Source organism: Molothrus ater, chromosome 6 (genome assembly GCF_012460135.2).
Source record: "Molothrus ater isolate BHLD 08-10-18 breed brown headed cowbird chromosome 6, BPBGC_Mater_1.1, whole genome shotgun sequence".
Lineage (NCBI taxonomy): Eukaryota > Metazoa > Chordata > Aves > Passeriformes > Icteridae > Molothrus > Molothrus ater.
In genome coordinates this window covers 22,076,824-22,221,002 of record NC_050483.2, presented here as the reverse complement: position 1 = coordinate 22,221,002, position 144,179 = coordinate 22,076,824, and the positions used below count along the sequence as shown (strand labels likewise).

Below are 144,179 nucleotides of genomic sequence, written 5' to 3'. Positions count from 1 at the left end.
CTCCACCCTGAGCCACGAATCCAGGAAACTCTTAAGTACTTGCTTAAATCTGCCATTCCTCAGGACAGCACTGATTTGATACCAGTGGGGCTTAAAAGCAAGCATGAGGTTACAGGCTTTCCTGAACATGCTTACTTTACCGAGCCTGGTTTTCAGACATTCATTATTTTATCCTGATGACAGCTGAGGTTTGGGGTTTTTTGGCTGCCGAGCTCAATCCCCCCACTCTCCTCTCCATCGTGGCAAGCACAGCCGTGCTGAACCCACTGCATGCCTGCCCCTGCCAGTTCATCCCATCAGCGAGCTCCATCACACCTCCTGCTCCTGCAGCTGACTCCTCCTGCAGCGCCCGCTGCTCAGCTGCCTCCGCTCTGCTGGGGATGCCTGGGGGTCATGAATGGCCACTGGCCTGCAGCTAAAACCCCCCAAGCACCAGGTGCAGGTGCACCAGGGTCCCCTGCATCACCTCATCCCCTCCTGTCCTACTGGCAAAGAGCAAGGGGCTCCCACTGCGTCCCCAGCCCGTCCTGCTCAATAGGGCCCTAAATACACCCATCTAGGGCCCCAGAGTCCTTCCTACACTAATGCAGCCTATTTTCTAGCCTGTTACTCATTCTTGGGAAAAGACAGTTGGTTTCCACCTTCCCTGTGTGCTTTAAAATTCCCCCACCTCCCAACAAATCAACTGTGTGGAAAGAGGAAGGGTGTCAATTAAAATCAGTGCTGCCCTCATCTTGCAGTCTCTGACATTATCTTATGTGAGAATAAGGAAATTCTCCAGACTTGCAGAATCTAGAGATAGTTGTGCCGGGTAAATTTTATATAGTTGACAGGAAAATTTAAGCTTTGGATTTGAAGTGACAGCTGAAGCAATACAGCCTTATCTCACCATTAATCTCCTCTCCTTCCCCATACAGTGTAAGCTAACTAGGCTTCTGACCAGACAACATTCCATGTGTCTTTTCTCTTCTCTTCTCTTCTCTTCTCTTCTCTTCTCTTCTCTTCTCTTCTCTTCTCTTCTCTTCTCTTCTCTTCTCTTCTCTTCTCTTCTCTTCTCTCCTCTTCTCTTTTCACAATTCGTAATGATGCATTTAATTAATAGTAAATGTGCATAGAAGTTTTCTGGGCAGCCATATGACAGCCCCATTAACACCATATGAGCCTAAAATTGTTTATTGTTATTGCAGTAAATACCAAAGTGAATTAAGAATGATTGATCAGACATTTATTGTGACTTGCCCAAATATATATATATTTAATAATAGGATGTTTCAAAAGAAGAAAGAGAAATGTTGGCAGAAGAGAAATTCAAACATATATGCCTCTTTCTTGTTTGTTTGTTTAAAAAATAACTAATTAGCTGAGCTGTGTGGCCATATTTGAAAGAAAGAGAAGTATTCACTGTGTTTAATACCACTACGCTAACCCAAGGTGACACCTACAGAAATAACTTGGAAGTGTCACTTGACAGTCAATCAATTCCTTATGGTCACAAACCCATTAAAAAAACCATAGCACCAAAGGTATTAAAAAAATTAATAGGGCATTTAAAATCCTGCAGAAAGACAGAAATGTGTCAGGCTGGGAGGAGGGCAGGAGCAGGAGGCCCTGCCCTGTACCCTTGTGCTTTCTGCAGGGAAGCACGGGGAGATCGGGGCGTCCTCCGCGGGAGTGCCCCTGCACTGCGCTCACCCAGGGAAACAAAAAGAGCAGAAACCCTTATTGAAAAGATTATCTTTCCCATCAATAATCCCCCTCTAAGAGTTCTTTATTAGTAAACCCCGTGGCAAAACCTGACATATTTACAGCTTGCAGTAAACTTTATATATCTGAAACAATATTAATAATAAAGAGCCAGTGACCAGAGCAAATCATTCCAGCCTGCAAAATGATCAAGTGAAAGCTTAATTGTACTGAAAAGAGAGAGTCCTGACAAGTTGAAAATCCTTCCCACATACCCTTTCCAAAAGCAAACTTTACTAAGATGAAAAAAGTGTGCTGGAGGATTGGAAACATAAGAATACATATTTAAAAAAAAAAAAAAAAGCCTAAGTCTGATATCACAGGCTGAGCTGAGACAGAAACCTGAGCTTTTACATGGAATGGGCAACATTTGGGTCTGTTTTATGTGAATTGCTCCAAGCTGTTTTGGTTAGAAATGTATAGATTTTAAGGTAAGGAGTACCCTATAGGCAGTGCAGGTCATTCTCAGTATTGGAAGACGTTCCCCATTACTTTTCAGCTGACAAAGGTAGGGTCCAAACTTTTCTTTCTTTGCTGAGTAACTTATTTGCTTTAACGGTGAGCTGGATTTGGCAAGAGAGACATTTGTATTTTGCTGCCTGATTGTGCTTTTCAACACTCTCATTCCCTCTCTCCTTCCCTTCTAAGGATTATCCTATCTTAATCACCAACCTGCAGAAATTTTTATTTTCCTTGTTCCTGCTAACATTAAAAAAAATGTTATTTCTCGGTAATTCTACAAACTTGTCTTCACTGGTGAAAATGGGGAAAATTAATCTGTTTAGAACAATATTTTGGAGGGGATAAACCTGAAGAGCTCCAACTGCTTTTCGAGTAGGCTTTGTTTCTTATTAAACAGCATTTATGTGTTCTTATTATTATTTTTTTCACTAAAAAGATTGAAAAATACCTTCCCATTTTACCAGTCAAAAATATTTCCTTGCCTTTAATTTACTTGACATAATAGCTCACAAGCATCTTTATATTGACTAAAGAAGAGAAATATTCATGGTTTGGAAAAGGCGATTAGAAATGCCAAAAACAGCATAAGCGTAAGAATTTTTGTAAAAATTGTAACATCTTCAGGATGTTTTCTAAATCTGTTTCTGCTACCAAAAAAAAAAACAAACCCCCACAAAGAAATTATCAAACCTAGTTCCGCTTTTATTCTTTTAATTATTTGAAACTATATTTTGACAGCATCATATTTCTTATACATGCATGTTAAAACAAGGGGGACAAATATTGCAATTTATTTTTGAATGTCTGATATGTGCCGTTTATTGATTTAAGATTTACCAATGAAACACACACAAGATAGCTGTAAAACTCTCTTTAATATGTTACATATTTAAGTAGTGCTTACTTGTCACATTTTGGCTAATTCTTATGTAGTCTTTTAAAATGAAAATAAAATATCTTGACCATGATGTTGTAATTATGCACAGAGCATTTGTTCCCTTTCCAGAATGACTCCCTGCTTTACTCTTCTCTGATAATCACACAGCAATAGCTTTCCTACGTGGCAATTTATTTTTTGTCCTCAATGTACTCGGAAGAGTTTGCATTTGTACGGCAGCACGTCCAGACAACGAGCTGCAAATACATATTTGTCTGTCCCCATGAATGTCTGCGCACAGAGGGATGAGCAGTGGGTTTAGTCCAGTTTTGCAGTGAAAAGAAGAAAATCCTACAGGAATCCGCTCCATTATTTCCCTGCCTTCGAGCCGTACTGGTTCACTATTGGGGCTTGTGTGTTTGGCACACAAGTTTCCACTGAGTTTGTCCTTTAGATTTTTATCTGCTTAAAATGTGGAGGTTTTTTTCCTCAGAGTGTGAGATCAGATCTTATTTGTTTGTTCACTTTGAGTCATCAATTGTCACAAGCCACATTTTCACTAAATTCATTTTGCTGCTGTACAATAGTTATAAATGAAGTGAGGGGTGGGAGGGTGACTGCTGGGTGACTTGTTTTTTCTTCAACTATCTTCATAAAAATAGACAGAGATTTCATAAAAAGAATGAGGGAATCATTTTGTTTGGAAAAAAAACTGCAAGCAGCAGAGATGTGCTGCTTACTGCCCTCACAAAATTACTAGAAGAGACTTGAGAAAAACATCAGCTATTTTTGCCTTGTGATTCTCTTTAATTTATTTTTATTGTCTATTATTATGTAGAGATACATCTGTCCATAAATAGATTACATTACTTGCTTTCCTAATATAGCTCAGCTAATTGAATCAACCTCAAAAAAGAAATATTTTCTCATCACATTTTCAGTTTAATTGCCTCAAACTTGGAATAAAAAAATGTTTTAATTTCAGTACACTGGGAAGACTCATACTTAAAAAGCATAAAGTAGCATACTCTAAACTTATAGTGATTTTCCTTTAGCCCATTAAACTTTCTAATAATCTTGACTTGCCTATTTGGAAATTTTAAAGAAAATGCCACTATAAACACAGCTCTTTCTGTATTACCAGGTACGTGCACATATATATATATATATATTCCAAAGGCAGGTTACAAAGTGCACCCAGTTGGCAGCTGTCGGGAAGGTTATTTGTGGAGCGAGTGCTTTAGCCTAGGGACGTAGTGGGCTCTTAGTAATAAGCAAGGGGGAAAAGAATTTAATGTTTTCTTTAAATTAAGACTCAAACAGAATTGCTTTAATGAATATCGGAGAAACTCACAGGATTCAGTTTGCTCCTACTCTAACAAAATTTCCTTTGTGGTTTTCACTGTAAGATCAAAAGGAGCCAATTAACTTTTCTATAAGGTAAACAAACGGGGAACTGGAAATAGACCCGCGAATGATCTGACTGGAGGGGTCCTGCCTTTTGTTGTTTTCCCTTTATTTTTGGTGCCTTTTCCCTCATCGCCAGGGCAGGGGCAGGGAAGGTGCCTCCCGTGCTGGGCTCTGAGGGGACCTGAGCAGGGGCTGGGGAGGCAGCCCAGCCCCGGGGGCTCAAGAGAGCAGCCGGGAAATGCTGACAGCACCGCGCAGAGGAGCCCAGGGCTGCACCAAAGGTTGCCCTTGGTGCACCAGAGCTTTTGAGATCCAAGATGTTTCTCAGCACTGAAGAGGATAACATAAATTGAGACCACCATATAGTGGGGGAACGGGAGCATTTCCTCACCATCACAAACTGCAGTCCCTCCCCTAGAGCTGGCTTAACCAGGGTCCTCCGCAGCTTGGAAAGTTCCCTCAGCACAGGAACTCATCGGGCTGAGGAACCCAGGCACAGCTTGGCCGTGCTACACGGAGACAAGGGAGAGACAAGAATGGTGGCCAGGGTAGGAGAAACAGAACGCACAAGAAAAACTTTCAGCTAAACCCTCTTCAGTTTTCTTCACACAATGTGGAAAAAAACCAAAACAACATAAAAATATGCAGGTAAAAAACTTGCACATAACCAGGAGAGCTGCTCTTTTTAACTTTTTCTTTGCTGGATATTTGCTTGGCTCCCCAACACAGCTGCACTTGCCCGGTTAGCCGTGGAACAGCTGCATTGCTCTCTCAGTGGGGAAGCAGAGTCCTCAGGATTGCACCTCTCCATTGGGAGTGCCACACTGATCAACAGCTCCAATGATCCCCAGCAGCCACTGCTCCCCACCATCACCCAGACAGGAAAGCCCAGATGGCTCCCTGCATCTCAGCAAAGTCACTCCAGTTTTAGGGAGCACCAGCTGTATTTATAAATGCACATAAGGGAATAAAATCACCTACCCTTGGGAAAAATAAAAAAGGCTTTCTGGAGCTCCAGTTCTATTTACTTGAAGTGGCCATTTTATCTTTGAAAGAGTCACCGAAATTGTGTGTACCACAGGTAGGACAGAAGAAGGCTCATTTTTTACTCATTTTCTGATTTTCCACAGAAAAGTAGATACTTCAGTAAGGTGTCAGGCCATGCTGATGCTCATGCTTTGCCTCCAAGGTAGCTCTGTCTAAATCAGCTGGAGTACCTCTGATCCACACAGCTCATGGTGTGGAGCCCAGAGGCGCTGCTTTGGAAACAGCAGGGCTGTGTCTCCAAGCCCCAGCCCCTGAAGTATTGCTGTGTGGAGAGCAGCTGTCACATCAGCCACCAAAATATCGGGGTGCAAAAACCCCCAAAAGCTTCAGAGGGCACAATGTCTTGCCTTTAGCCATGAGGTCAGAGAGCTTGGGTTTGCAAAGCCAGGCAGAACTTGGTCATCCACACAATGTGAAGTCCATCAGCATTAATTGCTTTGCAGGGCCACATCTAGAGGTAGGAGCAAACTCAGCACAGTGACACCAAACTCTTCATAGCTCTTGGGTCAGGTGCTGCAGTCACCAGCACCATGGAAATCCTGCAGATTGACAGGCTCAAAGATACCAGGATGCAGATGTGAGTCACATACTTTATCACTGTATAAATATCTCAAAATACTTCCAAACCTCTGAATAACACAGAAATGCAGCCAGCTTTGGGATGGAGGGCAGCAGATAGCGGACTGCAGCATTACAGATTAATGGCAGGAAGGAAGGAAGGAAGGAAGGATTTTGCAGGCCCCCCTCACACCAAAAGGCATCCATGGTGTTTCATGTCCATGCAAAAATATCTCCTCCCTCCCAACAGCACCGAAGAACTGCAAAGCCATCTCTCCTGCATGCCCATCCTCAGCAGCTCCAGCCCCGAGTCTCCCCCCAGGTGCCTGGGGGCAGAAAGGCACATTTGCACTCCCACCAGCCATGGGGTTTTTCTGGCTCCCATTTCAGTGCCACAGCCTCGCTGGAGATACGCAGAGAGGAAAGTGCTGTTCCAAGGGTTCTCCTCATGCTGCCACAGGCTGGTTCCTACACATGCCATTGAGGAGCACAGAGAGTTTCTGCCCCTGGAGCATGTGCAGGGTGACCTGAGCAGAGTGCTCATGGGGCAAAGCGTCCCACTGTCCTTATGTACCAAATAACTTGAGGAGATGGGGAAACAGAGTGATGACTGCAACGGCGTGAATAGATTGTTATTTTAACTCTCAAATGGGTTTAATTACCGGGAATTTTTTTCCTTATTCCAAGGGGCAGCTAACAGTTTCTTGTGTTTTTCAGAACAGGCTTTCCTCGTCATGTCACCAATACATGAAACTAAGAATTTCTCTACCCCCACTCCCAACCCCCACATCTTCCTGTCAGATCCCTTTGGTGGGAAGGAGAGTTAGCAATATTCACAGATCCCAGTCATTAGGCCTTTCCTGCATAATTTCTAAAATGCACTAAGAGAAAAGTGGGGGGCAGGGGTGGGGCGGGGGGCAAAGAAAAACTCCTTTATTGTGCTGAGGCTCATAAATTCACTGCAGGACAATTTATAGCAGCAGAGCGTAGCACCTAACTCAAGTCAATGCAAGAGGTTAATATGAAAGGTTAAGGAACTCAGTTCTGGCTGATTTATGGTTGCACTGTCGGCTTTTATCCTGACCACAGCTCTGCAACTGTAGCTTGGGACTCTACAAAGCACAAGAGGGGGTGGTGGTGTTAAAAAAATAATGTGTATTTAGACATTATCCCTGCCCATAAAATAAAGACCCCAAAATTCTTAAATGACCAAGAAGCTTTTGTATCACCACATGCCACTGCAAAAGCAAAGCACCTCCACTCTTCTATTCCCAGGCTCCCAGAGCAGAGGGGATTGCTGTGATCATCTTGTTTGCTTCCTGTATTACACAGGCAATAGGTTTCTCCCACAAGCTGGATTAAATCTTCTCTTTCTGAAAGCTGCCCAAGCTTAAAATTCCCACGTGCCAGCACAGAGCCCAGGATAGGCAGAGGTGACTTTGTGACAATGAGATCATACCTTGCTCCAAGGATGAACTTGCTTGACTCCAGAATCCAACCACTGCATCATAAAAAGCATTTTGCTTGCAGTATGGAAAAGCCCTATGCAGGTGCATATTTCTCTTTGCAAGTGCACATAGTCAGTGACCTCCCAATATTTTGTCTCCAACAGGACAGCCTCCTTCTATGAAATTTATTAGATTGCCTCGCTGACAATCTTTTCAACTTCCTCCAGCAGTTGTCCAGCCAGAGAAAGGCAGAACTGGTGCAACATTTGAGTAGCAACCTTACCAACTATCATACAAGCTCTGCTACCACAAATACACATTTCTGTTGGTGTCACACTGGCAGTATTTTCATTAAAATACATGAACAAATTTTTTTTCAGTTTATAAAGTTCCGTCTTAATTCCACATACTGTAAGTTCTTAATCTGGCAGTATTGAGACAGGCAAGAAATATGAGTAGCTGGATTTCATGTAAATTGACTTTAGCAAGCAAGCTGTATTTCTGTTTCAAAAGGACAAGTAGCTCCTCTCACAAGACCCATTCCTGTGAAACAGTGTATTGGCAAAACACTTTTGTCCTTGCTGTTTACCAAAACTATTGCACTTTTAATCCGTGACCAACATCAGATTGCTCTGCCTATAGATCCCTGAATCATCCTTCAGTCCCAGACTCAGCACTGTTTATTCACAAAGTCTTGTGGATTGACCCTAGATGTACCTCTGTGTAACTGAGAGCCCAGCCTGGACACTCAGAGCAGTTCTGTCTGACCATCCATGCTGGAGAAGGGACATAGCAAGGATACTTTTGCAGTAACATTTTGCAGCAACATTTTGCAGCAATGATCCAAACCCACAAGAAATTCCTGTGCCTGTAGGTCTATTACTATGTCGGAGAAAAATTGCATTTGTCCTTTGATTTTTTTATAGAAGAGCGTCTGTCTGTCAAAGCTTTGGGGAGCTGGGCTGTGTTAAGGCTCCAGCCTGGAACTGGACATGAAGTTTCCCTGCTGAGGAGGGAGGAAGGACTGAGAGCCAGAGGCAACCCTCAGGCACTCGGTTTTCCTTTCTGTGCTTGCAGAGCAGGGTGTAACTCTGTTGTCCCCACCAGGACACAGTGTCCTCTCAGAGCCCTTGGCCATCCTGGTCTTTGCCCATGAGGTGCAGAAACCCCACTTCCACCTCTGCCCTTCCCAAGCTGCCTCTCCAGCAGCTGCCTCCCAGCATGGCACACGAAGGATGTTCACGTCCCAGCTGGGCAGCAGCACAGGAGGGACAGTGTCCCTGTCTGTTTGCAAATGCTCCCTGCACCAAGGATACGCTCCTGGCCAAAAATAGCCTTTGGGTTTACATGTGTTGGCTAAACAAACCATGAAGATTTTAACTCCATTTGAAACCCAAATCTCCCGAAGATTTCTAATCGGAGAGAGAGAATTGTACCCTTATGTGTTCAGGAAATAAATTATTTTTTTCTTAGCTGTGTAACTAAGCTTTTTGTTTTCACTTCATTTTCTTTTTGGTCGATTATGGTTGAATAAGCTCAAGTTTTAATATCTGCATGTTTGCGCTACTAGACACTGTTCCTGCTGCTTCTGGAGAGTAGAGAATATTGGTTTGTGGCCCATATGAGGCAGAGAGAAACAGAGACAGTGAGAAACAGAGAGAGACGAAAGAAGTTAACTTTAGATTCTTCTTTACCCAATTTTTGAACAACGATTCATGAGCATATTCCTGCTCTTGGCTCTTAAATTATTTGCATAATACTTTAAGTGCATAAGATGTACAAGTATCTTTAAGAGCCATTGTGCAAAGGTGAAGTACAGAGTAACTTTGTCAAGTTATTGTAATCCAGGAAGGTGGGCATTTGCATAGAACCATAAGTTTTGTACACAACTGGTAAGATGCCTAAACGCTCAGTGTATGGTATTTCAAGTAAAAAATAAATCCTCTCTCCTCTCGCTTTCCCTATCATCAATTGAGATCAATGGTTAAAGGCCTTGGCAGAAAATCTAAATCACAGATAAAGAAGTAATACAAACAGAAAGCCTAATCCTGCTGCCAAGAAGTTGAACAGCAAAAATTTTATTGACGTTAGCACAGGCTAGATTGGGCCCAGGCACAGAGAAACTAGGAAAAGTTGCTATCTAGATTGTATGAGCCAGCATAATGCAGTCTCTAGAGGTTAGGGAGATTTCCCTTTGGAAACACATCCACTGAAATGCTTGAAATGCTGGCGTTTCGTATAACTAAGAGAAGGAGATAGTTCCCAAAACTCAACTTCCCTCACAGACTTGCATATATTCTTCTTGGACTGCTCCAAATACATATATATATATTTCTCTTTCTAGGTGATAGAAAAGCAAACTTTATAGTCCCCATACCTGGACTAGTAGAACATACGTGTAGGTGCACTTTTTGTGTAAAGATGGGCTGAAAAAATGGTATTTTTAACACTTCCCCACAATGTTGCATGTTCTTGCCCTCTTCAAGCTCAGACATCTCTTTACAGGTTTAACACTGTGAGCAGCCACAGCTGCAGGGAGTCCACACTGCTGCATGTATGTGGTCCTTTGTATTCTAACCAGAGGAATCTCTCAGGAGATGGAAATATCAGTACAAGAGCCTTGAAGTGGCCTCTGCTTCTGTAAAGTGACTATGCAAGAGGTGCATCCTCAGCAGACATGAACAGCAATACCACTGCAGCAAACTTTACTGGAAGGCTTTTCCTCCAGGGGATTCATTTAATCTCCAGGTAAATTCAGTTCCCCATGGCCCCACTTGCCACTCAAAGAAGGACATAACCTTGCAGACCCAGTCATACTCAGAGTATTTTTCTTTTCCTGCTATAGTTATTTAGGGATTTCAGAGGGCAGTCCAGAAGGATCAGCTCAGCAAACCCCATATAGCTTCTGATAGCAAACCAAGACAGTGCTTAGCAGCTTGTCACGTGTAGGTATGAATCAGAGGTCAAGGTCAAGTGTCCAAGAAGGCACTACCAAACCATCTGCCACTGCACCCACTGCCTCTTGCACCAGGTTTCCTGGGTAGCTGCCAAAGCCACGGCACTGACTCCACCTGTGAGGCTTGGACCCAGGGTAACACAGGAATTATGCCCCTGGGGAGGAGGAACTGGACACAAGGCAATGGATGGAGTTCCATTTCATCCTCAGCCATGGAAGTAACTGGATTCATGTTTCTTTGGTATCTGTGAGGTCTCTGTTCATCTGTGCAGTTCAGTGATCTCATCCTTGCTGCTTGTCCCAAGGTAAAATAAATTTATGGATTTAAGGTGACTGAAGGTTTTTAAAACAAATCTCTTCTTGTCCCTCAAGGAACCTAAAAAAATCATATTTCAGCTTTCTGTTTTGTTTAAATGGCATCACACAACTCCATTGCCCTCCCGGAAATATCACCAAGAAACTGCCTCAAATATGACCTGGGAGAGTGCTGATGCAGTTGAAGTAAATCATGCCAGTCATCCAGAGTGAACTTTTATTCCCATTCTCCTTATAAAAATAATATTAACCAAGGTAAAAAAAAAAAAAAAAAAAAGAATGCTGACTTTCTTGGAACTGGCTATCACTTGAGTGGGTCAATTTAAGGTTTTTAGTGAATATATTTCCCTCATGCTGCTTGAGGCCTTGAAGAGGAACTACTATACCTCTTCCAATATTTTTCAGTGCTGTGTGTTCTATAAAAAAAGAAATCAGATAGACACAGCACTGAACTCTCTCCTTTTGTCCAGTTTGGCTGGAAGTTTTGCTGATTCTGATTGTTGAAATACAATCAACCCAAACCCAAGCTGCCCTCCTTCTGAACATTATTTTTTTCAAACATAAATAGATTTTTTTTTAATGGAGACAAATACTGAAGAGTGAAATGCCTTGTGTGAATTGCCACGATGCCATCAGAGCCATGTCAATTTCTGTGAGGTGAAAAACCATCCTGGGTATTCAGTACACTAAGGCTGCTGTAGACAGTTCTGCTGGGAAGGAATGTGGGAAAATATAAGAGGTAAAAAGATGTGCCTTAACCCCTCTAGAAACAGCAGGTTCATATTTCAGACCCATGGAGTCACAGACTGATACGTTTCTTAAAAGGAGTCAAAAAGTCACAAATTCTGTTCACTGAGCAGATGTTCTCCAGGTAATAGCAAAGGCGTGTTTGATTAATACTCTTTTACCAACATATTTAAAATTTGCCCCTCAGAGCTGTTGGCTCTTTAATAAAATTCCTGTTCAAAAGGAGAGTAAAAAGGAAGCAAAGGACCAGCTTCTAGGTGTAAAACTAGTGTTATCCTCATTGAAACCACTCTGAAGCCAATAGAGCAAACAACTTGAAGTAAGGAAAAATCTGACATTTTCTTGCCATGTTCTGGCAGCAAATATATTTTTGACCCTCACTGGCAAGGAGCTGAGAGTTGTTCCCATTCCTGTCAGTAGAGTGCTTGCTGGTGGGCAGTTCACCATTGCCATGAGCCTTTTGTTTCCAGTAAAGTAGACATGAGTTCACAGTCATGTGCATGCCTCATGCACTCATGACGTGTGTGACTAGGGGTAATTCAAATAGAAATAATCACATTAGCTCAAAGATGGAGATCAAAAATCTTATTGACCTTTACAGGCAGTGACACTTTCATTCTGACCACTGTGCTCAGGACCAAGTCTTGATGGTCATTTCATACCACTGAAGAAAACAGAGGTACACTGCAAGATGCCATGGGCAAGAGTAATATATTTTGTCTCTATATGATTTGGGTTTTTTGCCTTTGATGACAGGATTCATTGCAGAGGTTCAACCAGATGGCATGGAAATTTAAGAGTCACAGACAGCATGAAGTCTCTTTTAGGAGAATCTGGGTATTGTGAACACTTACAAATTGGTCATTTATGTCAAAATATAAGAATTAGTGTGAGATAACAGATTCTTCCACATATGGAAGTCATGGCCACAACATCTAATTTATTATATACCATTTGCCCAATGAATCTAATATCATAAGCCAAACAAAAGACAGTCATTTTGTCCATAGAAACTTCAGGTGTTGGATGTGAACTCAAGAGACACATGGTCTGAATGCAAAAAGGGGTTGAAGTCAATGTGTGCCACTGTAGCAGAACTGTTTGGTGGATTTGGTCCCCTTGACCCAGAGCAGAGAATCTTTCTGATTTCACTGTTGAAAAATGATGAGAAGTGAATGCCATATAAAAGTACTGAGATCAGAGATACCCTGTGGAAAAGGGAGAGCTGTTTGAGCTGGTGGCACTTTAGTGAACCAATGGAATTTGTTCCAAGGGAGTGTGTACAGGCACTGGTGGTTCAGTGAAACATCACAGTATGGTCAGTCTCTGAATCTGCTTGGGGTCTAGAGTGATATGAGGAGAGAAGGAAATCTGAAAAATTCAGGTCTAGCCACAGCTGGCTTAATACACACCTCAAACCAGAGACACAGCCATACCATCATGTGTCTGATTTCCTGGACAGAGAATGCAAGGTGAAGGGTGCCTTGGAGAAGGGGCAACCCAAAAGCTTTCATGACATTTAAATCTCATGATTCCTGCAGCCCATTGATTCTCCTGCTCTGATGCACAAGGATGTGTTTCACATGCTCTGGATGTGCAGTTCTACATGATCAGCCCATGCATGCACACATCTCACCATGGGCCTGGGACACATCTCTCAGTACTGAGCACCCTGGTTACACAGTGCTGCTGCTCTCAGCACATGTTTGTTAATCACACCTGAATGAGGGTTACTACTTCTGGGTAAGCAATCAAAAGTTTAAACTGCATCTGTGTAAATATTCACCATCACATGACTCTGCACTCCCAGCAGAATCAGGAGTCATCAAGCAAATGCCCATGGCTTGTCTGGGTGTATCACCAGCTGTCTGCATGGTTTTGTCCTTTTTCAGTGGCAAATGTGGGCTTAGTACTAGTGCACGTGAAGGACTGGTGGCTTCACAGAAAAGCAGGTGCTCTGAAAGCTTTAAATAGCTCTACCACATACTTCAAACATGACTGGCAGCACTCCTAGTATTCTCCCCTGCATTATTTGGCCAAGAAGCCTCAGCCTTTAGCTTCCAGACTTGGCCATTTCAACCTTAAGCCTCCATATGTCTCAGTCCTTGAGAGCATCCCACCACTGAACCTTGTTTAACACAGGTATGGCTCCCCGGGGTGCTGTTCAAACATGCCAAGGGAGTGGAACATAATGAGAACCCATGGCAGGGCATCTTTAATTTAAGCCAGGATTTGAACCCAGGCCTTGGCAGATGTCTAGGAGAATTTTGCCCGTGTGCTTGTTTTCCTCCTTTCTTTTTCCAAGTGTTTGTTTCCCAGTTTGCACTAAATTTTATTGAAAACATCAGGCTAATAGCAATGGGGAGAGTGGTTGAGTAGATTTTGCCTCTTTTTCCCTTTTCTTTCTGGAATGCAGCCATCAAAATAAACATTAAATGCAAAATGCTGGGGCTTGAGTTATTACTTGTGAGGGTGCTGGGAGGGAAATTTATAGCAACATTACTGTGTTTTGCTAGAAATCTCTTAATGCACCAAAGTGGAGAGGTGTGTGTGTTTTTTATTAAAATGTTGCACTCTATAAATCTGAGCAGCAGGGAGGACACAGGTGGGCCCGGGGCTCAGCTGACTGGACTGTCATTCTAAACTTGGGGAAGGTCTGTCTGACTGTCCTCCCACCCCACCCCAGCATCAGCACAGCAACAGGCTGCACTGGCTGTGGAGGCTCTGCCTTCATTACATCAGCCTTCCAGCACCTAAAGTGGAAGGAGGGAGAGGGACTTTTTGCAAGAGCATGTAGTGACAGGACAAGGGGGAATGGCTTTAAACTGAGAGTAGGTTTAGATTAGATTTTAGGGAGAAATTCTTCACCGTGAGGATGGTGAGGCACTGGAACAGGTTGCCCAGAGAAGGTGTTTATGCCCCATCGCTGGAAACGTTCCAGGCCAGGGTGGACAGGGCTTTGAGCTACCTGCTCCAGTGGAAGATGTCCCTGCCCGTGGCAGGGGGATTGGAATGGGTGATCTTTAAGGTCTTTTCCAACACAAACTGTTCTATGATTCCTTGTTGTTATTGTTATTGCTGTTGGGTTTACTCCCTCTTTTTGTCGTTCTGATTTTTAAGCCACCAAAAATGACCAGTCACACTGTCATTGCTCCTGCTTTGATAGCAAATTTCCTAATGATATCATTCAAACACTGTTCCTTTTCGGACTTTCTCAGTGACCTTCTCTTGTGCCCTGGCAGCAATGTGTCCTGATGAGAAATTTTCATGAGTGCATGACCCCTAAAAGCTGAGGATGGCAGCTGGGCAGAGGTCTGTTGCTGTGACTGGGCAAGATATTCACCACACAATTTGGAGACTTGGGTGCACTTCACCAAGGTTGCTAACTTAGTACTTAATACAGGCTCCAGGAAAGCTGACGAAGCTCAGGACCTAGAGAAATACCAGTCACTTGTGTCCCTGTGTCTCAGTGGATAAGGTACTTTTTCCTGAAATTCAGAGGCTGGCCGTGCTGTCACCTGGGCTGCTGCTGAGCTGCTCACTGAAGGAAGGAGCAGAGACCCACAGGACTCACTCCGGGGCTCTTTCCCAGCATGCTGTGGACAGCAGACATTGTGGCTGAGTGAAAGTTCAAGGAATCACTGTTTGAGGCTCATTTTCTCTACCTTAAATCAAGGGTAGAGAAAATGGTTCTTCCCTCAGGGTGAGACTTTAAAGTAAGGATGTGACATCGCTGCGGAATGTCCATGCAGGCAGGCGTGTCCTCAGCCTGCTCCAAGGCTTGCAAAATATCTTGGGTGCTTTCTGTAAGACCAGTCCTGGACCATCCTGTGGAGGGAACTTGCGAGCCCTCTGAACTGACTCCCCATTAATTAGACATGGTTCTGACACAATAAGCCTTGATAGGATATTTTACAAATTAAAAAAAAAAAAATAGCAGTGTTCCTGAAAGGCTTAAAAAAAATAAACAAGCAAATGAGTAAGAGGAAAGAAGGGGTCATATCTACGGTCCAGGAGACTGGAAGAGCAGCATGAAGCCCCTGCTAGGAATCACATCCATCAGAGATCCCGCGGCTGCGGCTGCGAGACCCGGCCGTGGCAGAGAGCTGCGCCCCCGGGCAGCCCTCGGGCCGGGCGCTGTGTGCCCGCGGCTGCCCAGGGCTGCGGACTGTCCGACAGAAGGCACCGTGCAAAGAAGCCGGAGATTTTATTTGCAAATCCCCTTTGTCCTGCTCCCCTCCCTCTTCGGGACAGTTCTGGAAGGGACTTTTCCAGGGCTTGCCTAAGCCCCCCAAAAAGTACACGTTCCCCTTCCTGTACTCCTCCTCGAATGAACCTGCTGATAAAAGGGCGGTTTCCTCCGGCTCCAGTGCCTCGGAAAGCAGCGCTCTGAGCAGCGGGATGGGAGAAAGCCGCTGCCGTGGCCCCGGAGCAAGCATGGAGCCCAGCGCGGGCGCTCCTCACCCGGGCCAGGAGCTCAGAAGTTCCGCGGCACATTTAGCCATTGCCCTGAGTAATTAAATCGTGCTGGGCAGCAAATTTTGGCGCAAATCACAAGGAAAATAAGTTTGTGCGTGGTGCACTGTCCGCCTAAAATTGTGCTGTGATATCTGTAATTGGTACGCAATTGTTATCAGGAAAAGAAAAATCGTCATTATAATTCCTAGCACTGGGTCAGGAGTTGCTTTATCTGGGAAGATCTGTTTTCCTTTGGTTTATATCTGGTTTAAGGGGGCTGCTTAGACATTAAAACGAGAAAGGTGCATTTGTTACAAACAACCCCGGAAATATCTACCGGAGAGAAAGGCTGGGAGAGGAGCAAACGAAATTCAAGGGCCAGGCAGGACCGGGGACGGGGCTCAGCCGGCCGCTCCATCGCGGCAGCCCGAAGGTTCGGGGGCGCCGAGCAGAGCCCCGTAGAGTGCGGGATCGGGCACGGATCTGCCGCCCCTCTCCCAGACCTGGATCCGCCTTGCCCTTGCCTCATAACTGCAATAACAAGTATCCACACTTCTCTGGGAGAGCTTTTCATCCTCCCTTGCCAGCAGGCACCAGCTGCTGCTCGCCGAGGGATGCTGGAGGTGGGTCTGCGGGCTGGGCCAGCGGCCTGGGCGGCGAGGCCGGGTCTCAGCACCAGACATGACGGACCGGAGACGAGCTCCCTCTCGCTCAACCTCCCCTCCTGCCCCAGCCTGTCCCCGTCTCTTCTCCCTCGCCCCCGCCGCCGCGGGCTGTCCCAGCTCTGCCCTGCTCATAAAGGTCAGGGAGAGCCGCTCTCGCCGCGCTGACAGGTGCACCAGCTGCCACTGGATGCCTTCGGCTCGGAGCTCCCTCCTCCTTGACCTCTTTGTTTCAAGCGCAGGGCAAGGAGGACATTCTGAGGCCGACGCAGCCCAAGGGGAAATGCCTATCCCGCGGCGCATCGCGGCCCCGGCCTCAGAGGTCACCAGTGTCGGGAGCAGTCCTTGTCCTGTTCCTGGGACCAGAGCCCGGACGCTTGAGGCGGTGGGTCCGCCCGGTCCCGTAGCACATTCCCAGGACAGGGGGGCGGTACCCAGGTGCCGCATCCCCGGGGCTCCGCTGCCCCGCCGAGCCTCCCGCAGCTCCCGGAGTGCTGCCGTGCTGCCTCCCGCCGTGCCCTCGGCAGGAGCCGCGGGGCCAGCTCGGCCGCTGGCTCGGCATCACCGCCCGGACGAGCAGCGCTTCCCCCGACGGCAGAGCCGCCCTGCCTTCACTGCGCCCCAGCTTCTGAATTACGCAAAAAATAGCCCTGATTTCAGAGCCAGGGCTGGTAACGCAAAAGGAAAGTGTCGAGCAAATGAATAGCAAGTGTGTATTTCCCCGCGTGAAGGAATTTACCGACAGCCACCAGGGATGGCATATTCAATATAAACACCGTCCCCCCACCATCCCAGGTCTGTACGAGGTGCTTGGAAGAGGGACGAAGTGAGCGGCACGGCTTTAGCTCAGCCCGGCTCTACCGTCTAAGCCGGTCTGTGGTCCTCAGACCCGGCTCAGCCCGGACCGGGACACGGTGCCAGCGGGGTGCGCTCCCCGCGCCCGGCGGGACTGGGGCGCGGAACGGGGTGCGGGGGGCGCGGGGCCGCCCCTGCTCCATCTTCCCATTGGTCCTCACGTACTGGCGTCACCCGGGGCCCCGCGAGCGCGATGCCAAAAGAGGTGATTTTCCATGTTTTTCTGGGAACACCGGGGAAAGGACGGGATCGAGGTGTTTCTGCTGCGCCGGGGACCCCGGGCTCCGCTGAGCCCCGGACAGCGCAGGGCACAGCCCGCAGCGGAGCCCAGCCGCCCTTCTCCGGCCGCGGCAGCCTCGGGGTCTGCGTGCAGGACCGGGTACATGAATGCCCTTCGCTGCCCGCAGCTGGGCGCGAGATCCACACTGTCTGGGAAATGAAACAAAACTTAAAATTAAAATAAAAACTAGGGGAACACAATTATCATCTTTGCGGCCCGCAGCAGCACCCTATGCACCTTAGGGACCCGGGCGTCATGCGAGCAGGGCAGGCCATGGTGGCTCTGGCCCCCTCCTCCCGCCGCCCCCTGTGCCCCGCACGGAGAGGGTTGGGGACCCCTGCCTCGCCCCCTCCTCCCGAGCGGGCACCGGGGCCCCACCATGAGCTGCTCAGCCCGAGGACCGGCAGCGGCGGCAGCTCGGGTCCGGCGGGTCCCTCACCCAGCAGGTGCCCGCTTTGGTGACAGCACACAGATACACAGGCACAGGTGGCCTTGGGGATCCTCATGGAGCCCTCCGTCCCCGGAGCAGCAGGACGGGCCGCGCTGCTGAGCGAGGGCCGAGAACACGGCCGAAACGCGGGGCTGAGGGATGAGAGCCTGCGGGAAGCGGGGCTCTCCTGCTGAGGTGGCTGTAAGAGGCAGCGGGGCGGGATCTAAGGAGGCGGATGAAAAAGCTTTGCCCGTACAAGCCCGGAGAGGCAGGGGCTAGACTGGCCAGCGTCGGAGCCTGGTCCTTCCTTCTTCCCGGAAAGAAGGGGAGCGGGTCAGCTTCAGTTCTCTGCAAGCTCTTTCGTTACACGAGAAACGCGTTTTAGCAACATTCGATATTTATTCCCGAGGAAAGGCTCAAAAGGCAGGAGAGCAAAGCCCCCGCACCGTGCAGCTCAGGCCCCGGCCGGTGCACGGCAGGAAGCAGGAGCCAGAGCACAAGGCGGCAGGTACCGGCCGGACGGTCACTAAGCAAGCTCCATCCTGAAATAAAGATGCAGCCTTCATCCCGCTGGGAAAAAAAAAAAAAAAAAAAAATATATATATATATATATATATATATATATATATATATTGGAGGAGATTAGCACGAGTACTTTTCTCCCCTCACTCCCCCCTTGCAGTGGCGTTGTAAATAGGTTGCCTTCAGATCTCGGTCCAGTACAAAAGGAGCCCGCAGGTCTGAAGTGACCACACAAACCAATCCGTTGGGGGAAAAAGTTCGAAACAGTTTTCAAGAGCAGGGCTCTGCCGAAGTGCCAGGACGGAACGGTGTGAAAGATCTCCCCTCTCTCCATCCCTCTCTCCAGTGAAATGACCCCGCTCCCTAAACCGAGGTATTTGCTGGATCCGGCACCCCGGACTCCTGCCGTGGCTCTCCTCAGCCATCCCGCCGCCGCTCTGGCTGCAGCCATCGGGAATACCGGGAGGACGGCGGAGGCTTGAGAGGACACCCCTCAAGCCGCGGGTTTCCCTCGGAGGTGGCTGGGAAAGTGGAGAAGAGCATTCCCGCCTCCTCCCCCCGGCCTCCTGCGAGAGCCGGGCTCGTCCCAGCAGCCGTCCCGCCTGCCCGCTCCTCGCAGCCCAGCGCTGCCGCCCCCGGTGTGCAAGGACCAGCGGAAACCTCGGCCTTTCCCCTGGACTTTACACAAGCCTGAGTGTTTAAATCACACGTGAATAAAGATTTATTTTTCTTCCAGAAATCGAAATGCAGGATATGCCCGGCATCGCCTGCGCCTCGCTCCGCGTCCTCACCCGGGAGTGACGCCCGCCCTTGCCTCGGCGGAAAGGAAACAGCTCCTCGGAAACAAGCTAGTCAGGACTGCCCTGGGCTGTCCCTTCTCCCCGGGGTGTCGCCGGCAGGCGACACCTGGAACGCCCGGAGCTGCAGATTCCTGGCGATTCCCGCATCTATCACTCGGTCGGTGCGAGCTGCCGTCCATGAAGGCGGGACCGGCTGGCTCTCACATGGGCTCCCGCAGCTCTGGGGGAGAAGGGACCCTCGGGAGTGACCTCTTCCAAAACCGACAGGGACCATACCTGAAAATTGTCTCGGTATAAAGTCCATGTCCATATGGAATTGGTAAAGAGCGCAGACCTTTCGACGGCTCATTTTCCCTTCCCTTTTGGATGCGTTTGGTGCAGGGACAGGGCAGATTTGGGGTCACTCGGGGGAAAAATGATGAGACCGTGTTTCAAACGGTGCGCGTGCCTTCGCGCCCTTGCTCTGCGGATCGCGGGTCCCGCAGTGGAGAATGCAGAGCCCGGGCGGGCAGAACGCCGCGGCCGGAGGGACACGACCGTCCCGGCTGCACCGCCACACGCAGCTCCATCGCCTCGCTGAACGGGAGGGCGGCTACAGCTCCCTGCGTGCTTTTGTATTCGCAAGGCTCCGCTCCCCGCTAACGGGGGCCGAGGGGAATCCCCCGTCACACTAGCTGAGAGAACTGCACGCCAAACCTAGTCCAGCTAAATGAAAACAGTCAGGAAAAGTGATTTCCCGGTTATTCTTCCCCACGCCCGCTAGATCGCCAGGTATTTGCGCACGTCCTTTCCCCCGGTAACGATTCCCGAATTAACCTTCCGCTTCTGGGGATGCAAATTGGTTCTTAGGCAGAGGGTTCCATTGCTGTCCTTTCCGAGGGCTGCGGATCAGCCCTGACTTGAAGTTAATGGATTTTTCGTTATAATTTGATGCAAGGAGGGGCTAGCCGACACTTCTGACCAAAGGAGCTCTGGGCAGCTCTCCTTCGGGTCGGCCACGCTGCGCTGCCTCTGCGAGCCACTGCATTGCAGCGTTTCTGGATAAAAATGTTACACATATATAAATACACACACACACACACACACACACACACACACACGCGTGTGTGTTTATAATCTCCAAATATCTCCCTTTAGTTTTTTGCTCTTGCCGGTGTTTAACTTTGCCGAAGAGAAATCCCGAGGCCGAGTATAATGCTGTAGCATCGACAGCTGCCCTCACATCATTTCTTTCAGGCTTCTTCTTCGTTCCCCCAAACAAATTGCAGGGGAAGGAACTGGGGAACACGTATTTAAAGCGCCCCTCCACCGTGAGTGACGCTGCGAGTCGGCTGCGGAGGAGCTGGGGATGCGGGACTGAGGTGCTCCCGGTGCCCAGGGCAGCTGCCCTTCGGCGCAGCCGCTCGCAGGCTGCCGGTGCCGGCAGTACGCGGGCTCCCTTGGCCGCGTCGATGCGGATTTTAGAAAGGCTTTCATGCATTGAGTTGGTTTGGTTTTTATTATGTCGTGGACGAGGGAAAGAATGGGGCCTGCAGTGGGGTGGGTGAGTTTGGGAGGGGAGAAAGAAAGGACGAGAAAATAATTAAGTAGAGGTAATAAAGAGAATAAGGAAGGCAAATCCGCTGAAAGCTTTCTTGGACTAGAAAACAGCGAGCCCGGCCCTGCTCTGAGGGAAACTCGCAAAATGGTTTAAAATCTCGTAAATGAATCCGTCTCTGGCTGTTTTTAATGACGACGTCGCTAGAAATCCCTTCTGCTTCTGGGGGGCGAGGGGTGGGCGCCTATTCTTGTCAGATCCGAGCTAATGAAAACGGCGGTGCCGGTCTTGCTCGAGGAGCAAAGGCCTGGAGGGTGGCGGTGGCCACGGGCCCCTCCCGAGCCGCCGTCTCGGGGGTCACATTCCCATTCTGCCGCATCCCGCTCCCCCCCAGATATACACATACACAGATGAACGGCACGAGTGCCCCCGCTCTGCACGGCATGGGGGAAGCTCCGCGGGGGAAGGGAGGACACATGGTTCGGGCCCGGCGGGACCCGCTGCGAGCCCAGAGCAGCAGCCGGTGCCCCCGCTCCCCGCCCGCTGCCGGCTCCGCTGCGGCCCGCGCTCCCGAAGGGGTTAAGGTTCTTCTTGTCTTCCCGTTCTATTACTCGTTTTTCTTTTATTTCGTTAAATTCTTTTCTTTTCTTTTCTTTTCTTTTCTTTTCTTTTCTTTTCTTTTCTTTCTTTTCTTTCTTCCGGAGAACTGTGGATTTAGTTTGCATAATATCTTTATTACTGAAAACTTCAAGGTAAGTGAGCAATGGAAACCAGATGTGGGGATGGGAGGAAGGCAGAGTAAGAGTAAGTAAGGGGTAGCAGGAGTTAACTGGGGGAGGAGAGGAATCAGGTTGATGGTGGGGGGGGGGGGGAAAGGACGACGAAAGGTGAGTATTGATTTATTTTTAAGCTCTTTCTGGGTTGTAATTGACCCCTCAAACCAAAAAGGGCTCCTGCCAGCCTCTGTCCCTTTGCAAGTCACCTCTGGCAATCCCAAAGGCTTGGTCCAATTCTGTGTGCTTGGTGACCCTGTTAAAATCCGTCCCTGCTGCCCTCCCGTTTGGATCCAATAGTTTTACATCTGAGGAGAGCACGTTTTTAGAGGTAAATTAATAATGACCATCATAAACGTGTGGCGAGACCCGACGGAGAGCTCGCCTGGCTCTGTGCAGGGCGATTGCGGCACCGCCGTGCCACCGTAAAGAAATGGCTCACGGCAGCGCTGGCAGAGCTGTCGGCCCTGAAGGGGTTAACGGGCAGGGGGAGGCTTAAAGGCAGATAGCTGCGGGGAAAATCCGTATTGCCTTTAATAGAGAGAAGGGGGTCGCAGAGGCGAGGGTCCCCACAGCTGGGGCAGTGAGCAGAGGAGAGAGACGGAGCGAACAGAGCGTGTCACGACCATTAAATCGTCCCCGGCTCTTCCGCCGACGCGGATGCCGCACTCATCCCTTCGTGGAGTTTATGTCATCTGCTTGATTTTCTGGTTTATAATCATAAAAATTTAGGGGCTGGTTTGTTTTTCTGGTTTGGTTTATTTTATTTTTTTTTTTAACGCAAAAGATATGACCTCCATCTTCCCTCTGCTTCCACACACCCCCATACACACACACACACTCACACACACCCCTTCCTAGGCCCCCTCCCCTCCACTGTCATCATCTACATATTAATTGGGGGAGAGGTCTCCCTCTCTCTCTTTTTTTTTTTTTTTTTTCCTATGTGGTGGGGGGGGAAAGCGCAGGGAAGAGCCTCTTTAGAATGTAGTTTGGAGGGAGACACGGAGGGCAAGCGTATGTGAGAGAGGGAGGGAGGGAAAGAAAAAGACCCCTTTTACTGTGCGAGAACTTAAGGGGGTTTGGAGATCTGGTCAGCTTTCACAAACATCTGAATCCTCTTAGAGCTCCCCGGCCCAGCTGTGAGTGTGTGTCTATGCGAGAGGGAGAGAGAAAGAGTGGCTCCTGGTGCCCCTCCAAGCGCATTAAGGACACTCGGGCCTTTTAATTTTAGGAATGAATGCTGATACTTGTGTTTCTTATTGTGATCCGGCTGCCATGGATTCCTACTACAACGCAGCCTCCCAGGACACAGAAGGCTCCTCGCCTTTTAGGGCATTTCAAGCAAGTGACAAGTTCAGCCCTACTTTCCTGGCCAGCAAAGGACAAGGCTTTGGTGACAGCAGCACTAAGTGCCGGAGCCGCTACAGCCAGCAGGAATGTCAGTCCCTGGATGGCAGCGTGCAGGCTCCCGGCTCCGCCGGCTCTCCGGCCTCCTTTAACAAATACCCTCCGCAGCAGCAGCAGCCGCCGCACCTCTATATGCAGCGAGGCCCCTGCAAAACCCCCCCGGACAGCAACATCAAGCTGCAAGAGAGCAGCGGCCACAACGGAGCCCTGCAGGTCCCCTGTTACGGTGAGTCCTTGGCGTGCGGCGGGGAAGCACTGCAGGCGGAAACGGAGAGAGACTCCCGGGCCTGGGAAGCACCTCCCGGGAATGTGGGGGGCGGCTGCCTGGCAGGACAAACCCTAGCGGGGTCAAGGAGACCTTGCCCGGCTCCGGCGCGCAGCCCCCTCTCGCCGCAGCGGGGGCCGCCGTGCCCCACGAGTATCCTCGTCCCCAGCCGGCTCTGGAGCCCGCGATGCCCGCGGGAAGCCGCCCTTCCCCCGGGTCCCGCTTCGCCGCGATCTTAGTCGTAGTTTCGGGTTGCGGGCGATGCGCTCCCGCAAAGAGTTAGCTCTTGTGCAATGCGGGGAACTCCGTGGAAACCGGGACAGAAAGAGAAAGAGCGGAGCGCCGGGCTGTGCAATGTATTCTCCGCGGGGACCGTTTTCCGCAGAAAGAATTTCTGGAAAATTTCGCCGAAATCATCATTTTTGCGGTAACGGCCTCTCCTGTCTCTCACTTTCCCCTCTAATTGCCGCTCCACTAATTGATTTCTGCCCGGCTGCAGATAACCCCCTCGCATCCCCTCCGTGGGTCATTAGCGGCAATTAAGACACTCCCTCGCGCTGGCGCTCGACAGTACAGCCGGGAACGGGGGCGCTTCTTATGTCGTTTCCGACCGTGGTTTTAAAAGGTTTTTTTCGGGAGGTTTCCGCTGTATCGGGGCAGTTAGGGAAAAGCAAAACAAACAAATAGCTCCCCCTTAAAACAAACAGAAAAATTCAACAATGAAACAAATAAACCCCCTAAGTTTTCCTTAGTAGAGGAGGTGGAAAGGAAAGCTCTTCCTTTCCCTCCCGGTGATCTCTCAGTGGGCAGAGGGGCTGTCCCGGCCTAGATTCAGAGCGCGTCTCCGCTGACGGGATCCCATTCTCGATGCATTAGTCCCAAAGGCGAGGACACCTATAGGACTGTGTCTCGAAGGAGACCCTAAGACGGACAATGACTACGGACTGGGAGCACAGAGGAGGTGGAAGAGGTCCGGGTCAGGCCAGCAATCCCACTTCTAGGTTACTTGCCGTCATTTGAGCACTCTTTGCTCTATTTACCCTTTCCCTCCATCTCTAGACTTAAAAGAGGGTAGAGGCCCCTCACTTACTTCTACCTGTCTCCCAAACCCCGGCTTGCCAGGTCGCCTTCAGGTGCCGTCCCTCGCCCCGGACTTGCAGCTGAGGTGTCCCCGGATCCAGCTCCACAGCCCCAGCTCCCCCACGCACAGGTGACTCCCCCCCTTCGCAGGAAAAGGACATTAGGTCCTCTCCATACAGCCGTGCCCGGGAGCCGCAGGCATAGCCCAGCTCCGCTGCGCCCGGACCCGCGCGGGTCCTTCCTGCTCCCGGTGGCACAGCCATCCTCCCGCGGGTGGGATCTCCTCACCGGGCCGCGCAGGGGCATGAGGGCTCTCTTTGAGGGCTGCTTGCACACATTTGCTGACCAGAGCTGACCCTCACTTACGCTCCCTCTCTTCCCCTGCCCTTTCCCCGTGAGCGGACAATCCCCACCAGCGTCAGGCCCGCTCCGCATCCGCGGAGGCCCTCTGGGACCAGCCCGGACTCCGCGGTTAAGGACACACGGTGGGACCGGGGAGACCTGTGGGGCTGAGGCCCTGTGCAGGAGATAACCGCTCCCCGCTCCTTCTGGGAATGGGGTCGCAGGTCAGTCCCCCATGCCTTCCCCGGCGCCCCGACATCCTCTCTCTGCTAACCGGTCTCTTGTTTTTGTAGGTTGCAAGGCCCAGGGCGCCGGCATAGCCTGTGATGACACATTACAATCCCCCAGTAGAATCACACGAGTTTATTGCCTTCCTAACACCGCCGGGGTTCCCCTGATTTATTTTCAAGCGAGGCTCGAGGTTCTCCTTCAGTGGGAGCCCGGCGGTGGCGGATGGCCCGGCCCGGCCCAGACCGCGCTCGTTGTGAGCCCCTTGTGATGTGGCTGGGGACGGTGGGCTGTAATGAGAGACACATGGTTCGGCAAGGATAATTAACAGCAATAGCGATAATAATAGTGCTTAATGGTTGAAGGGAGAGACTCGCTAATAACAGACAGATCGGGGTTTCGCAGAGCGACTGCAACATCCATAGGCGCCTCTCCGCCTTTTCCCAAACCGCGAGACCACCGCGCCCGGCGCAGGAGTTGTGCCCGAGGAACCCCCGCGAGGGCTGCAGGGACGGGGAAACCTCGGAGTCGGGGCAGATCCCCCCCGGCGCGGTGAGCCCGGGGGAAGAGAAAGCCGTGCTCGTTCTCCGCAGCGGGCACGGGCGCGGTCAGCAGCGCACACGCGGCGCTCACGGCGGTCAGGAGAGTTACCCGGAGAGGATCGCTCGGGAAGCCGGGGACAGGCGACTGTCCCACTGCTTCCCGCCGACACCCGCCGCAGCTTCGGTGCTTCGGCGCTGGTACTGCCGTGCGCCTTGTGCCGAGGTGAAGGAGCCGCTGGCTCCCCGCGTCCCCTGCTGTCCGGGCCTGAGCGGGATGCTGGAGTGGTGGGACGCCGTGACTGTAAACCCCTCGATTTTAAACACAACAAAATCCCAAAATAAGAGGATACAAACCCCAACCAAGCAAAACAGAAACCGAGGCCAGCCAGCAGGCAGGCTCTCCTGCCAGGCGATACCCAGGCGGCCGGCTCCCCCCGCGCCCATCGGCGCCGTGGGCCCTTCGCCCGGGCCGGTCCCCTCCTGGGGGTGCTGCTCCCCGCACGGCGGCCCTGTAGCCCTCGCCTTTCCCCTGGTGGCTGTGGAGGCCCGGGAGAGCCCGGAGCCGAGCAGGCGGGGGCCGGGCCGGCGGGGCACGGCGGGCATGGCACACACCCGGCTTGCTGGAGGGACAGGGTGTCCCCTCCTTTTTTTAGTTGTATAATTTCATTTTATTTCTTTAATAAACAAGTCTTTTTGAGTTATAAAAAGCCCGAGCCTACCATCTATTGCCCTCGGCTTCTATTTCTAGATCTAAGACCTTCCACTGCGTTGTACGGATAAATATAGGCCAGGGAGAGCTGCGGCCGTAAATACACGGAGGACACGGACGGCAATCGTCGGAGCGCTTCCAGCCCGGCTTCTGGCAGGGACAGCGGCACCGGCGGCCCTGGCTCTCGGCCGGGCTCCCCGCGGCCCCCTCGCAGTGGCGGCTGCCAGCCTGTCCCTATGGGGTTCCCGGCACGGCTCCTTCTGTGCCTACCCGGGGCCCGCTGCCCCTGCCCTGCGACGGGTCAGCAGCCTCGCCCTGCTTACCCCGCGTTCCCTGCCTCCAGCAGGGGTACGGGTTGTTCCACAAACCGGCATGGGCAGTGAAAGCAGAATTCTTAAAAAAAAGTCACAGAATGGGAGAATCTTCAAGGTTGGAAGAGACCTTCAATATCATCTAGTCTTGAGAACAGGTTATATATCTTGGCTTAGGAGGGGAAAAAGCTTTTGGATGATTTATGTGCTGTAGTAATCTGACTTGCTATTTCTACTGCGTGGAGCTGAAGTAAGTTATATTTCTTGAAACATATGTATTCACATACCCCTATACACACAGAAATGTATACGTATATTGCTGTCTAGAAATTCCGGCTGGAACAAAATCCTTTCGGGAGTGAAGGCCAACGTGATGGGGATGTTTGCTCAAAGGAAACAGGAGAAAGGAAACGGCTTTCTCTAACAGGGGAAATTCTTTAAGTACCCCGTTATGCAAATAACGACCACTTTTTTATTTAGCTAGCAAATAAAAAGTGCGGCCGTAAGTGCGTTATTATTAGAAGTACAGAAAGCCACTGCTGTAGGAATCGGAGGCTCGCCGCACGCTTTTTAAATTGACACTTTTAATGGTTTTCTCCCCCTCCTCGTTCCCCGATGTAACGTAAGCTGCAGGCACGGCAGGAACGAGCTCGCTGGCGGTCCCTCTCCGCCTCCCGCGAGAGACCGACCGCTCGCTGCCGGGCGCTCGGGGCTCCCCGCGGCGCCGCACGGAGCCCCCGCCGGCGTTCAAGGGCTCTGCGGAGCTCGCCGCCCGCCGCGGAGGGCCCCCTTCCCCCGGCTTCCGCCACAGCCGCACGCCCAGGGAGGAACGGGGGCCGTGTGCTCCCCTTGGGGCTCCCCCACCTCGGGCGATGCCGTGTCCCCGCACCGGCATCGGGCCGCCCTGCCAAGGATCTCGGCAGGAGCGGCTCTGCCAGGAGGGGGATGGCGGTCCCTGCCCCTCGCCCGCCGAGAGCCCGGGGTGCAGGGGCTTGGGGAGGGGTGTCCCTAAATGCCGCGGCCCTTCGGTCCTGCCTCCCCTTCCCTCTCCCCGCGGCTTTGATCTCGGCTCCCGGCTCGGGCGGGAGGCGGGCGGGGTGCGCGGCCTCCCCCGCAGCTCTCTCCGCCGGGGTGGGCAGATGCCGCTGCCCGGATTCCCGCGGGGAGCAACACGGGACTATAAAGGGGAGAGGTGCGCGGGAGGCAGGCGCGAGTGGGGAAGCGGGGCAAGGGGACAAGGGGAGACGTGATCCAAGCTGGCATCAGGGAGCAGGAGCCGGCCAGCGGAGCCAGGAGGGCGGGAGGCGAGGCGAGCTTCAGGGAGCAGGGCGGCAGAGCCGGCCCTTCCCTGCTGCTGATGTGGGACCGGCTGCACGGCGAGGCTCGGCCGCCGGCTCCCGGCGTGCTGCTGACGCCGCCCTGGCAATAGCCCTCTCTTTTCCACAATAGGGCCACCAGATCTGCCATTCAAGGGTTCCGGCACCCTCCCAGGGAGGGGAGGGAGCTCTCGCCAGGAGTTTGGCTAAGCCTCTGTTTGAACAGACACTCGGAGGTGCGGGATCTCCTCCGCGGAAACCTGCGGGATTTCCTCAGGGAGCCAGACGCGAAGGTAGGGCTCACGTTCCTTACCCCTAGGGCCGCGCAGGAAGGTTTATTCGCGGCTCTTTCCAAAAGGTGTTTTGCGCTTCTCTTGAATTGGACGGTAGAATTGGTAGATCTGGCTGGAGGCTTTTACAGGATTCCTGACCCGAGCTGTTTATAACGCTCATGTGTCAAAGGACCGGGAGACTCCCTCCCCCTGTATCCCCGCCGCTCCCTCCTTGCAGGAAGATTTCTTTTCGCACTAGAGCTGTTTATTTTCGACTTGTCCGCTGCTGATTGGAATTAACTCCGCTTTAGCCCTACACTTCAGCAGCGCACGCCTGTAAACCCAGCAGGACTTTACCAGCAACAAGAAGGTGCGGAAAGAGAGAGAAAGAGTCTTAAAACTTTTACTAGTCTTAATTATTTTGAAAGAAACACAGAGCGAAGCAGACGAGAAAAGTACTGATGTAGAGAGAGATTTGGAGATGCTTATTTGAGTGCGTTTTTTTCCTAAGGGTTTGGTGTAGGAGTCCTATTAACAATATATGCTGATGCCAGATAGCGCAAATGAGCTCTGTGTGTGTTATCTGGAGCTGCAGGCTGTTTATTTTGTGCAGCCTTTTGAGTGTACATTCAGTGTGGTTGCATGACTAACTGGCTGGAGTGATTCACTGGCTGCTTTATGGGTGACTGCTCAAAACAAGTTGTGAATCAAAAGAGATTTCTTTGGCTGTGGTTTCTAACCTCCCAAGTTAAATGCACCCACGGTTTAAGGCGAGCGAATGTACAGACTTCAATCCCTCAGATCGTGAGGATATATTCATTTTCCAAGCCCTGCGTTCACAGCCATGATGAGTTTCCCTTGTAAGAGGGAGGTGATGTCTGAGAGGCTCAGAGCCAAGGTCTGCTGCTAAAGGACATCTCCAGACCTGTACATTTGGTCACCCTAGTTCCTGGCCTTTTAGCCAGTTTTTCTCCCTGGAGTCCTTAAGATGCTTTATTACTTGTTCAGGGCATTTTTGTAGTTTAGCAATTCTCAAGTTAAAAGTGTGAATATGTCTTGGGGCGGTAAGAAGTTTTTATTCTCATTTTACAGTTGGAAAAACTGACTCTTGGAATACCCGAGTGGCTTGTGCAAGGTGAAGCTGTGGCCACTCAGTGGCATCAGTGTGACCTTTTCAGGGCCGTGACTCAGGCAGAAAGAAGCACTCAGCCGGCTTGAGAAGGAGCCACTGCTGGAGTCAGAAACTCATGGAGTGGAGGTCCCATATGTGATTTTGTAGGGACTTTAACTTAGGTTTCTTGACAGCCATGTCCTTATTCTGTGCAAAAAGCTGTAAGCAATAAGTGCATTCTCATATCCTTGTATTTTTCGGTATGCAAAACAGGCTCAACCTGCCAATCCACGTTAATGGTCTAATCTTTAAAAAGTAACTCATCAGTGTAGGCAACCTAAACTGGCCAACACAAGATATGAATTATGCTTTTCAGAAGATGCTGAGCAATCCCTGCCCCAAAAGTCATATGTTTCTGAGGTACTACTCCTACACATCTGAAAAAAAAATCCCATCTCAATTGTTAATCATGTTGGAAAGCACAGGTCTAATATCTTTATGTAGATACATTTTCAAATGGAAAAAAGAGATAGTTGTGGATTAGGAGAAGCCTGAGTGGTAATGCAGCTGATATAGGACCCCTGTGACTTGAGAAACATTTACTAGGAGATGGATGGGAATATTTCATATTAATAAAATGTCAGAGCAATTTATCACAGTTACATGTGTCTCAGCAGCCTCAACTTGTAAAGGAAAGTTCATAAGTAAAGGAGGAAAGCTACTTACATATAATAAATAAATGATCTCTACTTTATTTTCTGTGTAAGTTCAGATGATTCAATGCTATTATACATACTGGTGAATCTGCTTGGCCATATTTTTCATTCATGCTTGTAAATCATCTTCATATTTTGACTGTCACATAAGTAGATACAATGTGAAAGAGCAATTGTGATCATCATGATAATTCTAAGGTCATTTTTTGGTCAAAGAGAGGGATCAATGAGAAATAGGGTAAATAGATGGAGAAGGAAGGAGAAGAGATGAATGAGGAGAGGCAGGGTAAGAAGAAGAAGAGAAGATATCCTGAATGGGAAATAAGCAGTGACAGACTCAGCATTATTATGGAAGGTGGTCTGCAACAGATTTTATGAACTATCTAAGTATGAACCCACCAGTATAAAATTCTTTATATCTCCCTTGAGAATATCTGTGATTCAACATTTTGTAGCTGCTGTCTTCTGGTCCCAGCAGGACTTAGTCATGACAAGTTGGAATATCATGAGCTATGGTCTCTCATCTGCACTGACTGAAGACTGTAGCATTATCCAACTCAGTACTAAATGTCTATTTAAGTCTGTTTGTATCTAATTTTTTTTTTAATGAAGATGCAGTTTAAGTGTTATCCTTTTTACACTTAGTCTTCTTATTGGAAACAGATGGTTGAATCAATATTGTTTCTAAATATATTATTTATTAGCAAGAACTAATAGGTTCATTATCTGTAAGGCAGTGGGTGAGCTAGTGGTGCAGCCTGAAAGCTAAGCTGGTTTACTCACCCACAGACTGTATGCTGCATGCTGAGCCTGGCTGCAAACTCTGTGGGACTTAACATAACAGCCACCTCTATTCAGTGGAACTCTGAAAAACAACCCTGCAAAACCAGAGGGCAGGGAGGGAGTCAACAGCATCAAGGCCCATCAGAGAAATGTTATCAATGGGGAATGAGAGTACAAATGCTTTGGGCAGACTGGTGTTGAGGGGAAATAAAATAAATTTGTAAGATCTCAATATAACTCCTATCTGATTGCTGTTCCCCATCTGGGCTCTAGGTGCAAGCACTGCTGCTTAAAAGAAATACCTTGTGTCACATCAGTTCCTCCCTTCAGTGGAAGCAATCCTCTTGGGACTTTGGATAGTGACTGATTGGTTCACTTGGGAGCTGTACATCAGTTTTAGGGTAGGATGCTGTTTCCAAAAAGGGAAATGGGGAACTGTATTTATTCTTTTGATGCAAGAGAGATCAGATAACAAAAGTGCTTGCAGATATCTAATCTACTCAGGAGCGGTGGGAAGTGAAAGAAATTTACACCAAAATTAAATCAAAGCAAACCAAAGTTGTACAGTATGCAAAGGGAAAGAGTGCAATATTGAGAATTTTCCCAGAAAGGGTCAAAAAAAATCAGAGAATGACTCTGTTCTGGAACAGTGCTCAGAGAGATCTGAAGCCCCATCTGCAAGACCACAACTCTGCAAGATGTTGAGAAATGTGTGTGACACAGGCCAGAAGTAGTTTTACAAAGCAGGGGAAACAGAAAAATATTGGTCAGCCCAAAACTTAATACGAGACCCATGCCACGGCAAGGTTTCTGAAAGAAAAGAAAAGCACTTCAAAAATTATATCACAGGCTCACAGGGGTACCAGTCTGCTGGGCATGGAACTGTTCTCAGGCTGTTGGGTCTGCCAGATGGGGATGGGTCACCTGAGAGACTGGTCCTTTCCAGTGTGTGTGCACAAGCCCACAGCATCAGGTTTTTCCTGCCCCAGAGATGCCACTCAAGAATTACTGCATGGGAGGCTGATGCATGTCCATTCCCACTGTGAGGCCAGCTGGAAAGGGGAATGGGCAGAGCCTTGCTCTGCAGAGCTTGTTCCCAGAGGGGAGTCTGAGGCCAAACAGTGGGGCAGGGTATGCCCTGGAGCCTGGGCCACAGTGCTCAGTTCATGAGGCAGGGAGACCTTCTGGAGCACCTTGAGGTTCTTTTCCAGCCTTCCCTGGGATGATGCATGCCCAGACCTCTTCCTGGAGTAGAGTCAGGAGCACAGCTGTGGCAAGGACCCATAGCTGAGAGCTGAGAAGCCCTGCACTATAGACATAACCTGGCTTATCAAGATTTGGTCTGAACCTTCATAAGCAGATTGGAGCCAGATATCACTCTGAGCTAGACAGGACATAGCCAAATGCTAGAAGGCAAGAGGAAGAAGAACCTACCCAAATTGGCAGACGACCTGCAGACATTTTGTGTTTCTCACATCTCCAGTGAGGACTTCCAAGATAAATAGCCGATGGACCAGACAGTTAGACAGAATGTGCAGAAGGCCAGAAACACTCCATGGAGCTTGTGGCAGAGCTTACATATTGCATTTCAGCTCTTGAACAGAAGTTGGAAAGCTGCTACTGGAAGAGAGGGAAGCTGGTTGCTTTATATAAGTATGAGCTCTTGTGCTAGAGAAATGAGTATTTCCATCCAGATCATACCACTTCAAGCTATTAGAAAGCTAAGTCCCTTCATAAGGGACTTATGAAGAATAGAAAGCAATAGGGTATTGGCTGCAACATCAAACATGAGCACAGCAACTCAGTTAACTGTGGCTCTGTTGGCGAGGGGAAATATCCACAGAGAGGGTTGTTATAAATACATGGCTGGTTAGGACAGAGCCTCATAAAAATCATAAAAATCATGAAAGGCCCAAAGTCAGCTCAGGAAAAGTAGGAACCTGTAGCTGTACATGCAGAGTTGAGTGATGCTGGTTTTAAGTTAGAGTTGAAGCTATAATAAAACTTATTTGTGCCTGGGTTTGGATATTTAGTTGGTACTCAGAGAACCCTGCTATTCCCTTGTGGCCTTTAATTAGTTTGGGTTTGTGGCTAGTTGTCCTGGAAATCCCCTTTTCCTTGGCCTGGGTGGTAAAAATTGGAGTTCTTGGTTGAACAACCCTTTTCTCATTGTTAACAGTCAACCTCAGAGGGTGGGCAATGGGAATAGTCAAGTAGCAGGAGAGGGGTTTATCACCTGTGTAATTTACAGGCACCACAGGTGCTCATTCAGGTGTGGAATTTAAAGATGAAATGTTGTATAGGAGATGGGAAAATAAAACAATGTACAACAAGCACTCTTGAGAGCTCATTATCACCAAAACAACTCAAAAAAGAGGTTCTAATGTTTTGCTGTGATGTCTTGAAGTTGTAAAGTCTTTAGTCATGCTGTGAGAGAACTGTTTATGAGGCAAATGCAGACAGATAATGGCAAATTACTACAAGGAGGTATGATGCTTTTCTTGCATGTATTGTATTTCTGAAGTGGGTCCTCAAAGATGGGGAGAAACCCTACTGCAGTTGGTCATGGAAACTAGAGAGGGAGATGATGGGACAGTCCAGCATGGGTCTGAGGGAAGGCAAGGGCTGAGGAAAGTGTCCTTGCTGGCAAAAAATGCATGCAGCTGACCAGACTGCTGGGATCCAGGAAATTGCTCAGCATAGCCAAGGGGGGAGATGAACTAAAACTGAGCATACACACCAATGGGGCTGGGACCTGGTCAGTCCTGAAAGCATCGGGGCTTTCAGCCTGTGGTGTGTTCCTTCAAAAACATGGCTCGTGAAAGAAAGAGGTTTGGGCAATCTGTTGGTGGTGCCTGCCTCTGTGGGCAGGCCCTGAGCTGTCTCTTTGAGCTTCTACACAGCTTTTTGGACCTCATCAGCTGTCCTGGTTAGAGAAGAAAGCCAGCAGGAGCTTTGCTGTGTGATACATTAACCAGAGGGTGCTTGTGTCTTACCATTACTAGATAATATCTGGGATGTGCCTTACAAGGCTCATTTTGGTTTCCACAGTGAATATCTGGAGGTGAAAATGGTTTTCATGTTAGCACAAGTCCATCAAATACTGTAGCATGGGTCTGCCATCCCCTGTGTAGAGCAGCCCTCCCTCAAGAGGCCGAGCCAGCAGGTACTGCACAGGCAGCCACGCAGAGCCTGTGGTACAGCTGGCATGTCCTGGTCAGGGGTGAGCCCTTCAACAGAAACCAATGGTGTTTTATAAAGAGGCTGTCATGAGCTCCAGGCTGCCAAGCTAAATTGAACCCAGAGCAAGGTGAGGAGAGGCATAACATGCACCCTGGGCAAACTCAGCCAGGAGCAAAGAAGCAGTGCTTCCCCAATGTCAAGGAAGGGAGCACAGAACTGTCAGCCTGTCTGGCCTTGCAGGGCACTGATCCTGCTCCTGGAGGCTCAGCTGAAGTCTTGCCAGGATTACAAAAGCTCCACATGCCCCTTGTGAGAAGAGAAAGCTACCCTGACAGTGAAAGGAGAGCAGCCAGGCATTTTCAGGCTGAAGCAGTTTCCATTGAACACAGCTGGGGGTGCCTGTGGGGTCGGAACAGCACTGACACAAGAGCACAGTCACCAAAGACTAGTTCTGCCAGTGCCTTGTTCAAAGGCTTCTTTTTTTTGGTGCAGATACCTCCCTCAGCAGGGCAGCAAGAAAAAACTGAGACTACATCCTTTTTTACCTCCTTCTTCCACAGTGTGCAGGAATGAAAACTCTCCTGTTTCATCCATAGATGTAAGTTTGCAAGAGCAGAGTTCATGGCACTAAGAGGGAGTGTTCCTCAAAAAGGCTCCTGGTGTCAAACAAGGTGCGATGAAAAAAATCAAACCCTCGCTTGGCAGCCTTGTCTGCTTTTTGACTCTTTTCAGATGAATGAGACAAAAGCTCTCTGGTCATGGTGGGAAAGCTTGGAATTTAAAGATGAAATGGTTTATAGGAGATGGGAAAATAAACCAATGTACGACAAGCACTCGTGGGAGCTCATTATCACCAAAACAGTCAAAAAAGAGGTTCTGATGTTTGCTGTGATGTCTTGAAGTTGTAAAGTCATTAGTTAAGCCATGAGAGAGCCAGTTTTGAGGCAAATGCAGACAGATAATGGCAAATTACTACAAGGAGGTGTGATGCTATTCTTGCATGTCTTGTATTTCTGAAGTGGTCCCCAAAGATGGGGAGAAGCCATGCAGAGCAGTGTCTCCTGGGGACCTTACTGCTATTCATTGTTGTTGATGTTGTTGGGCCTTTGCCTGAGACAGAATCTGCCAGACAATATTTGTTGGTAGCTATGGATTTCTTTAGAAAATGACCTGAAGTTTACCCAAAAAGGAACCAAGAGTCTATGATAGCACCCAAGCTTCTAAGGGCTGAATTTTTCACCATATTTGGGGACCAAGACACAAAGAGCATGGAACAAGGCAGAGGCTTTGATGCCAAAGTATTTCGACAGGTTTGTCAGATGCTAGTAAAGGCAATAGGAGGTATCCAGCATCCAAAGATAGTAGGGAGGAGAAGCTTGGCTGGTGCTGAGAGAAGGCATTGAGCCAATTGTGTGCCACCCGGCCTGAGATGCCTCCAATTACACTCCCTGCTCTCCCTGTGCTGCTCCTCAAGGCTTGGGTACCTGCCCTGTGTCAGCATCTGAGAGACTTAAATGTGTTTTGCACAGCACCAAAACCCCATGAGTGTGCAACTGAATCACACCCCAGACACTCCACAAGAGAGTGACAAAAGGACCAGGACTGATCCAGGCCTTTGTCTATTCTGTCGGGTTTTAATGACTTTCAGAGTAAAGGGAAAGCGCTGTCTGACCCCAGCTGTCCTTTTCAGACATTAGCCAGCAAACATAGCACAGTCTTCATGAGAAATTCCTAAATCTAGACTTTGTAAGTCTGGCCTATCTGGACTCTGCAAAAATCAAGTGGAACAGCCTAGGTTTTTCTGGAGAAAATCTGATGCAAATATTGCCTCAGGCAATGTGAATGTTCTCTGATGTATGCTTTTGTGTGTAAATCTGGCTGATTGCACCTCCCACAGAGATGGAGATATTAGGAGCCTGCAGCAGATAAACCATGGTCTGTAGCACTGACCACATACATGCATTAACACGTAAGAGGCCACTGGGTCCTGGCCAAGGAGAAGTTATGAGGGTAACTGAGTGGGTCCTGAAAACCAAGAATACAGCCAAGGGTGTTAAGTCTGGTTGAAATTAGTTCCCCACTGGGGAAAAACAGGGAATGGCCTCATTTAGCCCACAGATTTCATTAAAACCAAGAACTTTGCTGAGAACTCCTCCTCAGAATTTCAAAAGAAAAGGGAGCAGCAGCTGAAAGCCTGTGGTGGCATCTCAGTGGGAGCAAAGTCAATCCAAGCTCTCTGAAAATGTCCCAGTAGGAAAACGTGATTTGAGTGTGTAAATAGCTACAGTGGTTGCTCTGGCATTTCCTCCCTGTATGCCTGGCATGAAGTAGGTCCATGGGTCTGTGTTCTTCTGGAAGGAGGCTGAGCAGGGCATGTTTTTGCAGGTATGCCTGACAGTGGTGAGCAAAGCAGTTCCCTTTTGTTCAGTCCTGTGCCAGGAGTATTAACTGGTGGTGTGAGCATGGGCCCTGAGGACTGCCCAAAGCACATCCCAGAGCATGCCTGGCCCAGGTGGCAGGGGAAAGCAGGGGAGCTGGCAGCATGACAGTCATAGCAGTGTATCACCATGGTAGAGGTGACCTGCTCCTCACCCTATGGTGTCCTGCCCAAAGGGATGTCAGACCACCCCTTTTCCAGGCAGGCAGTCCTGCTTCACAGCCTTCAGCTCTCCTGGGGCAAAAACCATTAAACAAAAAGAGGGTACACAGCCTTCCAGACTCTCCCTGCCTGGTAATAATCTATGAAGGTTCCTACTGTAACATCCAAACACCACAGTCCATCAGTTGACAGGAGACAAAGTAACCTTTCATTTTCTGTTTGTCAGATCATGTTCTTGACAAAGTTAAAAACTCATGTCATGTAGTCCACAGTGCACCACAGTTTGAAGCAAATTTGACTGTATAGCAGTTTATAAGCCTCAGCTTCATAAACTCTAGGAGGTGTCAGTGGGAAGAACAATGTGGTTTAAGACAAGTCAGGAAGTTTCTTTGGAAAACAGAGGACAGAAGCAGCAAATACTCAGAGGGTCCCTGATGCCAGGCAAATCTCTCATTACCAGCAGGCACAGCCCAGGGCTGTGCTCCCTTCTTTGGGATGGAGAGTTTCCTCTAGCACTAAAACCTTAGCTCTAAAACCCTGGCTTCTTGGAAGCTACATACCCATAACTATGTTCACTGAGGGGATTTTGGAGTTTGGAGTCCTATTATTTACATCCAACTGTATATTTTCTCCTGAGAGCCCTATAAACCAAATGAATTGCAGAAGAAATCACACATTCCCACACAGGCGTGTTTGCTCCTCATGAATCCAAAAATTCATGACCCAAATGTACTGTGAGATAGTAAATCTGAGAAGGCAGTGTGTGGGAAGCCTAGCCTGAGATGAGAAGGAAGGAGAAAGCACCCCACTGCAGCCCCCAGCATCTTTCCATGCAAGCACCCTGAGCCCATTAGCTGGAGATGCTTTGGGGAAACAGAGGCCAGCTGGTGCCCAGTGGCTCCACTAATTCCAGGAGCCCTCAGACACTGGAAACTGAAGTTTTTATCTGTTCTTCCTAAATTTCAACCTTTCCAGACCCTTGCAGACAGGCTTGCTTCTGAAGAGAAAAGGAAAAGAGCTGGTGAAAAGGGATCTTGCTCTCATCTAGGAAACTGAAAGAGCACATACCTTTCCAACCAGTGCTTTCCAGGTGTATTGATTCCAGCCCATGTTTTCTGATTGTGTATTTTATTTTCCTCTCTAGGCCATCCTGTCTGCAGTCACTCTTTCCATCTGCTTTTAAGGCCTCCTGCTGCTTCCCACCCTGCTAGAAAAGGCAGCTTCTAAGCACTGAAGCTCTGCTTGTGGCACTGGCATCATGATGTCTCTAGGCAGAGACTTTCTGAGTTGTGGTCCATGTCAGCACACAGCCACCTTTATGGAGATGAGGTATCTCCCAAAATAAGGCTCCCCTAAGGAAGTATTTTGGGAGATAGGGAGCAGGAGGGATGAACACCCCGTGTGTTTTATTTGCAAATTGTGAGCAAGATATGAGTTTTTGAGGTCTGTCTGGGACACAGGATTGTTGTTGGGATGATGATTGTGAGTAATCTTTGGTCAGCAGATTGTGTGTGTGTGGGTGAACTGGTGCAAGGAGCAGGCAGCTGGAAGGGCTTCTGTGGTGGTGAGTGGAAGATGGACACAAAGAATGAGACCTTGTTCCCTGATTGGATGAGCACCTCCGGCAGAAGCAGGTTTCTGGGACAAATATTTCTTTTCACAAGTTCCTAAAGACAATTTCTGTAAATGTTTGCTAATGTTTACTTCACATTTGTAGTCACTCATGTCAGTATGATCCTGTTCTGGAATGCTAACTGGAAGCAAACACAAAAGTGGGCATGAACTCAGCTGTCTAATTTAGGCTGATTTTCATGGTCATTATCCTTCATGTAATCATCCAGTTTGGTTGAGAACTAGTGGTGCTCCAGGAGTTCCTCTCCTTCCAAGAGTCATGATTTTTTTGTTTTCTGTTAGGAAAATGTGTTACCAGAGTCACTGTTGTTTGTGTCTACTGCCTGACACTTCATACCACAATCCTGCATCCAGTTTCTTCCAACTTAATCAAAATTTAACAATCTTGCCTGAAAGCTCCCACAGCAGTTGTTTGCCTCTGGCTGTTTTTATAATACTTTTTTTTTTAAGTTCTTCGAATCAGTTAAGACATTTCCAAGAATGTAAATAAAACTAAGCACATTTTTGTTTTCTCCATGTCAGGAAAAATCCAATGATGACTTTTTTCATAAGTTCTGCTGCACTGTGCTGTGGAGCAAGATCATCATATTTACAGTGGAGCTGGGCTTTGGGTAGGAAATGTGCTTTGTGCCTTTCCTCTGAAAGATTATCCAGCAACTAGCCACAAGGAGTTGTGGTTTGAACTGTCTCAGTAGTGACACCTTTGATTTTCACACCTAAAGACACTGCAGATTTCTCATGTTTTAGGAAGTGTTTTCAGCCAGGTCTGAACTACTCTTATTGCAGTGGCCATTTACCCCGGTAGGTGGTCCAGCCTTGCTTGGACCCAGGCAATGAAGGGGAGCAAATGCTGGGATAAGAATAAGGAATTTTGATGTGGCAGAAACTTGTTCTGAAGGAGTGTGCTGGATTGAATGGGGGTTTAGATCTACTTGGCCAGGATGCAAAGGTATTGCATGATTCAGGGCATTTGAGAGGCACAGGACCTTCACCTCCAGACTGCAAAAATATTAGACAGTGCTAAGTACTTTTTAAAACTCAGGCTTAGATAGTGTGTGTGTGTTGTGTGCTCTGTCTCACTTTGCCATCCACACAACACAAGAAATAGCAGTGCCTCACCTCACGGGGCTTGCTGTGACTCAGGCATCGCTGTGGGACTCCCTGGCACAGTTCTGTGGATGCTGTGGGGAGCCCAGATGACACTGCTGAACAGGGTGTGGGTGCCAGGCAGTAAATAATGATCACCTGCCAACACTGGATGATGATGAGAAAACAGAGAAGTGTTTACCATAGAGAGGGGTGCAGTGTTTGTGATCCAAAGACCCAGAAAGCAAGAAGTATTTAGCTGGAGAGTATGTGCAGGATGGGCAGTCACTGTGAGGATGCAGCTCACCAGGCACAGACTGGGAAAATAACCGACTCTCGGAGATGGAGTAGAAAGTAAAGGTCAAATGCTCTTGGCTCATGCAAACCTACTTCTGGGTTTTTTTGGTTGTTTTGTTTTTTTTTTTTTTAATTTCATTTTTCCCCCCTGGTGACAATTATATGTGTTGCAAGGTGAAGTAGTTCTCAAGTGAAATGAAATCCCTTTCTCTGACCTCAGAGTGCATAGCTCTCTGAATTACTTGACAAGCACAGTTTACCCTTTGAGCAATTCATGACTCCCCTTTCACAAGTGAGAGCACACTTTTGTGGATGTTTTCCTTGCTCAGTACTACTTAATGGATTTTTTTCCCTAATAACTGTCATTTGATCTGCATCTTGGGTTCAATCCCATATGGGCCATTCATGTCAGACTTGGACTCAATGATCCTTGTGGGTCCCTTCTTATCAGAATAATCTGTGAGTCTGTGAATGTTGCTATTCTCAGCTCAAAATTAAAAATGTAAGTTGCTGATTGTGAATACTATTTGTTGTTCATTTACTAGAGGAATCTTAGGCACATCCGTTCCGTTTCCTCTTGGTGCCTCATTATCAATAAACCTTTGCCACACTGCTTCTGTAAATCATTTTCATCCTTTTCCTTTGGGAACCATGTGTTTGGGCTCTTGCACAAGTGTCTCATGAGAGTAATTGGTCAAGTCATGGAGTATCAATTTTACTCCTTGATGAATTTTCAAAACTTCATTAAAAGGGTATTATTGAACAACACATAAGTATTTTTTTGGATGAGGAAAGAATTGCACTTAAACCATGACGCAAGCAGGGTTTCGCAGAATTTTACCAAGCACAGTGGCTTGTGTCAGCTATTGGAATAATTCAAAATAATTCACTTAGATTATCCTGACTCTATAGTAAACATATACCTTCTCTCTTCCAGGTTATGAAGGATGTGGAGCTAGAGCCCCAGAGAAGTCCTAAGCTGGTATATATGTTTCAGAGCTTATGGCAAATGAAGGAGAGTTTCAAATACTTTTTCCCTACTCCTCACAGCCCCAGCAGAAAAAAACTGTGAGATGCAAGGGCATAGCACTCACAACTAATGGTGGTCTCCCATCAGATGCTGCAGCGGTGTTGGCAGCTCATGGCAAACACCAGTGGTGGACACAGACCCAGAGCCAGACTGAGGCAGGGGAGAATTGTTTGCTGCAGAGGCTGGAGGGAACCTACAGAGGCCAAGGGTTTATTAAACTTCAGTTTGACTGGAGCTGAAATATGTGCCTCTAGAGCAGGGCAGCAGAGGTTCACAGAGTCCTTTCTGCAGACATTTTATGACAGTCTTTGGGGATACATATAAGAAGACCAGGGCATTCTGAGTAATTTAAAAAAATATTTGTTTAGACTGTGTCAGGGTCAACTGGAGTTTCCAAGCAAGCCAGTCTTAGATGGATTTTTCTGTCTTTGCCCTTTCTCCTCAGCCATGGTGTAGACACACTGTGGTTCATGGCCAGGCCACGCAGTGCAGCCATGTCTCCTCAACACCTCAAAACAACTCTCAAGCTCAGAGAGACCTTGATGTCATTGTGTACCCTCTGCACTGCATGTGGGCTCATGGAGACCAGGGACGAGAGTCCCTGGTACCAGTCATTGCTGCTGCCACCTTCAGACCATGTCAGGAGTCTGGGCTTTCCCACCCCAATTGGCATCAGCATCTCCTCTGCAGGAAACACCTGTGGGGCTGCAGTACTGTCCCCACCTCATGATGAGGGTGTAAAGGTCAGGGGAAACAACTTGCTGCTCTCAGGTACTTTTTTTGGATCGGTTATTGTGTCTTGCTGTTGGTTATTGTGTCTTGCTTCTTGGCTGGCAAGTTCCCAATTTGACTGTGCTGCTTCTTGCTTCACTTTGGGATTTTGCTGCCCTACTACTCTCTGCCAGTAAAAGCTGATGCCAGTCTGTTGCCCAGGCCCAGTGATGGTGAATTAGTGGGTTTGGTAGCCAGAAACCTCATTTCTTTCTGGAATGCTTCTAAAAGCCTAGTGCTCATAGGAATTTTCCTAGACCTGGCTAGCCTTGAGTTTTGCAATGTGCAGTTGAAATGGAATTAAATTATAGATGTTCTTCCAAGAACAGGCAGGTTTGGGGAGGGCTGAAGTTTTTTTTTCCTTGTCTGGGCCTTTCTTTACTAATCAGCTGCATAAAACTAAAGAACAACAGAACTGCTTTGCTAAGAAATCTTGCCCAAGCTTTGTCTCAGTGTTTAAACTCAACCCTTTCTGTGGTTCTGTGAGGTTCAGCCAACTTTGGTTGTTTTCTGCTTTTACTCCAGCTTTCTATCACTCCTGCTTTCCAGTTTCCAAGTGTAATTGGTAGCACTCAAATCCCCGAGTTGTGTTGTACTTGGGTTCCAATGGGTTGCCACAGCACCTCATCCAGACTCAGCAGTCCCCAGGTCTTCTCCGTGGGAGCACCTGAGGGCCCAAACTCAGAAGCACAAAGAGCATCATGGGAGCAGTGTTGGGAAGATTTGTTTGGGCTTTCCTGACTGCCCATCTGAAGTACATAACACTGCACTTTAGCACAAGGGTAGTCCAGGGACACACATGTGCTGCAGTGCCTTGCTGGACTAGGGCCACAGGCTGGCTGCTTCAGCCTGACAGAGCCTGCTGGACCCTGCCCTGGCCAGGGCCCACAAGCCACTGAAGTTCATCTGTCATTAATCTGAATCAGGACTTCATAATGCAGATGCAGCTGAGCTCTTGCCCATCCCATTACAAAATGGCCCTGACCTCCCTCCCACTGCCCCTCTTCCCAGTCAGCAATTTTCAGGTTGCAGGTCTGGCCCTGCTACCAGCAGCACAAAACAGACCACTAGAAGTCACCTCTGGGAGGCAGCTAAACTTCAGCAATGCTTGGCTGTCTCTGCTGCAGAGAGATTGCTTTTGCAAAGCAGACAGACAGAAGAATGCAGAGAGAGGCAGACAGACCAACCAACCCAATGACGTGAACAGCGTCCAGGCAGGCACCGACCCACAGGATGGGGTGAATCACTCTGCAAGCTGGCAGCAGGGAATTAAACTGTGCCATAGCCAGACATCAGAGCAAGGATCATCTCCCTTCAGGCAGCTTTGTCTCCCCAGCCTTCCTCACCAGCAGGAAACAGAATCCTCCACTCCCTCCATGACTAGATGGCTGATTTTTGCCCTCTGTGACAGGTGATGGCCGGTGGGGTCTCACTTGGTGTGTGGGTAGCATGGAAGGCAACACACACATTGAAGTGTGGAAGGTTGCATGACTGCCTCATACCTCCCTCTCACCCTGTCAGAGCAGAGGTCCTGCTCATCCAGCACACAGCCTGGGGTGGAAATTGTAGGGAAAATGTGCAAGGCATATTGTGGGGAAGAGAGAGGCACCGAGTGGTTGCAGCAGAAACCTCTGGAGAAGATGACAGCTTGTGGAAAAGAGCCCCCTTTTCTCTTGCAGTGCTCAGGGGAGAGATCTTTTCAGATCCTTGCAGTGGCCAAACGACATGGGTAAGGTTAAGATGAATACATAAATCTGCATCTGATGGCAACTCTTACGCTCTTCCTTTCAGAGCGAGAGCTTAGCCCTAAACCCTGCATCGACCTCAGCTGTCACTCACATGTGGACAGCACTTGGTGCTACTGCAGGCACAGAGTGGCACTGACTGCTGTCAGCCCCAGAGCTCCACAGCTTTCCCTCTCCCTGCTGCAGGTGCAGGGCCTGACTTCACAGGGCCCCAGCACAGGAAGGGAGCTGAATCCCAGCTGCCTTAGATGCTACTGTCACTAACTCAGCTGGAGATAGCAGCCAAGCAGAGGAGCAGCAACCTTGCTGGATCTAGATTTTTCTAAAAACAACACAACAGAGGGATAACTGAATGATCCCAAAGACCTGGTGGATTGGGCAGACATTGCTCCAGATGCTGACAGCCAATAAGGATGTCCCAGGAGGAGAACTCAGCTCAGACAGGAGCAGAACAGAGTTCCCACACTGGGACAGAGCATCGAGGTGTGCAAAACCCTACAGTGCCTGTCTGTGGAGAACATAAGTCTTCAGCAAACAGCACTGAGGACCTGTCTGTTCTGTGTGTAGGTATGTGTCTATGACTGAGATGACACCATTCAATACTGTGTCCAATATTAGGGAGGCTGATTTTTTTTCTTAATGAAATCACATATTTCATCCATTCAGCTCTGAGCTAAGTCTTCAGAGTAGTTAGGTGCTTACATCTGGTTCTGAGTAGCTTAGGAAAAACCAAGACCCTCAGATGATCACTGTCATGGCAAGGCATGCAGGACTGCTTGGGAAGGAGGAAACTACTTATCCAAAAGGTATCAAAACCAGAGCCAAGAGGAAACTGAAAGACCTTTCAAGCCCCCTTCTCGTAGCTGTCTGCCTTGTCCATCTTCTCTGGCTGGTACTCACTGGGGATATATCAGTTCAGAGGTTCTAGATGGCTTTTGGTTAACATGCACTGCTTTAGGCAGAGACCCAAGTAGGATGGAGCAGAAATCCACCATTTTTTCCTAGCTGTTTGTGACATGCCAGTGGGACATGTGGGAAATGAGACATTTTAAAATGCATTAGCTGACCCATACTTGTCTGTCATACTTTCAAACTTTGCACATGGCCTGGCATGCTGCAAACCTGTAGCTGATCACCCCCATTCAATGGAGCAGTTTCATTTCCTCTCCATGGAGGCAATGGCAGTACATTTTCTTGCTCTTTCCTTATATCATGTTCTGGGAGCCAGAAAGTCAACTGCAATTGCAGCAGGTTGCTAGAAGCATTTTTGTGCCTTCAAAATTTGCTAGTCAGCACTTTCCTGCTTTTCAGATGGATGTGCCACATGAAAAAGGACTTGGGGAATGAGCTGTGCCTTTTTCTCTAGCCACAGCTTCTACGCAGAGTTTTCAGAATTGATTTGTTTATGTAAAAGCCAGTTTTGTTAGCGTCCTTTAAAAAACATGAAAGAGGAGCAAGCAGCACATGTTGCATTTGTACAGACAATGCTGAGCTCTCCCCAAGTAGCCACAGGGTGTGTGAATCCAGCTAATCAGGCAATAAAGCAACACATGCCCTCAAAAACAGATGTTTGTATTGGGGAAAAAAAAAATTAGTTCAGAATAAAAGTGAGAGGAACAGCAATTTTCCCAAGTAAATATTGCATATTCCCGAGGCTTGCTGTGCTGTAAACTTCTCAGCAGCACTAGAGCTAATGTTTATCAAGCTGTCTGTCCCCAGACTCATACTGTGATTTAGTCCAGGACAACTAGCCAGCCAGGAACAAGAGGGCTTAAGTGCAGCCAGGGATGAGGTAAATTTGAGTCCCACAGAAACATCTCCCAGACATACAGTGGAGGTAGAGCCAAAGTTATACACTGGCTTCAGGGCCACCAAAAATCCACCCATGGACTTACTGTGTGGGACCTTTGACACTGTCTCCAGACTGCTTTTCAGGAAAAGGAGGAGGTTTTTAGACCTTTCTGCTCCAGGCCTTAGTATTGTTCCTGCTGTATGCTCTGATCAGAAAAATAAGTCTCTTCTCAAAGAGGGGACTCCTAGGTGTGGTGAGGAGGAGCACAGTAGAGAGAAACACTCATTTCCCTTTTAATTCTTCTACAAGTAGACTTTTCTGTGGGACTTCACTCTGCCTGTAATTAGCTCCCCAAGGTGACCAGGTATTTCACAGCTATTTTTAGTCTGTGAGTTCCACCATGAGTAACCACTGAATGTGTCCCCACTTTGCTGCAGAGCCTCAGGAGGCTGCAGCAGCAGAGCAGCAGTGCCAGCAGCTTTGACAAGCTCAGCAGACATGGACAGTGTCCATGCAGATGAGAACATTCATGCAGTGGTCTCTTGAGCACAATGGGAAGTCAGTGAATGTTGTACCATGAGCAGAGGAACAGCATAGACCATATTCAGCCTTCCTTCAGGTTCTGCAGAATCAGCCAAAGGGGGCCCAGTCTGGGAGGGATGGACAGGCCATATACTCATCCTTATCCAAAGCTGAATGGAGATGCTCCAACCAGCTTCTGCTTAGCAGCAAATGGTAACTGCAGCTCCCAGAATGAAGCCAATGGTTTGTGTCCTATCTAGAATTATACCACCTGCATTTAAGAGATGAATGCTGCCCAGTTTTACATTTCAGTTGGGCACAGGAGTGAAAGTATGATTAAGCATCTGATCATTGCAAATAAAATCAGTGATGCCACATACAACTAAAAAAGTGTTAAAATCTTTTCTACATGTGCAGACTGCAAGAGCACTGACTCCCTGAACAGAAATAAACCTAAGTATTTGGGTCTTTATATGTCTACAATTCAGTAATTTTGGTTTTTTCCTATATAACCCAAAATGTGGATGTTTTTTAAATAATAGTCTTGTGCTGATTTCTAGACTTTAATGACAGATAGGAGGCAGAAGACTGCAACAGATAGCTTAGAAACAAGTATAATCATTTCAGCATGTGTTAAGGCAAGATCACAGGAGTTGGAAGATTCCTAGTGGCCAAGTCCATGAGGTGTGCTGGCTGGGCTGTGGTGCAAATTTGCCTTGGTAAGAAGTGTAAATGCACTGCCTGAACCCTCCCAGGGCAAAATTTTAGCACTGGTATTTAAGCAAGAGTTGAAAGAATTACATTAAGAGCTTTTTTATTTTAAAGGGCCATTGCTATGAAGAGTCAGACCATGCCTCTGCAGGCAAGGAGAGGCACTCTGCAGTGGCCAGCATTGGGGGCCATGGAATTTGGGGGTGAGCAGGGGGGGACACCCCTGTGCCCACACTTGGACAGGAAGGCAGAAGGCCCCAATGTCATTTATTGTGGGAGCAGAGGGGCAGGCTGGTGCAGCCCCATGCCACCTGAGCCGTGCTCTTTGGACATGGGTTGTCCACAGGCAGACAATGTCTGTGAGCTGCCACATGCCAGTAGGAGGTCCAGGCTATTCTTGAAGCCTCCCAGGACTGGGATAGCATCAGCTCTTCACTGAGACTGTAATAACTTGGACAAGATGCTGCCAGAGCAGTACATTAGCAGTGCCAAGACCCAGCAGGCTCTTTTACCTGCAGCCCAGGGGAAACTGCCCTGTGCTTGCTGTGTCCCTGGGCTGTGCTGGCTGTGTCCCTGCCCTGTGCTGGCCATGTTGCTCTCCTGCAGCCTTGTGGGCTGTGGGGCTGCCATCACAGGATCTGTGTGAAGGAGCCTATTGGGCAGGAGCTGTGGCTTGTCATGCATGTGCTGTGCAAAGCAGACCTACCATTTCAAGCTGGACCAAAAGCTGTGTGTTGGAAATGTCCTAATCTCCATCCCCGTGGATGCACCAAACTGACTTTGCTCTAAATTAAATTCCATGGATAAGATTTTACATAGAGAAGATTTTACTTCAGCACCCTTTCAAAATAGCACACCTGAGGAACAAAACAGATACAAGCTGTGAATCCAAACATTCTGACAGCATGATAAAGATGACTGTTCCCTCCAGGAGTGTGTCAGCAGAGCAGTGCAATGCCTTGCTGTCTCAGGGCCTTCCCTCATGGCCACAGGTGAACATGGTCTTGAGTCTCCTGCACCTCCTTTCTCCTCCGTAGGGCTCCCAGGACAAATGTGATGAGATTTGAAAGAGATTTGCATGTCCCCTGCAGAAGTGGGAATGCAGGCATCCCTCCTGCCCAAAAGGAGCTGCAAGATGCTTGGAGCCCACATGCCCAGTTATCCTGGACTGTCCCATGGCAGATCCTTGGGTGACTCAGGGAAGGTCTTGGGAGTGCTTATGGTCTAGCAGGCAGCCAAGGCACTGTGAGAGCAAGGTATAATTGTGGGAAGTCAGAAAAGATCCTCCTTCTACTGCTACAAGGGCAGGGATGGATTGGCAAGCAGTGAAGGAAGCACCAAGCTCTGCTGTCGGGCATGTAAGGGTGCAGTGGTGCTCACATCAACTCCTTGCCATAGAGATCTTCACAATATGTAACTCAAGGTCTCTCTAGGTTTGATTAGAAACAGACACCCCAAACTTTGCACTGAAACTTTGAGTCCATCTCCAGTTACAGGAAGTGTGGGCATATCCATATGCAGATGTATGCAATTTGTTTCACTTCAGCAGTTAGCGTGACTGTTTAAGGTCAGGGAGCCTGCTTCCAGGGAATGAGAGTTGCTTCTTGGGATGCACACCATGCCCTCCCAGCACTGCCATCAGGGCCTCCATCCCAGAGTTTCTGCCCCTCCCATGGAAACAGTTCGTCCCTACCAGGGCCCTCAGGGGCTGGAGGTGAAGAAGCCCATGTCTGCTGCAGTGCAGGAGCACTAGAGCAGCATGGCTGAGCTGCAAGGAGGGCTCTGGACTGGCAGAGCAGGCATGGGAACACCCCCTGTGTGTGCAGCAGGGACAGTCCTTGCTCCTTGGGGCTGATGGTTTTTGATGGAGATAACTTATCCCTCTGAAAATCCTGGGCCCAGCTCTCAGCTGCAGTTTGAGCTATGCTGCCAACAAAATTAGAACAGACACAGAGCTTTTCTCTGTGTGTGTTTGTGTTTGTGTTTGTGTTTGTGTTTGTGCAGACCCCTCCCCAGCTAACAGAGCTCCTGAGGCAGATAAAAACCAGCAGAGGATTTCCCAAGGAAAGGCTTCAGATCTTGTGTTTGCTGCTGCTGGAGCTGCAGGGGGCTTAGGAGTTAGGGAGGCAGCCAGAGCAAAACTGTGGGGGAAAATGTACTGAGCTTCCTGACATCATAAATAATAAAAGAAAAAGAGAAAGGGGAAAAAAAAACCCCAACCTCTTGGAATACTTTAATTATTACTCTGTCTCTACTGAGTCTCATAGGTTATAGTCCATTGCTGCAGACTTTCTGGAACCATTTTATTTTCAGTTGTAAAAATTATAACTATCATGTCTGTAGCTTATGATTTACCAAGGCTGTGTGGCAGGGCACTGTCCCAGTCCATTTTGGACAGGTCTGTCCACCTGCATCCCCCAGGAGCAGTGGAAAAGGTCAGCCAGTTGGAGAAGGCAGGTTCAAAGAGGAGGCAGTGTGTCAGTCACTGGCCTAGACACTGGTCCTGGAACCCAGGGAGAATAAATTTTTGCTAAATGTTCGCAACGATCAAAGCAAAGAGAGCTGAGACAGACATCAAGCTTTGATAAGCTTTATAGGGAGCTCCTCAAAAGTCTGCAGGAACAATATTAGCGAAAGCAATACATCTGAAATCACAGCAGAGTGAAAGTGGCAGGTAGCTCCATTGCCTTCATCCAAGGTCTGCCTGCAAGCCCTCTGTACCACCTGGGCAATTTTCTTCCCAAATCCCTTTCACAGCTCATTCCCCCAGGCTTAAACCTGGGCCACCCTTGCTCTCATGCCTGAGAGTGACAGCCACATTTCACCCTCCTGGATTCATCCCAATCATCTCAGTGCCGCCTTTCAGCTGCAAGAGTGAGAGATGGACGAGGACTTGTACACTGTGCACCTCCTCACAACAATTCCATGGGCTTTTGGCTGTGACAGAGCTGTTCACAGAAGGGCTAAACTGTAAATATACAATGAATTAGCAAAAGGATTTTGTAACAAGAGATGAGTATTGCCAAAGACAGGCGAAGATGCCTAAGCTGGCATTAATAACACTATCACATTGCCTGGGAAAAGCTCCCAGTGGGGACATCACTAAATAGTGGAACTGTTTCCCAGAAAGACTGATCCTGGCCTGGTAAGATTTAAAAATAGACTAAAGGGAAATTTAAAAAAAATATGAGACACTTGATGTGCTTTTGGCTTGGTAAGGAGAGCACAGAGGAGAGAAAATACCACAGTATCACTTCCCACACATTTAGGAACTGAGCATAGTGACTCAAGGTTAAAACCTGCAGCAGGGCTACCATGTTTTTGCCCAAAGATCCCAGCCAGAAATGTGGCCAGGTGTTACACTTGGCTGTGCACTATATGGCAGGTTGCCAGTTGCTCACACAGATCCCTCTATTTCTGTCCTGGGTTCAGCCCACCATGCAGAGCAGTGGCATTAGATAAGGGAGAGCCATGGATCCCCACCAGGGTCCTGCTCGTGTAGCATCACTCTTGCTAAAGAAGGGGACACCACTGTCACTGGAGGCAGGAGGTGGGCCGGAGAGGACACACAGTGCCTGTGCCTGAGGATGCACATACCCCATTTACAAAGCTCAAAGGTGGTTTTTAGAAAGAAACCAGTTCACTGGTTCAGGGCTTGAAACCTCTTCCTCCTGTCTGCCATACTACTCTCATATGTCATGTCTCATTAATTAATTGTTGAGGGCAACCAGGTGGGAACAGTACCCCAGACTGCTGTCATACTCCTCTCATTTCCCTCTGCCCTGCACACATGGGGTGCTGTTTCTGCAGGTGTCTCAAACTGTCCTTTTCCCCTTTCACAACCTCTTTGCCAAAAGCAGTGCAAGTCCTGGCAGAAGGCTGTGGGGGTCACTGGGGGTGTCAGTCAGGAGCACCTCTCCTGGCACACCAGCACTGCCTGAGGCTGCAGGAGCAGAAAACAGACCCCAGAAAACTGCAGAAAACTGTACTCCTGGTTTTCTATGCTGTGTTATTCAGCAGGGGAACAGAGATGGGCTGGTGGCAGGGGACCTCTCAGAGACCTTTCCTGTGGCCACAACCAGGGAACGTAGTACTCCATGACATTCAACCCTGATGTGGGTGTTGAGAGGTTGAAGGAGGATCTTGCTGGAGTGTGTGCACCTGAGTGTGCAGGGCTCATCCTCCATCTGGGTCTCTGAGAGGGAGCAGGAGCTGAGAGAGCTTGCCCCTACCTCCTCTTGCCCATCTGTGCTGGGCAAAATAGGTCAAAAGATTTACATGTGTTTCCTTTTCTCTCTCTCCCTGCTCCCTACCCCTGGTCAAACCTGCCCTCCTCTTCCCTCCCCTACCTCCCACTGAAACAGGTAAGGAAAGTGCTTTGGGAGAGCCTGACTTGCAGCCGAGTTCCGACCCTTCAGCAATGGACAGCAGCTACCTCAGCGTGAAGGAGGCCGGCGTGAAAGTGCCCCAGGACAGGGCCAGCACAGACCTCCCCAGCCCCATGGACAAGGCTGACTCGGAGAGCAACAAGGGCAAGAAGCGGAGGAACCGCACCACCTTCACAAGCTACCAGCTGGAGGAGCTGGAGAAGGTCTTCCAGAAGACCCACTATCCCGATGTCTATGCCAGGGAGCAGCTAGCCATGAGGACAGACCTCACCGAGGCTCGTGTACAGGTATGGGGGAAATCCTGGGGCTGGGTAAGGAGTGGATGAGCTCCAAAAAACCTCTGAGGTTCCCTTGCAGCCCCTCCATAAGCTGCAGGCAGCTGAGCCCTAATCAGAACCTGTGGCACAGGGAATGCACGAGGAGGTACATCCACGTCTGACACTAGTGTCACTTCCTTTATTTGGTCTGGTGTCCTGCAAACCAGTGTTCACAGAAACACCTTTTGCCCTTGAGCTAATGGGACAGCAGGTGGGTAAGCCTCACCACCACCCTGAACAAAGTTTGCACAAAACCTGCTTTCTTCAGGAGGCTTGCAGGGGACACAGGTCCATTAGTCTGAGTGGGAGCAAGCTTTTCCACAGCATTGGCTCTTTATGGCAGAGGGGACTGCAGAGGTGACTGGGAGTTCAGTGCCAGAGAACGTGGTGATGCAAGAGAGGCAGCTCTTGTTGCTGCTTGGCAGGTGCTGAGACTGCATGAAAGCTGGAGATCTGGAGGCAAAAGATACACCCAACACCTTAGGAGAAGCAGGAGAGACAAACAGCCACACTCTGTTGGCAGTCTCAATCACCCCCACCCATACAGGTGCCAGCTCTCATGAATTAGCTCCCTTGAAATAACCTGGGAGGCCAGCAGACCCAAAATGCACATCACAGGAGGGAATGATTCTCTGACTACTGCTCTTTCCTGTGAGTCAAGGTTAAACAGGAGGAGGCAAGTCAGGGCTCAGAAGCATGTGCAAAAAGGAGCACCACTGCATGGGGCAGACATACGCAGCTCACGCCTTGGTGGTCAGCTCCTTCTCCAGCACAGCGAATCCTCTCACTTCCATCTGCAGGTATTTGTCAGCTCACCACCCCCAGAACCTGCTCTAGCATCAAGAATAATTGGTCCATGGAGACACCCGATTCTATCTTTTATACCAGGAATATTTCCAGCTCCCAACCAGCCTCTGCTTTAATCTTTACAAGTAGTTGTTGCAAATAAGGCCCACATCGATGCTTAAGTCTTTTTCAGTTTGTACATTCACTTCTGAATTCAACCAGAAGCAGAATTTTTCTTGTGTGCTTGCCTAAACTGGTTTGCAGGGCTGGTGTGCTCTTCTTCCCCACAGCTGTTTCTCTTCAGGCTGGGCATGGCTGTGTTTCAGTAGGCAGCAGTGTGATTCCCATTGGTCCCGAGTGCAGCATGCTGAGCACCACAGGATGGGCAGAGCAAGGCAGTGCTACAAACACCAGCTCTTTACTTGTGCCACTGCATGCAGCTCTTCATTTCCCAAGAACACACCACAAGTGCTAATGGGGTCTCCTGGGAGGCCAGCATAGCATCGAGTTACTGGCTGCACAGTGCATGACATTCCTTCAGCTCAGGAATGAGAATGAGGTGCTGGAGGGTGGCAAGCTCCTCCTGCTCACTTCTGAGCCAGGGCTTGCAGCTACTGTGTGTTTCAGGCAGTGTGAAGGGCGGTCCATCAGAGCCAGGGCAGGCGAGGCAGATGCAATCTACACATTCTTACATATGACCCTTCATTTTGGGGTTTTTCCCCACTTTACTACTGGATGACACTTCAGCTGAGGGCAGAAGAACTCCCTAGGTAGCCAGGAGTATATTTGGCAAAGAGGAATTCCAGCTTGCTCTGAGGTAAGTGTGCCAGTAGCCTGTTGCCACAGGCAGCCAAGAACAGCCTCCCTGCCAGTGCCACCTCTAACTTGGGATGGCGATGACAGGGCTCGTGTGACAGAGCTGCTGAAGGGCTTGTCTGAGTGGCCTGGCTGCTCGTGCACTTACCCCATGGTGAAAGGGGTAAGCACTTGCATTTCAGTCATTCCCTGGCTCTGCTGGGAAGGACCTGGTGACTTGGGCCATGGGCTGGCACCAGGCCACCACCTCGTGAGGCAGGCCTGCTGTGCTGTCAGCAGCAGAGCACACTCCTATCACTGGAGAGCAAGGAGCAGCAGGCTTGTGCCCAGAGCAGCAGGTGCTAGGTACTCAGACACCCTCCATTGCACAGGGAAAGGCTCTGGCTGCTGTGGGTGCTGGGGGTGTTGTTTGGGCACACACCTGCTGAAGCCTCATGGGCTTTGAGGGAAGCTCAGTAGCCCCTTCTCCCAAGGAAGATATGGCCATCTAAGGGATAATCCTGCCCTGAAATGATTTTTTGGAGGTCAGCTTCATCTGCCTGCAAAGCTGAACTAAGCAAAGCAAGATGGCAGATAGGTGAGGCACAGGTTTAAGGTGTGATGCTCCCTCCCACAGCTTTTGGCTGGACATCACCCGCTCTGCCCAGGCTTGGCTTGCTGGGGAGCATAATCAGCTGCACTGCAGGCAGGACCAGATGCAGAGCCCAGACAGGCTCTGATTTTTCCATCCCTTTGCCAGGCTCATGCTTCATTAGTGAAGTAGCTGCCGGAGAATTTTGGTGTCTGGAGGAGAGCCCATGCCAGCAGCATACATGAGTGGACCATACTGCCTGTGAAGCAGTGGCATTCTGTGGCCAGGCCCCTCTCCTGTTCCATCTCCTTGCCTGCCTCAGTTTCCAGCCATCTGTACTGGTGTCTGACAGTGTCAAAGCTAATTCCCCCTGTGATGCAATGCAAATTTTCCTGCCTACTCCCCACAACCTTGCCCCTTGTTTCCATGTGCTATTAAGATACTGCACATCCCTGTTTTCCAGAGTGGTAGCCATGCATAAGCTCTGTGCAGAGGCACAGACAGGAAGAGGTTGCTATGGCTCAGCCACAAACCTGCAAGGGTGCACAGGGGATGCTGTGTTCATGTAGGTACTACACACCATGTATATTCCCATTCCTTTCTTCTCTTCCACGTCTGGGGCTGCAGAGCCCCAGAGAGAGCTTCTGCTTGGTACCAGCAACTGCTTGAGGCTCTTTAAGCTCATCCAGGTCTGCAGCAGATGTCTGAGGCAGTGGCACTAGAAAAACAAGGTAGACACATGTATTCACACATTATTCCTTTCCTTTGCACAGAAACACACACAGGCATGTCCCAAGCCCATGCCAGCCTGGCCCTGGCTGCTTATCTCTCTTGGGTTATCAGTATCTCCCTCCTGGACTGCTCTCTGGGAGAGGAGAAGCGGATGGGACTGGAAGGAGGCTTCGCAGCCAGGGAATATAACCCCTCAGCCAGCCCCCCTCAGAGGCAGCTTTATGATTGCTGGGACCCTTCATGAAATGTTTTTGGCGGTGACCCTGTGATGCGGCGGGGCCTTGAAAGTGAGAGGGAAATGTCAAACTCCGCTGTAGCAAAATCACCGCCTTGGAAAAAAAGAAAAGAAAGAAAGCAAAGCAAAGCAAGAAGTAATATATCTTGATCCCTTTTCCCCCATAAAACCCTGGGAGGCTGGTGGAAGGAGCGGAAAGACTGAGCTAAGCCTGCAGGAAATTAAACATGAAATGAAAACAAGCTCGAGTTATTCAATTCTCTCATCCCAGGCTCCAATTTCCCATTCCAGGCCACTGATAAAATGGTGTCCAGTTTCAGCACTCAAGGATGAATTCTGGCTCTGTTCTTGCAGTCTGAAAAGCAAAGGGCTGGTGTCCATCTCCAGCAAGAGGATAGACAGCCTGGCCTTTCACAGAGGGATGGGGTCCTGAACACAGACAGATGGAGGCTGAGCAGAGAGAGGAGGGTAGCAGGGTGAGAGGACAGGAATGGGGAGAATGGATGCTGTGGGGCTGACAAAAGAGAGTAAAAGCACAAGAGACTTGAACGTGGTGGGCAGCTGTTACCTGCATCAGAGCTGAGCACAGGGCATGAGCACAACCCCACAGCCGCCACCAGCCCACCACCACATGTGCAGAGGTCAGCCTCACTCACCACTGCCATGGGGGGTAGGAGAGAGGGGAAAACACCTTTAACTTGGAGGAAGGAAAAATCAGTGATGTAGCCCCCAGATATCCAGACATGGTCAGTGGCCTGGGTTAAGTCCCAGCTGAGCCCATCCCCCTGTGCCCCGTGCAGGGCACAAGGGGCTTGATGGCAGGGGCAGACTGGCAGTGCCCACTGGGTGTGAGGGTAGAGGCAGCAAGAGAGTGAGCAGGAGCCTCCTTGCTTTGTCTCAGGCCACTTCTGGCCTCTCCACCCCCAGCAGCATGTCAGCTGTGTATGCATATGGATTTAAGTACCACATATAGCTGAATGTTTATGGAGCTATGAAACATTCTCTGTTCTGTAGATTTTTACGGGGCTGATTTGGTCCATCAGGGCTTATCAAAGCATTGTCTGCAGGAGTCAGGTACGTGACATTACCATACACTCCTGCTGTAATTGCTAACACTGAGATTCAGTCCACAGTGACTGCTGGCCCCTGCACAACAGAAGTAGCCCGTCCTGACCCCAGAGAACATGCTGCACTAGCCACTGCAACCTCCCCTGCCACATTCCCATCCCACAACAGCCGCTCTTGACAAGGAGTGACAGGCAATGAAAGGAAAATGAACTTCTGTTTGGGTTTAGATTTGCTTTTTAAAAGCAGGTGTCTTCTAAGACTGTGGAAATACTGAGGATTAGTTGAGGTTTTTTGCTGACATTTTCACATTATACGTTGCCATGCCTGTCTTGTTTTCCCCAGAGCACTGTGGAGGCCTGGAGAAACCCAACTGCAAGAAAACAAGAGCCCTATAAGGATTTGGACCAGAGGAGAAAGGAAAGCTTTAAAAAGCGGTCCAAACCTTGCCACAAGTGCTTCAGAGCTCACTGTCAGCTCTCAGAGTGTCTCTGGTGCCTGTGACACCAACACTGGGACCAAAGACACTCTTTTCAGCCTAATGCAATGACTTGTCACATCTTCCCAGCCCACCAGCCGCGTGGCAATTTGGGAGCTGCCAGTTTAAATCACTTTGCTCAGTTCATGCATAAATGCATAAATGCTTTAGACCAGAGGCTGAGACCTCACTCTGCTCTGTCAAGGCAGCTGTTGTGCTGTCCTGGGAAGAAGAGGGCACAGACCCTGCACTGCTTGCTTTGAAGGTCACACTGCAGAGCCACGCACTGCCGTGGGGGCGGGAGCTGGGCCGCCCTGCTCCCAGGTGGGATGCTCAGGCGGGCAAGGCAGCCGGGGCCTTCCCCACACAGGAAGGGGCCGCGTATGCCTGGCATATGTTCATCCCAGCCCCGTGCACAGGCAGCACTCTGCTCCCTACCTGTTCTGCACCCCTCTGTGCACAGCAGGGCCTCCTCCGCCTGAGGAGGAACCAGGTCACCCCCTGCTAACTTTGAATCTGCAGATCAAAGCGCCGTGATCCAGGCCAGCCCTGGGACTGGCCTGCAGCTGGGCTAGAGTGGCTGTGCCAAGAAGAGGTAGAAGAAAAACAGGCAGATGCCTGAGGCATCAAACCTGCTCCAGTAGGACGCTCTGCATGTGCAGCGTGTGAGCAGCGGGGATAACGTTAGGATGCTTCTCCTTATGCTTTTTGCACCTACTGAAAACACTCACAGGGTTTTTGATTTGGGGTAGGGGGTTGATAGCAGGTTGCTGCTTTGGCCAGCCTGTGGATGGCCCATGCCAGTGGCATTGCCATGGCCATGGGGCCAGGCACTAAACCCTGTGCTATCCACAGCCCACATGAGGAGCATGTGCCTGGCAGCTGCACTGCTCCCTGCCCAAAGCAGACCACAGTGCAGGGCCAGACCCTCAGCTGCCTACTCATACCACAGGCCTGGCTGAAAGAGACCAGCACGAGGCTGTCTATGTGGTGGAAGGCAGAAACTGAAGCAGGAGAGCCTGAAACAAGTCTTCCAGCACAACCAGGAAGGTCAGCTCAGACCAGAAACCCAAACCCCTTATCCCTCCCCGTAGCAGCTTCTGGCTGCACTGACTCAGGCTGAAGGTGCCACAGCACTCTTGCCCCTGCAAAAATTGTCCTGCTATCCTACCTTGTGCCAAGCACCTGGCTTGTCCTGCTGTCCTGTGAAGACATGAGTTTCCTACCTGGTGTCTGCTTTGCCCAGGTGCCTGGCAATCAGCAAAACTACCCCACAGCCAGGCATGGGAAGGGCCAAGCTGCTTGTCAGCAATACCCCCTCTGGCCCCCTGCAGCGAGTCACCGTGTAAAACTCGAAGCAGAGCTGAGAGGCTCTAGGAGTGCTCCTTTCATGCACTGGTGTGACCTGCACAACCCAGCCCCTGGTGATCGCCCTCATCTCTCAGTGCCTTCAAAGCAGCTCTTGATTGATGTGTTTCCCTGACTCACGAGCTTCAAGAGGCTTTGAAGACACTGGGCCAGGCTCTGATCTCTCTGAGGCTGATGCAAATCAGGAGCAATGGTGCTGACAACAGTGCAATAATCCACACTGATGTCAAGCCAGTAAAAATAAGAGTAGAAACAGAGTTTTAGTCTTTGCCTTGAAGGGATCTGAGCAGCACTGTGAAGTAAAGAGTAGCAAACCCTGCAAAGTAAACCAAAGGATGTTACAGAAGGACACCTGTCCTTTCCTGCAGCTAAGGAGGGAAGGGGTGTTCAGCTTTGTATTTTTTGTTGCGGTTAAGAAAAATGAGCTTGCATTGGTGAGAAATGCAAGCTTCAGTCAATGGCATCATCATAGCTGGAATTAGTCCTGGGGAAAGCCCCGTCACTGCTGTTTTCAGCCTGGCAGCAGCAGCACACACAGATGTATTCACACTTCTCTGAGACTGGCTGACAGCAGGAGAGCTGCAGGTAGAGCCTGGGTAACACAAATCTAGAAGATGGACATCCCCTTTTGCATGGAGGGTTCCCTTTCTAGGAGCACAGGCTGGCCCCAGACCCTCAGGAGAGCAGGGAAGGACTATCTCTCCCCTGCTGAGCATGTGTGTGGAGCAGTGCCCTTCTCCATGCCATACAAAACCACCCGCCTGGTGAGGCCCTGCCCTCTGGTGGGCTCTTCAGGGCTGCCGGGCTACCCGCCCCTGCCGGGCTGCCCTTGTTCACAGCCCTGCTGTCGCCTCTCCCCAGGTGTGGTTTCAGAACCGGCGAGCCAAATGGCGCAAGCGGGAGCGGTTCGGTCAGATGCAGCAGGTCCGGACCCACTTCTCCACCGCCTACGAGCTGCCTCTGCTCACCCGTGCTGAGAACTACGCCCAGGTGAGTGCATTCCTTTGCCTGGGCACTGTGCTTGCTGGACACGCTGCCTCTGCTCCCAGTCCTCCCCAAGCCAGGCTTCACTTCTCAGGCACATCTGCCTGCCCTTAGGCAAGGCTGCAGGGACTCCGGGGCTATACTGCCAGGCTGTACTGAAGGGCTTGCAGTTTTTTAGTCAGGTGCTCTGCTTGGCTCCCTCATGCCCTGGCCCAGAGCAGCGATCTTTAAAGCAGGTACCAGGCCCAGCACTGTGTGATATAGAGCAGCACCCTTGAGCACAGGTCACCCTGCTCAGCACATCCTATCACATGTGCTGCTGCCCACTAACTTTCCACTAGTTTGAAACAGATCCAAAAGGCTAATTCATGCCTAAAGAATAGCAGATTCCAGGGAGGCTTCCTTTTACCATGTCTGATTTCAATGCCCCTTGGACATGGTGGCTGGATAAAAGGATTTTCCCCTGGCAAATTCCCACAGCAGTGTCCCAGTGATGGGCTGTGGTACACACAGCACACTTGGTGACATCTGGGGATGCTTCCCAAGGGAGTTGTAGATTTATGCTCCAAAGGAAGAAGGGAGGGAGCAGCCATGCTGGGGTACCTGAGGCTGCTTCTGAGTCCTATTGAAACCGTTCCTGCCCTGACCCTGGAAGCAAGTCATGGGGTTGCCTCCCCTCCATAGCTTCCTGTCTTGGAAAACCTGTCAGCACAATAGCCTCCTAAACACTGGGCCAGCCCAGTTTCACAACGCTCCTGATGATGCCAGGCAGACTGGGGTTTGCTAGCTCCAGGGCTAGGGTGTGCCTCAGAAAGCACTCCTGCCTTCCTCCACTCCTCTTCCCACCACCCAGAATTTGCTCAAGGGCGCAATTCTGCAGGCATGATGCTCTGAACCTGACTGTCCTCACAGATCTGCTGGAAGCCCTCTCTCCCTGACACCCTGTCTGTCAGCTGCCTCCCCAGCCGGTGCTGTACCAATGCTACCCCGCAGCCAAGCCAGGAGTGTTTGATCTCCCTCCCGCTTGGCGTCTCCCATAAACTGAACAAGAAACCTTTTTGAAACAGCTGATATGCCAAAGCAGCTTTTCAAGCAGAGAACACTCTCAGCAGCCTTTTTAGCATGTCCTTCTCTTGCCTTTGCAACTTACACTGCTCTCTCCCTTCATACTGCCCTCCTCTCCCAGCACAAGAGATCAAAAATTTGAAAAGCAATTTGCAGGAGGTAAGAGATCAGAGAGGGCCCAAGGGCAAGCAGTGGAAAGGGGCAGTGGGATGAAGGGCCCTTTGCTCTCTTGCTCCAGCCAGCTGCTCACCTCCTCCCTGCTTTCATCCTGCATGCCCATGTGTCCCATGCTGCAGCACACCTATTTCCACTGCCAAATACTGAGCCCTGCTCTCTTCTGCAATATCATTTTATAAGTGACCCTGCAGGACCCTAGATGGTCTCTTGAGGTGGCCCTGCAGGGCTCTGCTCTGCAGCAGGGTGGGTGATGCTCCCTGGATGGGCCCGCTTGGGGGAGAGGGGCAATGAAGCTGCCTGTGCTGGGAGCTCAGCTCCGACAGGCATGTCTGTGTGGTACAAAATAGCCCTTGCCTAGGCAAAGCTGCCCCGAGCTGGAGAAGGATGGTGGATGAGCAGCCTCACAGCATTGCTTTCTGCCTGATCCCTCCGTAATGAGTTGGACCACAGAAATACCGTGGATGACACAAATTTTCCTGTCCTGAGAAAAGTGCTCATGGGACAAAAAAAGTAAGAGCAGTGTCTGGGAGAGGAATAAATAAACAGATGCTGTGGCAGAGAAGGAGCACAATCCTGCTCCCTGTGAGTAACCCTGCTGCACTCCCTGCCCCTGTCCAGGCTGGCATACAGGTTTTGGAGTGGATTTGCTGGCCGCAGGAGCGCTAAGGGTGCTGCAGCTGGCAGGGCCCAGCAGATGGGACTACATGCCCGTCTCACTGGCTGCCCCTCCACTAGGCTGCCCTGCCAGGCTGGGGCTGGACACAGTCCATTCCCTCAGGCCAGCTGCCCAAAATATCCTGCATGGGGCAGCCCTGATGCTTCTTTTCCCACCCCCAGATCCAGAACCCCTCTTGGATTGGCAACAATGGAGCAGCCTCCCCTGTGCCTGCCTGCGTGGTCCCCTGCGAGACGGTGCCCTCCTGCATGTCCCCCCATGCTCACCCCCACGCGGCCGGCGGCGTCTCCGAGTTCCTTGGGGTCTCCGGGCCCGGCAGCCACGTGGGACAGACTCACATGGGCGGCCTCTTCGGCACAGCCGGGATGAGCCCCAGCCTCAATGGCTACGAGCTGAACAGCGAGCCGGACCGCAAGACCTCCAGCATCGCTGCCCTGAGGATGAAAGCAAAGGAGCACAGCGCCGCGATCTCCTGGGCGACATGACAGGGCTGCAGCCCATGCCCGCCAGACACAGAGAGAGCACGTGGGGACAGCCCAGTAAATCCATCCGCTTGGACTCCAGACAGCAGTTGCCTCCTCGGGGATCTGAATGCAGCACTTTTAGCTACCCTAGGCATATAAAGTACATATGTTAATGTAAGTGGAGTGTTTCCAGCATGAACGTGGCAGCTCCCGGCTTCCTGGGATCAGGCAGGGAGAGAGAGGCTGTGGAGCAGCACCTCTTCCATCAAGATCTGGGATAGGATGCATCCCTTCTCGCTCCCCAACAACCTGGGCATTTTTTCTTCCCGCTGTTTTTTCTGACACCAGACATGCCTTTCCAAAGAGCAAGAGCCCACTGGCCTTTCAGCAGCTTCTCCCATCCCACCACCCACCCACCCACACACTCACACACACACACTCATATATTCTACCCCGGGCAAGGGACTGGATGGGGACTCTGGCACCAGCAAAGAGACTCTCTCATACTGCCAACATCATTTTAGTGGGAGCTATGACTTCCTACAGCCGAGTGGAGAACAGGGCTGGGAAGATAACCAAAGCCAGAAAAAAGGCAACATTAGCCCACCTCCTTCTACCCTGCTCCCACTCCATCTTGTACTCTGAGATGAAGCAGAATTGTAGAGGCCTTTGAAGGGGATGCCTCTCTACCCACCATAGCATGGTGTTATCATGCTGAGAGTCTTTGCCAGCCCTCTGGTGACCCAGATGGAGATACTCCCCAGCAAACAAAAGCTTTCCAGCATGGCTCGATGCCCCTGGGCTTTGCTTTCCCTAGTTGTGCTCTATGTTGAGCCTCACAAGTATGGTGATACAGGAAAAAGATTCCCTCTGTCTTTCACTGGGTCGGGAAGTATTAACTTCAGCTAAGAGACAGCAGCTCTGGCAGGGAAGCACAACTGCTATGTAAATCTGCAAGTTGCTCTAAGAAAGAGCTCAAGCACAAGCCCACCACCACAGTGGCACAAGGCCACCAAATTCCTCATACACCTCATCCTGGGGTCAGACATGTGCAATGACAGGCCCTCCCTCAGCCCTCCACCCCAGTGCCCTGTGGCACACAATGGCTGTGGGCATCTCTGCACCAGGGACAGCAAAGGAACAGGCTGGGAAGGGGCTCAAGGGAGAACAAGGTGATACTGCCCCGTCTCCAGCCACCTCAGATCCTCTTCATTTGCAGAGGAAGTAGAAGAGACCAGAGCTTCTCTGGTTTGTGTGAACCAACATGCCTCTCTGCTTTTCCGTCCCAGTGCTCTTACCTGCACAGAGCTGTTAAGTTAGATCTCCTTTGCAAGGCTAAATGTTTTACAAGTTTTTCAGTGATCATAGTGCATGGAATAATTTTGGAACATCCTTTTACCCCACTGAAATACTGCCAAGGAGAAGCTGAAAGTCAGCTGAGCACTACCAGCCATACAGTGTGGCTTTGCAAGCTGGGCTTGAGCTAGGGTAGCCATCTCCAAGATTTACAAGGGAATTATAGGATACTACTACCAGAAAAACTGGTTTGTCACCCTTCCGTCTTTCCTCTGCTCAGTGTTAGGGGATCTTGTGGTTTAAGGTCCAGGAATATCTAGTGGTCTTGGAAAAAGTTCCAAATAAGCTACAACCAAATGTCCAGCTTCAGGTTAATGAGCCATACAAGTATTTCCATAGTGCCTAGACTGTCAATACACTACCTTAATGATACACTATTGCTAGGTCAAAAGTAATATATTTATTGGAATAAGAAAACACCAGTAGTACTGTTTCTTTTCTCTCCTCAGAAATGCTAAGAGATGCATTCCCTGCTATGCGCAGGGAGCCAGCATGCATTTCACTACATCATCTGCATAACCAGGGCCTCTCCCATCATAAGCAGCCAGGATTTACATGTCAGCCTAAACATTCAGCTGAGACCTCAGGCATGGTGGCTTAGATGCTGAAAGTGATGCTGATCACTGAACCAGGCAGGATCATGCTGACCAGTTGGAGGTGTGTACATCCCCACTGGGTACCCCAGAAGCCACTGAGCTTCCCAGCTATCCAGGACTGGTGACAGGAGGCAATTTGTCCAGATTTGTGCAGGCAGCTGAGCACAGTGTTGAGCTTTTTCCCAGGTACACTGGGGATCTTGATGCTTCCCAGTGTCAGCAGGCAATCAGTGGAGGGCTGCTGCCTGAACAGTCCAGTACCACTGCTAACAAAGCAAATTAGCAACAAGCAGAGCTAAGGAGAGGGCAGTGGGGCAGGCAGGCATATCGGGGACAGGTCTCACTTAGCCTGCAAGCTCTGAAGGCAGCTCCAGTGGAGGGCTGTATCTATTCAAGAGCTTAGCTACATTCCCTACTGAAGTTAAAAGGTAGCTTTTCCTCACAGACTTCCACGGGGCCAGTATTTCATCTGAGCTGTTTAACAGCCCAGAGGATTAAGTGCTGTCTTGTTAGAGAGAGAGAGAGGACAGTCTTCTGGCAGCAGACTTGGCATTTAGAGAAGCTTGGCCCCCACTTTCTCTCACCTTAAAATTCATGTGGAAAGCACATGTTGGACTCAGTCTAATTTAAACACCACTGTGCGTGCCCAGCCCTCAGCCTTCCTGAAAACACCACGAGGCAAGGGGAATGTTGTTCCCTGGACCCCCTTGTGCAGGGCTCCCTTCCCACCTCCAGCTGCAGGCAGCCCCACTGCTTATCAGGCTCTGCCTCACCTCCCTGGGTGCTGCTGCCATTCAGGCACAGTCCCTTGCACCCACACTTCTGGATAATGCTGGAAGGGGTGTCCCTCCCAAACCTTCAAAAGCAGTTGTTCTGGTAGTTTTTAAGCTACATGCATCTGTACTTAAAACACATTTTAAAAATTAATTTAAAAGGGTTTTAAAACTAGCTGTTAAATTAACATGAAAAACTGTATAAATATATATATATACTTATATATATGTATATATATATATATATGTGTGTGTATCTTAACCTAGCCAGCCTACAGCTACTGCATTTCTTAAAGGTCACAGGGTCAGTGCTGTTCTTGCAATCCCACGTTACCATGATGATACCTTTTTTAATTATTATTATTGTTGTTATTTTAATACTTTTCAATTCTATTTATGACTTTCTTCTCTATTTATTTCTTATTTAGTATTTTACTCCTGCCTATACATTGAATCACAATTCCCTGGCTTGCACTTGCCTTCAAAGCTGCAAGCTTTTTCCCCATCCACCACCAAAATGTCTCACAAGCATCAGCCGTCCCAACACCTGCCATGCCCATGGTGGCATCCTCTGTGGGTGCAGCCCACAGAGCCCACCCAGATGCTCCCTCCAGCCTCACGGAGGGAGGAGAAAAACATTTCTCCCAAGCAGTCCTGGCCCTGGCTATGCAGCAGGTATCCTACAAGGTGGCTGCCTTATGCTGCCCATGACTGGGTATCCCAGAGATATCCCAGAGCTTTGAGACCAGGAAGATGCAAATAGCAAGAGCAGCATGGGTTCCTGGCACTGGCTTAAAAGTGGTTGGGTACCACTCGCTGCCAAGCACTCAGAGGCACTTCTTGCCTACAAGCAGTAGTTAGTGCTTTGGTAGCAATTGAAACCAGTGGGGAACTAGGCTTGGGCTTGCTGGACCCTGCAGGGTCCAGACTCTTAGGGCTGCTATGCCTCAACAAGCTCCTGGAGAAGGGCCAGGTCAGCCCCCTGGCACGTCACCTGCTGCCAGCAATGCCACCCACCTGCACTCCCAGCAGGCTCTCCAGCCAGGCTCCAGCTGCCCCCTCCAGAATATGCTACCCAGTTCAGGTCCCACTGCCCCAGCCCCTACCTGGGTAGAGCCTACAGGGAGGAAGACCAAGCAAAATAAAAAGAGAACCACCCTCCCTCTCTCTAAAGCCCGTGGCAGGGTGTGAGCGAGCGTCCATCCCTGCCGGAATGCACATCCCTGCTGGGTGACACGTCCTTGCTGGACCACGCCTGGCCTGAGCCATGGCATGGGCAGGTGTTAGGGAAAGGCCACACGCAGTGACAATGTGTCACACGTGAGGTCTCAGAGCTGCAGCACACATAGCTTCACCTGCCCCATCAGCCCCATCAGCCTGGCCCAGGAGTACCCCATGTGCTGCCCAGCAGGGCTCCCTGCTGGTTTCCTCCTGCACGGGCGGTGTTTTGGGGTGGGAGGCGTGTTCCCCTGATTCCCAGAGTACACTCAGACCGGGCAGCACATTGTAAAACACTCTCCAAACAAACTAAGGCAAAAAGGTAGTTTCTTGGGAAAGGATTGAAAAATAATCAAGCAGAGGCAGAGCCCCGTGTTTATTTTGCTGCTCTGACTGACACAGCAAAAAGCAAACAGACCGAGGGAGAAATTAAACCCAAATGGGAAGGGGGTGGAATCGGATGGAAAGTCATTCAGCCCTTTGCAGCTTCCCGAAGGGAGCTGGGAGGAGGCGAGGGAGCAGCCTTACACCCCCTTAACTCTTTGCTGGTAACATGGTTCTCCACTCCCCCCACATAGCTAGGTAGGTAGGTAGAGCTAGGACTTTTATACTACTGATTTTGAAGGACAGTTTTCAATGTATAATAATATATCGGTTTAGGTGTGCAGTGCTTGAAAGAGAGACTGGGAGAAAGAAAGAAAACAAACCTCAATCAATATTATTGGTTTTTTTGTTGTAAAATATTGTAACCTTGTATAAATGCTACCTTTTTTTTTTCTCTCTTTAGCTTAACGGCCTGGGGTGGAACATATAAAAACAATAAAAAAGTTTTAAAAATGTTCAGGAAAAAAAAGAATAAAAAAAAATCATTTTAAATGTTGCCACATGAGGTTTGTGCCATGCAATGTTATTGCCTATGCAACCATGTATTACCAGTTCATTACAGTGGAATATTAAAAAAGAACAAACAGTCTTGCAGCTTGATTCTTTTTAACTTTTTTTGAAGTAAGTTATTGCACTTGCAGCTTTTTCTTTTTCTTTTCTTTTTCTTTTTTTTTTTTTTTTTTTTTGAGGTGAAGGGCTGGAATTTCCAGTCACCAATTTTTATTTTTCCAGGTTTTGAAAGGAGTGAGAAGGTCCCTGCTTCCCAGCCACCCTGGCCAAGGGGGCACAAACACTGTTGTTGTTTTGGTTTGCAATAAACTCCTTCTCTTCTCTCCTCTCAACTGCAATCTGGCTGGTTTGTTCCTGACTCATGACAGATGAAATGTGATCAGAGGGGCCTCCAAAATCTCACGTTAATTGAAGCTGGCAAAAAATACTAACAGTGCCCTTTTGAACTGCTGACGCAGTCCAGAATGGATTAGCCGGGGGTAGATTAACAACAGGTGGCAGCTCACGGGCTGCCGCCTCTGCCGTACAAAGCGCTGGGCAGGAGCCAGCGGGCGGGCCCGGAGCGCCCCTGCGGCCGCTCCCGCCTCTGCGGGCCCCGCCGGGAGCGCCTCGGCACCCTGGCCACGGGCTACAGAGCAGCATGGTCTCCGTGGCTTACTGCTCCGCCCTTGCTGCTTCAGCAGAGCGAAAGAGCTCCTGCAGCTCTCCCAGCCCTTCTCAAGCAGTCCTTAATGAGGCAGCCGGTAACCACCGCTGACACAGGGAGAAGCTGACTTGGCAGCAAGAGGCCACAGAACTGGGGACCCTCAGCTCCCCATGTTGTGTCACCACCCCTTTTACACAGCACAGTCATGCTCGGGGCACCAAGCACAAGGTCTCTTGAAGCCCTAGGAGAAGACACCTGGCGCTGGCAGCGTTTCCCATATTCCCACAGGCCATCACACTCCCTCCCCTCCCAGCTCCACCTTAGCAGAGGCATCCAAGCCTCACCCACCCTCTTCTCCTCTGTGGGTCTGCAGGGTTTCCCAGAGGTGCCTGCCTGCAGCCAGAAGCTGCTCAGTGGGCTGTGGGGCAGACTGAGCCCTCTGGGTTTCACTTGTCCCTGCACAAAGGGAAGGGTTTGTCTGGGCCCCACAAGTTCACAGGGCACAGATCTTGTCCCACTGCAGAAAAATCTGCGTTCTGTAAGGGCCCTTTCTGTGGCTTGCACTCCATCAATAAACTCAGCTGCAAAACTGTTTCCTTCAGACTGCACAGACCCACCAGCACTGGGCCCAGTAAGAGTCAAGTCCCTGTACCCACATGCTGGGTGGACTGGAAAGGGCCTGTCTTGCCCAGGCAAAGCTGAGAAGGTGCCAGGCAGCTGCCAGCAACCCACCAAGACCCACAGAGCCCCTCTGGCCTTTCCATCAGTTGTCTGGGAGCATCAGCTTGCTTCAGATGGTGCATGGCTGTTTTCTATCTCACAAAGAAATGGATAATGCAGGTGCTGTTTCAAGCTTATCCATTCCTCTCACTTGTAGGAGAAAAATTCCCTCCCTCCCCAAGCACTCAAAGCCAGATTCTCCAGATGTTGGCAGAGTTCAGAGTGTTGAGAGCCTAAAGCCAGTTTCAGTAACATACTGCTTGTATGGGTTTACATCAGAAATTGCTCCTGGCCTAAATGATGCCAAAGAACTAAAAAGTTTCTCTCTAAACTAGATAGTGGCAGAACCCAGATTAGAAATGTGCATTTTCCTCTTGAAGCTGCACCTTCTTAGTGGAGTTACAGGAGTTATTTAAAACACATGGAAAAATTTCTCTCTGGGAGATGTGGCTACAGCTCCTAGGTTAACGCGTTCCTTCTCTGCTGGAGAATATGACTTTGAGGCAGGGCAAAGTTCGGGCAGTTTAAATGAAAAACAATTTTTTATTCCTGTAAACTAAACAGATTTGCCTTTTTTTCTTCCTCTTTTTAAAAGCAGGTTATTAACCTTTAAGCAGATGGATGTTCAATAATCTTCTCATTGGCAAGGAAGGTAACAGCCATGCAAGGTGCATCTACTTATGGCCAGCTGGAGCCCACATGTAAAGGTGTTGCATTTAATCTGAGACAAACAAGTGTTTATTATTTGTGAAAGGATCTTCCACTTTCTCTTGCTTTGCAGTTCGTAACTTCCTCACAGGGCAAAGACAGATGCTCTGAGTTAGCAATCTGCTCCATTTGCTGTAGCCTTACTGAATTCCTGGATCTCATTTTACGGTCCTTTCTCCTTAAAACCTTTTTCCCTCCCTGTTTGTATGAAGTGTGGCAAAGCAGTTATTGTTCCCATCAGTCTGCAACTGAAGGCACCCGGCACTAACTGTGGCCAGCACCCAGCTGAGACCTGCCCCTCACATTCAAAGAGAAGTTTCACAAAAGAAGGACCTGTAAGTTTACAAACAGCCAGCCAAGCAGGTGAGAAACAACGGTTTTCTTGAGCGTGTGGCACAAATACACATGGGAGGGAACACAGCTGGTGGCTTGAAAAGCTCAGGTATCTTTCCAAGGCATTATGGGCTTATTTCCTGGATGAGCACGAGGTATTCACACTGGGCAGCTGGATATCTGTAAGTGGCACTTTGTTCAGTCAGTCCCAAGCTTTTTAGTTTTACAGATTCCCATCACTGCACAGAATGGAGGGGAGGGGCTAAAAGAGATAAGCTTCATCCTTAAAAGAACAGGATGCAACAGAAACCACACCTCAGAATGACACATGGAAAACCTCATGTGGGTCTGCATATCCCAAGTTCTTCATGCCTTCATTGGTCAAATGCTCCAGCTTTGACCTCTGTCCAGCCCCCCTCAACTGAAATTTAGGTTAAAAATCTAATAGATGTGACTTAATAATTATGCTGGTATTTTCTTAGTCACAACATCCCCCCTGCACAGAGTCTGGTACTGAGCACTGACACAAGTTTATAGACCTAATAAAATTATAACCAAGTTGCACTGATCTCTGTCCATGGTCAGAGTTGGTATGCTTGTCTGGAGCAGGAGCACTTCCTGTTTATGCAAGTAAACAGGCATTTAGCATGACTAAAGGAAATTTGAAGGACAATTATGGGATCCTTTTCCAGACAAATGAAGACAGCAAACAGGCAACCTTGCAGGAAGAACCTTTGAGCAGCACTGCTTTCAGCTGGAAAACTCCCTTCGTGCTGCTAGCTCCAAGCCAGTCCACGTAATTGCCTCAATTGTCCCTGTTATCCTTTAATAGGAAACATAACTCACTTTCAAAGCAACCACAAGAAGCTGCAGACAGGGGAATCCTGAAGATCAGCAGAGGTGGGACTGCATTACAGCCATTTCCATCAGGCTGAAATTACACAGAGTGCACCAGGAATGTCTCTAAATGGCTTCAAGCCAGGGCCCACTGAAGCCTGCTGATTCTTAAAGTCAAGGTTAACAGTCCTCTGCCTTGGTAGTGAGGAACCCAAAACTCCAAATAAACAACAATTCAGACAAAAGTGTAGCTGTTCTGCTAAATCCCAGGCTTGGGATACTGGTGTTCAATCCTGTTTTTACCCACACATCTCCAAAGAGAATCCGACTGCCTCTCTCTGTTTCCTTATCTGCAGGTACAAGTAAGAGGCTGATCTTACCCTCAGGAGGACCATAAAGGAGGACCATAAAGATCAATTTCTTGCACTTAGATACAGCAGTGGCAGGCATCATAAAAAGAACTTACACTGTCCTACAGGCACTCCCAACAGCATGAGATACAACTTAAGGACCCGTGACTCAATAGCAAAGCAAACGTGTTGTACCTGAATTTTCTGCTAAGCAAGTGCTACCTCTGTCACGTGCCAAAGTTAGCAAGAGGTTTGAAGTGACCACCTGCTCATGGGATAACCTGCAGATCCCATGGAGCATTGTGTTTGGGATTTTCTGGCAGGTTTTGACAGAAATTATTATTTTCAGCCTAAAAATTGAAATGAAAAGGCAGTATAGGCGAAATTCTTGCCAGGATTTGCTCTGCTCTTCTCAGCTCTTTAGGATCAGACTGAAGTTAGCAACTGGACCAACTGGAATTGGGAAATTGCTCATTTTCTAGCATAGATTTAATCAAACATAAGTTTACTGATTTTTTTTTTGTGATTCAAGTACATGGATGAGACTACCCCTGACAACAAGAACTACACAGTTTACATTTTAGTTTACAAAAGAACATGTTTTGCAGCAGTCATAGTAAAATTTAAGTATGCAAATCTTCAAAGAGAAAAATGAAAAAAATCATACTCACTCTGTCTGATCCCATTTCTTCATCAGCACCATCGATTTAGATTTTCTTCCATATATCATGCTTTGGTTGGAGAGCAGCTTCCATGTAAGAGGGCTGGACAGATTTATGCAGTACCCATTAACCATTCTGAGAACTTTCCTGATCAAAAGATGCTCTACCTGTGAGAAGTACCCAATGTATCAGACATTTGTTATGGAGGGCATTCATATAAAATCTTGGAGGCATATTTATATTAAAATTGCCCTTCTAAATCCATTTTCATGTGTCTCAGTATAGCATCTTTTTAGAACAGCTCAACACTCACCAATCCAGCCTAAAACCAAAATGAGTCAGAAGTACTGAGTGAGCATCACTTAAATCCCACCTCACAATTATTTTGAAATCTGTGTCCAAAGTCCTTGAGTTTAAAAGACCCTTGAATGGATAATTAAGAGGGAAAAACTTGTTGCTACAGCATATTTGAACCACACCAGCAGAAGCATGATGGATGGTAGGAGGCTCCAGAGCAGGAGTTAGAGATGGAAGGACAGAGTCATTCAGAACATTAGGGCCTGAATCTTCACATCCTTTAATAAGACAGTGGAGCTGTGAGGAAGAAAAAACTCTTGCATTATAGGAAGAGTTAGTGATGCTAAAAATGCATCCATAGGACTCCCCATGACTGGCAGAGCAGCCCCTGCAGCACATTCCCCCTTGCTATGCACAAGGAGCAAGGTATGCCATGCACACACTACCCTTTTGCAGCATGATCCACAGGGCTTCTGGAAACAAAAAGCTGCCACCACATTGGATTCCACAATCTCAGTGACTCAGCCACAGATCTCTTCTCAAAGGCACAGTTATTTAACATCTGCTGTATTTCTTTGCAAGAATAAAAAAAACCAAAAAACAAACCTGTTCTATATTTCTCCAAGATAAATGCTATTGTCAAATCTTGGCAGAAAATTAGAGTAACAACTATTCTCCCCAAAAGGTGACTGGGATGCAGACCAAACTTCTATTTTCAAGACAACCATCAAACTGCAGTTACGGAAAAGACAAAATATTGACAGACCTTTCTAAAATGCATTGTGGATATTCAAGTTTAACATAGATTTATCTTGTAAAAGAGCTTGTCACTGAAATTCTCCCTTCTGAATTAATTCATGTTTCCTTGTGCCATTCCAGAAGTGAAATACAATAAACACTCATGTGATTTAATTTTTAATATACAATTATCAAGCTTTTTTGGTCATCATATATACAATGAAAAGTTAAAAATTATCTTAATTTAAAGATTGACAAAACCTCTGCTGTAAATCAGACATACAATTAAATCTTACCTTTACAGAATCTGCACCAAGAACATCACAATAATAAATGCAGAGAGCAAGTAAGAAGGCAATTTTACAATTTTTCTTTATGGTCAATTGCCCAATTTTCTCCATGGCATTAAACAGAGACAAATGGGGTTGTAAATGAGCTAGCCCTATAAAAGCAACTGTAAAAGGCCAAAGGATAAAACATTATTGTTAAGGGTCACTGGACATTTTGTGCAAGGGGAAACTACTCAGATGCTCCTGGATGCAGACACAGGGACATGTTACCTTTTTACTGACTGGAGATTATACCTCAGCTTAGCAGGACTGGTTTGACTGTCTACATCTAAAAATATTCAACCAACTGTTTCAAATCCTCAGTGTCTTTTAAGACTCTGTGCAAAACGAACCTTTTACTGGCTTACTGAGAAAGAATCAAAAAATCACAGAAGCTTCACAACTTTGTAAAGAAGGTGTTATAACTCATTTAAGCTGCTAAGGCCTGCCAAGCTGAGATCAGCTCCAAAAGGACAGCTAAAACTCACTACTGCACTGTTACAGGTACCCTTTTAAAGCAAACTTCTCAAGGGAAATATGCTGGTATCTCCTGACGCTCAAGCACCAGCACATAAATCAAGAGGAAGATTCAAAAAGAAGGTTCATGTTAATAAACCTGAAAGGCTGCAAAGGAGATATAATGAGTAACAAACCTTCCTCTCTCTTGTGATAGCCACTGTGCAGACAGCAGTTGTCACTGCAACAGCTATCCTTTTAGCTCCCATAGCAACTCACAAATGAAACAAAGAGTGCAGCAAAAAACATTTACTAGTAATTAAACACTCCCAGAGAGTCAGATGATACAGTTTACAGGCACATCCCAGGGAGGTTATGAAGTGAAGCATCCCCACAAAGCTATTGATCCAATATGATTTTTATTCACAGCACATCCACTGCACTGGGCAATAAGATAAGACTTAGTGGGGGTGAGACAAATAGGAGCAGATGTTTCCTGTTTCTAGCCTGACTTTCATTTGGTTTCTGTCATTGCTGCGTATCCAGTTTAGGAGAGGGGGTGAACCATGATGTCTAACACTTGTCCTATTGTTTGGGGTTTGGCAAATCTGAGGAATAAGGTTGCTTGCACTGTAACAGAAAAACAGCCCATCAAGTAGGATGTGTCTGTAACCAGCAGCAACAGAGGTTTCAAAAGACAGTGAAATCACACTTATCTAGTAGCAAGCATTTTATCAGTGGAGCTAGAAAAGAGATTGCTTTCTCAGCCCAACTTAGGACCCTCCTTAAGACTGAAGGGCAAGAGTAATAGTCCAAGCAACTTTATTTCTAATTTTGTTGCATTTTGTTTTCTCATTCAGGTTCATTTCAGTATGGAGAAACAATTCAAATGTTCCTAAGAAATGTAAATCTTCTCCAAAAGACTTCCTAAGCTGTATTTTTCAGCCTGGTGGCAATGGGTTCCTTAAATTACAACCAAAGACACAGTAGTTTTTCCAACAATGGTAACCTACAGGAGTTTGTAAGTGTGCGTTAAGAGTGTCTTACACATACACATGTGCCTGTACATTGAAGCTGGAACTGGGAATTTCTGCAAATATAGAAGGTGTTTTACAAATTAGTACACTGCTTGCTAAAGAGGTTTCAGACATGAAAAACTTATTTCCCTATGGATGGCTACAAAGTAAAAGTGTAACCTGATTGCTGGTTTTATAATGCAGATAAAAATATAAGAAGACTAAAGACAAATAATTTTCTTTGTAATACAACTATTTATGATAGAGTCAGAGTCTTTTGCACGAGGGCAGCAGAAAACCTGAGATTTACACAGGAAGTGCAGCAATTGCAGTTCAGTCCTGCAGGTCTCTGCTTTGAAGGAGATTATCATCCCGGCTGCTGTGTCTTCATCTCCATCAAAATAATTTAAGTAATACAAATTGCTTTGTTCTTTAAACTAGGTGAAAACAGACAGATTTTTGTTTGTGATATTGTAAAAAAATAAACATTTGTCTCATATTACAGAAGAAAATATTTGTTACAGTTACTTAAGACAACAGTTAAAGCTCAAAAGACAGAGGCCCACCAGCCACACAGGAAATAAACTCCTCCCAAAAGAGAACAGCTCTACATGGCAGACAGTTGCTTTGAATGGATGGATGCTCACTAACCAGAGAGCCTGCAGCACATTTGATAGAAGAGGTCAGTCATGCCAGTCAGACCACAAAGAGCAAGACTCTGTTTTATTCTTCCAGATGCATAGCCTCCTCTGGACAAAAGTGTGTGTTTGACGTTTTTTGGAGAACCCACAAATAGATTCAACTCTCTGTGAGCAACAGAGAAGCAGTTGTCCAGATTTCAAATACAACTTTGTGTAAAAGGAAGACAAAAACATTAATTCTCATCTCTCTCAGATGCAAACCCACTCGCTAGCAAGTTTTGTCTTCAGGGCTTTATATTCCTCATAGCACCTTTTCAGCTGTTGTTTTCCTCATGGAGGTTTGTCTCACTCTTTACAAGCTGCCGATATTGGGAAAGCTCTTCAGTTTCTCAGGAAAGTCATCTTTGTACAGGACGGGGTCAGCACGATGCTCCACCACTTTGAGAGGCATGGTCCCAAAGACAGAGGCAAACTTATTGATGCATTCAGATCTGGGGAAAAGGAAAGCAGTATAATTAAGAACTCCAACAACTGGGCTGGCTACCAACTCCCACACCAAAATAACTGGTAGAAACCTTCCCTCTTGCACTTGGAAGTATTTCAGCCATGCTGGCTACTAATAAATAAAAAGAGAGCCTCACTGCAGAGAGAACAGAAAAGAAGCTGGTGTTCTTTGATTTATCCATTTAATCACAGAGACGAGCAAGGGGATGCTGGCAGCAGCACATGTGCACATGGAGGTCAAAGCTTCCCTTCTCCCTCCCCCTAGAATTCCAGTCATTCTTAAAGCAATGTACATGCTGTAAACCAGAACAGATTAACTGCCAACATGTCTCTTAAAGGGCCACTGTTGGGTCAATTTCATTTATAACGAAGGTTTTGCAAAAAACAAGGCTTTGTGAAAACAGAGTTCTAAAAACAAAAAGTCTGTCTTTTTTCAGGCTTCTTCAGAAGCTCTGTCTTTTCCCACAAAAAAATAAACATGCCTCAGAGAATAGGCAGAGCTGATTGTACTGTAATTTAAAGGTGAAGCTGAATTAAAACTATAAAATGAAACAAATTAACTAGTTTATTTTCCCTGTCCAAATAAAGATATATTGAGCAATAAGACATCACATTAGCACAAAAAAACTGGACCACTGATGACTCTTTCAGTTTTAATAATCTCAGGTGTCAGTAATGTGGAAAGGAGCAGCCATGTTCTTCAAAAAACAAGCAAGCAGATGTTTAACCATTACATTGCTCCTTTAACTTTTTCACTGAAGGGCGCTATACCTGTGGAAGCAAGGCAGAGAAAACCAGGCTCATCTCACCTCAGCCAATGCTCAGCTAACTTTAGCTGCCTGCTACATAAAACAGCTTTTAAGGAATTCAGATACCAAGAATCATGACAACAGTTCCCTGCACATTAACAGAGAGCTACAAGAAAACAGGTGACATTTCTTTTGCCATTCAAAAGGGAAAACAAACAAAGAAGTGAGCACTTTGACTCAGCTACAGAGACTGAAGTGTTGCAGGCAGTGGCAGAGCAGGTCTCTCGCTCTCCAACCACTGCACCCTCTCCCGACCCCTTTGGAGGGTTAGGGGGTCACTATGGCTCCAGGATAATTTTCCTCATCAGGACCTGGTCAATCACACCAACTGAGTGTGACAGTTCTGTGATGGGGACTGCTCAACACTGCCCCAAACACTCTTTTGAAGTAGACGGGACAGCAAGAGCAGTTTTCAAAATTATTTCCTCAACCACATAGCTGTTTCAAGCTATAATGGTCATCATTCAGACCATATTCTGTCCTGGAAAAAGTGTCAGAAAACTACTTCATATGAAGTGATACTTGAATAAAATATTACTGCAGGTAAATACAGATGCTTCACTTTCTGCTACCTTCCCATCCTCTCATACTTTATCCTACCTCATACCTTTCTATCTTCAGATCCAAATCATTGGGACCACAAACAAAAGAAAAGGAATTCAGAGTGTAAGAGAAAACCATGTACAGTGGGACACAACCTCTACTCCTGCGACAAGTATTATTTGCTCCAGTGTAGCACAGATCTGAAATAGCAAAGGAGCCACCAATGAAGACTTAAGTGAAGATCCAGGTAGATGTTCAATAATCTAAAATAACAAGGTGAACTATCAAGAGAATGAGATTTGGACCACAGGCACTGAAAGGTTCACTGCAGTAGTTCCTGCAGACAGCAGGAACTGCGTGTTTTCTCCAAGAACATTAAGCAATTTCTGTTGCTTCCACAGGATGCCCACTGTAAGATATCTTAAAACACATCTCATTTTTAGATAAATTCAGATTTTCAAATAATCTGTTACTTGTAAGAAATGTGGTTAACTAATCCATGATGTGGATGTGTATTGGGGAAGCCTTATGGCAGGAAACCCACAAACTTCACAGGCAAGGAGGTAGATGCACTGGGAGATGTGCATGTGAGAGGTTTGCACAGCTGCTGGCCTTCACTGGTTTCTGGAATACAAGAATACTTTTAGTCTACTGGTTCAAATCCTGCCTTTGCCAGTAATGACTGAAAGACATTGTAATGTAACAGCTGCTGAGTGGCTGGTGTGAAATGAATTAGTTATCTCAGCCTACTGCCTGGCAGGCAGGTGTCCACATCAGAGGAGCCATTGTCACAACCAGAACTAAGTGGCACCCTCAGAGCAAAAGACAAAACTAAATGGATAGGGCAGACAAAATAGACTTCTTCCCTCCAGAGGTTATACTCCCAAATCAAAAGTGAGGTATTATGACAAAATATCAAGATGGGATCCTTCTACAGCTGAACTTATTTTGGTGGCAAGTCCATTTAAGCCTGCCAGTATAATATCTCTAACCACCAGGAAACCATTTCATTATTAAAGAAATGGCAAAAATTAAAAATGGAAAAACTAGTATGTTCTAAACACTCTGGCTGAAGCAGAAGTTAGCCCTCCACAAATAAATATCAAATTCAAAGATCAGAAACATGCTTTTTAAAAGGAAATAAATGTCATGCACAAGCCAGAAAATGTCTTTGATAGAAAGACACTTTCCAAAAATTTTATCTCTAGCACTGAACTAAATCACTTGAATTCTGAAGTCCTTGCCACTTTTGGACAATATAAACCAGAAGGGATATCTAGAACATGAAACACTGAAAGCTAGGTAGCCAAGAGAATGTAATGTCATCTCAATATGGAAGGAAGGTGTTTCCCTTAGTTGTGTCAATAGTTTTTCAAACTCAAAGTAACAGAGGCATGTTTGCTTCCAAGTATTATTTTTTTTCCTTGCATTGCTGACAACATGCAGTTGTACTCAGCTCAGTAAGACATTAAGATTGTGTGAATTTGGAAATTGAGAGCCCCATTACCCCTGGATGAACTTGGTATTTGTTAAGGTCTCTTAATCAGGTTCCTCACTGCTAAAATCCAACTACATTTTTGGCAGGGTAACCCTTTACCTGCAGCCTTTGGCCAACTGTGACCTGGGCAGTTTGCCTCTTAAGGAAATGGCTTCCTATTTTGACTGTGACAAATACTTGCATGTCCTAAATAAAACGCTGCTGTTACTGTGGCTGCAGAAGCAGCTCAGCCCTTTGCTATATTTACTGTACTGGCAGTTGCCCTCTAGATTGCATTTTAGATATGTCCATTTTTGAGAGCCAGATGTAAAGATGTTAAAGGCAGTAAACTTGTTGCTACTTAAACACCTGTAAATACAGGGATTATGAGATCTTCCTGCAGTTTCTTCTGTGACCTGATGTAAAGGCTAACCTAGGGCAAGAAGGGAATTCTTGGTTCAAAGTTTTCTTCAGTTAATGTATTTTAATGATGGAGTTTGATAACCCTGGGGACTAAAGTCTTCTATTTATCTAAAATAAATTAGACAGCAGGAAGAATAGCAAAGTTGGCTTTCCCATGATTCAGTGTATTGCTAAAATAATACCATTTCTTAATAAGAGACAGAGTTCAACTATACCATCTTCCTTTGTCTCCTCTGAATGAGTCAAAAGGCCCAACAAAACCAGTTAGTTACATATCTTTCCTGGACAGATCTCCACAACTGAATTCTCAAACCTTTTCCATTTACAAAAGCCAACAGGCAGTTGCTGGGCATCCCTCTGCTATTTCTGAACCAGAAACCTAACACTAAATGTTGTGCATGTACTTGGCAACCCTGATAAATTGTTTGTTTCACAAACAGTAGGTTGATCCCTGGATATCCGGGCAAATAATTAGCTCAGACTACCTGTTTGTTATCTCTGAATGCTAGAAAGCAAGGAGTCAGGCACTAGGGGAAGCTGCAAGTAAAGCTGAAAATGGCTCTTTGCCTGACACCTCAGGTATTGTTCTTGATACCCAACACTGTAAAGTTATCAGTACAAAGTTATTCTTTTATAATGACAAGGATTCCCTGATGCATGCACTTTTTTTCATTCAGCTTCTCTCCTGACCCTGAAGATAGTTAGTGGATAGATTGGATGGATAGATTGGATGGACGGACAGATAGACAGATAGGTAGATAGATATGAGAGCCTTACTCACTGTTAAGTTAGGAAAATTTGCTCTAGGAGTTGTTACCATTTATTATGCACTTTCAATGAATATCTAGCATAAAACATTCAAAAAAATAAACCCTTTCAGATTCTCAAATAGCTCCCTTATATTTAGGTAACACAGGGCAAGAAGGCATTAGGTGTAGCAAGCAGTTTCAGTTCGACATTAAGGATTTTCAAAATCAAGCCTGAATATACCTAAACTGTATATCTCTCCAGATTCTTCTGCACTCAGACTCTATCTCAGCATGTACTTCTTTGGCTGGGCAAATGAAAGTATGTGGATTTGCAGTCCATCTAACACTTCCCACAACCCAGTATTCCCCACTTTGCAAAATCAGAGACAAGCAAAACAACAGTTTAAACATGTTCTCAATAAACTGTCAATGACACTTTACTCTGAGGATACAAGAACTGCCATAGACATGAAAACATGACCTTTACCCAGCATCATAATGCACTTCAAGGCAAAGAGCAATTTTTTCATCTTCTGTTTTTATAGCATTTACCTTAGTGAGAAACTAGTTCATAACTAAAATTCCCATGTGTTGTTGTAGCACTACTGCTATGACCACAGGAAAGCTTAACTGGCTTGGTAGCCCATCCTGTAAGCCAGGTCAGAATTGTTAGATATGGGGGAACCTTTTGTGCTTCCCTTTTAGCTAACATTTAATATCTACAAAATTTCCCACCCCTTTCTCAAGTATTTTCCTGCAGAGTAATTTTTACCATCTTAATGGGGTATGTTTTACTTCTGAGTTGCATACTCCTTTTTTTAATTCAGTCTTTTTAAAACCCATACAACACTTAAAATTTTCTGATTTCTGCAGAGAAGGACAGAAAAAAGTTCACTGTTAAAATGATAAGTGTCTTACTAATGACTAGTAAGATAACCATGTTATACCTCTCCATGCAAATCTGAAATGGCCCGCTTTATATTTTAAATGCAGGTCAGATTTTTTTTTGTCACCTCTTTGAATCAAAAATGTTGGAAGAGACCTTTAAGATCATCAAGTCCAACTGTCTGTTTCTTCTGATGACTACTTCCCCCTGCTTACCTACCTCATCAGTTCTATTGTTGGAAATAATTTTTCCCAAAGTTTGCAGGAGAGATGCAACAGACCAAGAAGCCTAAAGTGAGATGCCTTTATTGGTCCTAAATCTCAGGTTAATTCCACCTAATAACTGCTGGAATTAATGCTGACATTGTTAAAAAATGCAACATGGAATTGTGCAGCAAATGCCCTTCACGAGTGGAAGCAATGTGCTTCACAATCCTTAGAAAGAAGACAATGTACAAATATCACTTCAAATTATTTTATTAATAATTTATATCCTTTCTGCTCTTTGGTAAGCTACCAACTGTCTAGTTTAAAAAAAGAATTCATACTTATTACAGTTGATATTCCACAGGCAAACAGAAATGTGGTATTACTGACAGTACTGCCAACCAAGAACCTGAACTTCATATAACTGTCCTAAAACTCTACAGCAAAGCTGCTAAAAATTGTACCCTTCTAAAGTCCCTTTTTGTAGTAGTCTACCTTTCAGTGACACATCACCCATCATAGGAATAACTTATGTTGATTGAATCCATGTAACATTCTTTCAAAATCAGTAATTTATAAAAACACTATAATTTTTGATCCTAATTTAATGAGACACAGGATAAGATTCTAGGGATCAGAACAAAGCAATCAGAGAAATAGAGAGTGGTCACTCACCTTTCCACCATGTGTGTCTGGTCCAGTGATAACCCATCAATTGCTGTACATTCTGGACATTTGAACTTCTTTCGTGGGGTCACCTGCAGAAAGGCACACCAGATATTATCAAATATCAACAGAAGGGACATTAATCTCCTTGCACAGAGAGCAGTGCAATACCTCTGAGCATGCCTGCAGTGTAAGCTGAGCTGTCTCAAAAAGAGGGGGTGTACAAAAAAAAAGCCACTCTATTCCTCCATTCAGCTCCATCTGGCCCGGCTGACTGCAAAATTCACAGGGGCCTAATAAAAACGGCTTGGAGGGTTTTTTCCTTCTGTAACTGCAAAGAAGTGGCGATGACAAGCTCCTTAATTCCTGTTTAATGACTGTTTTCTCACTGCCAAGGTCCCTGTATAAACACCATTTGTTCTTGCAGCCATAACAGCGATGAAATATAGCTTCCCATACTTCACCGTAACGTTAATCCAACAGGCGCTCTTTTGCTCTCTCCAGTTAAGAGCTGACTGGCAAACCCTGCAGGACTCTCCGAATTGCACAGAGGTGCCAAATTACTCTGCTCTGCCCTCATACAGCTCAGAAACTTTTTCAGCAAAAGCACACACTTTATCTTCTAAAGACTTTTCTAGGAAATGCAGCCACCAGTCCCAGTAAATGATGATGGACAGAAGGGAGAACGGACCCTGTTAATTGAAGTAATGCCTGGTGGCCTCTAAATCTCATTCCAAGCTGACACACTTTGAAATGAATGTACGGAGTGAATGTCTAGACCTGAAAACGTGTCGAAACATGTCAGGAAATTAATTCAGGGATAAAAAGTTCATTTAAAGCTGATCTTGCAATTAATGTTCTTGCAATTAACATTCCTATAAATCAGCTGTTGTCAGGCCACGATAGAGCAAGCTGTGGACAGTTGGCAATTTCTTTCCTCTAGTGATCTCAAATAGTTAAAATATATGTCTGTGGGCCTGTACATATACACACACATAAGTACAGCTGTCATTTAAATTATCTTTTTTATAGCTCATCTAGATGGTTAAAATAACCACCAGAAACAACTGGTAAAAAATAATTCTCTGTTCTCAGTTAACACAAAAACTTTACCAGAAGGGCTTTTCTATCATGAGAAAGAGACCAAGATACCATACTGGGAGACAATGAGAGAAAAAGGGAGGATTAAGTAACATATTGAAGCCTACTGAATAAATTTAAGTATGTATCTCATAGTTTTTAATTTCATAAAGATAAACAGCAGAAAAGCCCCACCTTAATGACTGATTTTCCAGTGACATTTGCTACTAGAAAATTCATGGCAATATCTTCACAATTCATATGAGCATCCACCCAATTCTTGATGTCTCCAGGCATCTTATAGGTGTAAAGATAGTTGAAATACTGCAGAGAAGAGAGCGAGAGAAAGAAGATAATTTTATATAGATACAGTAACTATAAGACTAAATATTTCAGTCATGGAACAGCTGGCAGCTAAGTGATAGTGCCTTCAGACAAGAACTACTTCAGCAGACAGAAAATAATTTTTGGGTGCTAAACTGCTTATTATTCCTTTCCTGACCACCACAGAAATTTCATTAAAATTGGTTCTCTTTTCTGAACCTACCAGCTACAAAGATACATTTCCTGCAAAATTTGCTATGTACTTTCAGGTCATGCAAACTGGCAGGAGTTTTCTAAGTTCATAAAGGTAAGAAATGGTTTTATTTCACTGTCAGAGACAAATCAGTGGTTTTCACAGCAACTGAAAGAGGTCTAGGGAAAGTTTGCAATCAGTTCTACAACTGTTTTAAAGAACATAATCATAGCACCACAAAAACTGATGGAACAATGACAGAAGCACATATAGATCTTTTTTAATGTACACATTGTACATTAGAGCAGTGCAAGTTGTATATCACCTTGTGATAAAAGGCTGCCCCAGTGAGCACCATTGAGACTTCATTGGTCCATTCTGATTCATATTTCCATTTGTTCATCTCGTGGTCCCAAAGATGCAGGCGACCTGGGTATCCAACCAACCTGTCAGGGAACTCACGCCAGACCTGAAGAGAAGAAAACATGACATGCTGTTAACCAGGCCTGCACAGAAAGCAAATGCAACACATCTGCTTTCTGGAAGGGTAGCAAATGCAACACATCTGGAAGGGTAGAGTTTCAGTGGGGCAAAGATCACTTAAATTCTTCTAAGTCCAAATTCTTGGAACAAAAAGTTGCCAAGAAGGAGTACAAAAAAGAATAAGCTTGCTGTGGAAGAACCCTATAACTCAGAGAAACCATGTCCCAGAGCAAAAGGCCACTAATGGACTACTAAAATTGTTACAGAGACACACAAATGACTATTCAAAAAGATTTTAACTCTAACTAAACCCAAGCATGATTAAAATGAAACTCTTGATGTTAACTTCAGTAGATATGACTACAACCTAACTACTTTCACAGCTGGCTTTGGATCTAACCAACCTGCTTCCTTTGTCAGGAACTGGCTTAAATTTTAATATTTCTGGTATTCTTTAGTGGGTGCTTGGCTACATGGAAGGCTGCTTTGCCCTTGACTTGTTCCAGACAGCTGGATACAATCAAGATACCATCCTTGTCACTCCATACATTATTTTATAGCTGACTACAGGATCAAATACAGTAGACAAGAACAAGGAGAAGGGCATCATTAACACAACCCCGGTTCTCTACACTGCTGGCCACATTAAATAATGGACAATTTTTGCATTAGAGAAAAAGGGAGGAAGGATTATAATTGTTTAGAGGGGTCTGAATGCTATTTGTTTGCTAGATACAATTTGTCTGCATTATTTGCAGACAAATTATTCAAAATCTGTCGCTTAATCCAAATAACCGCTAGGCTTGTTGGAAGAATGAGTCTTGACTTTCTAACATACAGTTAGGTTACAAGAGTTTCTGGTTTAGGTTGGTAATGTATAAACAAACAGATGCATATGTAATGAAATTTTTGTATGCAAGATCAACAACAAGAACAAAGTACCTCAAAAATCCCCAAGGATCCCTTCACAAATTCTTTCATCTGTACAAAAGACAAGAGAACCCTACAGTTGGATGTACAGTAAAGGAAGTGTTATCTGGAATTCCACCATCCTGCAAATGTCACCCCATCAGCAGTTCACTTTGGCCACTTCCTATGTGTCAGTGCATTTCAGTTGGGAGGCCTGGACTATAAGGACTCTATGCAAGTATTTTGTCATAGTAAATATGATAAAACAATCAGTTTTAAGTTACTGCTTCTGCATCTACATTTCTGTGATTTTTCATTACTATATACCTTTTCATCTATACATCTCAACACATTTTATTGCTGTCAGTTAATAAAGCTTCAGAATCCCATGATGAGAGCAGTTATTATTTCAAACGTCCAGATGAGGGAACCTGCCAAAATCATACAGGAAACAAGAATGGGAACCAGATCTTCTGACTCCTCGACTTCTATTTTATCCAGAAATCAATCTTTCTAGACAGCTCTAGGGCACAAGTACTGGGATAGTATTTAGATATGACAATGTTCCAACACAGAGGGTTCTTGAAAGCAGAGATAGCTTGGAACTGAAGGAAAAGAATTCATAGGACACTTACAAGTTGGTGCCATAAGCTAATTAAAACAATACAGACTTCTGGCAGGCAAGCCAGTGAGGGCTTGAGATGTCTATTTTGACATGATGTAGAAAACCTTAATAAAGAACACAAAACTAAATGTACGACACAAAAATTTATTCCTCACTCTCCAGGACTCAAAAATTTAATGATTTAGTTTTAAACCTGGATATTAAAATGTCTATCTCCCAGCTGTTAGAAGGTACCACCACATAAGCTACTGAGGCTCAACAAAGGATTTAATAGAACACCACAGATCTGCACCGTACTGGGCTAAGAATTCTTGTAGAGGAAATGGCATGCATATTAACAGCAGCTGAAAGAAAGATTAAAGTCAGCTACTGCTTCCCATGGGAGTGCAGTGCCTTCTCAACACAGAACCCTGGATTCATAGCCCTTATAGTTTTTGCCCTTGGTGTCATCTTCAAGAGTCTAAATGACATAAAATAAAAGCCAACTATAATGCACATTACTCATACAGATGTTCTTGTGTCACTCTAAATATCAACTCTACCCTGTAAAAAAATGTCCCGGCCTCTGAAAATTGTCAGTTCAATGCATCTAAAAAATAACTTTGGTGTTTTGAACAAAGATTCCCTTTAAAAGTAATGCTTTTGAAGTCAGTGGAAAAGCTTGGCTTTTTCACAATGTTCACCACTAGCTCATTCAATGGTAATTCTGGAAAGGCTCCCAGTGGCTCCATCCAACTCATTACCCAAATCCATACATATGCTTTGTGCCAAAATTAATATATACAGCTACTGCATATAAGGAAGCTTTCAGAATAGAAATAGTGGTAATGATTCTAATACTACTCTCTATTTTGTGTTACTGTCCATTTTCTTGTTTGATAGTTGCCTATAATTTATTAGTCTGTTAGGAGTACATTTCATTTTAGCCAGTGATCTTATTAGCTTCCTCAGACTAAGAAGGATGGCCTGCTTTAATACTGGTAAGGGACACATCCAAGGAAAATCATATTGCCAAGTGAAGAGGAGGTAGGCTTATTTGCAGAGAAGTCATTCCAAAAACTCTGGTAGTCAACCCTAAAGATAAATATTTTTGGATGAAGCATCTCCCAGATGAAATGTCAAAAAGAGGTTCTGACTTAGTAGTTTTACTAAAAGTCTTGTAAAGGAAAACCAAAAGGAAATGATAGTAATTTTGTTTCCAAGTCAAGTTCCCAAGTGACATAAACAGTATAGCTAAAACACCCTCCAGCCTGAACACCCTCCAGCCTCATCTCTCCAGAGCTCTTTCTGCCTCACAGCCTCAGCTATTCTGTGCAATTTGCTGTGCCATCAGAACAGCAAACTCTCCATGTAGCCAGAAGGACAGGGAAGCATATCCTTCTACAAAACATTCTCAAACATTTATGCATTAAATTCAGTAGACTATATTAAGTCACATGCAATTTCAACAACTTAATGAACAGAAAAATGGTCAGCATTTCCAAAGCTACCATGAGATTTTAAGAATGAAACACTGATTATTCTTTACAAATGAAAACAAACTCAACCCATCATACACCTTCTGTCTTCCAGAGCCCCATCCACTCTTAATTCTTTCCCAGTCCTCAAAGGAATGGCTTGTGCTATTACTAAAAAAAAATTAAGTAAAATGTAAACACAGAGTCCATTAAAAGATGCAAGATGCTTTGCACACACACATTTTTAAAATATCATCAGTTTGAAGAAGAGCTTTGAATGTGGCCAGCAGAGAAGAATTCTTTTGTTAAGCAGAGTTACAGTACTTGTTCTACAAAGGAATGCTGAAAACTAAACTTTCAAAGTCAAAATGAGCAAGGAAGAATTCCTCTGAAGAAGTCATTCCAACTTCATGAAAATTTCAGCCTAGCAAAATATGCAATTCAATAGAGAATAGATTTTTTTAAAGAGGGCCAGAGACATGAAGCACTGAAAAACAATTCTGAGACAGAATAAGATCATCTAACAACAGAAGGCCAAAAGTTTTCAACAGAATAAATGCAAATTTAGCAATGCACCAAACTGTACATTTTATGAGTGAAAAACATAGGCCCAGAACAATAATACCCATTTAGACTATTTCTATTATTGGTCTAATAAAAATATTTTGTCTCCATAAGGACAAAGTGCTACATAAGCATGGGATAAGAATTTTCTTAATACTATGACATCTGCCTCGAGGCGAGCTGAGACACAGAGGTGGGAATGCTACAATGCTTGATTTCAGTCATGTATTTAAACACCAGACTCTTCAGAGGTGGCCAATGGTTCTGCTTTAACTTTTTAAGATTATGATAATCCAAATACTTGTTCCACTTCTTGGGTCTCTTTGATACTCTCTCTGTGAACAACAAAGTTCAGTAAGTGGGAAAAAAATTATCTAGACATAAGTTTTTTTTGCAGTATCCCAAGTCATGTAACTTAACAGAACTACTTTTTTCAAAGTCAGAATGTCATGAGTATTCTTCTGCTACCTTAATACAGCAGCACACAGGGACTATTTTTCTGCTTGCTCCAACAGATTTATGCAAGGTCATAAATCACTGTACCGTAATAGTTCACTTTTAACAAGTAAAAAATGTCTGACACTTTGAGTGTTACTATATTTTTTTATGGCTGAAAGTGTACAGAGATCAAAGTTTTCTGGGCTTTTTTTTTTTTAGGCTTGCTCTATGCATTCAGAGAAGTGTGTGACAGAGAGGGTTTTGCCACATGTTTAAATGCAAAGTCTCAAGGATGTCCGGAGAGAAAAGAAAATTACTGAATGTCACGTTTCCAGCCTTTCATATGACCAAAGCAGAAGCAGACCTACTTTTAAAAGAAAACTTTCTAGTAACCTTATATGCTGCTACTGTTCCCTCTGGATTCCCCTGAAAATGAGTCAAGAGTTTGAGAGATACTTTTCTGGTAACACATATAAACAGATAAATAAATTATCACAGGCTGAGGACAATTTAAACATCTGCTAGCCAGCTCAGGCCTGTCAAGCAAGTCACAGACACTCAAGGACAGGAAAGATCAATCTTCAGCCCCTGATTTCTGTGCCAGAGAGTAGGAGCTACATCACCCACTCCCTATATGAGGAAAACTGTTTATTTCTAGGATAATTTGCTCTGTTTCTGTATTCAAAGACATTTCTATTCATTTAATTTACTGAGGGAGTGGGGCTGGTGAAGCCAAACTCAAAATACAAGGATTCAAATTACTCATATGTTTGTCTCAGCTATCTTCTCAATACAGCACTTTAATTTTCCATCAATATTACTGTGCAGTAAGCTGACTTCCCAGAATTAAAAAGGAATAGGATTTATAATAAAATGCAAAAAACTGCAAAAGAAATAGTTTCCAGTCTGCCAAACTAAACAATCTCATGTCCAAACAGTTACATTCACACACAGAATATAAGGACTGTTACTCAAATAGTCCCTGCAACCAAGGCACATGGCCATAAGGCCAATAAATGAGCCAGCACAATCAATCTGCTAGACCTGTTGGACTTAATCCTAGGAGACACACAGTTGCAGGTCCTGATTATCCCCTAGTTGCACTGACCACAGGGGAATTCACATCAAGTTTTCTTTGCCTTATTTTTGTTTTTCATGAGGATAATTCCTTTCTGGTGTGACCAGACTCAATACATGTGATGTTACAAATATTATCCACTGAGGGTATTGAAATTAACAGTTCAGACACACAAAAAACCAAGGTTCTGCTTCACATGACTTCTGGCTGACACAGCTGGAACTCAGCTGCAGTTTGAATCTTTGCTTCAAAGCCCTCAAGCCTGCTCTGCCAATAGCAGAACTACTTACACGGTCACTTAGGTGACTTTGGTAAGTCACTCCTTACTCTCAGGCACTTTCAGACAGCTTTATGAAAATAGAAGTCAAATTGCAAATGGAGCAAGGGTTTATGCAGTATGTACATTATGGATCTGCTATCATTCATCCCATCAGATCACTCTCAAAACTAGTAGTTATAAGCACCAACACAGGCAGAAGTAAGCTTTGCTGTTGCAGTACAGGGCTTAAAACATTCAGTGTATACAACAAAGTATAGAGAAGGTCTGTGTAGCCAAAATCCCCTTCCTTCAGTTGTCTTCTCTTCCTTCCATCTTTCACACTTCATGTATTAACTCACTACTCTTAACCTGGCAAGGAAAGTATTTCCTTTCTGGAGACACACATGATAGATGAAACCTCTGTCTCCACTACTTAACATCTTTGTTATTACTTCAGCATACCTACATCATCACAAGACATTTCTGGAGTCCAAAAGCTTTTTACTTGCTAACAGTCTCTTTTACTCAAGAGGGAGAAGGAGCAATATTTCACCCCACGTGTACATACGTTAAAGAAACACATCCAATGTATTTTTTAAAAATATCATCTTGTATTAACTGCACTTAAGATTGCTAAAAATTGGACAACTATCACATATCACTAGCTTTCTCCACCTTAGAGAAGCAGTTTTCATCATTTCATTCAACTTGGCTCACAGTATCATGTATCTCACTTAGGAAGCCCAGTGTTGTTTTGCTGTTGACAATGCATGTACAGGTGTGACTAAATAATTCAAAGCTTTCTTAAAATATGGTATTACATTTTCTAATGTTTCTGATTTGTTTACAAATAGAGCATCTTTGTCTTAAATATGCACATATAACAGTAATGATTATGGACTGTGGACTTAGATTATGGACTGTTATACACTCAAATACAAATGGAAGACAAAAAATTACCTAATTCAAAACATAGTTTTGGAAGGAAGACAACAGTGTTGCTTCAAGTGTACTTTTAACAAGCAATTCAAGTAGCTATGAAGAGTGTCACTTCTTTGTACTGCCATGGGTAACTGATTTGGACAAGCTCTCTTTTTGTCCATACCCTCATCAGAAGAGCAGCTGCTGAAGCTTTGCCATTTCAAGCACATGATCCATGTGTCCCCTCCTTGAAATTCTTCAGTTCTTCCTTTCACTGCACTCCACCTTACTTCGGCATGTCCTCAAGACGCCTCCTCTGTTCCCAACACTTAATCTTTGAAACTTGTCTTGCCCATTAAGACATGTTCCCTTGGCTAGCATTTCTGATTTATCTGAAGTTAAGAAGAATGCAGCTCAGTCTTCAGACTGCTTCCCCTACACTTATTCCACTACAACATTTTCTGGAGTCTCTTGGCACTCCTGTGCCAGTTACTGAAAACCTCTCAGATGGCAGGTTTTTCAATAAAGAAATTACTATCTGTAAAACTGTTTCAGTCAGCACTGAACTATTATAGTAAAGAGAGATGCAACAATCTGAATCAACATACTGCACAGTGCTTTCTCCACTTTATATACACTTTCTATGCAATGTTGAAGCCGATGGCCTGGAGACAGGGAAAAACCAATTCTCTTACCTCATAGCCAAACTGAAGTTCATCTGAGGTTAGCATAATGATATCATCATCAATAGCCAGCACTGCTTCTGTTTCAATCTCATCATAAGGGAAGAAGCGGTTGCTAAGTTTGTTTTCGGCAGTCCTAACAACTTTCAGGGGAACACGAATCTTTGGCCAGAGGGAATCTAGAGAGAAAAATTGAAAGAAATAGAGTTCAATGTTATACTTTACTTCTGAATCTGCATATCCATCTTAGCTGCTTTTTACCCTTTTCTTCTTTGCTTCTAAACAAATGCTTCTTAATGGTGAATTTACAGCAGTTTCGGTTTGGCAAACACAAGAGCAATGAAGGCAAGAGACAGAAGCTCAGCTGCATTTCCCTCTGTATCTCTCAACAAAGAGCTTCATGGGCAGCCACACAGAGGATAGCTTGCCCAAAACAGCAACTTGCAACACTCACAGAGCAAGTGCAGGGATAATACGTATTGGTTCAGGGCACACAGTGTGAAAAGATACTTCACTCAACTGCAACTAAAATAATTTGAAGCAGCAGTATACAATCACTGACTGCAAGTCTAGGATCATAAAGAATTTGATTAAGAATGTTAGTTCTATCAACAGCTGAGCAAAAAAAAAAATTATTATATCAATTAAATGTTTAGCACTATTGACTATTGCTAAGAAGTTGATTCTGTGTCTCAGCAATTTCTTTCATCTTCAAAGTCCTAAGTTACAGTGATAATTTAAAACTAGATAAATACAAATGGATTCTAACTGGATAAATACAAATGGATTGTGCCCTACAGCATTCCTCCAAGTAGAATAGAGCACTGGAGTACACAACCATTAAATTCACAAGTCAAGTGAGGATTTAAGTAGCAACAGAACCCCCCATAGATACAAAACTGGATCAAATTCACCCTACCAATTAATAGCATGGTATAATTTCTATTTTTTCCTATGTGTTTAACATGTAGCACCTTAAGTGTCATGTTAACAGCTTCTGCATATATTCAAAAATTTTCAAAACCCTATTCTATTCCTACAAAAGAATAACTATAGGTGTAAATATAGAGCACCAAGCTAAAGGAAATGGAAGCAAGGTCTGAATATTAAACATTCATTCTAAATGTATATAACCATGCACAATTTCTAGCACAAAGGTTAACAGTAGTCATTATTACAGTATGATGCATCCCAAAAGCAACTGTTCATGAAAATATATTTTAATTAAAAGCAAGAGAGACATGGGCAAACTGGAGAGAGTTCAGGAAAGAACCACAAAGGTAATGATGGCACTGGAGCATCTCCCCTACAAAAAAAAAAACTGAGACTGTTGTGGCTATTTAGCCTAGAGAAGGCTCAAGGAAGGTCTCACCACTATGAACAAAGACCTGAAGGGAAGATGCAAAGAACAGAGAACCAGATTCCCTTCACTGGTGGCCAGTAAAAGGACCAGAGGCAATGGCACAAACTGAAACACTGGAGGCTCCCTCCAAACATCAGGGGAGACCCTTCCAGAGTGAGTGTGACTGAGCACTAACACAAGTTGCCCAATGATGTAATGAAATCTCTGCTCTTGAACATATTGAAAGCCATCTGGACATGTTCCTGCTTGAGAGATGGGTTGGACAGCTGATCTCCAGAAGTCCTTTCCAAGCTTAGCCATTCTCTGATTCTGTGGTAAGTGGAGTCTAGAGGAACTGATACTGGGCCTGAAGGCACTGGAATTTTCATGTCTGAAATATATATAAATTTTCAGTGCAATTTGCAAGTGACACAAAGCCTGGGGACATGAAAAACAGTGAGCACAATAAAGTCATACAGAGCTTACTGAACTCTATATGACAGGACTGCTTAGTAAACTAGGTTCATTTGAACAAAAAACACACTGACACCTTTGAGACACAATTCAACACTAGGACCAAGGCAACTTTTTCCCGAAAAATAGCTTCTGAAAAGTATTAAAGGGATAGAGCAGACATTAGTTCTCAGCATGCTGCTGCAGCAGAATGGATTTATATAATTTTTGTATGTATAGACAGGTATGTAGTAAGAAGTCAGGGCAAAGGGCAGGACAATTTTACCTGTATGCAGACACAGACAGACAGATGCTAAAATCCTGTTTCATTCTGGTGCTTTTATATTTCAAACCATGTTAAAACACTGAAAATGGTGCAGAAAGAATCACATGAGTTATGTGAGGTCAGGAGAAAATGCCTTTTAGTAGAACGTGGAGATCAATCTGATAAGTTTACTAAAAGAATGAACAAAAAGTAGATTTGCTTAACATGTACAAGCACCTACACAAGAAGAAAAATGACATGTATCTTCAACAAACTGGAGAAAGACATAACAAAAAACAATGACTGGAATCTAAAGCCAGGCAAATTCAAAGTATAAGGCAGACATTTTTAATAGCACCAGTGGTTAACCTCTGGCAAAAGTTTAAAAGGACAGCAATTGGTTCTGTACATCTTGTCTTTCAACAAGACTGGGTATTATTATAGAAGATGCAGTCAAGTTGGAAGTCACTGGACTGAAAAGAAAGGCAATGTGGTGACTTACGACACACAGGTCAACCAGATGGTCTTCCTGCACCTCCTGCCTCAAACTCCATGAACAGTTAAGATTGTTGACTGTCACCAGGATAAGAATTGAAGTTTGAATAAAACTACTAGGACATGGGGAGCAAATACAGAAATTCAGAAAAGAGCGTAAGGAAATAAGATCCTTGTTTCTGTGTTCTGAGAATAAAAAGTGGAAGTTAAAACAGGTGTCAATGAAAAAAGAAGAGAAGCTGCTTCATTCCCACATGTACAAGTAAAATTCGCTCTCAGGAAGAAGTGTCCATCCCCATTGCCACTGGGCCTCTCAGACTTAAAACTCACAAATCTGCACACTGCTAAAAGACACCAGAGTCTGAACACTACTTCACTCAGGAAAACAAAGCAATATTTCCAAACCACAGAAAGTCTTCAAAAGTCAGTTTTTCTTGGAGCTGTATTTTAGAAAGGAGGATTGGCAGGCATGGGTGGCCAAAAAAAATAAAATAAAATAAAAAAAAGAAGAAGAAACACGGAGTGATATTTACTGGCCAAATTTGTATTCAGCATTCAGTTTCCCACCCCAAAGATTTTCCTGTAAGTTTGAAAATGTGTCTGTAAAATCTACTTTTATCTGTGTGGTCTTGTAGACCATGGCCTTTATTTGACACATATGCACGTTCTTAACCTGTTTCATTCAACTCTTGTCCTTCTACTAGAAGGCACAAGTCATTAGCCCTAGCACATCTGAGTGGTTTGTGATATTGACCAGTAGTCAGCTGGTCAATATGGATTCAATCCCATTACTGATGGACTCCAGGGGAGTCACAGTCAGCCACCAGCTGGGGACACACAGCAAGCTCCTTGGGCCACTACAGAAATGGAGCATTGATTCCAGTTATAGCATTATGAGCTCATTTTATTCTCAGCACCATAAGGTCTTTAAAAGCCCAGCAGAATCACAGTCTGAATTCCACACATGATTCCAGTAGGAGACCACTGACATTCCGAAATTTTCAGCTTCCTAGTCATTGTAACCTTAGGAGGAAGTAACATTGAATGACTGGAAGTGTTTATTGCAAATTAGTACTCTTGATTTCACTCACTGCTTTCTTACTGGTTTGCCATACAATGTGCAAGTGCCATTTTATAAATGGTAACAGATACTTACAGGTACCTCACAAAGACAGATGTCATTGCCTCATAAGAACTACAGACTGTGCGATCTTTGCAAGCTTCTTAAAGACCTTTGGATAATTGCCTATAATTATCCAAATGTAATCCCAGAATTGGTAGAAAATAACTTTATGCAGCCTCAACGATCCCAAAAATACTGTTACAAGTGTTTCAGTTGCCATCAGAATTGCCATATGTAGGCATGCATTTGTAAATTTGCATTTATATATAGCATCAAAGTTTACATTTGATACATGTAAAGCATTGTTTTATTTAGCCTTTTCTTCTTTTTTTGTCTGCTACATTTTGAAAAAAAAAAGACAACCAAATTCCAACAAAGTGCAGGAATATATTGAAACAGAAATTGAAACTGAAAAATCACTAGGATCAAAAAATAATAATTCAGAAAAACAAGCATGTATGTAAGTATTAAACTTCCAGCTCTCCTGAAAAATCAACTACTTGATAGCTTACTAACAGACATGTCACTTGCATAAAAAATGGTTAGAGAAGAAAAAGAAATAAAAAGTGTATGAAAAATGAAGATGTAATCTAATTATAATCAGCACGCATCTCAGATGTCAGCAAATCCTCTTAAATCCACATGATTTACTAAGGTCTTGGAAAGTCTCTCAAAATGACCAGTTCTCAACAACGGGTATGTTACTGTCAAATATTTGTGCTTTGAGAAACATAATATAAAGTTTCTGAATTTAGCCTTAGATTAATGAAAAGAAAATACAAGCATTTTGGAGAAACTTTGAATAAGACATTAGGGTACCAGTTACTCTGCAGCATGTGAAACGCACACGGCTACTTGCTGCCTAGAGCTGACTTGATACTGGAGGTTGTCGCCTCTACAGAGATTGAAGCACATGGCAGATGTTAGGACACAATGGCACCTGGTAACAACTGGCAACCCTGGCAAAACTGGCTATCATAAAGGACAGCAGGCTCCAGTGAGAGATCCAAGTATTACAAATTAGCTCTGCCCCAGGAACTTCAAAAGAAATACATATATAAAAAAGACAACAGTCACTTCAGAAGTCAAAGTTTTAGAATCCATCAGGAAGGTTAAAATTGCCTATATTTATTTTAAAGGACTACAAAAGAAAAGTATTTGTATTTAAAGAGCAATCAGAAAAAGGTTTGCCACTTCTGTAATATCAGACTTTGAGTTTTCAGAAACTCCTTGGAAATTTCTGAGAAACTTCAGCACTAACAAAACAGATACGGAGGAAATTCTCAGTTTACAAGATTTTGTTATAACCAAGGTAAAAGCACAGGCTTTATTCTTACAGTAAGACAGACCTTTAATAGAGTATGGCAAACAAAAGATGCTTAAGAATCTTACATCATGGAACAAGATCCTTTAGGTGTACAAAAATAAAAATGCATGTTTGGACTGGGGACTACTCTTTAAAAAATCAGTGAGGACTCTGTGATGCAGCTGAAAATAGAAGCAAATTATGGAATTAGAGCTCTCTGGAGTGAATACAAGTCTATGTATGCAAGGATTCTGAAGAGAATGACAGGCATCTCCTATTGTGTGTCATACTGAAAGAATCAGGAGTAAAGAGTGAATAACACACCTGCTCTCTGGTAATGACTCAGGTCATGACTGGAATTATCTGCTATTTAGGACTACTGATGCACTGATTGCTGGAAAAGCCCATAGAAAACAGTGTGTGGTCCTCTCAACACAAAATCACCAGTTTCCCAACTTTGCCCAATGCAGCTCCCTCTTCTAATGGGCTTACAGACCCTAACAACCCATACATGGTGGTGATTCTGGCCAGCCCACAATTCCACCATTAAGTCCTGCAAGTCCAAAATTTTCAAGTATGATTTCAAGATGATTTAAACTGTAGGATAGAAAGGTGCCATAGTTACATTAGCAGTTAAAACACTCCCATATAAAAGAGCAGCAAAAAATCCCATCCTCTAATTATGTGTTTCTCAGCTACAGCTGCCAGTGAATCACATGAGACATGCAGATAAGAGAAGGGAGGACACTCATGAGAAAGAGGCAATTTCATTATAACCTAAAGGAATACCCTCTCACACAGAAAATCTCTCTCACTTTCCACACCTCCCTAGGCTTGTGATCAGATGTTTGTAATGAAAATGTAACTAAGCTTGCACACTGTTCATATATAAAAAATGATTTCTTAAGTCTGAAATCCAGCCCTGTTTTCAGTGCTGAATGAACTGTTACATCATACATAAAAGGGGGATCATTAAAAATAACAGAGCGCAATATTTCCACGGAATGTATTATTTCTTTTCCAAGAGAAATGGCACTGTGCCATGGTTTGGGAATGGTACTCCTCAGTTCAGTGCCCCACCAAGACTCTCCAAACCACACACCTCTCTCACTCTTTCCCTTCCCCCTGCTTGCTGCAGGAGGATACATAGGAGGAGAATTGGAGGCACAAAAGGCAAAGATCAGAAGTGGAGTTAAAAACAACCTACTGCAAACAGCAATGAGATAAAATGAACAGTAGTGGCAACCTACTAACAACAGGGTACAGGAAAAGAAACTATTCACATGGAAGAAAACCCAACAATAGACAATACCAGACAGCTCCTCCCAGCAAGTTTTTTCCACCAGAAGGAAGCCCTTCTCCTTGGAAGAGATTCCCTTTCCCTTGAACTGAGTGAGGTAGTACAGAATAGTGAGGTGGTACAGGATGCAAAAATTAACCCTCTCCCAGCCAGAGCCAGGACACACCATCGTGTTGTTAAATAGCACCATTCTCTGTATCCTTGTTTCTGAGAAACTGGGAAGCTAATAACATGTCAGGAAGTCCTTTTGCAGCACAAACATTATTGTTGATCTTGTCAGCAGACAGAAGTGTATTTACAAAGGGAATTACTTGCTCTGCATACTTATCATCCATTCCCAGTTTCAACACTCAAGGTAGGAAAAATGAGAATCAGTACAGCAGCTGTACAGAGCTAACAACTATTCTTGGGACACTACTTCTAAGTAGTATCAAGTTCAAAAAATAGCAAGTAATACTTGAATGCAGATAGTTTGTTGCATTTGCAATTGGAAGCAGCAGGTAAGGAAAATGAGGAACTGGAAACACAGTATACACTCCTGATGGCAAGAACTGAATGCCTGTCAGTATTAAAACCAACATAACAAATTTTTTAAAATCCACTTACTGGCTAAAATCATGGCATTTTGATGACTCAAACATCAAGACATTTGTACATTTTTTTTCTGCTTTACTGCCTCAGTAACAGCTAAGAATATCTCATCACTAGTGATAATCTGGGTCCAGAATATTAATTCATATAATGCTCCCACTTCCCAAAACTTCTATGGAGCCCATTTGGAAATATAAAAAGGAAAAACCCTTCCAGAAGTTTTGCAAAGTAGACAAAGACTGATAAAAAACTGGCAGAAAACATCTCTAAACATGCTCTGTTTATACCTGCAGTTGCACAGAATCCCATACAGCATAACCAATCCTCATACCTGAACTTTTGTACAAGCTCTCATCTGATGCTTATTCTAGCTGGTCTGTAGTAGTTTGCATGAATGCAGCTAATTGAACATTGCTGATGAAACCTAATTAACACTTTTTCAGTCTCTGATACTGAATGGCAGAATTTTGCTGGAGTCTGAAGTTTAAAAAAACTGTCAGAAGCAACGTCAGGCATGTTAGATCTACCTATTATCAGAATTCCTTCCATTATAGCTGAGTGAAAAAGTCTGTTTAGAGCTCAAAACAGGTGCTTTTTTCCCACATCAAAGTGTTTATATTGTTCGACAGAAATCCACAGAATTACTCTTGTGTATAACAAAACAGAACATTTGGTTCTAGGACACAAGGGCCCAGTTTGTTAAGATGGGTTTGATAGGCTAACTTTCCAGATTTCCCTAGGAAGTAATATTGCAAAATGTTTGTAATATGCCTTATGGAAGACTAAAATCACCATGAATTAATTGTCTACCTAATCAAGGAAAACGGCATTAAGTCCATCATCAAGAAGCCAATTAATCAAAAACTTAGAAGTTAAAAAACCCAGTCCTACCAGTGCTGAGTACCAAAGGCACAGTATGCAAAAAAATCCCAAACCTGTCACTGCAGTTTTTATTAATTTGTTTTTAGATAGCGCTTCCTTAAGGTACAGCAACCCAAAGGATACTCTCTTTAGCCCCAATAGTTTATATCAATGTTATTGATATAAACTATTTAAATACAGTTTAAAACAGCATCAAATAGAAATACAAAGATTATTATTTCAGTAATACTATACGAAGTTTATAGCAACTTAGCTCCAGGATCCACAACTAAACAGAAAATACACATTCCTTAAAATACATTTTTCATTTTTATAAAACAACCTAAGGAATCAGTCTATCACACATTATTTCTAGCTTGTTGCATATTTCCTAACAGTAACGAATTTTTATATTATAATATGATTTATGTGGTAGACCAAGTGGTTTCTTCATTTGTCTGAAACAAATGGTGGGAATTTCTATCACAGACTATTTTCTTGAATTGCAGTACTAGCAATTTAGAAAAACACAAATGAAAGGAAAAAATATTTGGCTGATGGAGAAAATCATGATTTCTACAAAATATTCCCAGCAGCAGGCACTTAAACCACAATGTTTATTTTAATTGATCCATTGTGAGGGAAAAAAATAGATTATTTTCCTGTAGTATTTCAAGGCTTTTACTATTTTTATTAGTATTATACACACAGTTATGAGCCTACTGACATTACTGCTGCATTGATGGGCTTCTTGCATACAATGCATGGCACAGAAAATAAGCAAAACTCAGCCAAAGACACTGAGCAGAGATCACGTCCCTAAATTCATTGAGTACTTAAGATAACAAGCTGATTCTATAATGTTTTAAGGTTCCAGAGTAGAATCATCACTGTATGTGATATTTTCTTTCTGCTATTTCACATATAAGATTCAATATTTTTACCATCAAAAACATTGCGTAAACTTCAAACTTTGTTGTCTTTGCACAAGACATCTGTGTTTCTCATAGATTCATCTTGTTTCTTTTCACTGATTCTAAAGAAAACAAACCACCAGTTCAGACTTCCACAGACAGCTCTCAGACATTAGGTTAAAAAAAATGATCCTTACAAACTCTTAAGGCTAAGGAAAAAACAATCTTAAAATTACTACTGATATCTAACCCACCCACATACATGTAGTTCTCCAATTTTATATTTTTACACACTACTTGGTTGAAAACTTTCCATACAAGTGCTTAATTAATCCATTGCCCTCTTACCTGCTTACCTTTTTTATCAGCCAACATAACAAAAAAAACCTGTTGCATCAGAGCTGCATCTGCCCCGAGAGGTTTAGGTTTGAAAAGAGTTTGTTTCCAGACACCTTGCACACTCCCCACACTTGTTACCACTGCACAGCAGCTGAAATCAGCTACAGCCTCTTAGCTGGGATGCTCAGCACTACTGATGGCAGTGACCACCTGGGACTCCATGATCTTAAATTTTGTACAATTTTTAGAGTATTGAATTTTCACCTGTTTTCCTCCTAAGTCGTATCATTACATAAAGGCACTATTGCAAATGCATAGCATATTGTTTTGATAATAATGATATTTTCAGTTATAATAATTTTATGGTGTTGACAGAGGAAAGAAAGGAAAGGCCACATGTCACTTGTGTGGCACTTTGCCAGTTGCATCCCAGGAAACCTAAGCCCAATTCTCAATTTAGCACACATACTCACTAAGGAAGGCAATTTGGATGTTCTTCACCCAGCCCTCCCACTTACACATGCAAAACAAAATGAAGACATGAAGAGCTGCAATGACAAAAGCCAAGATCTGCTTCTGTACTGAAACATGTCCCTTACATGGAAAGGACCAAGAAATAAAGCACTTGATGCTCTAGAAGGTTAAGCACCTCTGCTTTACTACAACCAATTAAAAATGAATAGCCATAAAAGTGCAGATACTACTGTAGGGTAATAAACTAGACTTTATCAGTGACAGTGGTGCACATTACAAACTTCAAACTCATTCCTTGTTCTAATCCATCAGAAACTTCCTGGCTTTAACAGGCTATAAACAGCAGAAGCTTTGAAGTCTGAGGATTAGGATCGCTAATAGACAGACTGAACGAGAGACTGGCTGAAGAGCCAAGTGGAATGCCCTGCATGGATCTGGAATAAAACAAGTTCATTTAATCAAACTGACCTCTCTCTAGCCGTGGGCCAAGAGATTACAATGATTGTAACAGCAATAAAGGTAAAAGGGACACCAAAAACAAATAGTTATTCGCTTCAATGCAATGCTTAGGCTAATGCAAGGACGAAACTGCTTATGCTTTCAACTGTACTCTCAAGTCCACAACTTTAAGCTCTATAGGTTGGGGTTTTTTTAACTAGTTTATGACTTAGGGGTAATAGAGGCAGAAAAAAATTAAACACACTTTGTTTTTCAAGACAAATACAATGACTGAAAAGAAGAGGTCATTTTAATGATCTATTTGCTTCAGCTCTCCTGTACCTCAGACTCACTTGAAGGAAATGTGAAAACAATTCATTTGGGTTGAATCCACCCACACTTAGTGATCATATAAATGTATATATCACTAAGCTTTTTTGCTTTTAGAAAATAACTGTTTACTGCAAAAATTCCTGTTGTTATCAATTTATACACAACAATTTTTACTCTAAAGGGTTGCAAAACATTTAAAATATGACTAAACTTGAGGTATTTAGCCCAGAAGTAATAAAGAACACTTTTTAAAGTAAGCAATAAAGTTACTCTGCTTCCAACTGTAGCAAGTTGCCAAAATGGCAAATGAGCCAAGTGAATAGTAGCAACAGCTTGGCTCTAAGCAGCTCTTCGGAGATGGTAAATTGAGTGGTCAGGGAATAATTTCTATGTTGCATCCTGCTGCTACGCAGAATAACTAACCTTGAAGAGTAGAACACAGCAGCAGTTGAAGCCTCTGGAAAGAGAATTATAAAGTGAAGAGTCCTAACAACACACTTCATTTGCTTCAGAAGAATCCACAATGCAACATTTCTTTTGAACACGTATTCCTAGAAGGCAACATTTCTTGTCCCACAAAATCACCACATTTTCAGATGAGAATGACAGATCCATATGTACAGCACATGGGAACCAGGCTCATTACAGCTACTATAGCTACAGTATTTAATCCAGAATGAGAAGAGGAGGCTTTAATTGCCCAGCACAATGCTCAGGATTTTAGTACTGGTATTCAGACCTCGAAGAAAGTCATCCTAGGGAAGAGTAAGCACAGAAATAAAATGAACAGTGTTGTAGAGTCTGTCTAGCACTGGAGAGGATTACCAAAGGCCCAGCCTAGTTAGTTTCCTTTACATGGGGCAAGACCTCCCATTTATTCCATGGTGATTTCATAATGGAATTCAATAATGTCAGGACATGTGTTTCCAGCTGAGGACCTGGGAAAAGATTAGGAGCAGCATGGTGTCATGAGGCAGGCAGCCTGGGGATGGGAAAGAAGAGAGTTGGTTGGACACAAAGCAGCCCATGGAGTGTACAATGACATTGCATAGAAGGAGACAAACATGGAACAGGGATCTTTGGTTTGAAAATGTAGGCAGCAAGCTGTGAGGACTGGGCAGACTGAGACTGAGTGCTGGTACAAGGGGATACAGTACAGCATTATGCCAGGCTGGCAAAGTACATCTCAGCTACTGAAAACAAAACAATTGAGAGATTTACAGCACTGAATTCACACTGGAGTAATTAATATACCTTTGAAACCAAACCTCGTTCCAAAAATCTACACATATAAATAACTTGGGAAAATGCCTGTGAATGAGTCCACATTTTAAAATAACCATATATTAAAAAACAATTTAAAAACCATGCAGATGACACCAGACTCACTCACATACAACAGAGAGCAGCACAGTATACCATATGTGGTAGATACAGAAATATTTTAAAACAGGCAGTTATGTATTGTCTTACTGAGCAAGCATTAGCATTTTCACAAGATATTCTAGTGGTATGGAGACTCCATTTTGGACACCTGAAATGTCCCAAATTTTAATTTCAACAATCAATCGAAATATTCACTTATTTTATAGCTCCAAGCATTCAAACTACTCTGCTGCTTTGAACCGCATTTGCTCTAGAAACAGTCCAGTAGCAGCAGTATATACACTGTGACAGAAGTCTGTCTACAAAGACATAAAAGCAAGTATTGACAGATCAAAAATAAACTTCTCCTTACTACACCCTCTAAAAATGCTAAGGACAGAAATGTTTCTGCAATACTGTATTTATAACTTTTGATTCAGAAGTTAGCAGCACAACCACTGGCATGCTTTTGTTCTTGTTATCTACTTTGGCTTCTCTTATTTCACTTTCAGACACTTTGTCACAAAAAATTCAAACCCATTATTTTGAAAGAACCATTAAATACTTCTAGAATATAAATGATGTAGAAGAGAGGTCATTCTGTAACAGGTGTCAATAGACATGCTATGCCCAGTTTCACCTTCCTCCACCACCCCTACCACAGGTTTTTACCTTCTGGTGGATTCTTATTCTGGTTGTTCCAGACTACCAACAATTTGGATAGACTGGGCACTTTAGACACCTCGGTGATAACTCGGAAAAGGCTCTCCACTCGGTCATAGGTCAGAACCACGGCTGTGAAACCTTGGGACTGAGGTGGGATCAGTGGAAGGAAGAGTGGGTTGCTCACACTGCTCCATTTCTGTGAAGGAATACAAGAAAACAGCAAAGCAATTTGTTTAAGGTAAATTATCACAGTAGGAACTAAATCATATAGCCAGGCCCTAACCATCAGATTTGTAATTTGCTCAGATCAGGCAATTCTTCAATTCTGACTTTGGCAATTTCTCAAAACCTTTATTCCAATCTCTTTCTTATTTCAATTTTCATTTATGTCTGGCTGTAATGTTGCAACCAGATAGAGATTAAGGCAAAACTAAAGTGGAAGAGGTAGACAGATTTGTGGAGAAGGAAAACCAAGGTGAATTGAGCCCAGCTAGCATGGTTCAATTCTCATTTACTAATAATTATTTCAAGACTTTTATATTTATAGTCAGGACTCAATAAACAAAGAGAAACTTAATCAGCACTACAATTTCAGAGTGAAAAAGTGTTAACAACAACAAAAGCAAAGGAACAAACCCATAAACTTGGCATAAAATGTGCACCCAAGCAAAAAGGGAAAAAGTAGGTACAAAGAGGAGCAACGTACGAGCTTCCACAAAGTTTGGTCAATGGTGGAAAAAATCTCACCTATTACATTAAAAAAAATTTAAAAGACATAAGATTCAAAGATGAATTTCAGAGTTATCTGCTCCTTGAGAATTTTAACTAGGGCATCCCTTTTGAGACTTTAAAGATCTTACTTCAATACACAGCATAGGGAAGCCAGCCCAGATGGCAAGAGACAAGACAGACAACTACATTCCCACTGAATGTGCCAACCCCCTTTGGAGCTGACAACATGGGGGAGGAAGCAGTGAAGGGACCATTTGACAAGAATGAAAACACCAGCATTTTAGTCTCAAATTTTCCATTCCAGCTGACGTTCCAAGCAGAGGTCGGACAGAGAAGCAAAGGGAAAAACCAAACCCCTTGGGACAAGGTGAAAAGGGGAGTTGGGAAAGCAGAAACTGAATGACGATGTTTTGCAGAGTTTTGAATCCTAGCCTGTAAAAACTATGAAGACTTGTAAGAGGTTACCAACTGCCAGCAGTTTACAGAAATACTGTGAAATTCTCCAGCTAAACTCATACCATAGGCCTGCTTGTATCAGGAGTAAAGCAAGTTTTACAGACTCAGAGTTACAAGGTCACATTTGTAGGAAGTAAACTTTGAAATTTTCTGTTTCCCTATTTAGTCTTTGGTTAACTTTATACATCCAACAATCACATTCCTCGTGTTTAATGGCTAGGCACCTCTAACTACAATGACTTCAAGGATGAGGAGAATAAAGAGCCTATTTACTGAAAGACATCACAACATTTTGGTAAAGTAGAAAAAAAAATGATGTGAATATGATTTCCTTCTATGAACAAATCAAAACTGAAGAGGGGATAAATATGTGAGGCAAAAAAGTTAAGCACAGCACTGGCAGACTCTTTTCTCCAGGACAGTCTAAGAGTATGTTCCAGGCAAGGACCTGTCAGTAGGAGTAATATGTTTTAGTAGACTTCCTGAAGCAGTTGAAAACACAGACTGGTCTTCAGCTACACACACTTTATCAGGTCTGGTAAAAGCAGCATTCATCTTAAACTCTTTGTGAGGATCCTAATGGAAAACACAAAGTTCTAGTTTTTACCTGAGAGGAGTAATAGGATAATGTAGAAACAGTAACAGTACAATATGGAACTTTGGTTCTTGAAAGGGACATGGCTACCTGTGAAAGCACACTCAGTAATTCAGAAAATATACATCCATTACTTCAGCAACTGATGTGTGCAGAGAAAAATCTGCTTTCAGATTATTACATTTTCTAAAATTAAAGATTTTGTACATACTTTGCTAGTTGTACAAGATGACTAGTGGCAGATGGGGACAGCCCTCTGATTTTGCTGTAGCTCCAATAATTCCTACAGCAAATCACAATCTAAATGTTACCAGAGCATAATCCACCTCATTAAAGCTTTACTACAGACTTGTTTCCACACAACCCCCACCCCAAGACTGTTATTATCTGAATGACCTTGGTAATGTCAAGCAGCTTCTTAACACAACTCTCAGAAACCTCTTTTCATTAATACTTGAAACAGAGTTTTAACATCATAATCAGAGTGCCAAGAAAATATTATGTTTCTGTCCTACAAGAAGAAATAACTGGTAGAGCCATCTGCAGACAATGTTCTATTTATTACTTACGGGTGAGAATTGCTACCTAGATTGATGGCTCCCATTTGAAGTTTTTCTAGAAACATTTTCTCTTTGTCCACAGCACTTCCTAACAAATTGCTTGCTATCATATATTTTGAAAGGCATTATTCCTTTTCCATAATCTAAGACTATTTTATGTACTTACAGAAAGAAATATATCGTGCATATGTGTGCAAGCACATGCATATGTACCTAAAATGGTCATGAATTTCTCTTTTAAAGTTAAATTTTAGGTACATTCCTTAAATCCCAACTTCTACTACTTTCAGAAAGGCATGAAAATTCTCCCCTGCTAGTCATAACTTAGGAAAATAAGGCAACTTTAGAGGAGGTTTTGCTTCTGCACCTACTAAAGGATGATGGAGGGAGGGAAAAGCCTGTAGACACACACTAATGGATGGGAGAACCATGCCTCTCATTTGAGAAAAACATTTCAAAAGGCAATTAAGCATCTCTCAAGTGCCATTAAGAGCCAACCCCCTGCTGCCTGCCTGAAGAGTGTGTCTACAGTCTGAGACCTCTTGACCCCACTTTCTGCAGGAAATCAGGCAAATTCAAGCCTCCATAATTTGCTAAAGTCTTCCAGATTTCTGCTTGGGAAAAGAAAACCATACAGGCAATTAATACAACAGCAACCTAATTAAATCTCCATTATGGCAGCAAAGCATGAAATGGCTAATGACATAGGGATGGGTTCTCCCAGTCACTGCTCAAGCAACCAAGTGATGAAGGCACATTTGCTCTATTCCCATCTTTATTAACATTCTTGATGGAAATTCACAGGAACTTTCACTCTCAGAGAGGAGAGCAAACAGCAACAGTAGATTGATCATCCATCACCTTTCTTTGACAAAGTGCTGACACTCAGCTATAGATAAGACAACCCTTCACTATCACCCTCCCAGCAAATATCATTAGAAGAGCCAGGATAATTAATCCAAGATTAATAGGTTACTTGCTGTGAATCATTTTTATGGGCAAAAAGGATCAAATTGAAATGTTAGTTTCCTCAGAGTAATTTCATGTCACTTAAGTCTCGCAGTCTCAGTTGTCTGATAGCTCTTTGCAGTTCATATGAAAATCCAGAGTACTGGAATGTGAGTGACAGTGAGAGCTTGGGAATAGCCTGAAGATGGAAGAGGGGAGAAGTCAGGAAGGGTTCTGTATATACATAAGGATTCGGACTGCTGCAGCTGTCCTGTGCATGCTTTCGACAAGTGGGCATGTGTGATAATGCCTTAGAAACAAGGCTTTATTATAGCTCAATCAAATATTGTCCTCCCTTTTGGTCATCAGAAACAACCTGATGCTACTTTAGGAAAAATAAATACATTAAGGATGATGCACTAAGGGACCTGAATTCTCATGATGTGGGAGGCTTCAAGCTGGATTTGATGTAGAGTCTCAGATTCAACTTAGCAGGGAAGTTTATAACAGACCTTTCTCAGCAGGTACAGAAGGGAGAGAGGTGGGAGCTTCACAGCATCAATGAACACACACAGCTGGACTGAGAAATGGACAATCTTAATATTTAAATTCTATGGAGCCTCAGAGATACTGGTAAAACACCAGAGGTAACGAAGACTCAGTCCTGTCCCAAAACTTACTAACTGGTTGTTCACCATTGAAAGAGACTTGAGGAAAGGTACAGCAGACACATGAGGAACTATATCACAGAATGGTCTTTGAGAAAACAAGGCTGTATAAGATGTTCCATATCAAAGAGGAATCAAGAACAGTCCATCAATAACTTATCATTTAGTGGGAAAACTCAGCAACAGCACTTAAGAAAAATAAAATTTCACTGCTCCCATGAACAAGACAGTGAGCTTTCCCACCTGTCTATTTTATTTTCAACACCTAGCCTGCTTGTTGTAAACTACCTATTACTGAAACCATAAGTCTGAACAACAATTCACTGTCTTTTAAAAACACAGAGGTAAGGACAGCAGTGTGCTGAACTTAGTAGCTGAACAGTCCTATACATCTAAGCAAAACAGAGATATATCCCTGCCACTGTGGTTAAGGCTTTTTTCAGCTGGGTTGTTCTTAAAATCAATCTAACCTCAACATGGTTTCAATTATGAAGTACCAGACCAAAAAAAGCCTTGATTTATTCTATTTTTCTACAATTATTTATGGTAAGTTTCTATTCAATACTTTGAGAAAGTATTTCATCATGCTTCCCATCCTCAAGTGATTGGGCTGACTGAAGACTGTTGCAACAGGGCAAACCCAAAGGAATTAACCCTCCCTATTTGTCCAGAGCCAACCAAAGTTCTTACACCCAACAGAATTACAAACAAAGTTGCAGTGGCCATCATTTCATGTTTTAACGAAGATCTTAAACCCTCCTCACATAAAAAATTAGCTACAAGACAGACAGGAACTTCTACCTAGTGTAGAATAATCCACTGTGTAAGAAAAGTACCCTAACCCTGGGCAGGTAAACTAAAGAACCAACTGTTAAATCATGTTTCACACTCACATAAAAATACCAATGTTTACATCTGAATATGTGTGGGATATTCAACCAGTCCATAATACCAACACCAAAAAAAAAACCAATAAACTGAATTTTATTTAATATTTAAAAAAATACATATCTTCTAATATAATAAATAAAGCAAGATTTGATCCAGCTGATTGAAACCATCACACAAGAAGCTGGAAAATACAGCAGAAACAGAACTCTAATATTGTTCAATGGAAAAAATACCAAATATGCACTACCCAGAAATGTGCTACCTTGTTCTCATTTACAGGTAAAGTGTATGCTAATATTTGCTTAATGCTTTGGAGACGACAAATGGTACTAGGAAGGAAGCACAGTTATAACAGTAGCATCATCTGTAGACTGAGGACTACGAAATATTAGCCAAAGAAGCTAGGAATAGTTTAAATTTTTAACAAGTGTCAAGTTCCTAGTAATTGGCAGGACCCACAAAGTATTCTGTAAATTAACATTCTTCTTAGGCTTTGCTAAATGAATGGCATTCTGGGCACTAAGACAACTCTGCTATTTTAGCTTACACCAAATGATGGTGCTGTTTTCTGCCTCACTGGAAGAAATGAAATCTGGTATGTTTATTGTTCACATACTGATATTCTCAAGTGATTATTAAGCTCTGGTCTGTATCATCCAAGGTCAGAGCTCAAAAGCAGCCCCTGACAAAAAAACCATCTAATGTTTCATAGGTCTACATTATAAACAGGCTTGAAAGAATTTCAACAAAAGCAGCTGAAGAATTCTGAAAAAACCCGTCTTACTCATTTTTCAGAAACCCATACATATTAGTGAGGTATAAGGCAAAGAGGAGAATTTCAGCAATCTATAACGAAGCATAAGTAAGGAAGTAATTTACCTCTATTAGAGCATAACAAAGTACTTAATTGAAGGTAACAGATCACATCTCAAGCCCAAGTCATTATTTCTAATCCATTATTTCTAGCCCAAAATGCACGCCACAGAATCACTCATTTTCTGGCTTACTTGGACGTAACTGATTGCCTCTGCCTAATGGATAATGGTTGGACCAAAAAATATAAAAGACATTAAACTTCCATGCCTGCATCAAAAGACTGTCTGAGATATAAAGGGCTCAAGTAGTACAGCAATGAATTTCAGGCCCCAAAATTATCATTTGCTCCTCTTCATTAAAAGGAGGAAATATGTCATAATGCATTTTTATTCAAAGTATTATTCCATAACATATCAGCATATTATATGCTACTAGTCTTCCATTTCCTCAACAGGACAGTGAATAAGTAGAAAAATAATCCACTTTATTACTTTTTTTTTTTGCTTGAGAAAGGCCAACAGTCTTCAGTCAGCCCATAAAAACACAGAAAACTGCTTGGATCACTTCCCCTGTGCAATGTACTAAGTATGGAATTAACTGTATATGCATTTATCTTCTGCATACTGCATACTCCCTCCTGGAAAAACACCCTCCTGTACCACTGCTGCATGGACACTCTGGTGAAGATACTCAGGCAACAGTTTTACTAATATTTTGAGCCAATATAAGTCAAAGTAATGCCAAGTTAAGCAGCCTTCAAGCCACCGAGTCCCTCCCTTGCACACACCACCACTCTTTCTTTTTTTTCTTGCCTGCTAAGTTTTATATAAGGAATATTATTTTGGCTAGGTCACCACAAGTGAAATAGAAATACCAAAAAAAAAGGTTGCACATGAAAGAGGAAACTGACCTAACTGTAGAAGAGTGCAGGACTACTTCTTTGGGTATTCTGGAAGCAAACACATGAAGCTACAATACTTCAACAAAATGCAAAGTATAATGTGCACCTTGGAGAGTTGCGAGCCATTCTAATTGCCTAAGTAGAAATAATGGTTATACTGCTTTGTCTAACACATGAAGCAGTTGTAACAATTGAACAGCACAACAATTAGGAACCAGGACATTTTACCAAACTTCTTCTGTTACTTCTCAGGATTCTGTGAACTACTAAGCAAAATTACACACAAAAAAACCCCACCTCAAACCAAGGAAGAGGGCAGGTAAGAAACCATGGCCAAGAATTCTTTCTAAGTATCCTTCTCTGCATAATGATCTTGCACAGCAAGCTCTTCTTTCTGTTATACAGCTGAATTTGTCCTAGCAATTAAATGCACAAATTCCTTAAAGCTGGCATTCTCCTGTATAGATATTCCATAGGTAAATCTGTGCTCTCACTTTCAAAACCTCACTATTCAGAGCACAGGGATCTGAGCTCTATGAACAGCCTTGTACTGATTAAAGTAATTTCTGGCTAATTTAAGTAAGCCCTTAAAACAGTGATTGCACCTCTGCACCTCTTCTACACACCCTGCACCTTTGTGTTCCTATGGAAACCAGGTAACAGGAACAAAAGCATACAGAAGAGTATTGTACTTAATCCCTACTGACCACAGCACCACATGGAACAACAGGCAGAGCTAAAGGAACTGGCTGCACTCAGGTGAGCTTGAAGGCAGAATACAATGGCAAGTTCTGGAGGTTAGTTCCAGCCAGTAACACAAGATTTTATGGAAGTCACTCACAATTTTCACTCTGGTATTAATGTTAACTCACGTTATTTTGCTTATGCAAAATACTGTGAGTAATTTTAACAATTGTTTATTTTAACAATTAGCTATATCCTAGCCCCAAGACTGAAATAATTCTCTTTAAAAACTTCAGTCATGAGTTTATTTAGAAAAGAATACCACAATTTCTTGTAAACAAAAAGGACATTAGTTACTTTGCCTTCTTATCAAAGTCAGAGGATACAGCTGCCATTTTCTGCTACCTCAAATGTACACATTTAAGTCCTTCCAACTATAATGTTTCATCCAGGCTGACTAGAAATTGTAACAGTGCTAAGAGTGGATATGAGGCAGGAGCTGGATGAGACACAGGCTCAAGCAGATTATTACTGCCCAACAAGAAGACAACTTTGAGACTCTGACTAGTGCATTTAAAAAAAAAGTATAGGAGAGAATCCAGGATATGTTTCTAGGTTCCCTTTAAAGACTCAGTAATCCTTAAAGCATTTTCTTCATTTCACTAAGCGTGTTTAAAGGTGCTTGGCTCTGCTACCATAAATGTAAAGGTGTTAGGATATTCTGACTCCCTTCTTGTGGAGTACACACTTGTGCAGATTAATTTTCCTTAAATAGTGATCAGGGCCACATTTCCTCTCCAAGAAAGGACAAGAGGAGATTATTAATGCCTTTGGCTCAGCAATGGAAACAGAACTTCTGAAACACAGCAATGAGCTTCTAACTCTTCATCAGCAACTGTTCACACTCCATGGGTCTGAAGAGTTTCAAGTAAAACCCACCTTACTCCTACCCAGCTTTCTTTCTCTAAACTATCATAAAGCAACATAGTTAACAAGTTTGGTTTTATTAGTAAAACAAAACTATTTTTTATATTTTGACACAGAGAAAATTAACTGATTATGAGTGAAAATTATCTACAGGCTTTTATATAGTAAAAAATCAGAACCAGCTGCTTGGTGCAGGAGGTTAATTAATACTGCACTGTTTTTTCTTAACAGGAGTTCAACTAGTGAAACTTTAAATTACACCAAGAACAGGCAAAAAAAAATCCAGTAAAACTTTGATCATCAGTTTCTGTATTAGAGAAATTGTTAAGAAGTAACATAGAGAAAATTTTAGGCAGAAGGATAATTAGCTATTTCAACAGAATTATATGAAAGATTCCCACAGATTTTTTGAGATCTTCAGCATTTCCACTATTTTCTCTGCATCATACAGACTATGTCCAAATATATACAGTGCTCCAAACTCTCTCTGCATTAAATAGAAAGAAAGAAAAGTGTGTGTGTGTGTGTGTGTGTGTGTGTGTGTGTGTGCGCATCAAGGAAAAAAATATATATATAAACAAGGAAGCAATTTAATGTGCGCAATAGCAAAAGTTGAAAGTTCTCATCTTTGTGCCAGGACATAAAACTGCTAGTTATTTTGCCAGTTGTCATAAAATATATGAGCTTCATCTGTGCAAGTTACCAGCACAACACATACACACAAAAAATCAGACACAGAATTATTACCAAGTTTCATAGCATATACCTTTTATACAAGAAAAAAAACCCCAAAACCACATTTTTTTTTATGAGTAAATCAAACGAATTTGCTTACCACAGCTGGGGGATCATTCCATTCTTCATAAGAAATAGCAGCATATGGGTAAATTCTATCATTGATAATCTGAAGAGTAGCGAGAGCAATTGCTTTCATCGATCGAAAATATGCTTCCCAGAACCACCTTGCCTGTAAAGAGAATAAAATTCACTCACATTGCACAGATCCAGTGCTTAATAATCAATTTTGGCTTGCCATGCACAATCTGTTCCATGCAGTCTACATGTCAGGTGGAAATTAAATTAGGAGGAATGTTTATTGTAGATAGAGTATTTCCATAATGCCTGAAGGCTTCAAACTCAACTCCACCCCTTAAAAGGACTCACAGCCAATAAAAAGAAGCAGCAGCATTATTTTGCAAGAGATTAAACAGAATGAAAATATTTGAAGGAATCAAGTACTTTCACACTTAGATCATACATTTTCATCCTGAAAAATGTCAAAAGCATTTTGACCATAGAAGAAAATAAATTACTGTTATACTCCATTTTTTCTAAGGCAAAGGAATCCACTGTACAGTTAAATAGTCAAATAAAAGCACTCTGCCTGAAAGGCAGAGCTTAAAAGTCTCTTTTTAACATCAATATTAGAGACACTTGATCAGATAGAGAATTTCAGTATTCACAAAACCTACCAGACTGATAGCTTCCAAGAGACCTAATATTATTTATACAAGTAAAGGATTATTATTTTTACATAGAAATATACATGTACATGCCAATTTATTACAATCGTTAATCCAGACGAATTTCTAGCACAGTGTAAAGCTGCTGAAATGAAGCCTGAGATTGTTATACACAGGTGCTCCAAATTTCACAGATGAGTTGCTCCAAAACTAAGGTCCCATACAAGTTTTCATCTTGTCCCAGTTTCTGTGTATGACAGAAATTACAGAAGAAAAGCAGAGGTTTGGAAATGAAAATGCTGACTTATCTGACTCTCTGTTAAGAGATATAAACATATTTTTCAATCCCTAGAACTATCAAATGATCCTGTAGGTCCCTATCCAACCCAGAAGGAAACATGCTTAACCAAACCATGTAGTTCAAGAGTTCTGGCCCAAAAGATATGATTTTTTTCAACCTTGCTTTTCTTCAGGAAACTGCAGCACGTTGAAGTCTTCAGAAATTAATTTCATTTGCAATCTCCCTATGGTTAATTACCAGCTATAAGAGTATGTGTTTGCATCTAGAAGGTAGAGCAATTAAAACAAATGCATTTTTTCTTTAATTGGAACCTTTAGAAGTTTTCAGAGTCAGGACACAGCTGAAGACAATACACAAATTTGGGCAAGTGCTATTTTACTCTTGCTACAGATTTCTTAAATAGCAAAAAAGGGTCTAGAGTTTAGCAGTTTAAATAGCATGCATGAAAATATTAAATAATATTATTTACCTTATTTAGTTACTGTATTATTTACCTTATTCAATTACTGAAGGAATACCAAGTTTCTGGAGGTACAGGTCTTAGGATGAACCAGAAATAACTCCTGTTTATCTGTTTTTAACAAATGCCAACAGATCTCACTCTGAAGGTCAGTACTTTTTAACAGAAGACACACAGTGATTCCTGCATTTACACTTCCTTTTGGATATTCCTAGACTAAATAACAGTATAGAGGAAAGATTATAAGCACAAACTTGCACATATTTATGTTTATGCTACCCTGTACTTTACTCCAAGTGTAAGCTATGGGATTTAGAACTACAGACTTGTTGCAGAACCACCAGCCCTAAAACTCTACTCTGTGAGTAAAAAAAAATAAAATCTGTAAAACAGATTCAGTAGAATATTTCTGCAAGTATTTAAGATGAAAAAAATCCATGTTACAATTTAAAAAACAAACTAGAAAAGAGGTTATTGCTCTCTGAAGTACTACATTTACTGTGCAAACAGCCATGACTGTGACTATTTCAGGCTATTTCAAAATTTAACTGCATAGAGTGATGGGTATGTCCAAAATGACACTACTCTGGAGCTTGTCATCCAGAGAGAGTGCAAAGTAACCTCAGTTTAGAATGGAATCACTTCCCTCTCATTATTTCTCTTCCTGATAGGACTTAACAGCTGGATAACAGGCTGATTACCAGAAACACGGAACAAAATTACTTCCACATTCAAGTGTAAAAGCAGAAGAATTACATAAAAGGGGAAAGAACAAGTAAAAAGACAATAAAGCAAACACCACATGCTAAGCAAAAGCATTAGTATTTCTTTCCCCATATCCTATCCAGAAAGAAAAATATATTATCAAAACAGCAAACTATCTAAAAAGAAAACCAGAAGCAGATTAAGAATTAAAATGGACCACAACAGCTAATTTCCCTGTTGAAGTATGCTAAACAAAAAGGATTCTAAATTTTATTTTCATGATAGACAACAGTTTAGAACAATTGCAGCAAGCAGCATTAAGTAGGAAGGAGAAACTATGTAGCCTTTAAGCATACAACTTTATAAGCAACTAAGTAACTATTACTAGTGTGAAATACAGGATTATGTATTCCATTGTCATTAAATGACAGCATTCCTATAATGTTCTAAGACTGTTTATTAATGCCATAATATCTATTATTATCTAGCTTCATAAAAATCAAAGATGGTTTTCTTCCTTCAGTAAAACTAGGATGGCTCTGTTCTCTTTACTTAAAGAATGCTTGTACCGTCAGGGAAGATTACACCTTTTTACCAGAAGCAAATCTGGAGAAGGGGGCAGAGGGAATTTATGTTTTATAGACTAATATTTATGTAATTAATTTTTTGTAAAGAGCCATAAAATGTTCCCACAGTTGGTTGTAATATTTTTGGAGTTGTGTTTCTTTAAGGCAGAACTCAAAACCTTCTAAGGGGATTTGAAGTCCCCAAACAGATGTTTCAGGGTCTCATTACTTCCTCCCCACCTTGTTTGCTTTTATAAAGCAGAACTGATTAACATGGCTTGCTAGTGTCTGCTGGTCCACATGCTGAGTTACTAAATATTTTGGGAAAGTTTTCTATTGGAAAGATGTATGTTGACTCCATTTGAAATCTATTTTCTACTCTGCTTGGTGAGGTTGAAAAGCTTATGTTGGAATGTAAGAAATAGAGGGGATAGAAATCCCACGAACACATTTGTGATATGGGAGAGAGTAACAACAACATAAGAAAAAGGTTTCTGTTCCAGACTCTTATGCCAACTTTCTTATTGTTCTTACATAGCTTTAATGAGATCTCTGTTCCTCTTTTTTATATCTATGAATCCAGGAAACTCAAGAGTAACTTTAATACACTAAGCAATGTTTTTAAGGTATGGTAATTGTAATGCACTAATTAGAGCTACCTGAACTCCTTTCAGGATCTTGAAATAAACAATCTGTAAGTCCAGACCTTGGCTTTCACACAGAATTGATTATACACAGACTACAACTATGATGAAGTCAGACTCCTCCTTTCAACTTGAACTGAAATTACCTTCTAGTACACTAGAAGCCTGTTTGATGAGGTTTCCAGGTTTTTCTAAGGAAACACTATGTAGACCACAGACTTGTAGAGAAAGCTAACTTTGTATACACCTAAATATTGCTTAGACCATGGGCAACCTACATGGTTAACAGAGATCAAACATCTACTTTGTACTCTGTTTGCCAAGACAACACAGATCAATGTACATTAACAATTATGGCTTACAAGGAATTGAAAACTGAAAGAAGAAATCCAATTTCTCTTCTTCTAAATTTCTGAATAAATAGAAAATCTAGGATAGATCCAAAATGAAAGACAGAAAAGCATTACTTTTGAAAACAGTTTTACCAATGCTTTGAAGAGTCAAATCGAGCATACCGTATGACTTGACTGACAATGAGAAATAGATTATGTTATCGGGTTGCCCAGTGGGTTGGAAGTGACTGGAAGTTCTCATTACACAATAGATTGCCCATGAAATTAGTTCATTTGAATTCAATTTCTGCAGTAAATTTAACAAAGCCATGACAACTTCATTATGGAAGCCAAAGACTGAAGGAATCTGAGACCAAATTCTCTTCTCTCGCCAAGCAGTGAGCACTGCAGACTAAGTTCACAAACATGGACATGCCAGTAACTAGTTCTAAGTTGTTGCCCTTCCTTTCTTCTTTCCTCCTGCCCCACTTCCAACTGCTACATCCTCATCAGATCAGCCATGAAAACCCACCACTTTCTGTGAAGGCCAAAATTTCTTAACATAATGTAGTGTTATCAATTTATCTCCACAAATACACATGCACACCTTGAGAAAGATTAGCAATATCTGCAAGACAGATGTTCCTTAAACCAAGCAAGCAAGCATCCAACCCAAAAGTTCAATTCCACTTGTTTTCAGTTCCAGGATTTAGTTCAGACTATGAAGAAACTAAACTGCCAATATTCAGTACGTACCAGCACAGGCAAGAGCTTGGGAAGGAAGCATTTGAACTTATTTTCATACCAAACAACAGGCAGCAGCATGCAGCAACAGGGCAGCCTACTCATAGAAAGTAACATTTATTTAGGTAAGGTGTTATTTTCCTTAGAAATAAACACACTTGGGGGGCTAGCATCTCTTTATAAGCTCTTTACAAGCCAACATAGCATCAGGTTACAGAGTCCCTTCATATAAAGTTTATAAGTTCTAATGTTAATCCCATTAATGGTGCTCTGGTGTGGAGTGCAAGACAGACCAATGTAAATCTTTCGATTGGTTTTTGACAAAAAAACCACTGGGCATAAGGTAAGGAAAGGACTACCTTCTTTAACATTTAGATCAAGGGGAAAACATCCATGAAAGGAACTTTCTAGCCTTCTGGCTTTTCACAGCCCATGATTTGGTGGGAGTTTGTAAAAGAGGCAAGAGGGGAAAAAAAAATTCGCAAAAGAGTAGTAAAATTTAACTGCCCATAAACCACCACTTTTCTCAACTTTTAGGTCAGGCGCCATGATGCTGTGAGATTCTGCCCCACTGCAACAGTTCAGTGCTTCCAAAATGCCTTGAAAGGGTTTACAAGGCCTTGAAATACAACCATTTTCACACCACCTATGGTGACTCTACTTAAATGCTTTCCCTTCTTAATGGCTCTTGGTGTTCCTGGTTTTTACTCCCAGCTGGATTGGAGAAGTCTATGCAAGCAAAAGAGTGTGGCCTACCTGCTGCAACAGCACTGGCCTGGAAACCTGGTGATCTTACTTTTAATCCCGGTTCTGTTACTTATTTACAGATAAAAGTTTGGCATTTATTAGATTTCTTGCTTCTACTTCAGCATCTCAGCAGTATGTGTAATATTGACCTCAAAGAGATGTTATGAGACTTAACCATCCTAAACCTTTCAAATTTTGGGATGGATAGAAGAATAGAAAAAAACCCCAATAACTTTATCTTCTCTTATTATTTGTAAATAGAAACTTTAAATTAATAAAATATTTAGCTAAGTAACTGAAGTAACTGACTGCAGTAACCCTTTGCTAAAACATGTACCTTCAACAGGGATACAAAACATATTGCAGTAAATATCTACAGCTCAACTGTGCATCTGACAGCTCTGGACATGGAAGTGCATCCAGAAGGCCTGCTAAAGTTTTATGTCATATTGTAATATAAACAAACATATTTTAAGTTACTGAGACACAGCACATTATTATATCAGATTGGTCCCAGGCAACCTCCCCTCCCCCCAAACTATTGCCATTGGGGCAGTAGAATTAAATGGGCTACTGAGGTTCAAGATAAATTGAATTTTTGTATGCTTGCCCTATACTCAAGATGCATATGAATATAGCTGATGTTATATAATAGTCCAATAGTAAAGCTGAGCTCTCAAGAGCCCTACTGACCTCCGGTGCAAAATGGGACTGAAGAAAAGGTAAATTACTCTTTTGGAGCAATATACATTTTAGAAAAAGTTTCCCAAGATAAATTTTGGGTTTAGACTGAGGAACTTATAGCCCCAAGTTCCCACATTTTTCTGCTTATGAATTGTAATCTGCACCCTCTTTCTGTACTGTTTTATTGTTCCTACATCTGGTTCCCTGTTCCAACAGTTTCCTTGCGGATCACACATACTACTTTTAGTATGCAGTTCTCCAACAAAGATGATACCAGCTTGTATCAGCTAAAACCAGTGATATGTTTAGTTTTTTTATACAGGCTTACAAGAAAGCCTCAGAAGACTTTATACTATTAAGAATTAAACAGTATTTTGTTGTTTCTAAAAAATTGTAAGATTTTGTGATTAAAAAAAAAAATGCTTGATTGGTTTAGGACCCTTGGTGATATCACTCAATCACATTCAACCTAAGGCAGGTTGGCTTATTCTCAGTAATCAGTGCAGGAAAAAATAGGGTTATTCAGACAGAAATTTAGACCTCTGGTACCTAAAAATATCTTCCAATAAATCCATTCCTCTCTTAATAATGGATCATGAGAGGATAAAATAAGTGACTAGCTGTAGGTCATGGTCCTTCTTCCCCTTAAAGCTCTGTTTTCAATAGTGACCTGAAGTAGTCTCATTTTTCCTAGAGAGGGATAAGGACTTGAAATGCAAATCTAGGCTACACAAATCTAGGTTACATTTTTCAAAAACAACTCTCAGCCCATGAAAAACAGTAAGAGAGCTGTGCTCTAAAAAGTACTCTTACTTTTAGGGTGCCAGCACAATTACATGAAACAGGAGGTAAACTCTTTCGAAATTGCAAGTAAAAATGAGTTTCTTGTCCCCATCCATGGATTATGTAAGAATTTTAAAAGCTAATCCATTAAATCAATTAAATACTGGTAAAATCATGCTAACTTGCCTGAAACTGAAAAATTTTCTGATTTTCACGTTTTTATAGAATATCAGATTAAAAGCATCTTTCAAATTCAACCTAAACTGGCTGTGTTGCATCTGTTTCTCACTGCAGACCTATCCAAGAAAAGCAGTAGTGCAGACAGTATATAGAGAGTGTTCAGAGTAACAACATGTCACCTCTAAAGCTAAAAATGGAGATAAGCAAGGAATTGACGTTTTGGAGGCCCATGATCACTTCAGATAAAGACTAATTCATAATTCAGCATGGGGGTTATCTGAACCTCAAACCAGAGGCTCCTCTGCAACGGAAAAAAGAGGAGTGAACAGTAGAACAATGCAGGGCACACACTGTTGTGTCCAGTTAACAAAGTTTTGCTCCTAATGTAATCTGACATCATTATTTCAATATTATTTCTGAACTTTCATTCCATGTTACTGACTTACACACAATTCTCAAGTAAAGCCCTGAGAGCACTCAATTCATCTATTTAACTTATATGAGTGGCCTATAGAGGAATATTCCTTAATTACAAGACACTTCAGCAGTATGAACAAACAAATCAAAAATTTGTACCATTACAGTTAAATATTTTAAGAAAGAGATTCTAGACAGACATTTCATGGTGCTGGTTTTTATTGTAATTCAGCTTCAAAAACAATGTCTTCAAAATTGAAGCAGTAAGTTGATTTAATTCTTCGGCTCAATATTCTCTGCTGCAGTAATTTCAGCTATGAAACAAGTACATTTGCCTCCTTCAGATACAACAGAGTGAAAACTGAATCTTTCCATTATCCAAATTTCTTTTTTTCCTTTTTCTTTTTGAAGCTGCCAATTCATAAGGGGACAGAGGTCAGAGTTCGAAATGCTAATCTTACCCTTCAGATAGCAGCCACTTGGGAATAACTCACTTCTACTCACTCTCAGTTTTATTGCTGGAGACTACTTGCTGACTCTTAGAAGAGTTAAAAGAAAATGTTAGTGCAAGCTCAGACATTAAAACTAGGCTTCTTGCACTGCAGCCCTCCTCAGATTCTCCTCTTTGGTGCTTTGAAAAGAATCACATCAATTGTAGTAATCCATACATACAACACATACCGTGCATATATGAGAACAGTTCTTAGAAGCTTATCTATTAAATTTAACATTTTCACTCTTGCTTCCACACTTTCACTTAACTTTGGGAGTTTGAGGAGTTTTTTGATTTGTTTTAGGGGTGGTGGGTTTTGGAAGCTTTCTTGCTTTGGTGTTTCTAAGGTTTTAATCTTCTCATGAAGAGCCTTCTTCTGCTTAAATACACGACACAAAAGAAGGTACTTTCAATAAAAGAGTTCTCATTCTCTCTCACTAAATGGCAACTTTTATATAGTTTTGAAATCCTACATTATCTTTACCCTTAAAATACAGATTTCTGCTATTCCTTGTCCTAGTAATAGCAACTTAATTCTAAAAATAGCAAGAACACAAGACTTGAATAGATAAAAATAATCACCCGGCACTGGTGATCTCTCCTCTCTCCATATATTTCTGCACCTCAAACTTGCTTCTTTGATTAATGAGTATGTCAACCTAGCAATTCTTGTGCAGAAGGCAACATTGCACCAGCCAGGAAACCTGACTTACTGCCCTGGCACCCCACAAATCCATGGTCAAAATACTTTTCAGTTATGCAGCCAACAAACAGATACCAGCACTATGAGCAGCAAGGAACCCACCCCATTCTCAGCTGTGGTGGGGAATACTATTACAAAGTGTGGAGACAGAGCCAGCAAAGAAAGTAGCAGGATGAGGGGAAAAAACAACAAAACCCAAAAAAACCCCACAACCAAACAAAACCCCAAAATTTCATGCAGCATTTACAACTTTTAAACATGTGATATTAAAATATTACTACCATTTTCTGAATTCCCTTTGCTCCCAAAGAGCTTTCAGTTTGTCTTCCTATTTACAAGCAAATGGCATGTGTTGACACCATAGAAATAACACAGCTGAAAAAGAGAAACAGGTACTGCTCTAGCTTCCAGATAAGCCATTATATCTACATAGTCATCAATAATGATGTAAAAACACAAAAAATAACCCACTCTCTTCCCTCCAGTTTCCAGGAGTTTGCATGGCTCTGTAATTACTCCAATTTCACCAGGCCATTACTGTAAAGGAAGTGGCAGGCACACCTAACCTGGGGAGTAGTCAAAAATACTTGAACCTGTATCATGATGATACAGGTTATTATGATGTTTGTTCTCAACACACTCAAAATAAAACCAGACCTACAGTGAGCTAGAATTGTGCAATCACTGATTCAACAGCAGTCAGGAAGTCAACAGAAAACAAATATATATGTATGTAATTGCAGGGAACATTCAACTACTGCATGCCCAGAAGTTGGGGGGTGGGAAGATGTTTAATCCACATTTCTTGACAAGTGACGGACAGCTCCTGAAACTGAAAGCAATAGGTTTCTAGTCCTAGGGGTATTGCCTTCAAATATGTCTATGTTCTCAGGGTAGATCAGTTTTCCCTGCTGCAGGCATCCTGCTGAGAGGTGAGGTCCCAAGCAAAACACAGGAATCTGACTGCAAGTCTTTGAGGTGGCAGGAGCCAAGGGAGGTTCAAAGACAAGGCTGGCTGGTGGGCAGCACCTCTGAGTACTGCTGAGGTTAGAGGTTAGTAAAGCAGGAGCCACTGGCCAATAAAACAGTGTTTGGAGAGCCCACCCTATAGATAAATTGGGGATCTGTTTACACCTTTCCCAGCTTTCTGAGTTACACACACTGATGCTTCCCACTGTGATCTTGTCCTGTGTCCACCAGCATCTCCCTGCCTCGGCAGCTGCCCTGCTCTCTGCTGGTTGGCTTTATAGCATAGCTAAAGGATGCTTGGAAACTTTTAATCAGCATCCAGCATCAAAAATAAATAAATAAAAGCACAACTGCTTTTATTTGTGTCAACTGCTGCAATAAGATCTGGCTTGTTTGAGATTTCCCATGACTGCTGTACTAATGCTGGGAGAATAGAAGCTTAAATTCCCTTGATTAGAGAAGCTAAACACAAAGCAAGCCCAGTGCCAATCACACACATGAAAGGACAGCTTTTTGAAGGATGAAAAAAAAATCTAGGTAAGGTTACCACTATATTATAGCTGTCAAAAATCAGCACATACCTCAATTTCAGAGCTTAAGCTCTATACCAGGAAGAACTTGCCCTTTTGATGAAGGCATGTTTTGCTCATTTTCCTGTAAGCTATACAGCTCTGTTTTATATAAGCACAAACACAACACTCATACCCCCATACACACAGTTCTCAACACTGGACAACTTTAACCACAGACATCACTGCCAGCGTTGCTTGAATACAAACACATCTTACTCACTTCTCTGAGGATAAATCTGAAGGACTGGCAGTCATGAGGGTTTTTCCATATCTACTGGAAAAATTCCATTTAGGACATGACACTGATTTCTTCCTCCACATCTTAAATATAACTGATCTTAGCTTGGGCTATATAAAAATACCTCATCCTTCATGGCTCAAACTGCACATGGCTGTATGGCTATCTGATGAAATGGGAAAGGTGAATATTCACTGCAAGTTGTGATAACAGTATATGGTAGTCACACCACAATGAAACAGGATTGAAAATAAATTAACACGAAAAAAATCACTGAAAGGCATCAAAAAGAGTTATTTATCTCTTCTTGGTAAACATCTGGAATAGCATTCTATTCTCTACAGTATGAAGCCAAACTTCTATCCATGATTCCCTACCAACATTAGCATCCTGGAATATGCACATCTTCTACAATCCTTCTGCTCATAGCATCTCTACAGAGCTAAGCCACCAGAATTCAATGACGACTAATGCCAGCTGCCACTTTAATTTCTAAAGAGCATTCAAAATTGTTCCTAATGAAAAAAAAAAAAAAAAGAAGCCAAACCCTAGATACAAATTACAGCATTTTAAAGTCAAGGGACACTACAGTATATTCCTAACACAGCCCACTATTTAGTTTGCAAAAAAAAAAAAAAGACACAATTTTCCTACCTTCAGGCATCTAAGAAACTATTCAATATATCTGCATAATTTACAGACAAAGATTAAAGGAAAAGCTGGCTGAAGATTATCTGTCAGCAAATTGTTTCTATAGAAAATAGTAAGACCTTTCTAGTTTAAAAGCCAGATGTTCCTAGTGTATTGTAAGAGACATTTGATATAGTCATTAAAACAGGATGTAGATTTCTAAATTCCATTATTAATATTATGATTTGACCTTGTATAAGTTATTTACATATCTACCTACTCATCAGTAAAATGGATACAAGACCAAGGTGTATTTACTATTCTATTTAATATACTCACATGCAAACTACTACAGCAATGCAGTGTATTTATGCTATATAGATAAATGTTAAACTTGTAATACTTTCAACAATTAAAGGGGGAAAACAAAGCAAGCAGCTTTGATAAGGAATGTGATGTGGTACAGAGTAAACAGCAGCAAAGGGAAAGCACACAGTAGCAAAGAAAGAGTGCAACACCAGGAGATCATGCTTAATCATCCATTTGTCTGCAGCTAACTGCTTCATGTGCATGACAGAATATTTTCAAATATTCTTTCTAGAAGTACATGCCTTTCCAATTTCTGGATCATCTGCTTTATCTGTAGTCTATTCAAGTTGTGTATAGCAATCTGCAAAGAGTATCCAAAAATCCACTGTGCAACATGATACAGACTCTTAAAGCACAGATTCTTAAAATCTAATCTGAAAACCAAAATAAAATTGTCATAGAATAGCATAATTTTCCTCTTACAGTTAAGTTTAACCTTTTACTGTTTAGAAGCTGCCAATGTAGATGCAAAAGCAACCCAAATGTATCCTATAAAAATTATACATAAAGGTGCTGATTGGTCTCAAATTTCAGAGCTCTTTCTCAGAGATGCCACGAAGACAGTTTTCTTCATTCTGAAAACAACAAGGCAGGATAGACAAGAAGAAAAAAAATCTAGGATAAGGATACTCTCTGCAACAACTGAAGGGAGAGGGGAGCAATGAAGGTCTCATATATAAATGCCAAGGATTCTACAACTCCCATGGTGATCCTGGCAGTAAGCCAGGAAAAAGTTTTTTTCTTTCCTTTGCTGTTTGCAGCAACAAATCTTTCCTCTGGGGGAGGGGTGAGAGGGCTGGAACTAACTTCACTGCATCTGATAAGATGGCAAATTGTCCAGGCCTGACATTTATGGGGGACCCAGAGCTTCACCGAAGCACTCTGGGAGGATTAAAGCAGGGTTAGGCTCTGCAGTCACACTCCTTAAAATGCTACAAATGGCAGACAGATGAAAGTTTTCCTAAATTTGATAATGATGATTCTACAGAACCCAGAGACAGAAGCTGTCCCCTGTCAGGGAAAGAACTGCAGCTGTACATTTAATATTCTCATTAAAAGGACTTGTAAAAGCCTAAGTATGCTCAAAGAGCATCTAGTGTCCAGATATTGAAATGAATTTCTGTTTAATTGGTTAACAAGAACTAAATCCCATCTCTTTCATGTAAGCTGCACCACCCACAGGAAAACTCCACCACCCATTTGCTTTAACTCTATCCAAGACCATTTCACTGCAAGAATGGGATGTTTCACACGCTGGCAGTGATTGCCTGGAGCCAGCAGAAAGGCTCATATAGCTGTCAGCAAGCTGATAAGAGTTGAAATTACTCTACAGAGCCCTCTTTAAAGAGGAGCCAAAGAAGCACATTAAATGAAAGGGAGGAGGGTCAGAAAAGCCAGCCACTCATGTTGTTTTAACGTGGCACTAAAACAAGTCATTGATTTATGCTTGTGTCTTCAGCTCTGTTTGACCTGGAGTCTGAACTTCTCTTCAGCTCAGGGCTGAGGCACATAGGATGTGCCCAAGAAAAACCACAACAGCTTGTCCAGGTATTCTAACTGTGGGAACAAACACTGCAAACTACATGTTTTCTATCCACAAATTTTACCCTGAATTTACATCCTGTTTTAGCCTTCAATTGTCCGCTCAGGCTAAAAAACACAAGAGGTTGTGATTATCTGAAACTTTAATTAGTGCAAAGCAAGAATGGTACATGGCCAACTATTTGAGAGGGTACCTTGTGGGGCTTCAGGAAAGTGAATTACACATTCACCCAAAGAAGGAAACTATACATCACTTTCAGTAGTGTCCCACTGAAGTGTTTGGCAGCCAGTGAAGTAAAGATGCATTTTAAAGATGCATCTGACAATGTTATTACAAGGCATTATAATACTCAAGTCTTTTGTAAACATGAGTCCTGAAGCTGCCGGGTCTGACCAAATGGCCTTCTGTTCCCATATTCTCCCTCTGACAGAGCTCCACAGCAGGTACCTTAGGAACCCCCCTCCCACAGACACAGCAGGCAGAAGCCACCACTTCCTCAGAGTACTCTCCAGCTTCCAGAAGTCTGCAATGCAGGAACTTTTAAGCCAGAGGGTATATCTTTGCATCCATCTCTGACAGATTTTCCTTCTCTGGATTTCTTCATTCTGCCTTTTATGTCAATAAAACCTCTTCACTCACACAAAATTATGAAGCAGTGATTCTCACAGACTACCTCTTATGTCTGTGAGATCATCTCCTTTTTTTTAGACCAGATTCCAAATAATAAAAGTACTGTGAGACATCAAATGAAATTGTATCCAACAATGTACAGTCACATCCAGTCACTTTTTCATTACCTACTTATTTTTTAGTTCTGTATTATATTCCTGCTTCATCATCACCAATCATTCATTTTCAAGATGAAGAGTGTTACACTATTTCATCAGTCTCCTCTTGAAACTTTGATCACATTTGTTCTATTACATAACTTTCAAGATGGGAGAACCATAACTACAGACTGTATTCATGGTGCAGACACACAACAGATATGCATGGTGGCACAGTATTTTCCATCTTGTTCTCTCTTTTCTAAAAATTCCTTGTGTTTTTTTAACATAACTGACTATGGAATTCATACTTTCACATAACTATTTATTACAGCTCTTAAGAATTCTTTTCCAAGTGATTGCAACTAGTTGAGAGGCCAAAACTGCCTATGAAAAGGCTGTTTTAAATTGCATATATACCCCTTTGTATACTGAATTTAATTTATCACTCTATCATTTGGCCATTTTGTACCTGAATTTCTGTGGCCTAAGGTGTGCCAGTTCCAAATAAACCTTTCCCAAAGCAGATAATTCATAATGGATACATGCAAATGGTTTTCTATAACTGTTAGCTCAAGCTGCAAAGTTTCTCTTAAAGGCCATGTTATTCTGAGGTACTTAACTCCTACACAGGTGCCCAGATAAGAAATTCAGGGAATTTCTTATCTCCAACCTCTCCACTTCTCTGTAAGTTTGGTTGAAACTGGGCACTAACAGAAATCAGAAGAGAAATCAGCACACACATTGTATGTGATCATACACATTTCCCTAAAAAAACAGGATGAAAAGAATTCCCACACTTGAGAACATCAGCTCATCATCCTTGTGCCATCAGAGCACACAAAGTCATCCAGACTTCCAGAACAGATATGAATTCAGAAGTTTTATTTCTGGGAGATATGGGGTGTTACAAAGTCAAAAAGAACAGGCACACAAAGCCACCTTTTGAAAATAAACTCCTTACCTAAAATCTCTTCAGGGACCAAGAATTCCTAAATAAACAGAAGAATGAGTCCTCTATTCCCACTGCATAGTACTTCTGCATTCTGATTCTATGCCTTAATGAGTCTATCCATGCTAAAAGAATTCTAAGTATGTTGGTATAAAGTGAAGACAAATACTTACAAGATGCCTGTATATTCATATAGACAGATTCACCTCACAAAAAGAGGGTGACAAAAGAACAGTGGCTGAGATATAAGCTGAGGAAAACTTTCACACTAGCTAAAGACATTTATGCATCAACTGCAGCTGAAACATGTTTCCAGAGACTAAAAGGCTTCCAGAGCAAAACCTTAAAAAAAAAAAACCACCAAAAAAACAAAACCTGTTGCAAGGGAAACTGTACAAGGCATGAGACAAGGTGATACCAGCAAAGTTTTTTTTCTGCTTTTTTAATCTATTTCACTCTGCAGGAGCAAGACAAAAATTCAAATTTTACTCTCAGTCATACAGGCCCATTGCATCTACTTCTTCCCCTCCACTTCTAGAACTTTGCTATTACCTGGATGCTGGTTAGAGGTGCAGATAAAATGAAAGCATAGGATGCAGCATCAAGTCTGTGCAGCTAAGCTGCTTATCAACTTGCCCCTGGGCACTTCTGCCAGTGTTTCAGACTCCATATGGAACTATTTGTAAGAGAGGGATGGATCAAGGAAGCTTTCAAGAAAATGAGAATGACAACATTACTGTAGAAAACAGATAAGACAGCAATCTCAGAGACACATAAGTTTTATCCAGACTGCTATTAATTTTAGCAGTTCAATCAGCAGAGGCTGATTTTGATGGTCAAAATGTTGCAGTTTATAAGAGCTATTATTATTTTATTTATTATGTATTATTATATGGGAGAATCTGGTTTTCAGGGACATAGGCTGTACCTGCAGTATTGACAATATGTATCAATTTTTTACAACTGTGTAGATCAGGCTACAAGCATAGAAACTATTCCCTTTTGTGAGGACAGACAGGAAACTGGACTGGCAATAGTTGAGAGCAAACTGTTCTGCAAGTTTGAACAATAAAAGCATAAGTTAATATAGCTGATCTCCAGAGATCTCAGTGCAATCAAGGATCATGTAGGACAGTAGAATTAATTTTGATTTCCCACACTCAAGTTCTGCTCAAACCAATGAATCTCTTTCCCAGTTTATACCATGTACTGTCTGATAAAAAGCTGAGCAAAATAAAATTGTGTTGTAGGAAATCACAGCTGAAGTCATACCAGCCACAGATCCTAGCACATGTCTCCAAAATTGAAACCCCTGTATTTTATCCTCTTCATGACAGTGTTATGTGATGTCCATGACAGATGTACAAACTGGAAGAACACACTTTCAAATATGAGTTCTTATATAACTTAAAAGTAATGACTTCTCTCTACAAGACTTCCTTTCTTACCCAGTTCAGGTATAGCCAGAAGTATCTCCAGAAACAAAGAAAAAAATGCATAGAGAAAATTTTACTCATTAAAAGCTGACAACCTGAAAAAAATTACATACAAGTATATGTAGGTGTGTGCTTATATGTTTATGTCTACATTTTAAGCTTGATGTATGATGTCCAGAGAATCTCCTGTGATAAAACACTACAAAAAAGTACAATGCAGTAATCAACAAAGAAAACTGGTAAGCTAACACATACAGTAATATTTGTTTTAATTTCGATGTTTTCCAAATAAGGATAAGAATTATATCATAAGACAAAAACCTGAAACCAATGCAGTTGGACAGCAGGCTCCAATCCCACAAAGGTTATTAGACCCAAAAAGTCTGACAAATATGAGAAATGCATGTTTCAGCAAGGAGAAACTCAGAGCAAGGATTTGTTCTATTTGCCTAGAAAAAGATGATCTCAACCATACATGTCAGGTTACTGGTAGTCCACACAGTTTCAGGCATTTAGTACTTCTCACCATTCTAGGTGGCTAGAACACAGAACACCTATCAGCAAGGGAATTTCAGACACACACAGGGATTTTGCCTTGTAAATAAAGCTGACAGGACATGGAATGTATGGATAACATGATTAAGTATCCTCAATACACAAACAGAAATAAATTTACAAAGATGAAAGACAGACCTTGTGATTTCATCCTGTTACTTTCACTATCAAAACACACAATAAAAGCAACAAGATGTGAAAAGATGCTTTAGAAAAACACATCACACCTTCAGGCAATAGAATCACATTTTCCAATGATGTTCAGTGATGTTTTAATCCAGTGACAATGACTATTGCAAACCATGTATAATCCAACAAAATTCCCTCTGAACAGAGACTATATCTGTACTGTGAGCACTAAAATATCATCTATTTTAGGTTAATTGTATAGAGTTACAGGTAATATAGATAATGTATATATAACCCAAATTAAGGGGGTTATTGTTGGTTTGTTTCGTTGTGAATGTTTAGGGGGTTTGCTCCTTTGTCTTTATTTTGTTGGCTTTTTTTTTTTTTTTACAAATGAGTTGCCTGATTTCATACTTTAGTGTTTAAGGTGTCAATAATGTCATGTGCATTGCCCATAGCTGGAGAACACTATCCTGAAATTATTTTTTGCATTATCAGTGAAATAGTCAACAAGAAAGTTATTGCATACTTTGACAGACTATTAATATCAGTTTTAAAGCTTTATTAGGCAAAACTCCCTAGTGTTGACATCTCTAAACCAAAAATCACATCTCTAGGAGTTGTAACACCAAGGTTACTTTCTCACCTCCTGGTTTTGGTGGCACATTGGTGCTGCCAGCAGGCCCCATCAAAATGGTTCATTTGTGTGAAGTCACTAAAGAGAAAGGAGACCCCTGATGGCTGCTGTGGTATTTGCAGACTCAGAACAGAATGAAGTAAAGCTGGCAACAGAATTCAGGTGTGAAAGATATTTACACTTAAATTGAGAGTCTATTTTCACCTCATATATCACTATTAATACACACTGTGCAGTTTTCAGCACTGCCTAAGTAGAAATAACTAGAGTGTTGTAGGCTACATTCTGAAAAAATGTCTGAAAAAATTGGGTCACTTTTTACAAGGACCATGCAAAGGACCACTTTGTCACTAAGGTTGTGTAAGAGAATTTCAGACACATGACTTCACAATTCTTGCAGAAATTTGACTACAGAAATTCCATGCATCTTGAAAAGTCACTTGAAATCAGATGGTTAACTTTTTCCTTAAATACCTAGCTCTTACTTCCTCTATGATTTTCCTGATGAGGAACTGAGGCAATGATAAGAGTACTATCTTGCCTGGTGACAATATATGCTCAAGTACAGTAAGATGTCAAGGATGAAATATCCTAGATACAAGTAAGTGTACATTACATGTTAATATCTTTTTTGCTGGCCTGACAGTTCAGGGTCTCAGCTCTTGCAGTCATCAAATAAGAAAAATCTCTCTCTCAGAGGAATTGTCAGTGTAGATAAAATATTTAAAATATTTTGGACTTAATGCTCCCCTCACATTTTAAGTGACTAAAATTTTTCTACAAACCAAAGCTTCCTTTGAAATAAACACAGACTCTTGAACTTCTTTACTACAATTTAAATATCATGTAGAAAAACAAATATACACCATGATTTCATCAGAAATATGTTAATAGAGGTCAGTAGGCAGTACACTCAGGGAGAGCTTCCATCCCACTGAAAAGTGATGGCAAATGCAGATGTTTAGCAGAAAGAAAGAATAGGGTCAAATAATAAAATATTAACATGAGAGTACAGTGGATATTTCTGCATTCCAAAAGCTTTCAGAGCAAGGCAGGTGTATGAACCTACACCCCAACAGCAAAGCAAGGACAATAACTTGACCATGGTACATTGCTTTACCTGTCTTTGCATCTCTTCAATCTGTCGCTGGGGGATGCTTTGCAGAATACTGTACATTTCAGGCATCTTCTCTTCAGGGATGACAACAGAGGCCCTACAAGCAAAGAAAAGAAAACATGTGGCAAGGTGAGAAAAGAGAAATTCTACACTGAAAGAAGTTTTCTAGAAGAAGTTTTCATTAAAAGACTGCTTTTCCAATCCAGAATTTTGACCTATTTTAACAAGACATATTCAAAAAACATAAGCAAAAAGAAGCAGTCTTCTTTCAGTGTAACAAAATACTCCACAGCAGTTCCTTCCCAACACCAGCCAGTCTGCCCATAGATAATGCCATCAAAGTCTGTAGACTGGTCTGTCCAGACAATCAAATAACTATGGAAGGGACAGAGATTCAGAAATCCTGAATTCTCATCTCTGGATTGCCACTGACTTGCTGACAGCAGAGACTTTTGGAATAATCAAACAGTAATAGCATATACAGTGTTAAAAATAAACCAAATAATTTTTGTACATATTATCCCTATCCCAAGACCATGTAACTGGGCACAGTGCATAGAAAAATAATCTAAACTCCTAGCAGTGTACTCAGTCACAAAGTAATGATATCTTTCCATCTCATATAAACTTGGGAATCATAGTGCAATACAGAGAATTTGTATTTCTGTGATGCAATATTTAGTATATATTTTCGTTGAAAGAGCCTGAATGGAAACCAGTCCTCATTGAATTCAAGCACAAGATTATACAACAAATCTGTTTTAGAAGAAAAAATGACAGGCTACAGGCTAATCAAATGCTCTGTCATATCAGTCTCATTTATTTTCCTCTCCTATTTTGATACATAATAGATCAAGAGCAAAGACAGTGTGCATCTTCCTCTGTATTTCATTTCCTGTAGCCCACAGTACACTCAACTTATCACACAGATTTGATTCAAATCACTGAGGCAGTGAAGTATCTCAGGCAGTGGTTCAATGTACAATAGTGAGGGCACAGACCTCTTCCAGTCCAGAACCTCAGAGAAAGGTAAAATGTAGGAATCAGCAATGATGACTGGGACACAGCCAGCTTGAAGAACATCACTCAGCACTGCCTGTCCCAGGCGGGCTCCACGTAGAACAACACAGAACGTAGACTCCTGTCAACAAATGACACACAGATGAGGAAAAAAAGGAAATGTTATATTTGCATTATGTGTGTATATGTATATATGCATTATGTTTTCCTGCCCTTCCCTTCATTAAAAAAAAAAAAACAAAAAAACAAAACAACAAACAAGTCAAAACAAAAACCAAGTTGCTCTGTGCAATCAGTATATTCTGAATTATTAGCTAATTCAAAATAATTTTACAATTTTATCTTCCAGGAGCTAGGAAAAATATCATAAGTGGAGCGATGAGAAACGAATTGGTAGGACAATTCTGTGCTTTATTTTAATGACCAAACTTTAAAATTCAGTTGAGAAAACTCAAGGAGAAAATTAAGTTTCAAACATTTCAAATGTCTGTCACAACAAGATGAGCAACAATTAAGATAAACTTATTTGAGTATAAACAGTATGGATTCTGTTATAAGGCAGTGCAGCTCTATGGATAGTAAGGAAGTATCAGATTTTGTATCTCAAGTCACTTGACAGCATTGACAATGACAATGTTTGGCAGCATTTTCACATGCAAATTAAGAAATCAGGGCTAGATAAAGCCCTTATAGGCTCCACAGTTACAAAAACTCCAGTTACAGAACTCCAAGTATAAGGTAGATAGCAGTGGCTCACAAATAAAACAGTGATGGACCAAATAATCTTTCCTAAGTGCAACAGCATTCAATGTGTCCCTTAGTTAAGTGAGTAGCAGAATTAAGGCCATACTTATTAGAGCTCACAATACCTATGATTTTGTGGGATTAGCAGGTATAATGGATACCAGGATTAGACTTTGGCATCACATGCATAAATCAACTAAGAAATACTGATACATATAGAATTCAACACCTAGAGAAAAATAGCAAACTGCACAAATATAAAGCATGAAGTAACTGGCTAAGATTTGCACTTTGCAGAAGAGGACATTTCCTAAAAAAGAACAGGCAAATAAAAGGTATTCATGGGATAGAAATGTGGTACTGTTGAAAAAACAAACCACTCCATCCACAGGTAATATTACAGTCCAAAAAGATGTACAATTGAAGAAATCTGAAGAATTCACTTACTCTTCACAGTAACAAAAGACCTCAGACAGAGCAGGGTTCAGTCTTGGGCAGAGCACTTCCAGTGGTAAATAAAGGATGATTACTTACCTTGAAAGGAAATCTGCAAGGAAAGATTTACTCTATCAATGCTACTTATTCTGAAGGAATGAGAGCAGAAGGAAGGGAGCTTCAACGATAAAAAAAGTTGTTGCAGAGAAGAGTATAATCCATTTACTCATGTCCACAAGACAAAGTGCCCTGAGTTTAACCTCCAGCAGAGAAGACTTCTTGACTATGTTGCCCTCACCCTGTATTTAGGGACTTTGGTTCTCACTGCCATTGAGGAATCTTGCTACAGATCTCAATATAAATGCTAGTAGAGTTCAGCTAAACAACAGGGAAAATCCCAAGTCAGTATTATCCCTAAGTTTAAGAAAGAAAAATTATAAAGTTGTTACAGGGATTCCCACAGATAAGAAAACATTTTTCCAGCTTGTGTTCCATGGCCTGAAGAAAAGGAACCAGAATGCTCAGCAGGGCAGCAAAACATCAGGATGGAACTAGGAAATACAAGGGGTTTTGCTGGCTCTTCACTTGTCTCCTGATGCAATCATAAGACCTGTGTTCATACCCATAGAGCACTAAGAGCCTTGAAAATCTCATCCAAGGGAAGACTGCAAACAGGAAGCATTAACAACCCAGAAGTCCAAGAGTCTGTCTAGTAAGACATCTGTAAAGGCAGTGCTGGAAAGGATGAACTGTGATCCAAGTCCCCCTTCCCCCACTCTTAGACAGGAAGAGAAGGAAAAGAAGGGTGTGGGGAATGGAAGGAGCTGAGAAAATGAACACACATTTTAACCATTGACTCACTAGATCACACAGCAGCAGGTGGAAGAGACTAGTAAGGTCTGGGAGAGACAAAAAAGGAAAAAAAAAAGCCCAGATGTGGACACACATGCTCATCTGCCCAGATAACCATTTTTCCTGTCTAGACAAAGGTTACTATAAATACATCTCCTCACATCACCACTGTTATCAGCCAGACATTCCAAAGGGAAATGCAGGGGAAAGTATTTTAACAATCTCAGCATGTGCCAACTTTCTTCTGAGTTATAAAATCATATATAGCAAGATATAGATAGAGATTCCCTGACTTGCCATCTTTTAGCAATTCAGTCTGTATTTAAAGAAATAAAGCAAACAACTTTTTTTTTTTACTCAAAGTTTAGGACTGACGGTGATCCTTTCCTCCCTCTCCTCCTCCTCCACATGGAATTTTAAACATATTTCCTACAAAACTTAACAGGAGGGGTGGAAACGTTGGCTTTCCTCGGCTTGTTTGTTATTTTACCATCATTTGCTTAAGTTCAAAGATAGATTATATGCTGGTGGCCACAGACAGAGCACAATGGCCTATGGCATAACTCACTTCACCACACTGCATGCCAAAGCACCTCTGTTAGTGAACTGCCAAGAGACACAGGGGTCTGAGAACACTATCTAGTTTTATCTTCACTGACACATCAAAAGGCCTCTGGAAGCTGGGCCAAGGCCATGAAACACATTTCACCTAGATGTTTTCATAGCTGCATGCTGACAAGCCTTCTAGCTCAGTCTGTCATATCTACACAGATAGTTTTGTACAATTTAACTACTAAGCTGCATACAAAAGATGTAATCGGACTAACTCTACTTAAATGTAACACTCTTGCTGTTTAAAGTTCATTTTAACCTTCTATCCAATTGACAAAGCCATCTTCAGCTCCAAGCTTCATCTAGCAAGGCCTGGATTGTCATAGCTGAGAAATTAATTCCAAATTCATGCCTGCTGAAAGCCCTTTTGCCAGCTATTTTGGAAGGTGTAGATTCCAATGTTCCTCTCCAGTTTTGAAGTGAGCAACTTTATCTGCCTCCAAAAGTTTTTCCTTCCCTTCCTCCATTTTAGCATCCCATTGCTGCTGGATTTGACAGTATCCTCTGTGTAATTTTTTCAAGTTTACATGACACTGTCTTGTGTTACTAAACCACCATGACCAGTCTCATATATGCATAGTCTGCATATAAGTTTGAGCACATCGGTTTTGGCCCTCTTAAAAATAAGGATAAAGTTAGGATATGGTACTCAAGCTAACATAACAAATTATGCAGTTTTAAAAGATATCCAGCATACTAATTAAACACAAGGAAGTACCCTACCACTGCTGAAGAGGAACAGAATCACAGCTAAGACAGACACCACTGGGAAGAGGAGTCTGCAGGACAGACAGCCTTACCTGAAGCACCTGAGGATAATCAAAGACTTGATTCTTGTAGCAGCGTTTGCGAACGGCAGGGACCCCATCTGACAGGTTTGTGCATTTGTCCAGGACCAGCACTGACTCCCCATTCTCAGCCTGAAGAGCCTCCAGCTCCAGGCGGTACTCTGGGTGCAGACCCATCTGAGATGAGAGAATGAAATACCTGCGAGGGCTGAAAAAACACAGCCAGGTCATCTGACTGCACTGCAAGTTTACTTCCAAGATCTCAAGAACACATTTCCTTCCATTCTGGAGAAGCAGAGCAAGATTAACTAAACGTGGACATGCTGCCAAGACCAGATTTTCAGACAACACTGGAAAGGGTAATGATGAAATATAATTAAGTCTGGGATAGCAAGTGGCTCAAAATTATTTACAATTCTGAATAAATCTGTACTTGGTAAAAGTGCTTATTACATTAGAATAGGCACCTGCATTATAACTTCTATTATAAAGTTAGAGAAACATTATTTAGGTGCATTTTAAATCAGCCTGCTACTGATGCCAGGATTGTTTGTCCTTTTGTTTGGTGTTGGTGTACTAAAACAAAGTAGATAGGACACTGAGTGCTGAGTGCTTCTAGTTTCTCCTCCCATATATGTTCTCATGAATTTTAATTGAGAAAAGATGCTGAACTAACAACTCAATATTTCGTATTTAGCTTATTTAGTCTTGATATGGTGACAGCAGCAATACCACAAGCTCATCTTTTTAACTGTGATTCAGTTCTGTCCCTTGGGGCAATATAGAGGCAATATTTCCAATGAAAAGTTGAAGATCCATATGGTGTATGTTATCTCATACACTCTCAACTCCTACCATGCTCCAAAACCATGAATATTTAAAATGTGCTGAACATTTTAAACACTGACATGTTTAAAAACACTCGAGGTAAACCATACAGGAATACAAGCTTAAATTAGGAGCTTGCTGCTTAAAGAAGTTATACTAATACTGGAAAATAGCATGTCATATAATTGTTATACTCATCTATACTTGGGTTTTCTTTTAAAACAGGTCAGCTGAAGTCAGACTGCTCCAACCACTCCCCAGTGAAAGGAACACACATAGTGAGTGAGTGCCCTCATGCTGCCAAAAGAACACAGGAAGCACGAGGCCTGTACTTAGGGTTCCAGTTTTACTCCACGTGATGCTATCTTTAATTTACAGCTCTGAAAACACACAAACACACACACTTTATAAAGTCAGACCTCTCCTGCTGCTCTTCTCACCTCTTCTACTCATTTTCATGCTGGTTACTTTAGTTGCTCCAATTAACAGATGCATAGTATTTTTTTTAAACATTCTTTCTCACAAGTCTCCAGCTGCTACCAACTTGCTACCAGCAGAAGTGGATTTCAAGCAATCCAATTAAAAACACAAGTAAATCAAACCCCCTTAGTTCAACTTTGTAAGAGGCCTTAAAAAAAGGAAATAATGATGAGTGATAATAAATGCATATAACCAGCTAAAGAAAAAAGTAGGTTTGTGTACACATTTAAAAGCAAATTTTGCCTTGAAACTGTCATCACTCTATGACACTCAAAATCTAGCTTATCAAACATTGCTACAAAGGAAAGAACAGGCCATCTCCCAAGAAATAACACACTAACATAATGTGATGAAAAGGTTTATCCCAAGCAAGCCTGGATTCTGGGCGGTGTATCCCCATCCCATCCCTCCTGCAAAAAGCAGTCGAGGCTGGGAACCCGTCTCACTAGTAACGCTGACCGGCCACTGGATGGCACTCCGGACACCAGGCTGCCCAACACAATTAAAAAAAAAAAAAAACAGTTTTGAGAAACGGAATTTCCAACACCTTTACTGAACACAAGACCTACTTCTCTTATTCGACCCAAAACGAGACAGAGAGTTTATTTGACTACATGGACATGAACAGTGTGACTGCTTCTCTCTTTACAGCTGGCTCTATAGATGCTGGAGCCTATCACCACATTCCTGCTCTCCAGACAGAAACACAAAGCATGCCTTCACTCTGTGTCACAATGTAGTAACACCTGAGACCTTCAATCAGCTGGGATGCAAGTAGATGCCACTCGCTGGCCTGGTCTAAGGCATCACAAGCCTTAGGGACACAAAGGGTGTGAGCAAAGTAAACCACTGCTGCACAAGTTTGTCCTAATTGACCGCATTACTGTACTTGCTGCAGCCAAGAGCAACAGCAAGAGCACTACCCTAACCAGAAAAGACAACTGAACCCAAAGACTGATGATAACTTTTGTGTCCAACAGAGGCTGCACCATTTCAATCAGTTTTTAACTTTGAAAATTCATATTCTCTTCAGAACACTGTAAGAAGAAAAGGACCTAAAGCTTCTACATTTGTAAACTTGATGTCGACAATGAGCAGACAGATCACTGATCCCCATTGCCTCTGTCTGCTCATCTTTTAAACCATAACAGAAGACCTTGTTACAGTGGAACTTTTCCAGCTGTGTAATTAGAAGATTTATGAAATATAAAAAGAACAACCTTCCATAACCAGTTAAAACATGTCTTCCAAAATTCTACCTCCTCTTGTTCTGAAGACACGAACAGATTAGAGAAGCCACCATTGCCAGGACAGTTAATTTCAATGGCTAATTACATGTTCTTAGAAAATCAGTGCTTTATTTTCCAACTGTCTTGCTTTACTTCCAGCTACAAGGTTCAGGTAGGGGAGGGTTGTGTTGTTGTGTTTATCTCTTACTCCATTACTTTAAAAAAAGAAACAAATAAAATCAGTATTCTAAGCTCCAGATGTAAGTATTCCCATAATCACACATACAAATTTTCATCCTTCTTTTTTATGAGCTTAATGACAGGTCAGGTGCAAATGGTGGGTGTTACATCAGGCAGGCAACCAGTCACAGTGGGGTTCCTCAGGGCTCCAGCTTAGGGCCTGAGCTCTTCCACATCTTCATAAACAACTTGGACACAGGACTGGAAGGGATACTAAGTAAGTTGGTCAACAACAAAAAATTGGGAGGAGCTCCTGGCTCTCTTGAAGGCAGAGAAGCCCTGCAGAGAGATTGTAACAAATCAAAGGGCTGGGCAATCAACAACAGTATGAAGTTTAACAAAGACAAATGCCAGGCTGTACCTGGACAGGGCAAATCTGGATATATGGACAGACTGGGAAACGAGAGGCTGGAGAGCAGCCCTGTGGAAAGAGACCTAGGGGTCCTGGTCAATGACAAGTGAATATGAGTCAGCAGTGCCCTGGCAGTCAGGAGGGCCAGCCGTGTCCTGCGGTGCATCAGGCAGCTGGTCAAAGGAGGGGATTGTCCCACTCTGAGTCCTCTGCACAGTTTTGGGCACCACAATATAAGAAAAGTATAAAGCTATTAGAGGGAACAGTTGTCAATTGAACCATCACCACTGGAACCATCAGCATTGAAAGCATCATCTATTTTAATAGCAAGAGCTGTTAAAAACAATACTTACAAAATTGCCCAAGCTCACCATAAAGTTATTAGCTATATTTATATTTCATAATCATCAATATGAAACATGATATTGAATTGAACATAATATTGAATACACTTTGCACAATTCATGGGAATTATTTTACCCTGGTCCTCTTTCTGGCAGATCTACTTCTGCTGACAATGGGCTGTAAACAGGAATACTGACGTCGTAGCCTTGCCGGTAAGTCCAAGTGGAGAAGCCTCCACCAGCCAACAGAGCTCTGGAAAATACAAGAAAGTTTAAACTGGGAATGTATAACATTCAAACTCCAGTGATTCACTGCTTGTCATTACCAGAACAAGAAGGCACGTGCCCTAAGGTAAGTTTTTCCCTCAGCATGTATCAGTGACATGTTTTCATGCTGGTTTTAGGCTGACTTTAGTTTTTGTCATCTTGGTTTACTGCTGAATTGGATCGAGTAATCACAAGCACTCTAACAGAGTGCTTACAATTGTGTAGGATCACTGAGGAATGGATCATTTTTGCATTAATATAGGGAAATCTAACATATTGCTGTCATTGTTGCAATTTCCAAGCTTACATATCGTAAGACAATTTTAATCTGAACAAACACATTCTGAATTATTTATACTAGTTAAGATATTCATAGATGCCTGTACTAAAATTGGGTATAGCACAACTTTCAAAGTGTTTGAGACAAGCTGCATTTCAGATACAAATCGCAGTACAGTAACAGTATTTTAGCATCTTACAGTGACTTTGGATGTCTCAGGATGGAAAACAAAATGAAATTACTTGCACCTGTATTTTCAAAGTTATCATACTAGTGAAATTTATTTCATTTTAATATTACGCAAAAATTCTATAAACAGAAAACATGCAAACAAGAAATCTGTATGTTATGACACTAAGTTCCAACAGTAGAGGTTGCTTGTGACACTATATGCTAGAGAACAAGGAAAAATCAAGGACTAATAAATTAAAATGCACTTCAACCTTCCAACAGGATGACCTGCATCGTGCCTTTTCTTAGATGGGACAACCTTTTGCCACACAGAAATGCTTTAAGAAACAGAAGAGAACAATATGTATAGAAGAAAGCAATATACCATGCAGAATTCCAGAAAAAAAAAAAAAAGGTTTGCTACTATCTCCTATCACAAACCAAGCCCCTTTGAAATATGCTAGTAGAGGACAACAGTTTTCTCATTGCCATTTCACGTCCAGTGACCAGGTGGCATCGGGAATATATCATCCTAGTTCCAAAAGAAGCTCAGATTTAGCTTCTTTTGTGAAACTTCTCAAAGAGCTGATCAAACTTTCAGTCCTTTGTCACTCAACAGGAGGGTCTGCTATACTTTTAGCTGCTTATGGCATACTGGCTTTGCTTAAGGTACCATATTTCTAAATTCCAGTTTGTCTCCTTCTCTGTGGAAAGAAGCAGGACACAAATACATTACTAGACAAGGCACTAAAGAAAGGATCTCGAGAAGCTGTACCCATTGTTGCAGCTATGATTACAGTGAGAAGCCTTACTCAGGTCAGAGCAGGCACAGGTCTCAGTAATCAGGACACATACAGGAACAAAATATCAACATGAGACTGGAAGAGGCACCAACAGTCCATTAGCTAATATTCTTGTTTTCAGAGATCATTGAATGAAATCATTGGTAAGGTGTTTGGAAAAGCAGTTTTCCACAAATGTTAGACAAGAATTACCATTATACTGCATTATCACCCAAGATTTTTCCCATCAGAACAAGACACTCAGGATGAACACCAGTATGTTGTGCCTGTTCTAATCCCCATCAGACGGCCCATAGATACTTCACTTCCTGCTCTGACCTGCAGCACAACTGTTCAGTGTTCAAACACCATGATCACACTTTGCCATAAATATGACTCTTCATTCAGAACACAAACTATGATAGGAACAAAAATCAACTTGAGAACCAGATGATAAATTAAGTACATGAGCTTAGGCTCCAAATAATTTCTAATTCCTTTCCAACATTCCCCATCCCCCTGCTTTTGGTGACATGTACAACACTGCTATGACTAGGTCTCACAGTCGAAGCTGCATGTTCTATATCTTATCCATATTCATTCAGTTACAAGAAGAGAGAAAAAAAATTGGCTTGAGTGTTACTGTTCTTGCAGTTTATATCTCCCTTCTCTTTTTTACACCCCCTCCCCCCAAACTGGGAAACCAGAACCAGATTGTTATAATAGGATCCAGTGAAAACACAACAGCACCTCATCAGCCTTGAGAAAGCAGGTGTGTGTCATGCAGACTTTTACCTAAATAAATCCACAGGGAACCAACACCAGTTAAGTAACTCCACTTGGATTTTCATTGTACAGTGCATTAAGAGAGTAGGGATATTAACTCCTAATGTACTCAAGACAAATAATCTTTAAATTGCACTGATCAGCAAGGAATGACTGTCCCTGAGCAACTTTTCACCACTTTTCAAATATTGATCCTTTCTTCTCTCCATGAAGTGCTCCAACTGGCCTGTACACTAAATGTTTCTGTCCAACTGCCATCTGCAGTAGCTTTCTGCCAAACTTCACAGGGCACTGAACCCAATTCACAGACTGAAACAGAAATAAATAAAAAGTATCTTAGTTCATAAATTCAATTCTACAGCACCAGAATTCCTCTGCAAAAGAAATCCTTTCAACCTCATCATTGTACTGAATCCAACAGCACTAATTAGCAGACAATATAGAGCTTATCTTTTAAGCTTTATGGCAGGAGATTACAAATGTTATGGCAGCTAATACTAGCAACATAAACTCCATGCCCACAAGGCAAACTTTCACCTTTGAAATTATGGAATAAAGCACTTTTACACTGCCTTTGGAAATTGGATTTAAAGATTTAATAAACAAACAACCCCTTAGTGAAGTACCTTAGCCAAGAACTTTTCCAGATGTAAAATTATTATATAACTGAACTGCCCCCTGTGTATAAGGTCTTACTTTATCTGGATCAATATTCTGCAGCAAATTATTGGAACACAAGTCCATTAAAGTTCATGATCCACTACAGTTCAACTGTGTATGATGTCTCAGACATGTTGATTAGAAGGCAGGCCACACTCCTGTGCAAACTTCACAAATATTACCTGTGGATTTCACAAGTGATCCACAAACTCGCACAAATGCAGTCCTTCTAGAGTTGTCATGGTACAGTTCAGAGAAGTCATTCAAAACCAACTGAACTGTGCCAGCATGCCTTTATTTTGGCCAGCAGCTTCTCACCCTGTGATGCTACAAACAACTGTCTTTCATAGTTGTACCCATTCCTAACACCTTTAAATATTCTCAAATTAAGAAAACACACCCACATTGCTTGTTCTGTTAGACATGAACTAAGAACTCCAAAGGTCTCCAAAATCATACTGAAAGCTCACACTGCATCACTCAGGCCTCTCTGGGACTAGGTCCACACTCCCAACTTCTTTCACAGGCCCTGTGTCTTCACACCTGTGACCTGTAGAATAGGTTCTGTACATCAAACAGCCCAACTGCTGACTGCCTACAAAAAGAAATATCCTTTTTTTTTTTCCATCGCAAGCACTGTTATTGCCTCTCTAATGTATTACAGCTCATGATCATACAGCTGTGGACTGAGTCAGATTAGCAAACTACAACAGCTGAATGCCAAAAAACACCTCAGTTTTTTACTTAAATTACTCAGTTTTCCATGTTAGCATGACAAATACTTAGGAGAAACACCTACCAAAATAAGAGGTTTCCTGCCTGCTAAGCCAAGGCATGCAAGGCCAAATGTAAACAGAGATTTGAGATCAAAAAGTAAAAATAAAAAGTTCTGTAGCATATCTACTACTTTGAGTTAATAAATTCAATTCTTTGATAGACATGTGTATCCATAAGCATGCAGTCCATGCCATTGTCAAATGAAAATTCTCCTTAAGTATAAATCTAAGATAACAAATTCAAGTATTTACTAACAGATTAACAGACTTGTTTGCACGAGACTGACGCTTGACTGCCCTCTCCAGGCTAACCCATACATACAACATGTTTCATACAGAGAAGGAAAAAACTTACTCACACATATTTCACAGTGATGTAATTACAATGAGGAAATTTACTGTTTAAACATGTGCAGGAAAGAAATCTGTTCTGGTACTGGAGGATGTTTTAAATTGTCTTTGCTGAAAAGAAATCAAGATACACTTCACAGACCACCATCTTAGCAAGGATCCCGTATCTCAGGCAAGATTTTATTAACATTTGGCAAAAGAAAGTTAACTTTGACCTTCAGGAAAAGCACTGGTTACAATGGACTGAACTCAGCAGAACTAAGCACACACCAGCTGACATATTAGAAACATCTTCAGCAACAGTATCGCCTTGCTCTAATTCCAATTTTCCTTGCCTTGCAACAACCTTTCTTCTTCCAAAACTAAACTATCCTGCGAGTGAAAATTGAGCTCAGAATGCATGCCTTTTAAGTTCCTGGCAAATATTTTTAAAGCACACTTGCCAGAGAATAACTAAGAGCATTTGTCCAATTACTAATATAGTCTAATTATTAAGACAACAAAAACTATTGAAATTCAGCATAGTTTTGTCATGCAGAGCAGCTGCTTTAAAATGTCCTTGAAGCACCTGACTTCTATTAGAAAGCTGCTGCTACAGTCATCTTTGAATTTCTAATTTGCATCAATTGGGACATTCTGTAAAGCATTCATAATCAGTTACACACCAGATCAAGGTTCTCCAACTTTATAGCAACTCCAAGAGTTAAAAGCAAACTATCAGCCACATCCCTTATAAATTTAAGGATGGGGCTAAACTATCAAATTTCAAAAGTAAATACCTCTCCTATACAAGGCTTTACTTTCCTTTTTTGAGAAGCAAGCAAGTCATAGTCTGTCTTTGCAAAGTTTAAGGAGCACATCCTTTGCTACCAATTGCCCTTCTGAGCTTGTTGCTTCTTCAGTGGGACTTGAACCCAGATCTGTCCATCACACAGCACAACACATACCTATCTCTAGGAACATCTAGGGCAGTGTTATAATCTGGTGGCCCTCCAGGCAGCATATTGAAGAGCAAATGATTTGTGCCTCGATCCCACCTAGAGCAAAAGAAGAAACAAACTGCAGTTAGAAAGGTGTTCTCTACACAGAGACAAGTTCTCTCTAAGCCTAGTGCTGGCATTAACTCACTGTGTTCTCCTCTCCTGCATTAGACTCACTTTTTTCACTGTGTGTTCTTCACATTCACATACTGAAGTTTCAACACATACCTGGATAACTGTGCCAAAGCCTGAGCTGTCTCTTTGATCCGGAGGGCGTTCTGATTGAGGACATCTATGGATGGCACAAAAAGGCAGGCCCGGTTGACATCGTCCGTGTAGAATTCACTGTCAGAGATGGCCGTCAGCAGCTCATTGTACTCCCTGGAAATGGTGTTGCTCACCAACGTCCCATATTCATCCACATACTTTTTCAGTGAATAGATGTACACTTTGATTTTGTTCTTGGGATTGAAGCCACACCTATAGACATCGAAGCAGGTGTGCATCCTGCAGCTGAGGTCTCCTCGCTCAGGAATGGGGCTATCAGCAGGAAGCTTGACCACAGGCACATCATGGACACTGCGCTTTTCAACGGTCCAGTCACTGGATGATTCAATGGAGTGAGGCCAGAACTGGAACATTCCTGTGGCAATTAGGCCAAGCAGAACTATGGAAAAGAGAGTGATGTAATAGATGCGATGCTTGGTTTTCATCCTTGGGATGAGGGCTGGACCCCGGGTGTTATATTTGGCCGAGGCACACATAATGGCATCAATTATCTCTTGTCACTACAAAACAGAGAGAGAGGTTTTAGGAGGAACTCTACAAAAGAGACACAGTTATCACAATGCAGAGAAACACGCAGTTACTCCTTTCAGGAAAGGGTCTTTGCCTCAGCAGATTGAAGTAGGCTTTCTTCAGATGCTCATGAGTCCCACTGGAACACAGGATGCCAACGAGGCCTGCCACTTGGCAGGCACCAACTGAGGCTGATCTGCTGGGCCTGGCTGGAAAGAAACGATGTGGGCCAATCAAGAGCCACTAGCCAGAAAAAGGCACAGCTTGGGCAGAGAGAGGGAGAGGAAATCTCAGATACTGCAGAAGTGATGAGGTCTCATAAGTCCCACTACACCTACAACAAAGCACAGTCAGAGGGAATGCTAATAAAAAAACCAAAAGGCTAACCTACAGGAGAAACAACCTGGATACCTACAAAGGGCTTATAATGGGGCATCACACACAACTTAGGACCATGATACTGTTTCTAAGGTAAAGGTGCTTCTAAACAGAATTTCATAGGAGCCCCACCATATCTGATTAAAATGATGGCAAACTACTTCTGGCAAGAAAAATGAATTTATTTGTCATCTTTGTAAATGTGCCTTGTGGGGCACAAAAGTGTTCTATGAGCTGCCATTGCAGCCACATTGAGAAAAGCATTTAAACAGTTCATTACAGCCTGAACTACAGCTGAAATGAAAAACGTGATGTAATATAAAGTATCACAAACTACTGTCATCTTTGATATTTCTTACAAGCTCCTGCACAAAGAATCGTGGTTCCTGCAAAAGACAATTTACATTTACTACAGACTGAAAAATCAGCAAGCAACAACTTGCTTAGGTTTTCAGCTAAAACTTTCAATAATAAGTAAATTCAACCTGAATTCTCCATAATGAGAACTTTGTAAGAGTAGTAAGCATGTTTTCCAGAAAAAGAATGTCAACGGTATAATTATGTGTTTTTCTTTTGGAAAAATGGGATGTTTTCTTGCTCTGTGAGCTAGAAAGAAAGTCTGACATGTCAACTATCCAGTAGACATCAAATATGAATAAAATAAGTATAAATGAACAAAAGAAGCATTAATTTCATTATTAATCAAATGATGCAACAAATTGAATTATGTTTATTTTGTGTTCTTAACACAAGACTGTTAGGATGGGCTGGCAAATGCATGACTTGACTGTACTTACACACAGTAGCACTAAAATAATCTCAGATGCTAATAAACATTCCACTTTTAACGGCTCTTCTCATCACTTTATGTCCACAATCTGATTCTGGAGGAAGCCTCTAAAATCTCCTGTACAAGGCAATACACGTGTCATGCTGTTATTAGGACAGAAGCCAGAATGCTACAATACAGTCAGCTTTACAACTAAAAACTTCCCATATGCTTCCGACTGTTAACCACGCCCTTTATTCCTCCTTTCTGACACAGCACCAGAACCAGCTACGTGATGACACTCTCCAGCGAGCATTTCAGTCATTCGGCAAACCTGTCCAGCCCGGAGGCCGGCTGGAAGAGCTCTCCATGGAAGGTACCTCTCCATCCACGGAAACCTTCCCTCTTACACACCACACAATCCACCTGGGCAACTGCAAGCACGGCACAAGCCGTACGCGCTTGGAGTGCGGGAAGTAACGGGAGCAAGACGCAGCACACACAGAGGTGGCAACAGCGGGATGGGCCGCAAGGGCCGAGGGACGGAACGGGACGGGATGGGACGGGACGGGCCGCCTTCCGAGAGGCGCGGGGGGCGGGCCCAAGCCAGCCCGGAACCCGGCCGGCAGCAGCCGGACCGCCACGCCGCTGTGGCTCCCGCAGCCCCTGCTCTCCCTCCCGCCCACCCGCCGGAACCGCACAGGCCGCCCCCGCTGCCCGCACTCACCGCCGCCCGCAGTCGCCGGGGCCGCCCGGCCGCGCCCCGCCCGCCCCGGCCGCTCCGCGCGGGGCCCGCCCGCCCCACCGCCACCGCCCCCGCCCCGCCCCGCCGGTGCGCACGCGCGGCCCCGCCGGCCCAGCGCCCCCCCGCGGCCGGAGGGCGGGAGTGCAGCGGGACCCGGCCCGCGGGGGTCTCCCCACAGAGATGGGATGGGAGCTTCTCCCGGCGGAGCGGCACGGGGAGCACTTCAGCCATCATCTGCGTGTGCAACACTTGTACCCATGAACCGCCGGCAGCCTGCTTTCCAACACATCTGCATTCTCCAGTCCAGTGTGCCTTTCCAAAACTGTACTGAGCTTTCTCATTGACTGAGGACCTTTGGGTCATGTGTCACTTTCTGCTGGATCACACTACTTCAGCAAGGAGATATCCTAAATCTACACCTTCCCCAAACCCTTCATAAAAGTAACTGGAAGTATCTTCTTCTAATAGAAGATAGAGGAGGAAAATTTGTTGCACAAAACTCCAGCTGTGTGGGAATCAGAGACACTGGTTTCATTCCCAAAAATGGGAGCTGACTTGGTCTGTAGGCCAAATAAAACCCAAAACAAAACAAAACAAAAAAAACCAACAAAACAAAAAAAGAAAACCCAAA

The 144,179-nt window shown here is 43.6% G+C and overlaps 2 protein-coding genes across 3 annotated transcripts; one reads left to right on the top strand and one right to left on the bottom strand.

Annotated features, from left to right (window-relative positions):
* Window positions 1-23,116: 23,116 nt before the first annotated feature.
* ALX4 (ALX homeobox 4) lies at window positions 23,117-60,476 on the top strand. Its single transcript, XM_036384609.1, has 4 exons — window positions 23,117-23,516; window positions 50,698-51,008; window positions 57,951-58,079; window positions 60,153-60,476. Exons 1-4 carry the CDS (start codon window positions 23,117-23,119, stop codon window positions 60,474-60,476), a joined length of 1,164 nt encoding a protein of 387 aa, XP_036240502.1.
* Window positions 60,477-70,747: 10,271 nt separating this feature from the next.
* On the bottom strand, window positions 70,748-143,593 carry EXT2 (exostosin glycosyltransferase 2). Of its 2 annotated transcripts, none has more exons than XM_036384396.2 (14): window positions 143,531-143,593; window positions 141,087-141,646; window positions 140,826-140,915; window positions 135,942-136,058; window positions 132,345-132,540; window positions 128,883-129,022; window positions 127,885-127,978; window positions 109,581-109,712; window positions 100,574-100,763; window positions 88,315-88,481; window positions 81,211-81,354; window positions 80,564-80,692; window positions 79,298-79,380; window positions 70,748-73,516 (listed from the first exon to the last, which is right to left on the bottom strand). In XM_036384396.2, the coding sequence occupies exons 2-14, from the start codon at window positions 141,620-141,622 to the stop codon at window positions 73,378-73,380; spliced, it is 2,157 nt and encodes a 718-aa protein (XP_036240289.1). In that variant the 5' UTR covers window positions 141,623-141,646; window positions 143,531-143,593; the 3' UTR covers window positions 70,748-73,377. The 2 variants fall into 2 exon arrangements, with proteins under 2 accessions (XP_036240289.1, XP_036240290.1); XM_036384397.2 differs by lacking the exon at window positions 143,531-143,593 and adding an exon at window positions 142,832-143,239.
* Between the last annotated feature and the right edge of the window lie 586 nt (window positions 143,594-144,179).

What these genes read in the sequence shown, in the direction of transcription:
- EXT2 (XM_036384396.2), bottom strand. Translation starts at nt 141,622, where the DNA reads ATGTGTGCCTCGGCCAAATATAACACCCGGGGTCCAGCCCTCATCCCA. An exon ending in ATTATCCTCAGGTGCTTCAG is followed by an intron (nt 129,023 to 132,344) that starts GTAAGGCTGTCT and finishes ATTTGTTGACAG; the next exon opens with GAGTCTACGTTCTGTGTTGT. An exon ending in CAGACACACATGGTGGAAAG is followed by an intron (nt 73,517 to 79,297) that starts GTGAGTGACCAC and finishes CCTTTTCCCCAG; the next exon opens with ATCTGAATGCATCAATAAGT.
- ALX4 (XM_036384609.1), top strand. Translation starts at nt 23,117, where the DNA reads ATGAATGCTGATACTTGTGTTTCTTATTGTGATCCGGCTGCCATGGAT. An exon ending in CCTGCAGGTCCCCTGTTACG is followed by an intron (nt 23,517 to 50,697) that starts GTGAGTCCTTGG and finishes CCACTGAAACAG; the next exon opens with GTAAGGAAAGTGCTTTGGGA. An exon ending in GTGCTGAGAACTACGCCCAG is followed by an intron (nt 58,080 to 60,152) that starts GTGAGTGCATTC and finishes TCCCACCCCCAG; the next exon opens with ATCCAGAACCCCTCTTGGAT.